The sequence below is a fragment of the Vipera berus genome (genome assembly GCF_964194415.1).
Source record: "Vipera berus genome assembly, chromosome: 3".
NCBI classification, from domain to species: Eukaryota; Metazoa; Chordata; class Lepidosauria; order Squamata; family Viperidae; genus Vipera; species Vipera berus.
In genome coordinates, this window is record NC_138204.1 from 109,847,705 (window position 1) to 109,991,883 (window position 144,179).

Here is a 144,179-nt window from a genome sequence, read left to right on the forward strand (position 1 = left end):
TGTGACAAACAAGAAATCTAAAACTGATGAGGTGTTTTACTCTGCCCCTCAGCTCTGTCTGCTCTTCTCAGATGCCTCTGCTGCTGCCAGAAGTGAGTTACTTGAAGTACCGTATGTGAGAGAGAGCATTTTCCGGGGGAGTTCCCAAGCAGTGGAAGATGGATCCTGCCCTCCTAATATTTTTTTTAAAAAAACAGCAACCCATCTCTTTTGTTAGGCTTTTACCTATGAATCGATTTAATGCTGATTTTAATTGCATTGGTTTTGCTGATATGATTTTTTAAAAGCATTCTTAGAAGCCACTTTGCTTGTACAAAAAAAGTTGGGCTATAAATCAATCACTTAATGTACAGTAGTATTTAAAATGTCTAAATGCGCTTCCTCCCAATGTAGCCCTAATAAGAGATTTTAGTGCTGTTCAAATGACTCTGATGAGGACCTTTCCTATGACAGCCTTTAAAGACAGCAGTTCAATAGAGACAGTAGTCATATTCACACTAGGCAAAAGGGTACAAACAGTGCTCAGATTTATTTATTTATTTTGGCAGTTAAAGTGTTAATGACCAGATGAGGTTACTTTGCATGCTTCCTCTCATTTACTCTTAATTCAATTTGGCATTTTCATCTCCTTACTGTACAGTGTTTGTCTCCCATAGGAAAGTACACTACCAGAAAGAGTGAGGTTGTTTTTTTTTAAAAAAAATAGGACAGTAAGGCATTTATGTAAGGCAATATTTGATAGAGCTATAAAAATATGTGTATGGTTTGTCAGTGATCAATTAACACGGTGTAACGGAACGATATTTTAAGTTATAATGTCTAGATTATTTCTAACAAGTATATTTACATAACCCCAATATTTAGATACATTACTTATTCTTTAGACTCGGTATAGAAATATTTTGCTTATATCAGTAGCTTTGCCACAATGGATAAGCTGATATCAAAAAATCACTCTTTGTGGAATGGTTTAGATTTCCTAAATCCTAAATGCAAAACAATTCAGCAAGCAATATTCATTTCTGTCCTTGGCTTTGTTGCAAGAGCAATGTAATAATTTCAAGTGTCTTACCTGGATATCATCAGCTACCTCAGTTAAATCAGCAACCCTCAAACTGTTTTGAATTCAAAAGAAGAATCTCACTAAATAAAATGAAGAATAGATTTTCATTCTTGCCCTATTGGTTGCTTTGTCTCCTGTACCCATCACTACAAGGCATACTGTATGTCCCAAGGGGCTGGTTTAAGTTGTGGTTTTGATATTCATGATTGGTTTCATAATCCTGATAAAAAAGAAAATCACTAGGATTATGAAATTGTTTTAATCCACTCCTGACCCTTCCATGACTGTTGACTTCAGTGTGTACGGAATGCTACAATAAAAGCTGCCAATCAGCTTTGCTTTCTAAAAACATGCCTGCCTGATATCAAACCAGTTAAATTCTGCTAAATGTGAGGTCTTTTCCTCCATTCATTAATTCTAAAAAAATGCTTCGATTTTCAGCATTATCCCCACTTCCAAATGTCATCAAATCAAAGTGAGGATGGAATAGCACCAATTGCAGAATTTTGTCAGCATGCTTATAATGTTGGAGGACATGTGTGACAGAATAGTAAGGGAAATTACAATATTGTTTTGGGTTTTTAAAATATCAAGGATGCAGAAGAAATGCATACTTTGTCATCTAGGTATGTGCCTGTTTGTAAGATAAAATATTCATTTTTGACTACAAAGTTTTTAATAGGAATTTTTGCAGCCTTCAGGCTTACTGAAGGAAAAAAAGTTTTATCAAAGCCCTTTCAAGTCCTTGAAACTTCTGTCTTTAGAAACAAACCCCAACAGAAGTAGTCTTCGACTTAAACAATCAGCACTTGAACCAGAATTTCCATTGCTAAGTAAGGCAGTTGTTAAGTGAGTCAAATGTACAGCTCATGCCATGGTAGTTAAGCAAACCACTGCATGTTAACTGAATCATACAGTTGTTAGACAAATCTGGCTTCCCCCTTTGACTCTGTTGTTGGAAGCTGGCTTAAAAGGTTGCAAATGGTGATGACATGACCCCGGGGCATTACAACTGTAGTAAATATGTGCTGGTTGCCATGGGCCCAAATGTTGATCATGTGACACTATGGAGTTGCTGTAATGCTCATAAGTGTGAAAACCAGTTGTAAGTTATTTTTTTAGTGCCATTATATCTTCAAATGGTCACTGAATGAATGGTTGTAAATCGAGGACTATCTGTGCAAATAATCAGTTTAAATAATTTAGATTCTGGCCAATGAGATTGATTAACAGACTGAAGGTATGTTTTAAACAGGGAGATGCAAAGATAATGGTTAAAATGATGAAGTCGATGCACCCATGCCAATTTAGTCTCTGGACCCTTTTTATAATTGGCATGAACGCTGTCCAGCCTTACATGTACAGCTACATATGTATTTCATTGTGTACAGTGTCCAAGTGCTAAATGATTGTTATAGTATTTTTACACCTTAAAAACAAACGAGTGACTACAATTCTCTATGTATTAAGTTGATCAGAACATGTTTTAGTCTGCTGCTCCTATCCCAATTGATGGTGCCAGAAACAGTATTACAATGAGGTAACAAAAAGGAGATTCAATATTAACAGGGCAATCAATATTAACAGGGCTTGTTGACCTGAAGATTGGTAGTTTGAGACTCAAGTACTGCATGATGAGATGAGCTCCTGTTCTTGCACCGCCCACTAAAATCAGACACAGCTGAATAGGGGAAATCCTTACCTTTTTATAGGAGACAAACCTGAGCCATCGGACCTTGATTACTGTTATTGATATTTTGAAACAAAACAGCCAAATTTTTCTTTTTCGTGATGAACCATGCTCACTGCCCACTCTATCCAACAGATAGATTAAAAATATAATTAACTCCATTTTAAGACTATATTGATGCATGTGTTTGTTCTTAGTGTTGATACTATTTACTCCAGGTCTATGCACCAGCATATTAGCAATCAAAAAGCGAGGAAGCCCAATTCCCTTAATTTGGAAAATAAGCATTATATACTAGATAGAAGACCATTGGATTTAACTATTCCACTTCCTGACTGGCCTTCATTGTCCAAACAATGTTAAATCCTTTTCATAAATAAAAGCTGTTGTATCTGAAAATAACATTTGTTCCCTAGTTTTTGGAAGGGCTGTTTTAGCACCATGTTACACATTAGGTCTGTAGAGCACTTTCGAATTGCCTCAAAAAAGGTACTTTGTTTGGAGTGTGTGAGAATACAAACCTGGCAACATATATCTTTAAGTAACCCAGGATTTCTTTCTTGTTTTTGCTGCAAAAGAATAACATGGCTGCTATCCTTTGGGAAAGTTGAATTTAATGGATGATATACTTGGACAACACTAATATGGGATTTCTTTGTGCAATAGCTCAGGTTCAAATGATATGAGAATTACATAGATGACCTACTGGGGAGCATAATTATGTCGCTCAGATAGTGAAAAAATAGTATTCACTGTTTAAAGTTCAACCTCACCAGCATTTTTTGTTTAAAAAGAAAACAAACATGGTCAGCATTGATAGAAATGTATCCTAATTACAATTATTTACAATATGCCCTAAAGGCAGAATAGAAATCTAATCTGTAAGTAATAAATGTGTAAAAATAGTTCTGTGAATGCCCTACCCAGTTACATAAGGCTTGCACAGGTGTGATCTGTGTGCTTGATGTGATCAGCATCAAATGTGTAAGAAAAAAATCAACTATTAAAGACACATATAACATACAAAACAGGCAAGTAGTCATTGGAAAACAAAGCTTGTAATTATGAAAAAGACAGATTAATAAATCAATCACTTATTCCTTTTAAAGCACAAACCACATTAACTCTTTTTATACAACCATCTAAGAACTATGAAACAGTACCACATTGTGCATTTTTTAAACCTACTTATCAAGAAAGTTAATTCCACACTTCAGGAAAGTCTTATATCCATGGGGGGAGAATAGGGGAGGGAGAAGGAGACAGCTAAAAGCGCAATCACAGAAAACATCATTATGAGTCCAAGCAAGCGGCAAGTCTTTTCTTCACCTTTTCCACTGAACCAGAAGAGGAGTGGAGAAGGGGATAGAGAAAGGGAGAAAGTAAAGAGAAAAGCACCCACAAGAGGACTATATCACATTCCATAGTTACTTTTGACACCTACAGCTCAGGGTTTTGTAATATACAATTATTTAGACCAACACACCAATAAGGTGAAAAATGGGAATGAGATATATCTCAATATAGCAGCAGGGCAAAGTTGGATCTCAAAAGGCAAGTCTGTTGCCATCTCCAATCGCTTTTTGAAGAATTCTTACAGTATAAGGGTGAAGCTTAAACATGGTGGAGACAATTTAGAGTTTAGCATGGTAAATGGACTCATCTATTCGCATATACAGATACGAAGATTGCAGTTCATAGCCTAATTATCAACCTCTACCTACTCCAGCAGCATAAAGAAAGTAAAAATGTGATTTTTCAACATTGAGTTAATAAAGATTTGGAGACAGGATATATCTAAATGCATACCTTCCAATCAGAACAGAAGTATTTAGGCAACATTGTTGCTGTCTCATGTTAAATTACTCATATTGATATAAGGAGCAAAAAAGTAATATATAGGGGAAGGTATTAAAAGCATAAAAATGGTTCCCCTCTCAAAGAAATCTTTCTTCCTTTTTAAAAACCAGTTTCCAAAAAACAAAACAAAACCCCAACCCACTAAGCCAGAACAATTTCTTCTAACACAACTGATTTGCAGAAAGATTTAACAAAACTGATATAAGGGACTAATGCAATTGCCTAATTCAGCATGGTGCTAAGGAAAGGAAATAGTTTTGTCTTACCTGGCAACTGTACCTGACCAATTGAATGACTGTAGATCTAACTATAATAGTAAGTTCTAAAATCTAGAATTTCAATTTATGCCTTCTGGCTTTTTTATGACGCTTAGAGAAAAATGGGATAGACAAGAGATCAAACTTGTTATACATTAACAGGAAATCTTCCTAACCAAGTTACATTTTTCTTCCCTGTTCTTTGCAAATTTATGACACTACAGGATTAGAGGCTTTATCAATAATGCTTCCTTGAAAATAAAAATGTGTGAACACAATCGTGGATTAAAAATGTTCATCTCTTGAAGCTTAGATATATCTAGATGCTGAAAAGATTACTTAATTTATATACAGCATTTCTCCACAGAAAATAAATACACTGGATACACTTTTGTCCAATTAAGCGTTTTTTTTGGGAGGAGGGGGAAAGACTGACTTCCTTAATGATTAAATTGTCTGTTTTTAAAATATTTTAAAAGTAAACGATCTATACAAAGCTGCTTCTACTACTTCTATATAGGCTTGTGATCAATTTCAAGCCAAAGTCTAGAATAACACAATGTAATTTACTACAGGAATGATTCCCTCCTTAGACACCAGAATTATATACTTTTTCCTGAACACATGCTTCAACTTCCAGTATGCGAGCTTTTGTTTATTTTTCTACAAAGCACAATTGCTTGTGTCAATCAAAAATATAAAGAAATCAGGTAATAAAAAGCAAAGCATGAAAATAAAGGTGGGTTTTTTTAAAATGCTTTCAGAATAAAGCCTGAATCCATTGCAAGATTCCTACTACTCTACACAAGTCAGCAACCTTTATAGAGATTGAACAAGGGAATTATTTTAATTCAAATATAACAAATTGTTCTCCTCTGACAAAACAAGGAAAGGCAAAACTCCTTTGAAAGAGGAAACGCAAAAGGAGCAAAGAGCTTCCGCATCTCCTCACAAAGATGTTTCTAAAGTCTTCTCGGCAGAGTTCCATTCCATTTCCAAAACAGGTAATAACCGCTTAAGAAAGCCATTAATTCCCATGAGATTCATAGAGCTTTCTCTTATCCCTCTGTCACTTAGGTCAAAGAAAATCTAACCATTATGTAACGCTACATTAAATCTATTTGCCAGACATGGAAAAGGCCAAGTGTAAAGGCTAAAAGCATCAACCCTTCTTTCAAGTCTTTAATTCTGTGAGGGGGGGGGGAAATCTTCTGAAAATTTTTTTGCCAGTTATATGGCATTTCTTTACATTTAAGGAAAATGGAAAAAGTATCCTAGCTATCCCAATATTCCATTTTACTGATTCTAAAAGCTTCCTGCATAAGAAATTTATATAGACTGGTTTTAATGAACAAAAGTTCTGCACTAACCACCCAGAGGAAAATATGGTGAACAAGATGAACCTCTCCATTAGGAAGAGAGGAAGGTCTCAACTTAAGTTAGGTTACCAGACACAAATTCTTTAGGACACACATTTCTTCAAAATACACAATTCAATTCAAAGATTGTATGGCTTTTTGATGACAGCAGCTGGGGCGGGGGGGGGGGGCTTAGTTAATGAACTTGGCTAATCATTACATAGATTAAAAAAACAAAAAAACCCAACATAAAATGTGTGAAAGTTAGTCAAGTTCTCTAAATATAAATTTAAATCTGGAACTTCACTTAATACTTCCATGTAAAATGTTGTTATGCACAAGGCAGTGACTTTTTTCAGTCAGATGGTGGTATGAAAAAAAAAATTGTTGATTGTGGCATATACAAACTTCCTAATGTGATAGGCAAATTATTCCAGATTGCTGGTACTTCTAAATTTCTACCATCAGACTACTCCTTCTGCTTAATCCTTAAATGTCAGAATCCTTCTGTATATCCTGAATAAATCTTTCCCTGTTATGTCTTTGGCAGGAAGAATTTAGGGGATGCATAATTTATTCAGATTAAAATTCCTTAGGTAGATTGACCGCTCATATTTGTTTAATTGAATGTGTAAGTAGTTGCCCTTATTCACATAAAGTTTGGTAGTACTCTATTATTATAACATGGGGAAAAAAACACTCCTCATTGAATTGCAGACTCATCTTGTTACAAAACAGCCTAGTGGGAGAATCCAGGATTCCAAAATACAACTTTTCTACTAGAAGAGCCTGGTACTAGAATACCAAGCGATAACTGCTACACTGCAGAAGCACAAATAATGTACAACTCCAAGATCTACTTGCATTACGATCACAATGTTCTAAATCTTCTAAGTTAAAGCACATTAAAAAATAACTGTGATTTAAAGTCTCATTCTACAGTTCTCTTGCCTGTCAAGGAGTCCTAATTTGTAGTTAATTTGTTTTGCCAGAAATTTTTTTTCTAGTTCCTTATGGCTACAGGCACATTATGCATACTATTTTAAAGTCACAGTTGCTTTACAAAGTAAGTCTTGTGAATGGCTTGAAAGATAAAATAAGGAAATAAATTATTATAGATACAATTATTAATTAAAGAAAAAAGGATAAAAGAGGAATCTCTTTCCTTAAAAGTATGCTTCTGATTTGCAAACCAAAGGAGATTGTACAGAGGAAAAGAACTAACACCATCTAAGAATCTAAACAAGTACAACACAGTCCTTGCTGTGAAGTCCTGTATCAGAACCACACTTAAGAAAATCTGAAATAGCTTCTCCATCATTGGGTGGTGATCTCACAAATGCACACATTGTGTAACAGAGCACAATAAGCTTTCATTTGCTAATATGAAGTACGAACGCTTGGCATAGACAACACAGGCTTTCTACTACAAGGAGAGGGAGTGGTCATCTTAAGCATTCATGCTGCTCTATCCTATGGATGCTGGAGGCCAATATGGAATTAAAAAAACATAATCAACTGGTAACTTTTTTTTAACAAATTTACTAAAGTGTATGACCATCTACCGTAAGTCCAATTAACAGTGCCACTCATAATGCTTGTAAAAGTCAGGCCTAGCACCACACTGGAAATCTAGGACTTGGGGCAGGTAGGTTTAAAAAATGAAACAAAAGTTAACCTGAGGATGTTCTTGGACAGTGATTGTCAGACAAGTTTTTGCTAAAGTATGGCAAAATATTTTTTTATTTATTGAAAAAAATTAAAGAGCCCTTTCTATAAGCAATACCAACTTTCTCAATATTCCAAGATAAGCAGCCTCTGGATGACATAATTGACAAGCTGTTGAGTGTCTGCCTGAACCCAGTATATACTGCTGAATGAGTAATCCTATATCTGCTACAAGACAAACCTTTGTCTCAATCAGTTTTATTTTTCTCTATTTTTTAGCTGAGTGAATGAACCATACATACAGGAACTCCCTACTTAAAAATGAGATGGTGTCCTGGAGACTCAACTCACTAAAATGAAAACCATTTTTAAATGTACAAACTAAGGCTTTCTTGCATGGATATCTGACAAACTATATAGGATTAGCTCTAGATATTTTTTTTCCAACAGAAATCTGGAGATCATGTTACTATTTCTGTGGAGGCACAGATAGAAAGATGATCCAGCTAAGTAAGGTGATAAGATTTCTGCAGGACCAGCAGCAGCAAATAAAACTCAACAGAGCGACTTTGGCTTAAAATCAATCAATCAATAATAAGAAAAACAATAAAAAAATCAGGTTAAGCTGGTGCAAGTTCTCTCAAAGAGGTATTTTAAAGGGCTTAACCTTGCAGCAAGAGAGATCCAGGATCTACATCCCCTTCTCCCCAACCACTTGCCTTTTTTTCCTTTTTAAAGAGTTACCACCTTCATTGCACAGGACTCAAAAACCATTCTCATAAGGTTAACTATCATAAATAATATGAAAACTATGTGCAACAAATACATCATATTTCAAAAAAAAAATATATACGAAAGTTACACCAAATTAAAAAGTAGCTTCGTGAATGAAGGTACTGCTCTAAGTGCACTTTCCCGGCAAGTGCAGCTAGTGCCTTGGTGCTGGATATGAAAGAAAACACCAAAAACCAGAGCGCGAGCCAGAGTTAAAAACGCCGGTCCAGTTTTAACCAGTCAAAACTGGACTGAGCAGAGACCGAATGATTTCTCTGTAAAGTCCCCTTAGGGAGTCCAAATGATGCTTCTTTATCCAGATTGTATGTCCTTGAAGAGATTGTAAACAATCTTTAAGACAGCTCCTTCCTTAAATGTCCCTCTGATTGGCAAAACAAAGTTAGATTTATATTTTAAAAATAAGAAATCAAATTAAAACCAGAAGAAAAGAAAATAAAACACAGTGAGCTTATTGGAGTCCATAGGAACCGGTCCGGAAGAGCTCAGAAAATGTGTTCAGATTTTTCTCCTGTTTTTAGTTGAAACTATACCAGAGGATGGACTGGGTGGCAGTTAGGGTTGGGAAGGTAATAAAGCAAGAGAACATGAGGGATGTGGAACTTGGCTCTGTGGGCATTTCATGTGTTTGCTTCGTCGTCTGTGTCTTCTATTAACACGTTGGTGTCATGAATCTTTGACCTGAGAAAACAGGAAATTAAACTTTGATTAACACTTTATCAATTAAATCAATCTTTATTTGGTCATAGATCAGCAATTAAAACACAAGTCACAATTAAAAGAGGAAAAATATAAATGTTCTAAAATATCTTAAAAGGTTTAATCCGTTTTTATTTCCCTGACCACAGCTAAGTACTGTTGTGTAATTTATACAGTATGCAATAAACCATTAAACCTTTTTAGACATTTTAGAACAATTAAATTTTAATTATTTATTTATCCTAGCACCATAAATTGTTAACCCCACTGACTATTATTACTTGCATCATCTACCCCCTGACCCAAACATTTGGGGAAAACACAATCTAAGCTAAAGAATTTTGGCTAGGAATATTAATGTTTATTGAACTGAATAAATATTATATATCAACAGCTCCCTCTGCTGAATATTGCTAGTATGAAAGGAACCCAGAAGACAAAGCATTTCCACTGAAATGGGCATTCATTGTAAAATCATTATTGAGACAGAATAAGCAAAATTATTAATTAGACTCTATGTTAAACAGTGATGCTCTATGATCAGAACATATTTTGCCCCTGTTAAAAGCTTCCTGCCATGAATAGCTTTATTTTCTAAACAATTTCAAATAAAAAAAATCAAATAAAACCCAATACGGAGTCTGTTGTGATAGTGCAGTGACCTCTTTGTTTCCAATAATTATTCCAGTAGAAAACAAAGCAGAGAAAGCATGGAGAGCATGGCTTCTGGAATTCTTTCCAATCCCATCATAGCTGTAGCTGTATTTATTTATTTCTATGTAGCAAGGCAATATACTGAGTTGTTCATGTGTGCATTTCTGTCTTTATGCTATGTTTGCATTTCTATATGTGCACTGGGAAGCACAGGGCAGGTTGCATATGTTCTAATCGGGGTCATGTGATCCAAAAGGAAGGGAGCTTAGACTGGAGGAACTAGCTTCTAAATTGTTGTTGGCAACCTGCCCTCCTGTAGGGATATATTCAAGAAGTTTTTTTATGAAATGTTTTACTTTGTAGCCTCAGGTCAAATGTCAGTACGGTAAGCTTTGTTACATCCTTTATTATAAATAAAAATCATATTTTTGAGAACGTTGTTTTTTAGATTTATTTTTAGATTATTTTTCAAAACTCCCCTTTCTCCTTTATTTTGATCATTTAATTTTCACCATACAAATGGTACCACTTAATGCACTGTCTTTCATGTTGTTGTGAAAAATATGGAAATTGAATTGTCTTTTTAAAATACCTTTACATATATTGTTGGATTTTAGCTATCTTTATTAGAATATGCATTTTTATCAAGTTTCTCTTGGTTTTCCTCTTGAATTTTTATTCAGCAATTATAAAAAAGTTATACAAATAAACTTTTCTTTATTCTTGCGAACCTCTTTCAAATTTGCCCCCCTTTTTTGATTGTCCTTTTTTTTTTTGAAAAAAATATGGTCAACATAAATATCAGCCACTTTTGGACTTGACCTTTAATTTTTCCAGTCCTATTTATTTCCATTTTCAGAGAGTTAGTCTGCTATTATACAGAGTTGTGAGCTTAATTTCTTTCCAACATTCTGTTAGAAAGAATAAAAATGGCAGGCTTGTAAAGTTCATCTTTCCCTGTCACTATGAAGAAAAGAAAAAAAATGTATAAGCAAATTTGAGAAAATTAAATAAAATGACATTTTGCTTTTGTTGTGTATAAGTTTATGTGAGAACATTTAAATCTATATATTAATTAGGATCCAAAATCAGGAGATGAATAGGTATTTTAAATGTAACTTCCAAGCATTTCCCCCCCAAAATCAGCATCCTGAATGTTCAAACTCATATGAGCATTTGCTAGCACACTGAGCATTCTTCTAGTGGTGACATGCATTAAATAGAATGTTGGCTTGCAAAGTAATCTTTAGATTCTAGAATCTGATTAGATTCTAGTTTGCATACAAAAGCTGCTGGGTTCAGCATCATTCTAATCTGGAAGAGAAAAAAATTCTGCTAGAACAAGAAAAAAAATCTGCTAGATGCTATGAACATATGAGCTTGAGCAAGGTGCAACTGAACTGAAAAAAGTAATGAGCTTTTAGAGACTCAAGAAGGAATGAGAATAGTGACTTGAGAATGGATTGGGGGAAATGGACAAGGAAGGAAAGAGAAAAATTGAAATGAGTGAAACTAGAATGACTTCAGGAAGATACAAGTTCTATATGAAAAAATAATATAAAATGTATTAATAGAAGGAATTAGAAGATTTGGAAGCTTCCTGGAGGAGAATAAAAACTATTTTGTTATAAACTGCTATATAAATATGAAGGCAAATAGGGAGTACACAAAAGCATGCTTCATGAAATAATAAAGTGAAAGAGGATGAGAAAATGTATAAAAAAATGACTGCTGTGAAAAATGAGAATACGCCAACCCTGAGACACACATATATAAAATCAGCAAATAAAAAGAATTTCAAACAATAAAAATCAAAAGTGACAGAGAAAATGAGCAATGTTTTGATGGAAATAAAAAAGTTCTAAAGCAGGAGAGCTAGTCAAGTAACAGGGTTCTTAAATGTCCCAAGCTCAGGCCCAGATACATAGCCAGGTTTTGTGGGGCATTCCAATTTCTGAGGGGAGAATATTTCATAAGATAGGGGCTACAGAAGAAAAAGCTTGTCTTCTAATTCCCGCCAGTCGACCCTCTTTGGCTGATGGGATCTGCAGCATGCCCAATCTGTTGGATTAATTTGGACAGACAGAAACTTTTTGGACAAGGCAAACCCTCAGGTAACCTGGTCCCAAGCCATGTAGGCTTTAAAGGTGACAACCAGCATCTTGAACTGCACCCAGAAACATTCTGGCAGCCAGTGCAGCTCACTGAGTAGTGATGTTACATGTGTAGTGTAGCCAGCACCATTTATTAACTGTGCAGCTGAATTTTGCACCAACTGAAGTTTCAGAATGCTCAATTGCAGCCCAATGTGGGGTATGTTGCAATAATCTATGAGAGGTCACAAGGGCATGGGTGTAGATAGGGTAAAAATAATCAAACAATACAAGTGGTCCTTGATTTATGACAATTCAGACCAGAACCATCACTGCACTGCTTAATATGAACTTGTTAAGTGAGTTATCACATAATCACACCTGAACTTATGACTTTTTCTGCCACAGTCATTAAGCAAATCATAGAGTGGTTAAGTTAATTGTTTATTGACTTTGCTTGATGGAAACTGAGTGGGAAGATCACAAATTGCAATCATGGGACCTGGGAGGCTGCTACTGTTATAAATGTATGCCAGTTGCCAAGCATCAGAATTGCAATCACATGATCGTGGAGCTACTGTGATAGTCATAAATTACTTTTTTCAGTTTTGTCATAATTTTGAATGGTTGCTAAATGAATGGTCATAAATCAAGAATTACCTGTACCACTTCAAAAAAAACACAAACCCATAGCCAAGCACTGGAACTAAAACCATCATTAAAAGTAATAAAACATGCAGAATTCACACCCATGCTAACCCAGGCTTGGGGAAAAAGCCAGAATTTTAGAACCCTCTGAACATGGTCAGGGTGAGGGCAAGATCTGTCTTGTTAGGGGGAACAGTGTTGCATAGGACAGGAACTGTCCTGCTTCCTAGGTCACATCAGATGACACTGAAAGAGCTGTGATTCCAAAACAGTCTTAAAGAGCAATTCATACAGGACTAAAAAAGAAATATTCCCGGAGGAGACTTCTGGTCCTGCGCAGTAGCGACTGGTCGTGGGCTTGTAGACCGCCGCACCCCCGCGGCCAACTTTTGCCCTGCCTGGAGACCCTAATGGGTCCAAGCTGCCCCAGAGAGGCGGTGAAGAAAGAAGGGTGCCCCGGCGACTCTGGAATGATGAGGGTCATTCCGTTTGTCTTGGGAAAACCTTCTAACCTGACAGGAGAAAGGCTGTATTTCACCGATCAGCACAAGCTACTTGCAACCGGAGTCTAAAAGAACTAATCAGCACTACAGTAAACAGCCTTCTTGAAACTGGGTGAGGAATCTGATGTTCCCTTTTCTATTCTACACTTAATTTCCTGGAAAAGATCCCCAAGAAGCAAAATACCTCAGAAAGTGAAGGAGGAGTACTTCTGCCCCATTCTTATACTAATGGAAGCAGCGAATTAAAATTTCTATGGAGGATCAAAATATATGGTAGTGAAATAAATTTATAAACCTGAAAACTAAAATTTAACTTTGGACAAGTTTAAGATTGTTGAATGGTTAAGATTCTCATTTTAAAGACTATTGTTCATATTGAAAACTAAACAGATACTGACACCTAGTGGTGGATGAAGATTATGACAACTATGATTTCCATAGAGAACTTGCCAAAACCTGGGAAATGCTAATCTGTGTTTGTGACCTTCAAAGCTTTAATAATAAAGAACAGCTGTGACAAAAAAAAAGACAGCAATCTGGACTGCAGACAAAGAGACAACTATAAACTTTAGGAAAAAAAAGTCTTTTTTGAACTCTTTGGATTACAAATATCTATTTAACTGGGACTCTAAAGCTATTTGCAGATAAGAAGGAAATCTCCAAATTTGGCTATCATGGATCAGACATGTAGACAGAACACACCAAGAAAACATAAATACCTCTCAGGAGGAGATATATAGTATACTGCAATTAATTCAAATAACACCGTGTTCAAATCACAAAGAAATCCAAAATAACTTTGAAAATACAAATCAATCTATCTCTAAGTTAACTTTACAACAAAAATCTTCCAGGAAACAACAACAGAGGAGGAGCAGACAAAACAAATAAGTGGACATAAAATTGAAAATAGAGACTCAAAGATGGAACTTAACAAAGCAAGAAAACATGATTTAATCCTAGTGGGGAAAAATTTACAAGAAATGGGAAAAACAACTCATCCCTTAAGACTACAAAATAAATCTGAGGACAAAAAAACAAATTGGATAAAATGGAATATAGAGATGTTGAAAACATCAGAGAGAAAGGAAGTGATAAGAGAAGCAAAGAAGGAGAAAGAGAAAAAGATTTTCACGAAACATGGAAAGGCAAAAGCCTCACATAGACACTTTATTTGATTTACTTCTTATACCTACAGCAACAGTCATGAATATATGGAAAAACTTTTTGATTCAGCAAAACATATTGATCAAGAAAGATACCGGTCAAAGGCAAAAGATCAAAGTGAAAATTAAGAAAATAGATGATGGGATCTACCAGAGAGAATATTTAAAAAAGAAACATTTGTTTGAATTAAAGAAATGGAAAAGACTCTGAATACATATTTCATTCTAAGAGAGGTGAATTCCTTAAATAATATTGTATGCTTTCCCCCCTCTTTTTATTTTATTTCTTGATATAAGTAATATAATGCTGCTGAAATGGCCGAGATGAAGGAAATGTTTTAGATACATACGGTAATTAAATGTGTCTGAATTTAGGGAAATTGTAATGTATAAAAAAGAAAAAATGTTTTGAATAAGAGTTAAAGGATTAGATGACTAGGCACATTAAATGGAATATTTAAAGATTAAATATATTTTTACTCATGGTTAAAAAGAATAAGAAATTTTGGGAATGAATATATATTAGCTTAGGAGGAATATATATTTTAAGTAGTATTTTACTTTTTATGTTTCTTTACTCTTGCTCTGTTTTCCTTTTCTTTACTGTTTTTACCTATTCTTTAAGAAATGTAAAAGTGTTGAGATGATTTATATGGGAAAAATGGATTTAAAACTTTAAATGTAATTAACTGTTGAGAAAATCTTAACCAGCAAGAATACTTTGAACTTTATGGGAGAAACAAATCTAAATAAGGACTGTAACAGAATGTAAGATGAGGCAACCAGAATGATTAGATAGAACAGAAATATTATATTGATGTGATCATTATTTCTAGGAATATTGGAAAAAAATCATATATGTAACTGTTATTTATCAAAATAATAAGAACTGTATTATTTCAAGGCTTGCAAAGATGACATTTTGGGGAATAGGGGAAATCAACTAAATGTACTATGTGGATTATGGATTATAGAAACCAATTGTTAATGATTTTTCTTTACAAATGTAAACCCAGCAAACACACAGTTTCGACCCCAAACCACCCCAGTGATGCCCTCGACGTGATGTCCCGGTGCCTGGAGGCGGTCCGGGTCTGGATGGGGAGGAACAGGCTTCGTCTCAACCCTGACAAGACGGAGTGGCTGTGCGTACCGGCATCTCGGGATATTCAGGATATCCCACCCCTCATTATGGGGGGTGAGTCTTTATCTCCTGTAGATAGGGCTCGCAACTTGGGAGTCCTCCTAGACTCACAACTCTCCTTAGAAGATCATATTATAGCTGTGACTAGGGGGGCGTTCGCCCAGGTTCGCCTGGTGCGCCAGTTGCGGCCCTATCTAGACCGGGATGCCTTGCGCACGGTCACTCATGCGCTCGTGACCTCTCGTCTTGATTACTGCAACGCTCTCTACATGGGGCTACCCTTGAAGACCACTCGGAGGCTCCAACTGGTACAGAATGCAGCCGCGAGAGTTGTATTGGGAGTCTCCCGATACTCCCGTGTTACACCTCTGCTCCGCGAGCTGCATTGGTTACCAGTTGTCTTCCGGGTGAGGTTCAAGGTGTTGGTAATGACCTACAAAGCCCTCCATGGCATGGGTCCAGAATACCTTGGGGAGCACCTGCAGCCGGTGTCAACTTCCCTCCGCCCAGTATGCTCCCACAGAGAGGGCCTCCTCAGGGTGCCGCCGGTCAAAGAATGCCGACTGGTGGCCCCCAGGGGGAGAGCGTTCTCTGTGGGTGCACCGGATTTATGGAACCATCTTCCGGTTGAGCTCCGGATGGCGCCCGATCTCCGCTCCTTCCGGCGCGACCTTAAAACCTATCTCTTTAAACAAGCTGGCCTGGCCTGATGGGATGGGGTGGGATTTTTTATTAACGACTTCAATTTTAAATTTGTATTATCTCTGGGCATTGTTTAATTATGTTTCAATAATCTAATTTTAACTTTTGTATCTAATTTTTATGTATTGCCCTGTTCACCACCCTGAGTCTCTTGAGAGAAGGGCGGTATATAAATTAAATTAATAAATAAATAAATAAATAAGTGATTTATATTTAAAAAATTCAATAAAATATATGGGGGGGGGGGAAGAAATATTCCCAGTCTCAAGAGATTCAAAAAATCCACAGCCCAAGTTGAAGCCTGTTCCTTCTCAGTGTTGTCTGGAAAGTCTGATATATAATTTTGTATCATCTGGATACTTGATGATGCTTGAATCCAAATTTATTCAGCAAGCTCATGAAGATGTTAAAGAGAAGAGGTGGTAGCCCAGATTCCAACAAGTTCAGGTCTGATTGCTCCCCTGCTGAATCCAACCACAGAGAAAGGAGGAAAAGCATTACAACATTATACCCTCCACTTCAAATTCCCACAAACAGGCTAGAAGGATACTCAGGTTGATGGGATTGAAAGCTATTGAAAGATCAAGAAACCCAGGACAGTTGCTCTACCACCATCCCAAATTCACAACAAGTCAACCATCAATGATATCAATGCTGTCTCCATACTATGTGTTGTCCTGAAATCTGACTGAAAGGAGTCCAGATAATCAGTTTCTTCCCTTTTCATCTTCCATGAAAAGAAAAGATTGGAAACATGATTAAAATCGTCCCAGTATACCTGGTCCAATGAATGCTTTCTGAAGAATGGGTGCACCACTGCCTCCTTCGATTATAGCATGGATCCAGCTACCTGTCACCTCCCAAGAAGCCTTCAACAACTGGAAGTGATCTTGCATAGTAGCATGAAGATGAAAAAATTGAGTAATAAATGATAACAAGACTAAGGTAAAAAGCAAGAAAAAAAATCAAAGAAGTAACGAGGTACTTTGAATTTCAGATGAGCTTTAAACAACTTAAACAAGAGGATTTGCTGCAGCATAATTATATGGCATGTGCACTGTACTCCTTTACATTTCATAAATTATGCTGTGCTGAATTGGGAGGTTAAGAAATCTTACAATTTGAGGACAGAGGAAAGTTGGATATTGGCTAGAATTTAAAGCCAAAGGTTGTTTATTACTTTCTCAAATAATTATTTCAATCAAGAACCAATTAAAAGTTTCTAATAACAAAACAAATGAATTCAAAATTCTCCTTGAGAAATATGTGATAAAACTACAAGAAGGGGCATCAAAAACTAAATCTCCAGAGGATGGAGGATAGAATAACAAGCATTATACTAAAATGATTTGGATAGGACTGCAGCAAATGTAGCATTAATGGAGGCTGAGATGGGAAAACTCACAATAAGAAAGGATGGCAAAATTCTTCATCCCTGTATGTCACAGCTTCACAGAGATAGTATGTAATAATACCATATTATCTTTCCTACCTAAGCACATACGATTAAAAACAGTGGCAACTTCCATATTTTGTAACAGGAGGATGTTGTTGTGAATGAAATGCATAACAGGAAAGCAATTATGTATTCTCTTACCCAGCTGCTGTAATTCAAGTAATCTGAGAGATATTATGTGGCTCCCAAGTTACCATGGCTATAGAAAATATGTATTAAAATTAATGCTGTAAATTGCCTTTGATGTATTAGAATAAAAAGGTTTTTTATTGAAGTGATTTCAAAGTATTCCTAGTTGGGTTTTTAAAGATGGCTGTATTTGATCTTTATTGAAATGCAGAAAGCAATTTATGGCTGTAGGAAAGGACTGCGGTCAGAAATGAATACAAGGTCACAACACAGATAATTATCTGGACATAAAACATGGCTGTTCAATTAATCTCTAGGTGAAAGTATGTTATATACAACTTCTCTGAAGAGAGAACAGGGAGACAGAAGTTGTTCAGGTAAGAATTGCAACTTAATGCAACAAAAAGTATGATGTACTTTAAAATTTCCCCCCAAGCAGAACAAAAGCATATCGTGCTGACACTGATGCTATTGTAGAATATATCTGTAAGAAGAGCTGTTTCTCTGATGATGATGATCATTTAAAATTTTTAGCATCGCCATCTTTTCTTTCTATTCACTGTTTTTATTCTTCTATTTCTGTTTCTGTTTCTATATGTATGTATGTATGTATGTATGTATGTATGTATGTATGTATGTATGTATGATAATCCAGCACAAAATGGTGGAAGAAGGGAAAACACAACAATGAACATGAACTGAGTACAGCTTGCCTAGAATTAAACACGCATTTACTTAGAGAAGGAACTGTCTCTAGCTTTTATAAATCTGATAGCATATCCAATTGATATTTGAATATATATAATAGCAATCCTATAACTAAAACCAAGGAATATCTTTCATCCACAAGACAGCAAGCTATTGGAGGACATGATCGAAGATCAATTGGGGAATATCTTTTAGTTAGCTTGGCATCTAGTTAGGATGTCCAGGCTACCAGTTATGGCAGTAGGAACAATGGAAGATGGTAGCTTCAACAGATTGTCAGAAGACTGAGTTACACTTTGAATCTATGCAAAAGGTTATGACCTCAACCAAAAGATTTATGCAAGGTGCTTTATTATAAGAGTTATAGCCCTGAGGGAGTTGGAATCACAGCAACTGCTTAATACTTCCCCTGGGTGTCATGCAGCTAGATTCATCACTCCTTAGTAGTGATTCACACCAACTGTTATGCATGTAAAATTATGCAGATTAGGTGTACAGGTTTCAGCTCAGTATACTTGGAAATATTAAAACAATTTTAATTCCATGCTACGTAGACATGCTTTATTTATATGTATAAAATCTGTATGCAACAGATTTTACGATACACAGAGCAGGGCAATAGATTTATACTAGAATTGGGTTTGGACAAAATATGGATAAATACTGCATATAACTTGGTAAATTATATTATCCTCTTTGTACTAGGCATCTTAATAATTGAATCTAGTTAGATACTGAATGATCATAAGAATATAAGAGGGCAAGAAATATGTCATATCCTTATCACAAATTCTAGCCTTCTTGAAGTTAAGAAAGTTTGGTATATTTTGCTCTTGTCAATAGGCACTGAATTAATATCTAAAATAATGTCAACTTCACTTAGTAACTTAATGCAACTCTAAGTATCTTTATATCAACCACAGATTTCTTCTCCTTAACAGAATGCCTTCAGCCCTGAATGAAAAAACAACTGCCTATGAATAAAGTTCAATCTACCAAAAACATTCCATTTCTTGGAACCTGTAGGGCTCCAAGAAAAATGTGGCCTTCCTATGTCTGTAATCGAGGACACAATTACTTCAAAGAATAGATAGCACCTTGACATAATAAATTTTCAAGGTTGATGTTCCCCATCTTCCAAAATGGTGACTTTCTCCTGGCAAATACTGCACACAGGGTGAGAATGAACCACCCCAACAAAAGAATAGCATCTTTTGAGGAAAGATTGATAAAAGGCAGCACAATACAAGATTTAGAGAAAAAGATTTAAGACTCTCTGAAACACCAATATCTAATGCCAACAATCCTGTGGGTAAGGGGTATGCCTACATGACAGAAAATCCAGTTTATCAGATTTATCTCCGGTGATATTTTAACTTATGGCTACGTGAATTAATTAAATTATTACATATTGTATATTAATTAAAATGCATTAAGAAAATGCATCTATACACGTTGTATATAGTTTGTTTAAATGTGTTATGTATGTGTACACTTTGAAGCAAGCAACTAAATTTCATTTTTGATGTGTGCCATTGTGCCCCCAGTAAAAATGACAATAAAGTTTATCTGTCTGTCTGTCTATCATCTATCTATCTATCTATCTATCTATCTATCTATCTATCTATCTATCTATCTATCTATCTATCTATCTATCTACCTACCTACCTACCTACCATCTCATGCATGAATTTATCTAAATCATAACTCCTAAATTAACAGCAAAACTCTACTTGTCTCCATATTTCTTTCTGTTTTTTGTACTTTTCCTCTCATCCACCACTGTTCTGTCCTCCCTGTTGTTCCTTGCCTCTTTAGAGATGTCACTTCTTCCTTACCTTTTATAGGAGCACCTGAACCTTTCTGAAGAGAATTTCAGGGGTTTAGCTTATCAGGCTGAAGGAAGAAAAGATCTATCTATCTATCATCTATCTATCTATCTATCTATCTATCTATCTATCTATCTATCTATCTATCTATCTATCTATCTATCTATCTATCTATCTATCATCTATACCGGTTGTGCTCCGGATGGCTCCCGACCTTCGCTCCTTCCGACGTGACCTAAAAACATACTTATTTGAACAAGCCGGCCTGGTCTGATGGGTTTGGGGTATTTTAATATTAACTGTATTAATTTTTTATTGGAATTGGGCTGTATTATTTAATTCTTTTTTAACTTTTGTACATTGTATTTTTATTGTATTTGCCCTGTACACCGCCCTGAGTCCTTCGGGAGAAAGGCGGTATAGAAATTAAATAATAATAATAATAATAATAATAATAATAATAATAATAATAATAATAATAATAATTATTATTATTATTATTATTATTATTATTATTATTATTATTATTATTATCTAATTCTTAACCTTAGGAAAGTTGGGTATCAGAAAGCAATGTAAACTAGCTTCATGTGTAATAAAATATATTAGAAAAAAAATGGCCAGCTTTCTTTTACTTCTCCCATATTAGATTTATTTATTAAGTCTAATTTAGCCTCTCCCAATTTATGCCCTTCAGAAAATTCAGCACTCTCTTTGGTCATTCCAGGTAGGAATTCTGGAAATTGCAGTCCCACGAATATCAGAATGGTCACACATGGAGAACAGCTCTTCTAATCAAATAAGAAATTCATTGAACTATTGTATGACACATACTGTGAAGCAAGACCTGGTCTGTGCAAGGACACACTGTGGCTACGCTTCCAAACTCTGTTTTTCTGGCGGTTTCGGACACCATCTTCCTGGTCCATCATCTGTTCAAGCAGGGTCTGATCATCTGCATTCAGCGGTGCCACTGAAATGTCCCGGACAGCTCGGAATTCACCACAGTTATTCAGATGCTCATTCTCTAATCGGAAGAAATTCCACACAAACCGCCTGCAAAGTGGAGGATAATAAGCAAATAAACCAAAGATCTGAAGCTATTAATGTAGACTAAGACTAATGCATAAATGTATTTTACAAGGAAAATCAATTTTCTCCTTCTCCCCAAAGGAATGACAAAGAAGAAAACTAAGGCCAGAGAACATTTGCAATAATTTTCCAACTGACTAATCAATAGTATATGTAAATTGCTTGACAGCCTTTTTAAAATAATAATAATAATAATAATAATAATAATAATAATAATAATAATAATAATAATAATAATAATAATAATAATTAATAATAAATGTATTTGCCACCTAGCTCACCATGGGGCTACTCTAGGCAGCTCAAAATCATAAAAAACAAAGAAATAAAAAGGAAGTGTAAACAAAGTGAAAGCGAAATAATAGAATAAAATAAACAAAAAACCCCAAGAAAATACATTAATATGACTAGCAAAAAATGTAACAGGTCAAATACGAGAGGAAAAAAGATCTAAATTTCAGTATAATGAATAGATGTGAGTATTCATTGGATACTGAAGCCCAGTCCCTTTACTCAAACTATGTATGATCCCCAACAGATAAACCCAAATTCTCAAACTGTGGAAAAATGAAAATTACATTTTCATAGATATTTTATAACCCGTGCTAAAAATAACATGGAATTGTATTAATTAGCTTCTGGAATATTTCTAATACCGTATTTTCCGGCGTATAAGACGACTGGGCGTATAAGACGACCCCCGACTTTTGAGAAGATTTTCATGGGTTAAAAAGTCGTCTTATATGCCGGAAACCCTATACCATTTCACACAAATGACTGTCCAGTCTCTTCTTAAAAACTTCCAGTGCTGGAGCATTCACCACTTCTGAAGGCAGGTTGTTCCACTGGTTAATTGTTCTGACTGTCAGGAAGTTTCTCCTTAGTTCCAGGTTGCTTCTCTCTTTGGTTAGTTTCCATCCGTTGCTTCTTGTCCAGCCTTGTGGTGCTTTGGAGAATAGCTTGACTCCCTCTTCTTTGGGGCAGCCCCTGAGATATTGGAACACGGCTATGTGGACTTCAACTCCCACAATTCCTGGCTGGCTCAGGAATTCTGGGAGTTGAAGTCCACGATCCATAAAAGAACCAAGGTTGCCTACCTCTTGACTAGACTTTGCAGATTGAGAGATATGGCTTTGCAGATTGAGAGATATGCCCACTGGACCTGTTCTTTTTCCATCTTCGTACCATCAATGAACAATCCTTTGGCCATATTTTCAACATCGGCCCCAAGAGACTAATTGAGTGCTATATGATCCATCGTTATTCCGAAGCGGACTTGTATGCCCTTAGGGCGGTTCCTGCCTCATGGGCGCGACCTGTCGCCTGTTTTCATACTCCCCTTAATGACGGGCCCAAGCTCTGGGACTCCGAGAGGTGGTTGGGCTTGGATAGGGGCCTCGAGTTAAGACGCGCTAAGAGGCCCCTGATCAGATTTTTAGCCGGTTATTTTAGGAGGTTAGGGAGGGGGAGGGAGGGGGGGATGGGGAGGGAACTTGTAACCGGCACTCAGTCTGGTCCTGTTAGAGGTCCTGGTGGGACGGGGTTGGGGGAGGTGGCTGCTGGCGCTGGGAATGTGGGGGTGGGGTATCGAATCCCCACGGCGATAGGGTATGGCAGCAGGTGTTTGCGAGGAGGGTCATATCAACATCTGGGATCGCGCCCCCGCTATCTTCGAGCGGTGGCGCGCTCCGACCCTCCGGTTAGCACCCTCTTACCCGGGGATGAGGGTGATCAGGCCCCTGAGCTCAGGCTGGTCTATTTTAACGCTAGATCCGTAGTTAATAAAGCTCCCCTCATCCGTGATCGGATTGAGGAGGAATGTGCGGATCTAGCGTGCATCACGGAAACCTGGCTGGGCTCGGAGGGAGGGGTGCCTCTCACCGAGTTATGCCCGCCGGGTTTCCGGGTGCTGCACCAGCCACGGGCTCAGGGCAGGGGTGGTGGGGTGGCAGTGGTTATTCGGGAGACATTGTGTCCCCGGGAGGCCACCATTGTCCAGATGGCCGGGAGTGAGACCCTCCTCTTGAGGTGTGGTCCTCGGGTTCAGTTGGGCTTGTTGCTTACATACCTGGCGCCCAGCTGTGTGGCAACAGCCCTGCCCGAGCTGCTCGACACCCTCTCAGGGTTGGCGGTGGAGTTCCCCAGGCTCGTAGTCCTGGGTGACTTCAACCTGCCATCACTGGGAGGGTCGTCGGAGTTAGCTCGGGAGTTCATGGCTTCCATGACAGCCATGGGCCTGACCCAGGTTATTGAGGGCCCGACTCATGAGGGGGGTCACACTCTTGACCTGGTGTTTCTGTCTGGACAGTGGTTGGATGATCTGGGAGGGGGTTCTCCGTCCATCACCCCTCTGTCATGGTCAGACCATTACCTCCTGAGGCTAGTTTTCCGTCATGCCATCCCCCGCCGCTGGGCGGCGGAGCCGACCAGGTGGTTCCGCCCCAGGCGCCTAATGGACCCAGATCGGTTCCAAAGGGCGCTTGGGCCTATACCTATCACCCTTACCCACAGCCCAGTCGATGCCCTGGTGGAGGCCTGGGAAACGGCAGCCACCAGGGCACTCGACTGCGTTGTACCCATGCGACCTCTGACCCGACGCAGATCCCGTTGGGCCCCATGGTTCTCTGTGGAGCTCCGGGAGATGAAGCGGCGGAGACGAGGTCTAGAGAGCGGTTGGAGATCCAGCCGGTCCGAATCCGACCGATTGCAGTTAAGAACCTTTATAAGGTCTTATCTTGCGGCGATAAGGACGGCGAAGTCTAACTACTTTGCCGCCCTTGTCGCGTCCGCAGATAATCGCCCGGCCGCCCTGTTTAGGGTGACTCGCTCCCTCCTTAATCAGGAGGTGAGAGAGGATCCCTTGCAGGGACGAGCCGAGGAGTTTAGTCATCATCTGGCGGACAAAATCGCTCGGATCCGGACCGGCTTGGACTCTGACTGGGCAGAGTCTAATGTGGAGGAATCAGGCGGTCTTGAGCACGTTATCTGGAATGAGTTCGACCCTGTTTCCCCTGATGATGTGGACAGGATCATGGGGAGACTGAACACCACCACCTGTTTGTTGGATCCGTGCCCCTCCTGGCTAGCTTATGCGGCTCGGGAAGGAACACGAGGCTGGTTCCATGCAGTAATAACTGCTTCCTTGAAGGAGGGTGTCTTTCCTGCCGCCTTGAAGGAGGCGGTGGTGAGACCCCTTCTCAAGAAGCCTGCTTTGGACCCGGCTGTTTTAAACAACTACCGTCCAGTCTCCAACCTTCGCTTTCTGGCGAAGGTTGTTGAGAGTGTGGTGGCGCATCAGCTCCCTCTGTTCCTGGAGGAAACTGATTATCTGGACCCGTACCAATCGGGCTTCAGGCCTGGACACAGCACGGAGACTGCATTGGTCGCGCTGGTGAATGATCTCTGGAGGGCTAGGGACAGGGGTTGCTCCTCTGTCCTGGTCCTATTAGATCTCTCAGCGGCGTTCGATACCATCGACCATGGTATCTTACTGCGGCGTCTCAGGGGGCTGGGAGTGGGAGGCACCGTTTTACGGTGGTTCTCCTCCTACCTCCAGGGCCGCTCGCAGTCGGTGTTGACAGGAGGGCAGAGATCCGCCCCGAGGTCTCTCATTTGTGGAGTCCCTCAGGGGTCGGTTCTCTCGCCTCTCCTGTTCAACATCTATATGAAGCCGCTGGGCGAGATCATTCGTGGTTTTGGGGTGGGGTATCATCAGTACGCTGATGATACCCAACTTTTTCTTTCCACCCCGAACCAACCCAGTGATGCCCTCTCCGTGATGTCCCGGTGCCTGGAGGCGGTTCAGGTCTGGATGGGGAGAAACAGGCTTCGTCTCAATCCCGCCAAGACTGAGTGGCTGTGCATATCGGCATCTCGGGTTAACCAAGTTATTCCATCCTTAATGATGGGGGGTGAGGTGTTACCCCCCGTCGATAGGGCTCGCAACTTGGGCGTCCTCCTGGATTCACGGCTCAATTTCGAAGACCATATAGGAGCCGTGACCAGGGGGGCTTTTGCCCAGGTTCGCCTGGTGCGCCAGTTGCGTCCCTATCTGGACCGAGACGCCCTACGCACAGTTACTCATGCGCTTGTGACCTCCCGTTTGGACTACTGTAACGCTCTCTACATGGGGCTGCCCTTGAAGACCACTCGGAGGCTTCAACTGGTGCAGAATGCGGCCGCGCGAGTTGTAATGGGGGTTTCCCGATACTCCCATGTAACACCTCTACTCCGTGAGCTGCATTGGCTTCCGGTTGCCCTCCGGGTGAAATTCAAGGTGCTGGTTATCACCTATAAAGCCCTACATGGCCTGGGTCCGGGATATCTGAGGGAACACCTGCTGCCGGCATCAAATGCCCTTCGCCCAGTGCGTTCCCACAGGGAGGGTCTGCTCAGGGTCCCGCCGGTAAGAGACTGCCGGCGGGTGACACCCAGGGATAGGGCCTTCTCGGTGGGAGCGCCTGCCCTCTGGAACCAGCTGCCGGTGGAGCTGAGAACTGCCCCCGACCTTCGATCATTCCGCCGGGGCCTGAAGACCTGGCTCTTTGAGCTCTCGGGCCCAGACTGAGGAGGAATTTTTAATTTGGGGTTCTTTTTAACTGACTACAGGGTTAATTTAATATTTTTTAATTTGGTTCTTAATTTTTGTATTTTGGATTTTTAATTCCCTGTAAACCGCCCTGAGTCCTCAGGGAATAGGGCGGTATATAAATATAACTAAATAAATAAATAAATAAATAGACATACCCAATTCCAGCAACTGTTCTTTGTATGTTATATCCTCCGGCTAAATCCGGCTGCAACACAAGCCCGATTCAGCCCCGTCTGATGCAGATGGTGCAAAGCCGCCCTTTTGAAGCCCAAAGGGGCTTTTCCTTCCACCCACCCTTTGGAATACACGCAAGAGCTGCGTTCACATGACGCACTCTTCCAGGCCAGACTCTGCAAACGGCATGCCAGAAGCCGCAACCACTGCGGGAACTCCGAGTCCCTGCCTTTCGGCAGCCTGCACAGCCGAGCGCAAACCGGCTTTGAGAGCGCATTTGCAAACGGAGCAGCCGCTGCGTCTGGAGCCAAGCCCCGCCCGGGAGGTGGTTGGCCAGGTGGGCCCGGAAGATGTGCTGGAGAGCCGGGCTTGGGGCGGCCATGCCGAGGCCGGCTGGCGAGGGCCGCTGCGTGGTCTGCGGGCGAGAGGGGCGCCAGGCCGCCAAGTACCGCTGTCCGGGCTGCCGGGAGAGATAGTGGGTAGCAGGGCACGCTCTGCTTATGCTCAGATGCTGCTTGGGCAAGGGGGAGGGGCTTCCTGCCGCTCCTGGGGTCTGGCGTTTGAAAGGGGGAGGGGAAGGGGCTTAGAGACTCTTGGGGGTGGGAAGGGAGGGTCACGTTGGAGGGGGGACTGGACTAAGGAGGCTTGAAGTTGCTTTGCAAGAACGGGGGCGCTCAATTGATTTATGTACCCATATTTTCCGGCATATAAGACAACTGGGCGTATAAGACGACCCCCAACTTTTGAGAAGATTTTCATGGGTTAAAAAGTCATCTTATATGCCAGAAAATACGGTAGTTATAAATGTGGAAGTTTCAAATCCTGATTGCTCAAGACCATATCCAGTTTTTGGGTATGCATTTTCTGTTTACATTTTTAAATGCTGCATAAATACTTTTTTTTGAATTCTGCAAGTATTGTTCATCTGAGTGTGCTGATTTACAGATGCAGAGAGAGAATAAAACATTTATTATAGGAGATAAATGCAGTCATAATTATTTGAAAATAGGCCTTCCAAAGCTCAGTAACTATGCTGTTTGTGCAATGAATCTTACCGGAAAACCTCTAGTGGTGCAAATACAGTAGCAATGATGTCACCAGCAAAAGGGTGAATTTCCATGGTAGTCAGAGAAATCTGGATAGTCCACGCAAAACGCAGAATCACATCCTCTACAATGGCACAGTAGTAATAGGCCTGTTAAACAGACAAAACATCCAGCTGTAACATCAAAGAATAATATCCACTAAATCAACCTCCAAATAAATATCTACAAATAGAGATATCCAGTTCTTCATTTGCAAATTCTACCTTTGCAGTCAATCGGTCATTATCTTTTATATGGATATAAATACAGTATCACAGGAGGTGAGGTAAATTTCTATCTGTTGACTGGTTGAAGGATAAACATTACACTATCTAAAAGGGCAGCAACAATGACATTTCTGATAGTTTGCCAGTAAATGAATTTGATAATATTTTCTTAATACAGGTAGTCTTTGACTTACAACCACAACTACGCCCAAAATTTCCATTGCTAAGCAAGACAGTGGCTAAGTGAGTTGCCCCATTTTATGATCTTTCTTGCTACAGTTGTTGTCTCTGCAGTTGTTAAGCTAGTAACATGTTTGTTAAGTGAATCTGGCTTCCCCATTGACTTTGCTGGTCAAAAGATCACAAAAGGTAATCACATGATTCCGGGTCACTGCAACCATCAGAAATTTGAGTCAGTTGCCAAGCGTCTGAATTTTGATCACATGACTGCAGAGATGCTGCAATAGTCATAAGTGTGAAAATGGTTATAAGTCATTTTTAAAGTATTGTTGTAATTTCAAATGGTCCCTAAATGAATGGTTGTAAGTCAAGGACTATCCATATCCTGTTGTCAAGGAACTGTAGACCTTTCGAGCCATAACATATCATAACTTACTTGTACTTTACAATCTACTACAGTACTTGCAATAAAAATCTATTAACCAAAGACAACAATCATTTTAATTTTTTGGTTCTATTGTGCGTTTTTCTGCTGGACAGTAATATAACTGTAAGAAATACAGTGTACTTTCATTTTATGTTGGTACCTAACATAAACATCTTGATGCCTTGAAAGTCTTGCTGTCTCTTGCTCATAAAGGTTTCTGCATATTATACATCCTTTTTTTTGCCAAACTACAACTTAACCAATTATTAGATTCCAGACATGCTCCCATCAGTTCAAACAAACCTAGGATCATCTCCAGAGCACCAGGTTACTGCTTTATACCACTAAGAAGTGGGGATGGGAGATGACGAGGGAAAATGTCTGCATGTTTGAGAGACAGAAACAGAGAAAATGAAAGAGGAAATAAATAGCTGCTAAGTTGATGGAAGAAAAATTAAAACAAATCTCTTTCTGAACTAATTCTTACTTATTTTTGATCCTCCAACGATAATTCAGTTTAATTAGTTCTCTTTCAAAACACATTTTAAAACAGAAATTAATAGCAGAAGCCTTCTTCAGCATGCACACTTAACAGTTGCAGTCACCCATAAGTATTTCCAAATAAACACTGTCCATATACACACTTTTTGTGGGTATACAATCTCTTCCCGGAGGAAAGTATTTTCACCAGCGTTCTTGTCAAAAAGACCCCAGTCCATCTTCAAGTCCCAGATAAGAGTATAGCAGGAACTAATGAAGTAGAAGACAATCCACAAATAGAAGAATACTTGGTAGTCACTGTGTTTTTGAACTACAAGAAAGAAAAACAGCAATGTTAAATAAGGCAGTACAGACTTCACTTCATGAAATGGAATTCAGTTAATCATGTCTCAAATTCGTTTTGGCAGCATATGGTATTTTATATAAGTAGCACCACCTATAACAATGCATTTAAAGAAATACTAGTATCTGCTTTCCACATCTATAAAAAGCCTTGGTTATTCACATCTGAATAACCACTTAGAATCTTATGAAAGTATAGTTGGTTAAAAGGAACTTATCTTTACATGCAACAGGGAAAGATTACCAATGGCATTCTGCACCCCACTCCACAAAGGTCATAAACACTCATCTTTGTACGGAGTGAAGATGTATGATTATTTTTCTTTGAAGTATTGAGGTTACTAAGAGTTTGAGTATAGCTCTGCAATTCAGTGTTGTGTTCAAATATTTTAAATAGCTACTCCTCCTAAGTATGCATATTATTTGACTGTCTCAATTTTGTGCTCAACAGGTTGCTCTGTGTGTATATGTGTGTGTTTATTAATAACAAGATGGTGGGGCTATATATGTGAGTACCCGGTGACAAGTATAAGCACAAGCTTGTATAGAATAAATAAATATAGTATAGCAATGAGTACATAATGACCAATTAAAGAGTTTTAAATTACATGCAGATCATATTTTTAAGGTGGCAAGAAGAAAGCCACTACTCTCCAAAAAAAGAACTTTATTGCTTATCAACACTTTGAGAAAGATCATGGGAATAAGCCAGAAGGTTATTGGAAGAGTGTTCTGTGGGTGGCTGAGACTAAAATAGCACTTTTGAGCTTGAATAAACAAAAAAATGTTATGTTTGGGAAAAGGCATTCCAGCAAAAGAATCTTATTCCATCTGTGAAATGTTATGATGGCAGAATTATGGTTTGGGCTTGCTTTACTATCTCTGGACTAGGACAGCTTGCCATCATTAATGGAACTATGTATTCTGAACCTTGCTAGCAAATTCTACAGGAAAATTTTAGGGTATCTGTTTGTAAACTGAAGCTAAAGAGAAAGTAGATCACAACTCAAAACACACGTCCTGTGATCAAAGTACAGTTAAAACAGAAGAAAATTAATGTTTTAGAATAGCCAAGTCAAAGTCCTGATATAAATCTTAAGAAATGTTGTGAAATGACAAAGTGGGTAATCTTTAAGGAGGAATGGGCTACAATTCCTCCAAGCTGATGTGTAGAAGTGATCAATAGGTACCAGAAACATAGAAGAATTCTTTATTGGTCAAATAATAATAATAATAATAATAATAATAATAATAATAATAGCAATAATAATAATAATTTATTTCTTATTTTTTATTACATTTATATTTATATTAATAATAATAATAATAATAATAATAATAATAATAATAATAATAATAATAAGAATAAGAATAAGAAGAAGAAGAAGAAGAAGAAGTTGGAAGGGACCTTGGAGGTCATCTAGTCCAACCCCCTGCTCAGGCAGGAAACCTTATACCATTTCAGGCAAATGGCTGTCCAGTCTCTTCTTAAAAACCTCCAGTGTTGGAGCATTCACCACCTCTGGAGGCAGGTTGTTCCACTGGTTAATTGTTCTAACTGTCAGGAAGTTTCTCCTTAGTTCTAGGTTGCTTCTCTCCTTGACTAGTTTCCATCCGTTGCTTCTTGTTCTGCTTTCAGGTGCTTTGGAGAATAGCTTGACTCCCTCTTCTTTGTGGTAGCCCCTGAGATATTGGAACACTGCTATCATGTCACCCCTCACTCTTCTCTTCGTTAAACTACACATACCCAATTCCAGCAACCGTTCCCTATATGTTTTGGCCTCCAGCCCCCTAATCATCTTTGTTGCTCTTCTCTGTACCCTTTCTAGAGTCTTGACATATTTTTACATCGTGGTGACCAAAACTGGATGCAGTATTCCAGGTGTGGCCTTACCAAAGCATTGTAAAGTGGTATTAGTACTTCACTTGATCTTGATTCTATCCCTCTGTTAATGCAGCCTAGCACTCTGTTGGCTTTTCTGGCAGCTGCAGCACACTGCTGGCTCATATTGAAGTGATTGTCTACTAGGACACCGAGATCCCTCTCACAGTTACTACTATTGAGCAAGGTACCACCTATACTATACCTGTGCATTTGATTTTTCCTGCCTAAATGTAGAACCTTACTTTTTTCACCATTGAATTTCATTTTGTTAGGTAGTGCCCAGTGTTCGAGTCTGTCCAGATCCTTCTGTATCTTAAGCCTATCTTCTGGAGTATTGGCTATTCCTGCCAGCTTGGTGTCATCTGCAAATTTGATGAGTTCCCCATCTATCCCCTCATCCAAGTTGTTAATGAAAATATTGAAGAGCACTGGGCCCAGAACAGAGCCCTGGGGCACCCCACTACACACTTCTTTCCATGTAGATGCAGTTCCATTGAGGACCACACGCTGAGTACGGCCTGTCAGCCAGCTACGAATCCATCTGGTGGTGATGCTGTCTAACCCACATTTTTCTATCTTATCAAGTAGTAGGTTGTGATCTACTTTATCAAATGCCTTACTGAAGTCCAAGTAAATTATATCTACAGCATTCCTCTGGTCCACTAATTTTGTCACTTGGTCAAAGAATGTAATAAGATTTGTCTGGCATGATCTGTTTTTGACAAACCCATGTTGACTTTTAGTGATGACTTTGTTTGCATCAAGGTGTTTGCTGATTTGTTGTTTGATTATCTTTTCCAGAATCTTCCCAGGTATTGAGGTCAGGCTGATAGGTCTGTAGTTTCCTGGATCTATTTTTTCCCTTTTTTGAATATGGGAACTACATCAGCCCTCTTCCAGTCCTCTGGTAGTTCCCCAGTGCTCCAGGATCTATGAAAAATATAGTTCAGTGGTTCTGAGATCACGTCTGCCAGTTCCTTGAGAACTTTGGGATGTAATCCATCTGGTCCTGGTGATTGGACACACAAGGAATTTGTCTCTGGTGCGTAAGATCTCAGTGTACACACAAGCAACAGGTGATAAATCATGATCATAATCAGCATAAAAATACATTCATCATAAATCATAAGATACAACACTTAGTCATAGCATCCTGATAGTTATAGGATGCTAAAGAAGCAAACAACATAAATCATACTAGTATACTAAATAAAACTATTAATATAAATCATAAGATACAAGAAACAAAGTTAGAGTCATAAGAAGATAAGGAGATAGGTAATAGAAAAGATGAGAATAGTAGTAATACAGCCTTACTAGGTAGTTTGACAGCGTTGTAGGAATTAGTTGTTTGGCAGAGTGATGGCATGGGGGGGGAACTGTCCTTGTGTCTAGTTATTCTGGCGAGCAATGCTCTACAGCGTCATCTCGAGGGAAGCAGTTTAAACAGTTTATGTCCAGGATGTGAGGGGTCTGTAGATATTTCCACAGCCCTCTTTCTTACTCGTGCAGTATACAGGTCCTCAATGGAAGGCAATTTTTTTTTCTGCAGTTCAACTATCTGTTGAAGTCTGTGTCTGTCTTGTTTGGTTGCAGTGTCAAACCAGACAGTTCAATTGCAGTCATTATATTGCTCAAAGGGGAACACCAGTTAATGAAAGCAAAGGTTCACATACTTTTGCCATATGCAAATATTTAGTTTTGGATTATTTTCCTCAATAAATAAAGGAATAATGTTTTTGACTCATTAATTTAATTGGGTTCTCTTTAACTACTTTAGAACTTGTGTGGAGAACAGACCACATTTTAGGTCATTATTTTGCAGAAATATTAAAAAAGGATCCAAAAACATTTAAGTAACTAAACATGAATTCTGGTTTGCTTTTTTCCTGTACTCTAAGAAAAATCACTGAGTGCCAGTATAGTGAAAGAGCTGGGATTAGGATCAGAAAGCTCCAGGTTCCAGTCTAGCTTCAGTACTCTAAATTACTTTGTACCTGATATTATCCCTTTTAGGGAATCCACCTCAGAGTTGTTGCTATACAGAAAAAAATGAAGGAGTTCTTTGTGTGCTGCTTTAAACTCTAGTGAAAAGATGAGTAATCTAATAAAATATTCAGATAAATAGCCATGACTCACAGTTCTAGTTGGCTAGGAATGAAACAAAGCTCCTTATTTGTGCATAATACTAAGCAAGTGACAAGAACCATCTGGGTTTGTTCAGCAATTCCTACTGATAGGAAATGCTAACTGGAATAGTTCAGCAGTACACGACACACAAGCCATCCACACATAAGCCAGAATTCCAGAAAATTATTATAATGTGTTCTTATTATAATGTGCTTTTACCTTTAATGTTTAAGGAAGCTTTTTCTGCCTAAATTAAGAACATTTTTCAACTAAGTATATTTGATTTATTTATTTATTTATTTTATTAAATTTATATACCGCCCTTCTCCCGAAGGACTCAGGGCGGTGATATCAAACTGCCCCATTCTGTGAAAAAATGATCACATTTTCTTTAAGATTTCACTTATAGTTATTAAATAATAATATAATAATAATTAAACAGACTTTAAGGTGGTTGTATTGCTGATTGAATCTGTGTGCTTTTTACAAACACTTTTTGATATGAATGTGTTTGATTTTTTATAATTTTTTTGCTGCATGCTGCCCAGATTCACTTCTTGTGAGATGGGCAGCCATATCAATTTGATAAGTTAAATAAATAAATAAACTTTCTTTTGTTCTTCCGTTTTATGGAGTAGGGTTGGGCTAAGGAAGAAATAATCCCAAAACAGCAACATTGGAAACAACAAAAGGAAAACAAAACATAGATAATCTCAAAATTATTTTGTAAAAATATTCCGTAACAATATTTTAAAAAGGAAAGTATGTAAGATTTCACAAGCAACAGAGAGATGCAAGCTCTGATTTTTAGAATGAAGCATTTAGGTAAACTCTATTTAACATGGCTTTTGATTGTTTGGTAAATCTATGAAACAATATTGGTTTGTTTGTTTCATTTATTTGCCAGCTATCTTGCCAGGGGTCTACTCTAGGTGGCTTACAATAATAAAAAGGAAGAAAATGAAAGGCATGTAAACAAAAGTAAAATAGTAGAACAATAAAATAAATATAATATATACATAAATAAAATAACATAAACAGTGAAAGGTACAAAATAAGTCAATACGATATCCAAAAAGACGGGAGGTAGATAGCAGAGCAAGGGTGGGGGGAGGTGGAATCTGCCATCAATCCAATAGCCACCTGCAGCATGGACCTCTCCTATTTGGTCCCTAGGCCAACCAGAAGAGCCAAATCTTTAGGCTCTTGCAGAAAGATAGGAGGACTGGGGCAGACCTTATCATAGAGGGTAAAATATATGGGAAAGCTGATTTAAATAATCATACCCTTAGAATGAAATACTTTACCTGACAACAAAGTATTTATCTGAGACAGCCAGATACTTTCCAAGAATAGCTTGATAGTAAGAAATTGTGTATGTGAAATACGTTAAGCTCTTAGAAAAATTATTGCATAAATGCAGATCACTTTTGTTCTCTAACCAATAAGGATGTCATTCAATTTTTCTCCAGTAGATGGAAATGGATGCTTTTACATACAAAACACGGAATTCAATGTTGCATGCAAAAAATTCAACTAAATAATAAGAATGTCATCATTCCACTTAGCAGCTACCTACCAGGGTATTTTACAACCAACAGTGAATACGGATGCTATCCCTAGGGGAAAAAGGGAGCTTGATCTTTTTTTTAAAAAAAAAAAAAGAATTCATGAAAATCATTCACTTAGTCAGGCTTACCTTATATTCTACATATAATGTACTAAATTAATGCAGTATACTTTTTATGCTAATATATATATTAAATCTGGATATGTATTTAGATTTTATACAGTAAATTATGGATTTGGGGTGCATGTTTTCCTATAATCAGATAAAATTGAATAGAGTCGCTTGACCATGAGATAGGTGTCATATAAATTTAAATCTTTTTTAATAAAAAAGTAAATAACCTCAAAATATAGGTACTAATTAACTACGTTTGTAAACTCAGGACCAAGCCAAGGGTGGTTAAAAGGTTCTTTGCAATAGCCAAAGGGGAAAAAAGCAGTCACTTTTTTAAAAATAGTGATAGTTAAGTTGATAAAGACGCAGAATATGTCAACAAAGGCAGTCAAATACTGCTGAAATAAGGAAGTCCAATAAAAAAATTATATATAGATTTATATAGATTTTTCTCTCAGAGCTTTAATTGCTAGGCTCTTCACAAAACTTCTGCCACACAAATACCAGTCTTTAAACATATTGCTCCCTCTAAGTGAACATGTAAACACTGAATAAATGAGTATTCAAGTCCATTTTGTAGAATTAAATCATTATTTTGCATCAATGTTTTTTGATTACAATAAAGTCCAGTTTAAAAAAGGGTCTGCAATTTTATACAATCTAAATCACATTTAGTTTGAGTGGAGTGCACAGGATTATACATAAAAATGGATGGGAAAGGATAAAGAAATGTGTCAGGACAAAAAACTAAATGTATTTAATCATCCCCACATATTGAAAAAATATCCTTCTAATTCATTCAGAATAATTTTTCAGTATCAGCTTTTGAAAGTGTTCTGAGGACCAAAGGTTGCCTAATCCTAAAACAAACTATCCCTAATAATAATTGCGGAGTTATAGTAGAATTTAATGTGCAAGAATATATTTGGTGTTGATTTTGTAATCATAAATCTCAAGTAACAAAAGTGCCAGTTCCACTGCAACATACCAAGACACTGTATTAGACCTTGCAGCATTTTTCATAAATTGATATATTTACTGTCTTGGTAATTTTGATACAAATAAAACAAACATCATATAATCTGCTCAACATGTAAGTTTTACTACCAGAATATTTCTAGCCATAATGTTACAACCTCAAACTTTAAAGTTGAATGCTAATAGTTGCATTCACACTTAATGATCAACTATAATATATGGTTACCGGTATGTACATATATTATATATAACCTATAATATATGGTTGTGGAGTGATCCAATGCAGGGTGCCAGGATTTCAAAATAGCTTTGGGGAACAATAAAAACTTCAGTTTCACTGAAATAGCAATCAGAATCTGATTTAAAATAAACCTAGTTTTGTTAAACAAACCACAAAAACAATGCTAGCATGAAGTAGGCTTATTTAGAAACTACCTACAATTAATTTTAAGCCACAATACATTATGCTACGTTCATACATTATGCTAAGCCATAATACAGTGTCTATTCTGAAAGGGAGGGAGCTTGGTTAATATGGAAGACTCAGTATTAACTTACCACTATTATGAACATAACCATAATAGCGGCTAAAATTATACTTATTCCTGCTTTATTGCTATTATTGGCTGCATTTTTCTTTCAGAAAGAAGAACATTGAAGGGTGGACGCTTGCACTGCACAAATTCTTGGTCATGAGGACCCAGATTGTTGGGGGCAATTAAGCTGACTTTGTAATAATGCCGCTTGGGGGTGTATGAAAGCCCTAATAAGCAGGCATATACATAGAATGAAGGCTACTGCTAAGCTTGTAAGCCGCCCTGAGTCTTCGGAGAAGGGCGGGATATAAATGGAATTAAAATAAAAATAAATAAATAAAAAATACAATTAAATTATAATTATGGCTTACTATTATATGCAACCCCTGTGCACATCTCTTCATTTTCTTCCTTTGAAGGTGACAAAATTAATATAAATCAATTATAAATCATGTAGAATAGTTTAACAGTAATGAGATTTAATTAGTTGCAACTAGAAACTAAAACAAATCAAACTAAATTGTTCTATATGGTTCTCAGACCCTGTATTTTTGGGAAATGTCAAAAATGAAAGCTGAAAAATAAGGTGAGCTTCGCTTGGCCATTGTATTATGCATTTAATACTGGGTTTCCATTCTAGAACTCTTGTAAAAGTAAATAATTCTGTAACCATGTGCTGTAAGAGAGAATCTATCTCTATCACTGATGATACTCTAGCCCTCATGGGATGCAAACTATTTGCCTTGCAATCAAATGTGTCTGAAGTGCCCACAGAAAAGCTAGTCAAATATCAAAGGAAGCATTTAAAAAGGGACTTAATATGAACAGCTAGATAAATATGAGCAAAATCACTGAAGTTTAAGACAAGATCATAGGATCACTCCTTATAATTTTTACAAAATATTGTTATAAATATTATCAGAAATTTTGTCAATTTCCCAAAGAGCCAACATTTTTTCTGTCTGTTTCAAAACTTTTGAATATGTAAAGGATTTAGAATTCAAATGAACCATTCTCCACACATTATTAAATTATTTTCAAAAATGAGTTAGTTACATCAAGAAAGAAGAAAAATAAGGAGATGCTACTATTTAATTATTCTGGCAGAACCAACATTTTCTTGTATTGGATCCTTGGGCCATAAATGTCTTCAGTAGCAATTGGGAAACTATGTTTTCTGTAGAATTTCTACAGTGCAATTATTGAAAAAAATATATAAATCAGAAAGATTCCCAAGAAAATTTTTATAAAAAGGTATCAATTCCTGAACCATTTGGTCTCATCTTCTGAATGTTTGCCTACAATATCTTAACCTCTCCCCTCAATATTCATGTTTCTAGGATTCAGTTGTCACCTTTATTCCCTATTGTTTTTCCTCATTGGTATTCGGGTGATGTATCAAAATGATGTTGCTTTAGGCAAGCAATTATATCTCAATCTCTACTAGCGAATCCTAACAATTCTCTTCAATGCTCTTCAGAAAATCAGAACATTGGTATTCCAAGTAGAACCCTCAAGCATTACAATTCTCTTTTATTGGTTGAAATAAGCCATGGTACATGCACATATCTGTATTTTTTAAAAAAACAGAATTTTTACTTGAGGACTTTCATATACAAAGGCATTTGAAACTAAATCAACATGCTAAATAAAATAGATGTATTTTATGTTTAATTCCTCTCAACAGTTTAAAATGCAGCAAAGATTGTTTTCTTATCTCTTTCAAAATAGTATTTATTTCTGAGTTTTTTGTATGAAGTTTGGGAAATTTCATTCTACTCCTCTGGTATAATAATTTTTACTGTAACATTTCTAGCTATGATTTGCATATTTAGTTCATTTTATATGGATATTATTCATGTTTCACAAAACATTTTAACTATAATAACAAAAAAGTTGACATTTTAAAAATGTGTATCTTAACACCTATGTCTGATGAAATGGACTAGTTTGATAGCAATATTAACAATATATTTGCTAATTCTAAATTGCTTGAAAACTACGTAATGTAATATTTAGTAATTAAATAAGTAACAGATATAATAGGAATTCCCTGCGATTAGAATTCTGGAAACTAAAGGTAGTCCTTGAGTTATGACTGTAATGGAGCCTGCTCATTATGGTTGTAAGTCATAATGGTTATCATTTTTAATGTTTTTCGTGATGGTTGTTTAACAACCATGGCAGTTTTTAGACAAATGCTGCAGTTGTTAAGCAAACCAATGGTCGCTATGTGTGTGATTTTGCACAAAAATGCAAGTAACTACTGGTTTTTAGAAACTGTCGTAAAATGTAGTCACACATTAGGACACAGCAAATGGCCATAAATGCAACTGTGTTGTTTAGCTATTTTCTTCTTATAACTTATTTGCCAATGGTTCTAATAGTTGTAGAAATAAGGAAAGATTTCTTTATTGAACACAGGATTTAGCAGCCATATCAGACAGTTGACAATCTCTGAGTAGGCAAGGGAGATGTTTGCATCCATTTATGCTTCCTTTAATTCCTTAATTCATAATTCTTTCATCTCTTTTTTATGGTAGGAATGGAATCTTTTTCACAAAGAATAGTCTTTTCTCATTCTTCCCTTCCCTTCAATTGGTACTTGTTTTTATTTTCTTAGCATTTTTGCCTTGCTGCCTAGGTAATTCTCCCAAATTACGCAAAAATCTTTGTACCATTAACAAGATGGTTAACTAATATTAACCTAATCATAATGAGAAATAGTTTTATACTATAATTTTGAAAGGAAATTGCACCTGAGTATACTTTTTTGCTCATGTTTATATGCTGCCATTGCTCAGCAATTATTTTGGAGGACTGGATTTGACAGAAGATTGTTGCAATGAAAGGTTTATTCTTCTATATTGAACAATTACACAAAATATGTTAATTGATTTCTGAAACATATAAAAAATCCCTCTAAGTATAAAAGTCAGAAAAGGTGCAAAAATGGAGGTATTCCTCAAACTAACAATTATCTTTCAAGTCTAATAGAATACTGTAAATATAGTTTACAGTGGATATTTTAACAAGACAAAAAAGTAGCACAAGTGAGCATCACAAATTCTAATGTTCCCTCTACAATAAAGGTTTATTATTATTACAAGTGTAACTTTTTATGTGATTTCTTCCTTCTAATTCTTGTCGCAGGTAGACCTCGCTTGTCGACTGCCTTGTTTAGTGGCCCTTTGAAGTTATGATCTCACATTTATAATGATGCAGCATCCACACCATCATGTGATTGCCATTTGGGCACTTCATAACCAGTAGATGTTTACAGTCATTGCAACATTCCATAGTCATGAGATTGCCATTTGGGTGCTACACAATGGGATTGCAACAAACAGAATTAACTGGAGAACGCAGCAGTGAAATCAGAAGTTACGGTCATGTGATATCTTGCTTTGCAGTCATGGATGATTTGTTTAATGATCATGGCTGAAGGGCTAAACCTACTGCGGTCATGTGATGTTTCACTTAGTGACTATGGGGTTTAGTGATAGATCTGCCAGTCCCAACTGTGGTCAGTAAGCAAGGACTACCTTTATATACATTATGTAAATAGCCTCTATGCATAAGAATCATTCCTATACTACAAACTGTTAAGATTGGATTTACGCCAATGTTTACTGTTAAATTATCTAGGAAGGGCAAACAATATATTCTGCTTAGTGTTACTGAGAGGAAAATAATCAATGCCGTGTGCTATCAAAAACTGGCACAGAATACAATAGCTACGATAAGCTTTCTGGGAGGGTCAGCCACTGTGGTTTCTGTTAAATGTTGAACCATGATAGTGGGACCAAAAACTGAGAGGTTATCAAAACCTGCCTTAAAATTGCTACCGACTGTCTGAAATCAACAATCATCTTGTAGAAACTGTCACCTACAAGCCAGACACTTTATATATACAAGCTATATCCAATTTAATTTCAAATTAGGCTATCACATTCTCAGAGCTAAACTGGGAAGCAAAGCATACACAAAAGACCTAAGAACAGGAATGGTAGAGAAGTCAATTTTAACTTGACTCAATCATAAAGAAATATGCAAAATTTGGTAAATTCTTATTAAAAAATGAAAGGAAAGCCATTGTCATCTATTTCTATTTTGGGAACCTTGGACTATATGCTGCGGTGTAATCTCAGGTGCTGTATTGATTATTGCTTTATTTCATCCCACAAACTTCCACACCTACTTAATCTCTCTCTTGCTTGTTGGCTCTCTTCCTCCTCCAAGGATTCTGTCTTTGGAATACACCCAGAAATTTCAACAGCAAAAAATCAATGAAGGAAAACAAGCCCCTCAAAAAAGCTGTAGTATGTTGAAGCACCATCCACACAAAGTAGTAGAAGCTTAGCACCCTCACTTCTTCCTGAAGTCAGCAACTGGGACATAAGAACATAGGAGGGGCAAGGCCAGTAATGGGGTGCAACGGTTTTTAAAAAATAATGAATACTTTGGTTACCATGACAGCTCTCTTCTTTGGCAGAATTCCGACAGTAAGTGAACTGCTTCCTCCCCCATCCCCACCCATCTTTTCCTTCAAGTGAATATCCTTCAGAAACACATCAGTTCTAAATTTCAAAGATGTAGCTTCCTGTCATTTTATGCTTTTTTTCTGGTCATTTATATATCAATGCCTTGGTATATTTGTTTAATCGGGCATGTTACAATTGTCTCTAGACTAGTTTTAACATTACGTTTTGCTTAAACAAAAAACGAAGAAAAAGAAAATTCAAACACATTTTTTGAAAGATGCATTCTAAGAAAGAGAATTTCAGTTATAACAAAATCAAACTGCTACTTAACAGATAGCAATAGTCATTCCTAAAGAAGAAAGATTTAATAGTATCTGACAGGGATTTGGTCTTTGAATGCTTATACTTTTTAACTGAATCCAAATCTAGTTAAATTGTAAGTTAAACTTCACAATGAATAGAAAGAAAGATGATATCATCTCCTGACTAGCATAAAATTAGTCACATATAGCTATATGCTTAACCAATTCTCATAACATCTTTGGGTATGCTAATTTTATACCAAACTTTTTATGCAAGCTTTTTGAAAGTCTGTTGAAAATTATAGAATGGAAGCAACTTAAAATTTACAAAAGACTTTATCAACCTTACTATGTTAGTTTTAGTCATGAATTCAAATATTTTTGAATAAAAAGGAGCCTTCAGTGATACTGCAACGATGAGGAAATGGCAATGTAAAGATCCAAAATGACAGCCAAACTCACCACACTTCAGTAATAAGAGAAATGCACAAGCATAATTTTTTTAGCCAGAATAATAAAAAGTAAAGAAAATTACCAGGTCACATAAAATGGGAATGTATCATGTCCTTCTTTGAGGCTGTATGTCATCTAATGAGACCTAAGACATATGCCCCCTTTGCTGCTGCCACTGCCCTTTGAAATGAGTCCCCCACACATTTCTATTCAGATGGCCCGACCCTGTTAGTCTTTCACAGAGCCATGAAGACTTGACTTTCCTTCTGAACATTGAGATAATTGAGAATTCCACTGAGAAAAGGTCTGTCATGCTTAGGCGCAACTAAGTGGATCTGTATAATCATGGTTCACTATTTTGATTTCTATTATATTTGACTTTACTTATATATACAACCTAGAGTCATCTGATCAGTTGGGTGGTCTTCAAAATTCTTTAAATAAATGAATTCTGATACAATAATTATTTACTACTTATATTTGTTTTATATTGGAATATAAAATATTTGTTTTGAAGATGTAGACTATAATAAAGAAATGTGGCCTTTTAGAGAAATCAGACTACCTATTTTCTTGAGGTCAGATAAAATCTAAGCACATGAATAGTAAATACTGGGCATATGCATATACAAAGAGACAAGTGAAAATTCTATTTCACAGAGAAAAATATTTCACATGCTGTATCTTTGCCATTTATTATCTTATGCTAAACAATTTCTAATTCATGTTCATATTTGCTGACTATAATTTTATCAGGTCTTGAAAACATTTCTTCTATTTTCTTTTTATTAGAATGTTCACATATAATAATAATAATAATAATAATAATAATAATAATAATAATAATAATAATAATAATAATAATAATAATAATAATAATAATAATAAGAAGAAGAAGAAGAAGAAGAAGAAGAAGAAGAAGAAGCTGGAAGGGACCTTGGAGGTCATCTAGTCCAACACCCTGCTAAGGCAGGAAACCCTATACCATTTCAGACAAATGGCTGGCCAGTCTCTTCTTAAAAACTTCCAGGGTTGGAGCATTCACCACTTCTGGAGGCAGGTTGTTCCACTGATTGTTCTAACTGTCAGGAAATTTCTCCTTAGTTCTAGGTTGCTTCTCTCCTTGACTAGTTTCCATCCATTGCTTCTTGTCCTGCTCTCAGGTGCTCTGGAGAACAGCCTGGCTCCCTCTTCTTTGTGGCAGCCCCTGAGATATTGTAACACTGCTATCATGTCACCCCTCACCCTTCTCTTCATTAAACCACACATACCCAATTCCAGCAACCGTTCCCTATATGTTTTAGCCTCCAGTCACCATTTATACAACTCTGGAATTGGATTTCTTTGCTCTGGATTGTTTCCAGAATTCCAAATAACTCTAACTATATAAACTATATAAAATCTTCTCTGTACCCCATAAATAGACCAGGCAAAAGAAAGAAAAAAGCAAAGGAGGAGAGGCAGATATTTGAAAGTGTCTTCTTTATCTAATCATGGAATTTTTAAAAATCATTTTTCATGCTTTACTTTGGCTTATAATAATTCTGGAAAGGATTTTGCTTGCATTTCAGATTCTAGTTAATCCAAAAGTAAAGTTTAACTAAAATGAATGAAACTTACTTCTGGGTAGACCTGTATAAAAATGCATTGCCTATGAATTTGGTACAGATGGCTGAAAAGTTTTTTTAAGCCTCAAATACTATTCAGTAATAATCTGTCATATAAGGAATCACTCCTCTCTCTTGAGATACTGTACATACAGTATTATTCTTATTGAATAAACAAGTCTTACAAACCCTTTCCCTACATTTTTCCATAATCCTTCTGAAGACAAGGGTTCTTTAGGGTGTTCTGCATTAGGCACCAATATTTTATGTTTCTGGAAGTAAGGATAAAGTAGGATATTTCCTCTTAAAACTCCACATATGCCTCCAAGCAGCAGCATCCACCATTCCCTCCCATCTTGGCTTTTCCTCAAAGAAAACTTCTTTTCAATATTGTTAATTTTGATGCAAGTGTATAATACCCTCAAATTTGCATATAAACATTTGGATTTTACTACGATTTTTCAAGTGTTGATTCCTCTTCTTCACCATCAAATTGGGAGGAAGATCTAGGGTTCCATATGAAGCCTGATGTTTCTCTTAGAATTATAAAAATATATAAATCAACTGAAGAGAATTAGAAGTTTATGGGGGGAGGGAAATAGTAGAACAAAGTTGGCAGTTTTTCTATTCTTACATATAAGTGAAATATGTGCAAAAGTGAATAAATCAGTATATATTTTAGAACAGATTTAAACCTTTTGACAGGCATAACAGTTGAAAGAGGTGGGGTGGGGGAAAGATAAAGATGCTGTAAGTCCCTAAAAAGTACTAAGTGCTTTATTCTTCTGTAAAAATAGCAAAAGAAAATCACTGTGGTTTCCACAGAGATATGGGAACATGATGGTTCAGAGTTCTCAGTCTGTACATTAATTATTTAAAAGCAATTTCCTATCATTTTGCATATATTTCTGTTTCAGGCTGTGTGTTTTTGTGTGCCTGTGTATGTGTGCGTGTGATCAATAGGTACTTTTCTAGAACTGAGTATTTTTCTTCACATTCATCAGGCAATGGTATATTTCACCTTCATGCAGCAGGATAGTATAACTGGTATCAGAAGGGTAGTAATTATTGCATACTTCTTGAAATACTATAGATTCTATGAGATAAACCATCTTTGTTTATAACAAACTTACATTTGCATAAATCTTAAGAGACATTTAAAAATGGCACTGATTGTATAAACAGAGTGATTGGTTTAATTGGAAACAATTAGAATAAATTTACAGGCCTAACAGATTTAAAACTAAGTTTATAACTCCTATTGAAAGTATGTTTATGGTACTTGTATTCTTATTTCATATTATGGGACCAAGGAAGCATGTCTTCTCTGTCACAGCTCCTGCCTTCTGGAATAGCATCCACTCTATGATAGGTATTGCACCCACTCTCTTAGGATGCTGGAAGGCTCTTTAAGATCTGGCTCTGCTCCTAAGACTAGGATCAGATTGTTTGTGAAGCTCCTATTGTGTTCTTCTACAGGGAGTGCAGAATTATTAGGCAAGTTGTATTTTTGAGGATTAATTTTATTATTGAACAACAACCATGTTCTCAATGAACCCAAAAAACTCATTAATATCAAAGCTGAATATTTTTGGAAGTAGTTTTTAGTTTGTTTTTAGTTATAGCTATTTTAGGGGGATATCTGTGTGTGCAGGTGACTATTACTGTGCATAATTATTAGGCAACTTAACAAAAAACAAATATATACCCATTTCAATTATTTATTTTTACCAGTGAAACCAATATAACATCTCAACATTCACAAATATACATTTCTGACATTCAAAAACATAACAAAAACAAATCAGTGACCAATATAGCCACCTTTCTTTGCAAGGACACTCAAAAGCCTGCCATCCATGGATTCTGTCAGTGTTTTGATCTGTTCACCATCAACATTGCGTGCAGCAGCAACCACAGCCTCCCAGACACTGTTCAGAGAGGTGTACTGTTTTCCCTCCTTGTAAATCTCACATTTGATGATGGACCACAGGTTCTCAATGGGGTTCAGATCAGGTGAACAAGGAGGCCATGTCATTAGATTTCCTTCTTTTATACCCTTTCTTGCCAGCCACGCTGTGGAGTACTTGGACGCGTGTGATGGAGCATTGTCCTGCATGAAAATCATGTTTTTCTTGAAGGATGCAGACTTCTTCCTGTACCACTGCTTGAAGAAGGTGTCTTCCAGAAACTGGCAGTAGGACTGGGAGTTGAGCTTGACTCCATCCTCAACCCGAAAAGGCCCCACAAGCTCATCTTTGATGATACCAGCCCAAACCAGTACTCCACCTCCACCTTGCTGGCGTCTGAGTCGGACTGGAGCTCTCTGCCCTTTACCAATCCAGCCACGGGCCCATCCATCTGGCCCATCAAGACTCACTCTCATTTCATCAGTCCATAAAACCTTAGAAAAATCAGTCTTGAGATATTTCTTGGCCCAGTCTTGACGTTTCAGCTTGTGTGTCTTGTTCAGTGGTGGTCGTCTTTCAGCCTTTCTTACCTTGGCCATGTCTCCGAGTATTGCACACCTTGTGCTTTTGGGCACTCCAGTGATGTTGCAGCTCTGAAATATGGCCAAACTGGTGGCAAGTGGCATCTTGGCAGCTGCACGCTTGACTTTTCTCAGTTCATGGGCAGTTATTTTGCGCCTTGGTTTCTCCACACGCTTCTTGCGACCCTGTTGACTATTTTGAATGAAACGCTTGATTGTTCGATGATCACGCTTCAGAAGCTTTGCAATTTTAAGAGTGCTGCATCCCTCTGCAAGATATCTCACTATTTTTGACTTTTCTGAGCCTGTCAAGTCCTTCTTTTGACCCATTTTGCCAAAGGAAAGGAAGTTGCCTAATAATTATGCACACCTGATACAGGGTGTTGATGTCATTAGACCACACCCCTTCTCATTACAGAGATGCACATCACCTAATATGCTTAATTGGTAGTAGGCTTTCGAGCCTATACAGCTTGGAGTAAGACAACATGCATAAAGAGGATGATGTGGTCAAAATACTCATTTGCCTAATAATTCTGCACTCCCTGTATTGTAGTAGCTGGGGTTTTTTTTGGTCCAAGCTCTTATGTTTGAAGTTCTGTTTTTAACTATTTTAATTTTGATGTGTTGTAAGCCACCCAGAATCATTTGGACTAGGCAAACAGTAATAAATGAAGAAGATGATAATAATGATGTCTTTTCTATAATTAAAATTTTGGCAAATTCCTTTGGGAATAGAAAATTGTCTTTTTATATAAATTGTGGGTGTGTGAGTGTATTAGTGCATGTGTGCATTTATGCATGATGCACCTAATAGTACTATAGAAAAACTATGCACTAATTTGGAAGATAGGAACTGAAATAGTACAATTGCCTAGAATTACAAAAAAATACTATTGTTTTAATAAGTGAATACACAGGACTTACTTATTTCTGCTGCTTAGTTCATTAAAAACCATAGCAGAATGGAAAAAGATTAACTAAATTTCTTTTACCTAATTTATTCAATAGAAATTCTTGAAATTTACCATAAATGTCTTAAATAGTTCTCAGCCAATGATTATGAGTATTCAGCAACACTCTGAAGATACAATACAGTTGAACAAGTAGACTTACTACCAGTCTTAGAAGCTGCAATCATTGCAGTATTCCTGTAGTCACATGATAATAATTTGGGTGCTTGGCAACCAGCTCACAATTATGATGGTCGCAGCATTTCATAGTTACTGAATCATCATTTGTGACCTTCACTGTCAGCTTCAGACAAGCAGTCATTGGGAAAGCCAGGAGGAGATCACAAATGGAAATCACAAGATGTTTTGCCTAACAACCATAACTGGAAGTGTCAGAACTGCTGTCATAATTTGGTGTGATCTTTTAGCCTTGCTTAGCAATTGAGTTCCCAGTCCCAACTGCCGTCATTAACCAAGGACTACCTGTGCCTCATAAATACATACTGTCAACAATTCTATGAAATCTTATGCTGGATAATGACCCCAGTAAAGTTATGTAAGTAATTCCAAGAAATTGCAAATAAGCTGGGACTTAAACACAGAGACACTGAGCTCATCAGCAAAGACTCCAAAATAATACCTTTGTGGGTGCTGTAAAGGGCTGCAAATGTCACCATAAAAAATGTGGTGGAGTATTTCCCAGCATTAACCAGATGGGGAAAGGCCCGTTTAGTATCCCGGTATCGGCGCAGGCACTGGACAAATCTCAGCCAAGCAGGAATGCACTGAACAACTGCACGCACACCATAAGCATAGGTGTTGCAAATATGAACGCCTATAAAAAAAAACACTCAAAAGGTAAGACATCTCTAGGGAAATGATATTGTGAGTTACAGATGAACAATTCCAGTTAATATTCAACAATATAAATCAAATATTTTAAAGTACCCAGGCACGCATAACATGTGTGTGTGTTCAGAGATAAGGGAGTATTGGAAAATGTAAACTTAGCAAATAAATACAAATCTTTATTTCCATCTCACCCCATCCCCAGTTAAGATCGTCACCCAGATGGACACATTTAGTACCGCATTTCCCTGAAAATAAGACCTAACTGGAAAATAAGCCCCAATGTGTCCTTTGGAGCAGAAATTAATATAAGACCCGGTCTTATTTTTGGGGAAACACGGTATATATTGCTAAAATTCTCTTTGTCATGCACTTTAATTAAGTGAAATAGTGCATAATAAAGTAACAATTTTTGAACCAAGATACCTCAAATGGGCTAATTTATAGAATGTGTTCATTACTCCGAAGGGAATGAAATATGGGAAACTTAGGCTGCTGAAGGCTGCTTCAGTGGTATTGGCCATTGTTGCACTGCTGGGCTGCCACTGAGGTCACATTTCCAATGTGTTTTGACAATTTTCTAGCTAATCTCGAAATCCCCCATTCCCTCCCTCATATCTGATGCTCCGTGCCTGATTCCCATAAGGAAACTCCTTGGGGAAACTGGCAGGAACTCAGAAGTCACTCCTGCTGCTCCCACTATTTTTTTGCCAGTCCTGGGTCATTTTGTTTCTCCATTTAGGCAAAGAAATGTTTTTGAAACAATGACCTGGCAGGGCAGGGCAGGGCAGGGGTTGCCTAGTGTATAATGACTGTGTTCTGTACCAGCCTGCTACCGGCCCTGCACAAAAGGCAGGGACAACCCCTTTTACAAGAAGGCAAGAGACTGGAACTAAGCCTGCCAAATTTATGGACACAAAAGCAAACAGAACAAGACACGAACCATGAAACAGGAGCTATTCAAGCGGTTGCCTTCAGCAAACCAGCCCTCCCACACATTCCCCTTTTATACAGTTCACGGCGTGGCTTCTCTCTGCCTCCTTCCGAGGTGCCCCATTGCCTTCCTCTGTTTACTCCTGATTGACTGCCTCCTGCGTCGGGTGTCCTTGAACAGGGCCAGCTGTGGGTCATCTTCATCCACGCTGTCAGGCTCACACAGCTGCGTCTGCGTCGTGACCAGGTGGGAGGGGCCTGGCTGAGGGCTCTCATCAGCAAGCTCTCCAACCCCCTCAGCATCCTCTCCAACACCCCCCTCCTCCTCCTCCTCTGAATCATCCGACCCAACTGCCGAACCCACAGGCTGACCCTGAATCACAACAGACTGCAACCGTACGGTTGCATTGAATAAATAAAGCTCAAGCTGTCTTAGACACGCAGTGCGCACCAATTTATATGGCAGTTACAAAATCTCTTCTCAATGACATACCTGGATCTTCCAGCAATGCATCTTTAGCTTTCCACTGGAGCTCAAAGCTATAGAAACAGATCATGTATTCAAGGTCCATAAGTATTACAGCCAGACTATTAAGCTGGTCAGCGAGCCAAAAATCTGCGAAGCCCACCTTATGGAATGGGGCAGTGAATACCCGGAACTACACACAAACAAAAGATTCAAATGGTAAAACTGCATTACAGAAATTATTCTATCATTTAATTTTACAAGGCAGATGTAGAAACTAAAGGAATTCCCAGTGCAATTTTATGTAAATAGCATGTTTAATTATTATGAGCTTTTTTGTCCTAATGCACAGTATGCAACAATCAAATGTCCTAGTTGTTTTGAACTTAAAACTCCCAGTAGTTTTAGTATGTATGACCAAAGATAGTGGACTGAGGGAGGTGATGCATCTAACTTTTAAAGTGCTTTGCTTACCTTCACTATTTACTAAATTTTTAAAAAAGCATAATAAGTTTGCAGATAATATTGAACTGGGAATTTGTATTCAAATTTTGTTTTACATTTATTATTTATTTATTTATTTATTTATTTATTTATTTATTTATTTATTTATTTATTTATTTTATTAAATTTGTATACCGCCCTTCTCCCGAGGGACTCAGGGCGGTGAACAGGGCACATATAAATAGAGAATACAAAAATTAAAAAAAAAGAATTAAATAATCGCCCAGATAAAACAATAACAATATAAAAACCCATTAAAAACCCTAACATCCCCCATCAGGCCAGGCCAGCTTGTTCAAATAAATGGGTCTTCAGACCGCGTCGGAAGGAGCGAAGGTCCGGTGCCGTCCGGAGCTCGACCGGCAGCTGGTTCCATAAAGCCGGAGCGCCCACAGAGAAGGCCCTCCCCCTGGGGGCCACCATTATAATAGGCATTCAAATTAAAACTGTGTTATTATTGAGAGTTTTGTGATTAATTTCAATGGGAAAATGGTTCAGTAATACTACAGTATTAGTTGACATTAACAATTTGATAGAATTCTTTAATGGATTATAAAATACTTTTAAGTTGTCTATCTCCAAGCATCAAGTTTAGGAAAACTGTTTAGTGCTAAAGATGACAGCGGTGGAAATGTTTGCTCTTGTACACTATTGCAACCATAGTGGAAGAAATAGTAAAAACAGATGCTTTTGCCTCCCAGTCCATTCCGCCTTCAGCTATATGTTTCTCAAACTAGGCCATTTCATGTTCCATTTATTTTGGATTATAGTTCTTCTTGCATGGTTATTTACAATATCAACATTCAAATGCTAAAATGGCAACACCAAGATCTATACAATACAAACAAGCAAAGGACAGAGGATTATTTATTGGATTTTTATCCCACCTCTTTACTTTATAAGCAACTCAAGGTAGCAAAAATGCATTATTCCTTCCTCCTCTATTTTCTCCACAACAACAATCTTGTGAGATGAGTTGGGCGGACAGAGAATGACTGACCCAAAGTCACCCAGCCAGATTTCATGCCTAAAGTGGGACTAGAATTCACAGTCTCAGGGTTTCTAGGCCAGTATTTTAATCACTAGGACAAACTGGAGTTTTTGCTGGTGATATTTTAGATACCACACATCTCTTTTAAATTCCTCCAGTCATAAACTAGACATACTTTGCCAAAATATAATTACAAAGAATTTTATTCAGAAACTCTGGCTTTTGTGCTATTTGGTAGTAATCATTCTTTTCAAAGTATATACAGGTTTAACCTATAGAAATCTTATAGAAATAACCGTGATTTGATTTACATATAAACCACATAAAATGAGGCAATAACAGTATATAATAGCCTAATGCTTGGAAAAATATACATTTCTCTATGAATCCAGAAGTTTAGCTAGTTGGATCAAGTTCAAAATGAAAAGGAGCAGAGTATTCATGATGAATGATGAAGCATTGTAGTCATTCAGATTGTACACATTTATACAGATTAAGCTACATTTTACATCATTTTGAATTTTGTAATGGTAAAGAACAACTGATGATTTCATAATTCTCCTTATTCACCTCGTTTCTCCTTCTGGCTATTTTGCTGAAATAACAGTTGCATCAAATTTCAGTTCCCCGCTGATTTCAAATCAGCTAATTTCAGCATGAATGTTACTTAACAATGTTATGAATATTAAGCTAGAATTCATTGATTCATTCATTCTGCTCTTTAAAGAGCGGAGTCAAATGCTACAAGAGAATGAGTGAGCAAAGCAGCACTCTCAGTGTTGGAAATATAGGATACAGTAGAATGGTATGATACTTAAAGCAGTAATGAGAAGTCATATCTATTACTGATGTTTATATTTTGGATATAAAAACAAAATGGTTACATTTTTATGATCAAGACACAATTATTCAAAGAGTAACACTGACAATAGGATGGTTATGAAATGCCAGTGTACATTGCAATCACTTATATTAAAAAAACATAATACCGTATATACTTGAGTATAAGCCGAATTTTTCAGCCCACTTTTTGGGCTGAAAAATTCCACTTCGGCTTATACTCCAGTCAACAAAAAAACTTACTGAGGACTTGTGCGCGGCCGAGGCTTTGGAGCTTCCGGGATCGCGCTCACCTCTCCCAAGCCACCGCCGTCCGGAGACCTGCCGAAGTTTGGGGAGGTTTGGGGAGGTGCGCGCGCACCTCCCCAAAAGTCCCCAAACGAAGCCGGGTCTCCGTTCCTCTGCGCCCTGCCTGCCTGCTTCTTTCCACAGCGGAAAGAAGCAGGCAGGCAGGGGGCGGAGGAACGGAGACCCGGCGACGTTTGGGGAGGTTTGGGCGCCTCTCCAAATATCCCCAAACGTCGCCGGGTCTCCGTTCCTCTGTGCCCTGCCTGCCTGCTTCTTTCCACAGCAGAAAGAAGCAGGGAGGCAGGGGGCGGAGGAACGGAGACCCGGCGACGTTTGGGGAGGTTTGGGCGCCTCTCCAAATATCCCCAAACGTCGCCGGGTCTCCGTTCCTCTGTGCCCTGCCTGCCTGCTTCTTTCCACAGCAGAAAGAAGCAGGGAGGCAGGGGGCGGAGGAACGGAGACCCGGCGACGTTTGGGGAGGTTTGGGCGCCTCTCCAAATATCCCCAAACGTCGCCGGGTCTCCGTTCCTCTGTGCCCTGCCTGCCTGCTTCTTTCCACAGCAGAAAGAAGCAGGGAGGCAGGGGGCGGAGGAACGGAGACCCGGCGACGTTTGGGGAGGTTTGGGCGCCTCTCCAAATATCCCCAAACGTCGCCGGGTCTCCGTTCCTCTGTGCCCTGCCTGCCTGCTTCTTTCCACAGCAGAAAGAAGCAGGGAGGCAGGGGGCGGAGGAACGGAGACCCGGCGACGTTTGGGGAGGTTTGGGCGCCTCTCCAAATATCCCCAAACGTCGCCGGGTCTCCGTTCCTCTGTGCCCTGCCTGCCTGCTTCTTTCCACAGCAGAAAGAAGCAGGGAGGCAGGGGGCGGAGGAACGGAGACCCGGCGACGTTTGGGGAGGTTTGGGCGCCTCTCCAAATATCCCCAAACGTCGCCGGGTCTCCGTTCCTCTGTGCCCTGCCTGCCTGCTTCTTTCTGCTGTGGAAAGAAGCAGGCAGGCAGGGCACAGAGGAACGGAGACCCGGCGACGTTTGGGGAGGTTTGGGCGCCTCTCCAAATATCCCCAAACGTCGCCGGGTCTCCGTTCCTCCGCCCCCTGCCTCCCTGCTTCTTTCTGCTGTGGAAAGAAGCAGGCAGGCAGGGCACAGAGGAACGGAGACCCGGCGACGTTTGGGGATATTTGGAGAGGCGCCCAAACCTCCCCAAACGTCGCCGGGTCTCCGTTCCTCCGCCCCCTGCCTCCCTGCTTCTTTCTGCTGTGGAAAGAAGCAGGCAGGCAGGGCACAGAGGAACGGAGACCCGGCGACGTTTGGGGAGGTTTGGGCGCCTCTCCAAATATCCCCAAACGTCGCCGGGTCTCCGTTCCTCCGCCCCCTGCCTCCCTGCTTCTTTCTGCTGTGGAAAGAAGCAGGCAGGCAGGGCACAGAGGAATGGAGACCCGGCGACGTTTGGGGAGGTTTGGGCGCCTCTCCAAATATCCCCAAACGTCGCCGGGTCTCCGTTCCTCCGCCCCCTGCCTCCCTGCTTCTTTCTGCTGTGGAAAGAAGCAGGCAGGCAGGGCACAGAGGAACGGAGACCCGGCGACGTTTGGGGATATTTGGAGAGGCGCCCAAACCTCCCCAAACGTCGCCGGGTCTCCGTTCCTCCGCCCCCTGCCTCCCTGCTTCTTTCTGCTGTGGAAAGAAGCAGGCAGGCAGGGCACAGAGGAACGGAGACCCGGCGACGTTTGGGGATATTTGGAGAGGCGCCCAAACCTCCCCAAACGTCGCCGGGTCTCCGTTCCTCCGCCCCCTGCCTCCCTGCTTCTTTCTGCTGTGGAAAGAAGCAGGCAGGCAGGGCACAGAGGAACGGAGACCCGGCGACGTTTGGGGATATTTGGAGAGGCGCCCAAACCTCCCCAAACGTCGCCGGGTCTCCGTTCCTCCGCCCCCTGCCTCCCTGCTTCTTTCTGCTGTGGAAAGAAGCAGGCAGGCAGGGCACAGAGGAACGGAGACCCGGCGACGTTTGGGGATATTTGGAGAGGCGCCCAAACCTCCCCAAACGTCGCCGGGTCTCCGTTCCTCCGCCCCCTGCCTCCCTGCTTCTTTCTGCTGTGGAAAGAAGCAGGCAGGCAGGGCACAGAGGAACGGAGACCCGGCGACGTTTGGGGATATTTGGAGAGGCGCCCAAACCTCCCCAAACGTCGCCGGGTCTCCGTTCCTCCGTTCCTCCGCCCCCTGCCTCCCTGCTTCTTTCTGCTGTGGAAAGAAGCAGGCAGGCAGGGCACAGAGGAACGGAGACCCGGCGACGTTTGGGGATATTTGGAGAGGCGCCCAAACCTCCCCAAACGTCGCCGGGTCTCCGTTCCTCCGCCCCCTGCCTCCCTGCTTCTTTCTGCTGTGGAAAGAAGCAGGCAGGCAGGGCACAGAGGAACGGAGACCCGGCGACGTTTGGGGATATTTGGAGAGGCGCCCAAACCTCCCCAAACGTCGCCGGGTCTCCGTTCCTCCGTTCCTCCGCCCCCTGCCTCCCTGCTTCTTTCTGCTGTGGAAAGAAGCAGGCAGGCAGGGCACAGAGGAACGGAGACCCGGCGACGTTTGGGGATATTTGGAGAGGCGCCCAAACCTCCCCAAACGTCGCCGGGTCTCCGTTCCTCCGCCCCCTGCCTGCCTGCTTCTTTCCGCTGTGGAAAGAAGCAGGCAGGCAGGGCACAGAGGAACGGAGACCCGGCGACGTTTGGGGATATTTGGAGAGGCGCCCAAACCTCCCCAAACGTCGCCGGGTCTCCGTTCCTCCGCCCCCTGCCTCCCTGCTTCTTTCCGCTGTGGAAAGAAGCAGGCAGGCAGGGCACAGAGGAACGGAGACCCGGCGACGTTTGGGGATATTTGGAGAGGCGCCCAAACCTCCCCAAACGTCGCCGGGTCTCCGTTCCTCCGCCCCCTGCCTCCCTGCTTCTTTCTGCTGTGGAAAGAAGCAGGCAGGCAGGGCACAGAGGAACGGAGACCCGGCGACGTTTGGGGATATTTGGAGAGGCGCCCAAACGTCGCCGGGTCTCCGTTCCTCCGCCCCCTGCCTGCCTGCTTCTTTCCGCTGTGGAACGAAGCAGCCTGAACGAAGCAGGCTGCTTCTTTCCACTGCGGAACGAAGCAGCCTGCCTGCTTCTTTCCGCTGCGGAACGAAGCAGCCGGCGGCGGAGGCTTGCAGAACGGCGGATCGGCTTATACTCAAGTCACCAACTTTTTCCAGTTTTTGGGGGTGAAATTGGGGGTCTCGGCTTATACTCGAGTCGGCTTATACTCAAGTATATACGGTACGTAAAATAGAAGAATTCACAGTACATCTGATCAGTTATTATCTAAAATGAAACTTATTTCAGAAATGGAGATAGAACTATTATATCCCAAAAATAATGTAATGATTTTACTATCAAACACATAGTTATGGGACTTCTGTCAACTTTTGCTGCGCATCATATGGATAACACTGACTAAATTTACTGTACAAATTACCTATGGATAAGCAATGTAGCCAGTCCATTTAACTAAATCTGAGAATATTTAATTATAATATTTTTGATAGGAAGAGTGGTGAGACTGTCAGTTGCTGATGGATTTTAACTAGATTTTGACTTACCAAGAGTTTAAGCAGCCAAAATCGAGACTTGTAGTAAAAAGTTTTTGTAGGATTGATAAGGAACAGCAGCATAAATCCATACAAGATAAGTGGGTTTGCCTGCATAGGAAATCCAGTGCTATCTCCATATATACATGCCAGTAGACTCAGACACCATAGCATTCCAAGGAATCCAGCAATCTAGAAAGATTACATTTTTAAATGCAAATTTAGCAGTTATACGCAGATAAAGCAGGACACAAAATATATTAGGAATATAATACTTCAGTATTATTAAATTAAATTATTTCCAGCTTCAACTCAAATTCTAAGTTAAAAGTTTTAAACTCTTATATCACTTAGGACCAGACTATATTGATCAATTTATTTTATTAAATGTATATGTTACCCATCTCACTGTTGCTATCTATCTCACTCATGAGGCGACTCTACAGGTAGTTTCAACTTACAACTGATCATTTAGTGACTGTTCAAAGTTACAGCAGAAGTCCCTAGAACTACATTTTAGGCACTTGGCAACTGGTCCACATTTATGAACCTTTGCAGTATACCACATTTTTCAGCATTTTTGCCAGAAACTGGTGTTTACTTCTGGTTTCTAGCAAAAAAAAAATGCCCACAGGATAAAATGGACTCATTTAACAACCACACTATTCGCTTAACGGCCACTACAAAGAGTGCAAAATTGGCAGTCACTTGGTGATTTAATGACTGACATGATTTACTGCCATAATTTCAGGCTCTATTATAGTCGTAAATTGAGGATTACTTGTGTATGGAAGATGTCTTCATTCAACGATACTAACACAACACTCTGAATAACAATTCTCACTCTTCCCCTTAAATTTCAGTAGATAAGTGCAAGATATTTTACATTATAGTAGATGTGTAACTATAGAATGCCCTTTCAAGAAAGTATTAGCTCACTTCTGCTGATACAAAGGCCTTTTTAAAAAAGAATTTTGATAAGAAGCCATTACATATTTAATACTTACAAAACAGAAAGGGAAGATACTAATAATATTTCTATTATCATACTAAGCCACCCAAAGTCATTGGATACTATATGGGCAGCAAATAAATTTTACATATAAGCAAGCAAACAATTTTCAGTCATATTTAAATCACAACACAAAAAAACTAGGTGCGTAGAATTCTGTGGCCAGATGCTGAACTACCTAGTTAGTATGGCCAGTGTGAGATGCTTCCATTTTAAAGAAAAATCTTAGAAAAATACTTCACAATAATTCAAACAAACAAACAAACAATACCCTTAGCTAGAATCTGTGCAACTGAATTTAAGAGGTCCTGCTTTTCAAAATAGGTACTGGGGCATATAAATCTGCTTGAATTATAGAACTTACCTCAAAAAGATGCTGATGGGACAAATTACTGCGGGGATTGAGCTCAAAGATGAGAACATGATTCACTCCAGCTTGCCTCCAGCCGTACGTGTTAATGCCAAGGAGAAACAGGAATTCTATCAGAAGAAATCCCCCTCGATAGATTCTTATGAGTGGCCACACATTTGATCCTTCCATTTTAAACACACCTATTAAGGAATAGATGCAAATCCAACTTATACAAAATGAACAACCTACTAGAGATAACTAAGGTAAATTTTCTTTATAATAAAGGACATATTCTTTTCTCTGTACTTAAAATTCTGCAATAAATGTATTTAAAAGTCATACCTACTTAATTTCAGCAATTATGTTCCCTTTCTGATCAGAACAGAGTCAGCTGACCCTCCATATTTGCTGATCTACACTTTCCAGCAGGCTGGCCCAAATTGTGAAACTGTGATGAATGCTGGGAATTATATTTCAGCAATATATGAAAAATTTCAGCAGATAGTAATACCTGTCTGATCTTGTCTGAATTTAGAAGGTAAATAGGAGCAGCCCTTGGTGCTAGGGTGGGAAACCACCAAGGAACACCAGGGTAACAGTAACGGCAAACCATTTCCATACTGTTGAAAAAATTAACATATTTGTGTCTGTGAAATCCCCAGGAGTGTGCTTGAAGTTCTCTTTATCTTTTGATATAAAAAATACAGCTTCTTTATCTAGGTGTACATAGAGCAAGTTTCATTATCCTGATAGAAACTTGCAGGCAACTCAGACATGATTCTTTCTTTTCCATTTTACTACAATATATGCACTAGTCCTGGCTGCTATGCATAAACAAAATGCTTTATATGGCCATTTCAATGGAAGTGACAGCACCAGCACAAGGGTATAAAAATTCTTTCCCTTCGATGTTCCCTAGCAGTTGATACTAAGAAGCATGTAACCATTGAAGACAGACATTCCATACAATCCACATCATTAGCTGTTACTCGTGTAGTCTCTTCGTTTTTATAGCCAACCAAGATAATTCCAATTATTATCATATGGCTGTAAACCAAAGCTTGTTGATATTCCACATTTATTATTTTTATAAATAACTCAAGACAGCAAACACACCTAATATTCCTCCCTCCTCCTATTTTCCCCACAGCAAACCTGTGAGGCTGATTAGGCTGAGAGTGAGTGACTGGCCCAAAGTCACCCAGCTGACTTTCATGCCTAAGGCGGGACCAGAATTCAAGTCTCTCAGTTTCTAACCTGATGCCTTAACCAGTAGACCAAATTGGCTCTCATTATGCATTTCTACCTAATAATCTGTTTTCTCTGATATCCTCAAGTTGTAGCATTAGGAGAGAGAAAACTGTTTGCTCCCCTTCTTCATATCATTTATATATTTACTTATATATTTATCACCACAATCTATATGGACTCATTGCAATGAATAACAACAGCAACCACATTATTTAAAAATAATAGGAATGCTGATGATAGATCATAACTAAATGCCCCTTATTTATTTAACATATCAATAATTTAATTACAAAATATATGCCATACAAAGTGATTTAGTGATTGATTGCAGTTTTTTAGGTGAAGGGGGATAGTACTAAGTAAAGCAAGTACTAAAGTACTAAAGCAGTGGTGGCGAACCTTTTTGAGACCAAGTGCCCAAACTGCAACCCAAATCCCACTTATCGTCGGGCGTGGCCCACTGGGTGGGCGTGGCCGGCATGGGCATGGCCTACTGGAGGGCATGGCCAGCTCAACATAATTTGCATCAGAGGCACTTGTTCGGAGCTGGGCAGGACTGGGGCGAATCTGAGGGTATCCGGCGGAGGGGGGATGGGACCGGGGTGAGCACCGGGTCATGGTCCACTGGAGGAGCCTCACTGATATTAAAGGGGGTGGGGATAGACATGATATTAAGGGGGTGGAGAAGAGATATTAAAGGGGGTGGGGGAAGACATATTAAAGGGGGTGGAGGAAGACATGATATTAAGGGGTGGGGAAGACATATTAAAGGGGTGGAGGAAGACATGATATTAAAGGGGGTGGGGAAGTGTGTGTGTGAGAGAGACAGAGAGAGATTCCCCTTTTTGTAAGTTTGCTTACTTTGCAATGCTTTCCTTTCCCCACACTTTTGCTTCCCTGCTGGCTCAATCTCTTTCTCTCTGCCGCTTCTGCTGCCCAGATCTACAGATGCAGAGCAATTTCTCCTACCCCTCATGGCCAATCTCGGCAGAAGAGTTTTTGAGGCCTCTGGAACTCGCATCCATGGCCGTGGGGAGATTTTACGATGCTCCAGTGGCCCGATCCGGGCGTTGGAGGCTTGCAAAATGCTTCTGCTGCCCAAATGGGCTGGGGAGGGGGAGCGAAATTGCTCTGCAGCCCTAGATCTGGGAAGCAGAAGCATTTTGCAGGCCTCCAACGCCCGGATTGGGCCACTGGAGCATCATAAAAACTCCCCATGGCTATGGGTGTGAGCTCCAGAGGCTTCAAAAATGCTTCTGCTACCCACATCTAGGGCTGCAGAGCAATTTCATCCCTCCCCCAGCCGATTTGGAGGGAGGTAAGCGGCCGCTATGCACCAGAAATCGGCCTTCTGCCACGATGTGCCAGGTAGCCGTTCTCCTCTGGAGGGAGGCGAGCATCCTCTGTGCGTCTGAAACTGGCCCTCTTCAAAGAGGGCCTGTTTTGGGCGCACAGCGGCTGCGCACATCCCTCCGGAGACCGACTGCCAGGCCACCATTCCCCCCCGTATGGATTGTCCTGTCGCTTCCACCATTTCCACCCCCCACATGGATCACCCTGCCACTGCTTGGAAAAGGCCTCTGTCCCATGGATCTCGGGCTGCACAGCGATTTTGTCCCCCCCCCCCGGCCGATCCAGGTGGCAGAGGCCTTTTTGAAGCCTCAATGGCTGTGGGGCCAATTTGTGGTGCTTCAGTCGCCTAGATCGGCAGTGGGGAGGGTGCAAAATCATTGTGAAGAGTTCTTTTGCAGGTCTCTGGAGCCTGGATCGGGTCGCTGGCACACCGCACAATTGCTCCGCGGCCATGGATGCGAGCTCAAGAGGCTTTGAAAAGGCCTCTGCCACACTGATCAGCCATCAGGGGGGTGCAAAATCGCTCTGGAGGCTTACCTGGACTCATGCTGCAGCTGCCTCCACCATCCAGTCCGGATCCACCCAGCTCTTGCAGCTGCTCCCTGACTCTCAGTGCAGAGAGAAAGAGAGAAAGAGCACAGGAGCACGTGGAGAGGGGTGGTGGTGGGGCAGACTGGCCTTGCCTCCCTCTTGGGTGATGGCGCACGTGCCCACAGGGATGTCTCTGCATGCTGCCTGTGGCACGCGTGCCATAGGTTTGCCATCCCTGTACTAAAGTAAAGCAAATGCAACAATACAGGAGGGACAATTGACAATAAAGGTTCATTCATTCAATAAAAAGGATTAAAGAGGGGATGATCTCAGAAAAATCGATTTTAATTTTTTTTCAAAGAACAAGCACATGGCTTAGCAAGTAATATAAGGCAAAATGTTTGGGATAATAGTTAAAAATGCTATTCTGGAAAGAGAATGTACTGCTTTTGTCAGCCGGCAATGACTATGTATCTTACAGTTCCTGGAAATATCTGAAATAAAGATATAATAAATAACTTGATTAATTGCCCTAAAACTACTCTGGCAATTTTGGGCAATTTCCAGGAAATCATGTGGCAACGTGGAGCATGTTATGTTTGGTCTAATTCCTATCACTGCAACCATCATGGCCCATAGCAAGGGGTTGTGTTAGAGTAGGGGGCCTCAACTTCCAGTCAGTGGGGATCAACTGTGCTGTGCAAACAAGCGAAGCCCCCATCCATGGAATGCAGGCAGCACATGAAACCATATCCCTTTGGGTCCATGGAAAAACCTCTCTCTCCATGGATCCCTGGTGTACAAAAGGTTGGGGGCCGCTGATCTAGAGGATACCAGGAGTTAAGTTCTTAAAACTTTGCTTATAATTACAACACACATCTTGCCAGAAATAGCATCCTATATCTTAGGTATGATACCATAAGCATAGGAGAGTATGCCTAATAAAGCTACTCTTGAAACTTTGTTTTTAATTTATGCAAACTCTAATTATTTTAGATTCATTTAAGCTATTTTCTTTTCTTTTCTATCTTATCTATTCTTACTTTGTAATAGAGCCTATCTAAAATCTACTTCTGAACAAGCACTCATAGGATTGCTATCTAAATGGTAAGAGCCACAAAGATTTTGTTCAAAAATCATGCAAGACAACTTCCCCTATTTCCTTATTTGGTTTCCAAAACGAAATAGAAGAAATTCTCTATTTCTCTTTATAAGCTTTTATTTCTCTATGAGCTCATGAAAAACAGCCAGATTTTTAAAAAGCAGCTATAAGTGAGAAGATTGCTATATAGTTGAATTAATTAGTGCCATTGTAGATTTCTCATGACTGGCATAAGCTGTCCCTTGAACCTTTTAATACTACTTCAGTCAGAACATTTTAAACAGTAGTAAAAAATAATTGATCTTCTGTATATTTTTAGACTCATATTGTCAAGTAGATTATATTAAGTCTCCATAAAAAACAAATGAACATAATTTCAGCCTTGGAAAGATAAGGAATATTCACAATATTCAGCATGGGTATTGTACCTATGGTGATGATTAATCATAAACAGCAGTGGTACATCCTTGTATCTAAGAATGTCTGGCTTAGTTCAGTGCAACACTTGTAAAGAACTCTCTGATAAATTGAAAGATAAAAAGGACAAGTATAGAAAGTGGAAAGAGGGGCACATAACTAAGGCAGAATATCAGCAAACAGCCCGTGCCTACAAAGATGAAGTGAGGGAAGCTAAGGCTCAAAATGAACTAAGGCTTGCGACCAAAGTCAAAAATAACAAAAAAAGCTTCTTTCAACATATAATAAACAAGAAAAAAGTTAAGGAAATGATTGGACCATTAGTGGGGGAAAGTGGCAAGAAGGTGACAAGCAACAGGGAGAAAGCAAAACTATTTAACTCATTTTTTGCATCTGTCTTTACACAAAGGGAAAAAAACAGTCCAACCTACCAAAACCAGTGCCATAAAAAACAGAATAGAAACGCAAGTTAAGATAGGCAAGATAACGGTTAATTATCATAAACAATATGTTAATTAATTGCTCAATAGCCTTCTTCTTGCTTATATTCAAAATTGCTGGCTGGCGACCCCCAGGGGAGAGCCTTTTCTGTGGGCAGGCCGACCCTCTGGAATGAATTACCCCCGGAGCTGCGGATGACCCCTGACCTTCGGTCCTTCCGCCGTGACCTGAAGACTTGGTTGTTCCAACAAGCGGGTCTGGACTGACTATGGTTTTTAATAAGGCTTTTATCGGTTTTTTAAAATTGTCACGTAATTATTGTATTTATTGTTTAATTCTTTTTTAAAACTTTTCATCCTGTTTTTTAATTTTTATTGTTGTGAGCCGCCCTGAGTCCTCAGGGAGAAGGGCGGCATATAAATTTAAATAAATAAATAAATAAATATTACATGCATTTTATTTATGGGCAAAATATCCATCATATTTTAATACCATCTGATTCTAATCAGTATCGGTCTCCAGCATTACTTGGTTGAATTGAGGGCTTTATTGTACTATTACACTGGATTGATCCAAAGGCCACTCCCAATCCACTATTTACAACCAAATTTTACAAGCTGTTTAGGAATGAGATTATGATACAACACCGCAACCCTCATTTATACTACAATATACTCTCAGCCATCAAAAGACTTGTGTTTTTTTACTTTCAAATTAGCAATTGAATACAAACACACAGATTGTTCTAAGGACATCCAGAATTGAAATAAGCAAACTATAATAGTTTGAAAAGTTAAATTAAAAAAACATTTTAAAAGCCCATTCGCAGAGAGGAAATTAAAGATGCGGTATTTGAAAAATGGAATTACTACTTTAGGAAAACTATACTGAACATCCAATTCCTTTACTTTTTTGAATATTGTTTTTTAATTATTCTAGAATACTAACATTTTTATATACTGCATTAAAAATTCTTCATTGGCAGGTTTTGGAAATTTTATTTTCCCAATACAGTGGCAAATATATGGAGCAACACTCTCATACTGAAATCTAGGAGCAAGCCCACTCTGTTAGTCCACAATTCAATGGCATAAGAAAGCTTTGCCCCTCACATTTTTGAGAGAAGGGTTTTTTTTAAAATACAATTCAGCTTAATGATTTGCATAAGTGATTGATGGGGGACAGGAATTTCTTACCCTTTGGAAAAAAATTCTGATATCCTCTTTCCTTTTTTTTTGCCTGTTCCTCCTCCTCTCCTTATGGCAGAGATACACATAATTTCTGTATTGATCTGTTTATCTGCATCTTTTACCCAGGACTGCTACTAATTTGTAAGGTACCTTTGTGCAAAAACTGTTTTGCCACACCTCAGCAGCCCTGTCTCTTCCATTGCCTGGGCTATATAGCCTGTGCAGGAGGCCCTATCCACCACTCCACCTTTTTTTGCTGATGCCAGACAAGGTATTACAAAGGATGTGGAAAAACCAGGAAGAGACAGAAGGCTTACCCTTTTGTTCCCCCTCCCCCTGCAACATTTCCAGCCTATTTCTACTCAGGGACTACAAGCTGAATTAATCTGCTCCCCCTCTTTTCATTGATGTTGCGTGTACAACCATCTGGAGCCCACTTGTCATGCTTTTGCAATGCACAACTTGCACCCATTTGGAACAGTCGTACCTATACCCTATCTCTTCCTCTGTTTGTGTCTGCCTTCTCTACCTCTGTGCCTGCTAACTTTCTTAGGCGGCTTGATCAAAGGAGAAGTAATCATGTCTGGAGGGCACTAGACTTCTAAGCAAAGCTCTAATCATCGGACCTGATGGAGAGAGGCGATGGGAAGGGAGAATGAGTGCTGACTTATTGTATTGTGGCTGCTATAGGAGAAAGAGCACAAAAAGCAACTTTCAGCTCGCCAGTGTTTTGCATGCTGTAGCATCTAAGAACAGTTTAAGAAAAACTGATTTAAGGCAAGGATAACTTTTTATTTTTTCCTCCTAACTCTAGTGAATAAGAATATCTTCAAAATAAAATAAATAAAGGAGAGATTTTAGGAATTATGTGAAAATAAATTCATATGAAAAATTATGATTATAAATTGTTATACATTTATAAAATTGTAAGGCTCTGTGAAGGTGTAAACTGGTATATTATTTAATTATTAATTATTAAAACTATATGGTATAGTTATTTTTTGTGCAAGCCTAATCCCAACAACAGCATTCACTTTACTCATGGAGGGTTGTGACATTCATTTTAAAAGGTTACAGTATTGCAAGTTTTGAGATTCCCTGGCTTAAGGCTAGTTTACATTTGAGGTATGAAAGCAGCTGAATGTTATGACAGAACTCAGTTTCATTGTTTGTACAGGGTCAGTCATTCTGTCTGGAAAAAAAAGGTTATTCAAAATATCATTGTGAGTTTAATACCTTTATTTAGCTTTTGAAGAGACTTGATTTAAAACTCATCCTACGGTAACATTAAAATTACACACACACACACACACAATCCTGAATCCAATTAAAGTTTACTTATTGAAAACTAACCTGAAAGTATGAGGGTGATATTGAGCACAATGAATATTCCACAGAACAACCCGACTCTGAACGTAGTCCATGCTGGTGCAGGCTGCAGAGGGAACAGAGCAGTTTTTATATAAAATCTCTGTCTACGTTTTTAAAAGATTGTGCTGATATTATCAAGCTTATTGATATATCAGTTTGCAAGCAAACCAGTTATGGAATCCCTTTCTGCCAACTGAATTCATTTATATACCTGCCGTGCTTATTAATGAAAGTTAATCTTAGACCTAAACTGTGTATGGTGAGGATATGAGACTAAATCTCCTGAACTTTTACTCTTACTCAGAAGGAACTATCCTGCTGGCAAAGCAATACTGAGGAAGGGGATGTAGGAGATTAAGGCTTTCCTTCCGCTGTAATTTTTTCTTAAGGTTTGTGTCTGAGCTGCTGCTTCTTCCAGTGAGAAAAAAAATGCTATTATTGGAGCAAATGGCAACACTTTTGGCGTTTTTATGGATGTAAATAAGTCCAATTTAAGGAGACATACTGAAGCCTTACAAATGCTATAGCCATTTATTTATTCTAAAGTACAAATAAATATTGAGAAGATTGTATTATAATGCTGCTTTGTAAAATACTGCAAAGCTATTATATGTGGATGTAAGCAATAATACATAAATAAGTGGCCAAAAAGGGGTTTTCATAACACCAGGGAGGGAATTAAATAGTTCAAGACATTACCAGGTTGTGTGGGCCTTAGCACAGTACTAGTTATATCCCATTATTACTAATAATAACAATATAATTACTGCTCATTGCTATTTATTTATATCCTGCTTTTACTATTTTTATAAATAACTTGCGGTGGCAAGCATACCTAATATTCCTTCCCCCTCCTACTTTCACCACAACAACCACCCTAGGAGGTGAGTTGGGCCGAGAAAGAGTGACTGGCCCAAAGCCACCCAGTCGAGTTTCATGTCTAAAATGGGATTAGAACTCAAAGTCTCCCGGTTTTTAGCCTGGTCCCTTAATCAGTAGAACAAGTGGGGTAACTGCAATCAATAGTCATTTCTTCTGTGGCAGGCTTATCCACATAATCATTGTTGAATGGAATAAGGATTAGGTAATTGCTCAGTTGTGATTGGCCTGAGGCAGGTATCATTTTTTTTAGTGCTGACACTGCTATGCAGAGCATTTGATGCCAAGTACTGGTGATGATAAAGCATGATAACGATTTAATGTCAAGAAACTATTCGGCTCTCATGACATGGTTGTGTCAATGCTACTACTGAAAAGGCTTTCTTGAATGGAGAAGCTGACCTGCAGCTGTAAAGGTGCTAGGGCCAGAGTCTAATCAAAATCAAAGCAGCAGTTAGGCAATTAAGACAATGCTGACTGGAAAAAGGAACCAGTGTTGGAAAAGGAAGGTGGCTCAATTGGCCTCAGCAGACATAAACAAAAGCCATGGACTAAAAGAATATTTTGCTTAAAATGAATGACTAAAATCTCTAAGAATGACTTAGCTATATAAAATCTTCTGTTTTTCTCTTACTGTTGCTGTCTTACAGAGGTATTTGCCCAAGACTTTTCACAGGAATAAACAGTAGAGGAAAATAACAAAATAATTAACTGGAACTGGGCTGAGCTGAGTACACATGAACTTTTTTATTCTAGCATCCTTTCTATTCTGCCATTACGTATTAATGCACTGTCTACTTCCAAGATTTCTGAAGTGGATGTTACAAAGTAAAAGATAATTCAAGATATGAATTTGATGCCAACTCTTAAATGATGTCCATTTATCCAAGGAAATACAGTGAAGGACTTCTTATATTTCCATCACCTGTGCTGCGCCTAGTGGTGGGACACGCAATCGTTTCATGGCTTTCTGTCGGTCTCCATCTTCCAGTTCATTGGTTACCACTGCCTAAAAGCATGGATAAAAAGTTATAACTAAAAGTTTTTATATACACAGATACACAGGGGAGGTAAAGGGTAGGGGAGGCACTGAAAGGTCTGGCACAGGCCATGCACAAGTTGAAGAGTGGTTTCTGCATTGCGGTGCAAGCTCAGGGAGGCCAGGGATAGAGGGTAGAGGCTACATGCATGCATATATCTAACCATAGGAATGCTGGGAAAAGAATATACTGGAGCTCAGGTGCTTTTTGGCATGCACCACAGCGCTGGGGTTGCAAGAAGCCCCTGAGCTGCAGCACAAAGCCCAACTCCAGCCCAGTCCAACAGTGTGATTCAAAGGGGTTTCTTGGTGTTCTGCAGCTCTGGGGCTGCAAGAAGCCCAAGCCACAGTGCAGCATGAAACCCAGCTTCAGCACAGCCATGAAAAAGGGCTTTGTGGGGTCCTCAGACTCTAGGGCTGCATTAGAAGCCCATGAGCTGCTGCAGAGCACAAAGCCTAGTTCCACCAGCACAAGAGTCTCTCGTCCCAGGGAAGCTGCAGCCACCCTAGCCTGGTCTCAGTCATTGACACCCTCACCTTATCACCCTGCACTCCAGCTTAGCTTTGCTGTCTCCCTCCTCCTGCTGCCGATGAAGCATGCTTGGTCTATCCCTTTGTGAGGAGCTGCTGGCCACATCCTTCTCCAGGTATCACTAGGAAAAGGCTGTGCACGACCTAGGGAAGAAACCCTTATGCAGCTAGCAGCTGCCTTCCAAGGGCCAGACCTGGTGTGCTTGGTCAGCAGCAGGAGGAAGAAGGTGGCAAAGCTTCGTTAGGGCATCAAGGGCTGCAGACTGCAGGGGAAGGCAAAAATGTATCGATGGGGGAGACAGGCGGTCAGAGAAAGCCCTGTGGTTGTAAACGTGGACAGGCTGCCAAGTCTCCAAAGTTCGATCAATTGACCATGGGGGCAAAGCAACAGCTGTAACGTTGGAAATAGTGACTAGTCCCTTCGTTTAGCAGTGCTAAAATTTTGAACGCTCACAGAACAAATGGTTGTAAGTCAAATACAACTTGTACTAAAATGACTTTATTTAGTAGGATTTTAATTTCTACACAATTATAAATAAACATCAAAAGTAGTCAGTAGTGTATTAGGCAATTCATTTCTACAAATAATGTAACATGAACCAATACTGGCCCATTTTGGAAGAGTAAATTCTAGAACCATCCCTTAAGTAGTATACTATACTTCTGTTTCAGAGATGAGCTGGTTGATTTTCTTGCAAGTATAGAAAGGAGCCACTTCAACATGAGCCACTCTCCAATCAGCACCTCGTGGTGTCTCCAGGATCTTATCATGTTTCTTCAAAATCTTACGAAACCCTGTGAAATTTAGATTCTAAAGATAAAGATAAAACACAACCATGTTATTTGCTTGGTTTTTGCACATATTATCCTTTTGTTTGATATCAGGGAATTGGGAAGGGAAATAAATCACCTGGAGGAAGAAACTATAAAATCTTTTCCTTTTTTTAAAAGAAACATATGTTACATTTTTCTATCCATGATGATATAGCCAGTGTTGTTTCTTTAAAATTAACAAAAAAATAACAAAGCTAGCTTTGAAAAATCATATATTTCCTCATACTATACTGCTGCTAAAGAAGTAACCTCATCTTGTCAATTGCATGTTTACATTAAAATGCCAGAGCTGAAGTCTGCTTGTAATCCACATTTGGTTGACTTTCAGTTTTATACATAGTGATGCATAAAATTGATTGTCACTAACAGTAACTCCATACTTCATACAGACTTCATACAGACAAAAACAGTGGATTTGAAACAAGCTGACATTCCCAATTCACTGACCGCTGAACACATTTTAGAACACCTGGCAAATAAAGTGCTATTTACTGGGAATAATTATCGGAGAAATTGAATATTCAAAGAAGAAAGTTGTGGGATTCTCAGAAAAAAACAAAGAATTAAAAATGAAGTATATGGAAATCTTCGTTTGTTTTTAACTCATTGTAATACATGGGAATTAATTAAAACGCTAATAGAAAAAGCTATTGTTATTTTAAGCCTATGGCACATTATATTACATTTAATCACCAGGTACATGGAAAAGTGTGACTTATTTTAAGGTGTAATTTATTTTAAAGATAACACCGAGTATATGTGTGTATATTTGTATTTATTTAATTTTTAAAAACAGTGCAATTAAATTTAAGAAAAACTCAATAGTTTGTGCCATTATATATAAAACAGTAAACTATATCACTGTATAATTATTATATACTAATATATAATTTAAAAAAGAAACCTAACCTGTTGTAGAAACAAAACTATATGGTAAAGTAAAATATTTACAAAAAATCAAGCTAAATTTAAAAAAAGAAAAAGGGGGAAATCATGTAAGATAGGAGGGAAAAGCTCCCTTATAAACTGAACATCCAAAAGATAATATTATTTGGAAAATGATCTCATTTAGGCTAGGCTGGTAATTTCATTTCCAAATCTAAAACGAAACAAAGAACAGAATCAAAATATGGTGCTTACAGGAAAAGTTACAAAAGCTCTACTGAAATTAATTTCAATTAAATCATGCCTGGAGTGATTTCGTAATGGAGCTCAGTAGGACAGAAAGGCACGGAAACAATTTGGAGATGGGAAGAAGAAGCTAATATATTAATGATATATATTATCTTTAATAAGAAATTCTAATTATTCTCTCCTGAAGAAACCCAGCAATCTGCCTCCCTGCTCCCACGAGAGCTATACCTTGTTAACAAGCCTAAATGGGAAAAAAAATTAAGTCACAATTTCAGGCATAGGTTTTTAACTCTGGGTTGAATAACTTTGATTGCTCTGGGAATAATTACAATTTCTGACAAACCTCAGCAACATTAAGTGTTTGACAAGTTTAGTACTACATCACGCTGTTGCATTCTTGCCAGAATCTTTCTATTCCAATTATATATTTTGAGCAATAAAGAGTTAATCATGAAGAACATTAAACTGTAGGAATTCTGTGAGAAGAGAAAATAAAAAGGTAACTGCTTCCCAAACAATCCATATGGTATGGAATATTACCAGACATAAAAGATCACATAGAGCTTTTCCTCAACCTCTCTCTCCCCAGAATATTTATTTGGACACTGATGATTTTTTTCCCTTTTTGTCAAATAAAGATGTGGTAACTAACTAGTGCTAGAGGGTAAAGGACAAATTAACTAGTTATGTAAATGATGGTCTCTTGATAGAAAGCCAATCTCTTTAATTCAAAGAAATTTTTAGCATGCACTAGAGACTTTGTATGTACCATTGCTAGGAAGAGATATTCCATTATCTGCAACCACAAGATTTTTTCACACCCGTTATAAGCCAGCTCAATGTTTTTGTGCCAATGCAGATGTTTCTGTGTCTACACCAGAACAAGGCAACCTGTGGCCAAGAAGATGCATGTCCCCATAACATGTTTCGTATTATTCCAGATAGCAACTGCAAAATTAGCCTAATACCTAGTTTTTCCAAATCTTGGTTGGAAGCAAAAGAATATTTTGCTAGTCATCAGGTAAATTTAAAGCAGAAAAAAGAAAATGTTTCAGAACTGATCTAATGAGTGAAATGGCACATTGGAAATTACTTGTGGGCTCAAAACACTTCATATAACCAATAGCTATATATGCTGAACCAGATAAAAAGTAGTGGTTGCAAAAATTCCAGCAAATCTCACTCTAATCACGATTAATCCTACCTTAATCACTAGAAACATCCTTTAATGATATGATCAATACCTGATAATTCTGCAGTAAGATGAGGCTGAGGTAGAACTCACTGAAGGCCAGTTTCAGATCTTTGATGTTCCTATGCTGAACTCGTTCCTCATGAGACAGATGGAAGACAGGCATTTTTCGTTGCCGCACAGTAGTAAGACCAATGGTTTCCTTTTGTGCGTCCAAAGTTGACTGCAATTCATTCTGTAGCGTAGCAAATCTGCGCTGAGCTTCTGCCAGTTTTTCTATGGAGTGAAAATACAGAATATATTCACGTGTTATATTAAGTAAGCTCAACACAAGTAAAATGGATCATGTTGCTGTTCCCCAAAAGGAGCAGGTCAACAGCCAATATATTATAGCACAGAAGGATGCTGAACTAAAGAAAATCCAGTTGTCATTTGATTTCCCCCCCCCCTATAAGATGATGTTGGTGAGGTTCATCTAGCTACACTGGGGATGGGATAACTAATTCATAATGAATAATGCAAGTATATCTAGTAAAGAATCTTGTAAACATACAACTTTAAGTGATGATATAAATAAAATGGATCTGTCTGATACTTCAATAACTTGGTTGCTGTTTTCTGCAATCTCAGGAATGCATACACTTTTCAAGCTGTCATTGTTTATTCGCATACCAACAATGGTCTACTGTACTTCTTCATAGACAAACAGATCATACAAAACATGAGAAAAAGCACTGCTGAAAAATTATTTCCCCACTTTGAGTCAAAAGTGCTAATATCTGAGGCATCAGAGCTATAGTTTAATGAGAGTTTCAATGCTATCTTTTGACCATTACCGGTAGGTTAAACAAAGTTTATTATATGTAAGAATATATTATTTATTATATGTAAAAATAATATCTCTACATTTTTCAATTTCCTTTAATTTCATTGTTTACATTTACGTCATCTCCTCATCATCCCTGAATAAATACATGATTGCAACTTAAGGGAAACTTTATGACTTTGGGTCAGTTGCTGACTCTCAGCCCACTCACAGGATTGTTGCTGTGAGGAAAATAGGAGGAGGAAGTAGTATTAGATGTGATCGCCATCTTGAGTAATTTATAAAAATAATAAAAGCAGGATAGAGATAGACAGACAGACAGACAGACAGACAGACATGCAAAGAGACAGACAGATTAAAAAGGACTACAAAAGGATTTCAATCCAAGACTGTATGCCATAAAAAATTTTTAAAACATATTATAACTATTATTTCACATAATGGGCATCCATAAAAAAAATCTAGCATTTTCAGTGCAACGCAATATAACAAGGGTGTCAAACTCGATTTCATTGGCTGCATCAACACTGTGGTTGCCCTCGGGGGCCAGGTAGGTATGGCTGGCTCAACATCGCTTGCATTGGGGGGGGCTATGTGGGGGGGATTCATGGGTCTCCGGTCTAGGGGGCGGGCGCTGGGGCCTGGTCCACCAGAGGAGCCTTGCTGTCCCTCTTTGGCCAGGTGGGGGCCCCCCCGACAGCAGTGTGGGCTATGTGGGGCCTGGGTGGCGGGGCATGGGTGCCAGGCCTGGTCCTCAAGCTCCTGGTGTGCTGGGACCCCATGACCTGGTCTGGCACCACTTCCTGGGGGGCACTCAACTGCATGTGGGGCAGCTCTGGGGCTAAGCTCAGGCAGAGCAGAAGAGCTTCCCACCCCTCCTATTTACCAGAGTTGTCAGGGGTGTGGTGATGGGTGGGAGGCTCGTCCTGTGTGTGTGGCAGAGGTGGAGGATGAAGTTGGACGGTGGGGGATGAGCGCACAGGAGCCACAGCATGGCAGTGATGGTGACCAGCTGAGCGGCCCATCGTCCATCTTTGCATCCTGTACTTGGCACAGCACTTGACCCACCTGCACTGTGCGGGCTATATGGGATCCCAGGGTGTGCCGGCCTATGGGCCTCTGAGGGGTGGTAGGCTGCAGCTGCTGTCAGGCACTGCCAGCCCTCTTGCGCTTGCCACCTGTGTGCATGCCTGGGGCCGCTGGGCTGAGCCAGGGCCTGGGCGATGAGGCTGGTCCCTTGCTGTCGATGGGGCAGCCCGCAGGCTGGATCTGGGCCTGTCACAGGCCCGGATCTGGCCTGTGGGCCTTGAGTTTGACATTGCTGCAATATAGCATCTTTTTAAAGATATAACAAAAATAATTATTTAGGATAAGAAACATACTCCTTGAGGTTCAGCCATTCCTTATTCTCGTATTAGGATGGCTGAAAGCTAATCAGAAATTTAGTTTTATGCTAAATACATCATAATATTCCACTTTAGGAAAATTCTAGCTAACTTAAAACATGCTTTGGTTAAAGACTGTGAGCTTAGTTTATTCTACTGACCAAAGCTGTATATTCTTGCCTTGTTCCTGGCAGAGTAAAAGGAGCTTCTTAAATAGGGTAAGATAAGACAAACTCCTGCAGAACATGGTACATAGCCTTGATAGGAATCTGATAGACCAATATATGTCTTACCTGAATAAAAAGTGTTGATTTTGGCAAGCTCCTTCTCACAAGTTTGGAAAAACTTTTCTTCAAACTTGGCAAAATATCTCTTTACAGTATCTTCATCTGTGACTGGGGAGATAGAAAAAAAAAGTTTATAAAAAGTTTCTTAAAATCCATTCTGATATTAATCTTAGTTTTCTCAATTAATATCTATGTAATCTTTTTTCTAGAGGCAAGTCATTTCTTGGAATCAACAACACTGACAAAAATTAAATCATTAGATTCCTTGAAGAAGAAAAAAATCCCTTGAAATGTTAATGGGTATTTCTTTTAGTTTTTTTATTACAATTATTTAACAGTGCCCATTAAAAATCAAGGAGTTGGCAATACAATAATTGTTGTGGAAAAATTTTCTCCTTTATTTGTTTTAATAATAGAGACCAGAATATTTGTCAATAGAGGAACAAATTGCAATTTGTAACTGAGATAACCACTCTAGTAGGTGAGCATTGTATTTCTTTTCTTTTTATTCTGCAAATTATTCAAGGGTTTTTCTATTGTCACAATTATACAATCATAAATTATAGCATCTCAATAAGCAATTAGAACAGTACCATATCTTGTTACTTAAATTTACAAAGCCGTTATCATTTAAGCATTAATTAAACCGGGTTATTTTCATTTCTATTACTGTATCAATGCATAATACAACACAGAGATATTTTATATATATCTCCATTTCAAAGCTATGGTTAAGCTATTTAGGATGTGTTTTACAATTTATTTCCAGGGGGAAATTTAAAAATTATACAAATCTGATCAAGTTACTATTGCAAACATCTCATACAGCAGGAAACAAGATGTTGTCAAGCTAAGTTTATATAATTTTTGCAATAAGGGTGTAAAACGTGTTCACAGAGGAAAAACAAATTTGATATACCGGTATATTGAAATGGCTTAAACATTTTGATAAAATGAATACTATACTATTTAATATTTAACTAGGACACCTTAACTAGCACAATACAAATTTTCCTCTCTTGTAATTGAAAACAAACCTCTAAACCATGACCTCTGATTTATTGCTACTGTATCTGCCACTGGTGGAATTTAGAATCTATGCAATATGATTGATGTCTACTCAGGAATACATTCTACTGAATTTAAAGGAACCTATTCCCAGGCAAATAGTTTATAAGGCTGCTGCCTAACAAATGAATAAACACTATTTCAAGGAACGATTATGCTTCCCTCTCAAGAAAATGCACAGTATTTCAATTAATCATAAAACATAATAGATACCATCAATTTAATGTCATATTATACACACCTTAAAAGATTATAATAAAAATTTATCAGAGCAATTAGTAAGAAGTACTGTGAAATAGGGACGTGGTGGCTCAGTGGGTTAGGATGCTGAGCTTGTCGATCTGAAGATCGGCAGTTTGGTGGGTCGAATCCCGAGTACCGCGTAGCAGAGTGAGCACCTGTTACTCGTCCCAGCTTCTGCCAACCTAGCAGTTTGAAAGCACGTAAAAATGCAAGTAGAAAAATAGGGACCACTACGGTGGGAAGGTAACAGCGTTCCGTGCGCCTTTGGCATCTAGTCATGCTGGCTACATGACCACGGAGACGTCCTCGGACAAGCGCTGGCTCTTCAGCTTTGAAACGGAGATGAGCACCGGCCCCTAGAGTCGGAAACGACTAGCACGCATGTGCGGGGGAACCTTTACCTTTACCTTTACTGTGAAATAAATAGCTAAATGTGTATCTGAAATTTTCAAAGTAACAGCTCTTTAATTTTGAGTGGAGAAGGCAGTCTATGACTACAAAAAAGCCTTGCAAATCTCCCGTTATCAATGGGTCAAAGGGCAGGCCCTCAAGTATTAATTATAAAGCCAAGGCTGACTCTAATGGATGCAGGCAATCCTTCTGATAAGCTAGTCTCAAAACATTCAGGGTCTAAAGGTCAGTACCCACATCAGCTTTCCCCACAGAGAAAGAGTGGACTTCAAACGTCAAAACTGCTAGCCACTGTACTTATTGCTGAGAAGAATAGGAGGGCTTCAATCCAACTAATATGATGGCTTCAGGATGGTTTTGAAGAGGTGGTAAAGGATTTGAAACTGACAAGGAAACACCATGAGGAATTGTAGTAGTAGAAACACCAGAGGAATTAACTGTTCCCTAATCTTATTGAGCACAACAAGATAGTGGCAGTTCAATCAAGCTTCCCTAAACGTTTCCCATTTGTCAAATTTGTTCTGATAGCAATCCAATCCAACCCAACCCCCTTGATGGGCTGAAAGTTGACACAGAATAAGCATAAAATGTATGCTGTCACTAAGGGGAAAGAAAGCAGAGCACTGAGTGGTGGCAAGAATGTAATAGATGTAAAATCATTTATGCTGTATCTGGAAATAGTCTTATCATTTGTTGCTTTCAAGCTCTGGAAGCACTTCTTGTCAAGAGAAGCTAAACTAGCTTCATTTTACATCGTTTTGTAAAGGCAGCCTCCTAAGTTCATATTAAGATGAACTTTTGATCTTTAGACTGATATTAGTATGCTGAAATGCATTTTAATCATCAACAACAATAACAACAATAATAATAGTTAGAAGGGACCTTGGAGCTCAAGCAAGAAACCCCATACCATTTGACAAATGTTTGTCCAGTCTCTTCTGTAGCTGCTGTTGATTTCTTAATTTTATCAGTATCTTTTTAATTGATTTGTGTTTATAGTATGCTAACATATTTTGCCTTGCATTTTATGGCTAAAGTATGTAAAGGATATCATTAAAATATAATTTTGAGAACATCCCTCTGGCATCGGAGTCCACCTAGTAAGCACACACTTGCAACTAATAATTTATCAGCTATACTCCTCTATGTTCCCCTTCTCTTACCTTCTATCAATTATATTATATCAAGTTGGTATTAAGTCTTAGCAATATTTTTCCCCAGAACCTGGTGCTTCAGATCTTACAAAGTTGCACCCAGAGCTGCTGCAATTGAGCCCATCCACCTTACTGATGGTCATCCTCTTTTTCTCTTTGCATCCATCTGTCCCAACATTAGAGACTGCTCAAGAAAACCTAATATTTGCATGATGTGTCCAAAATGTAGCAAACTGAGCCAGATACTTTATACCCTGAGTGAGAACTTTGGATTGATATGGTCTATGATATATTTGTTTCTTGGCTATCTATGGTATGTATCCTCAGGAGAATTCTGTAACATCCAGGTTCAAAAGCTTTAATACTCTATCTTGCTTCTTCAAAGTCCAACTTTTGCTTACATACAGTATCACAAGGAAACTAGTGCCTGTGCTATTCTGATCTTTACAATTATGGACATACACAATCTGAACACCGTTTCCAAGCTCTTCATTGCTATGCTACCATGTGCTAGTCTGTGGGATAAAGATATAGCCAAAAGGGTTGATACTCCTTCACTTTCTCATTTGGAAATTATTAAACTAATTAATTTGTTAAAGATGGGAAAGCTCCAAGCAGCGACTTGATACTTACCAAATTATTAAAAAGCAACTCTGCATACTAACTCAAATGAATTAGAAGAAGCTCTGAAGCAAACATTCAACTGGATTATAACACAGGAGTTTGATTACTTATCTCATTTTGGAAAACATGTTCAAACTGTAATATTAGAAAAATAACTGAAGAAAATAACATTTCCTTAAAAAGGAAAATTATATTACACTAGTTCTAAAGATTCACAATTCTACAATAAAACTACATCCTTATCTGAATGAAAAAAAGGTTTTGGAAAAACAAAGCGCAAAGGAGAAACATTTCTCAGAAATGCAGCATTAATTTGAAAAGTTCATTTCACAACTGGGAGGGAAAAAATGTTTTGAAGAGACACTCTGTCCAGTCCTATTGTTACAAATACAAAAGTAGGCTGTAAACGGCAACTAACCTCAGCATATTTGCAAAGATATTAGTTTAGCCAGGCTGGAACCTTTCACGAAAAACAAAATCTTGAACTTCTGCCAAATTCCTCCCCCTTCTTAATTTGATTAAGACTTTTATTTCTCTATTCATATTTTCATGAATAATCAAATGGATATATTTAACATATGCAGAATATTGTTACTCAAATATTACTATGCTTGTTCAATTTTCAGTATAATTACTCGCAACCAAAGCAAGAGCTATTTTATCCCAAATCTCTAATAGTTATAACTTATAAGCGTACAAAACTGTCTTCAAACTACAGAAAAGCTAACACACATCAAATCTGAGCAAACCATGTCACCTAATATCAATATCTTGTTAAAAGAGAATAGAAGTCAATACTTTCAGATATTTTGAAAACACATTGGAATAATTGACTCCTGACTGCTATTGTTTCAGCTAGTAATTCAACTTTCGCCAAGGATTTTTTCTATTTTGGTTCAGGACTAAACTGCAAGACCTATACTACAGGTATAGTATAGGGGGTACCTTGTTCAATAGTAGTAACTGTGAGAGGGATCTCGGAGTCCTAGTGGAAAATCACTTAAATATGAGCCAGCAGTGTGGTGCAGCTGCAAAAAAAACCACCACAGTGCTAGGCTGCATTAACAGAGGAATAGAATCAAGATCACGTGAAGTATTAATACCACTTTACAATGCCTTGGTAAGGCCACACTTGGAATACTGCATCCATTTTTGGTCACCATGATGTAAAAAAGATGTTGAGACTCTAGAAAGTGTACAGAGAAGAGCAATAAAGATGATTAGGGGACTGGAGACTAAAACATATAAGGAACGGCTGCTGGAATTGGGTATGTCTAGTTAAATGAAGAGAAGGAAGAGGGGGGACATGATAGCAGTGTTCCAATATCTCAGGGGCTGCCACAGAGGAGGGACTCAAGCTATTCTCCAAAGTGCCCAAAGGCAGGACAAGAAGCAGTGCATGGAACCTAATCAAGGAGAGAAGCAACCTAGAACTAAAGAGAAACTTCCTGACAGTTAGAACAATTAATCAGTGGAACAACCTGCCTCCAGTAGCTGTGAATGCTCTAACACTGGAAGTTTTTAAGAAGAGATTAGACAGCCATTTGTCCGAAATGGTATAGGGTTTCCTGCCTGAGCAGGGGGTTGGACTAGATTACCTCCAAGGTCCCTTCCAACATCATCATCATCATCATCATCATTATTATTATAATTATATTATTATTATTATTATTACTACTACTACTACTACCTTCTTCTGAAGTGAGAAGGGAAATGAAGGTATTACATGTATGCCCTAAATTTTTGACCATCATAGATACTCTGCTACCTCTGAAGACATGGAAGCTAATATTTGACTCAGTTTAACATCTTTAGCTTTTCGTTTAGCATTGATCTTAAAGGACATCTTGTCTCCCACAGAGTCTATGGACTCTGTTAAGCAACCCAGGAGGAAAATGATCACTTTTAAGATCACAATTCATGGTGCAAACAAATTCCTTCACAGGAATGCACTGACAACATAATATTTTTACTTTTTCTCCAGTGTCACCCTTCCAAATAACAAAGTCTAGGGAAAACTATGAGAAAATGAATTAGCTCAGTCATAAAACATTTTTTATTTCACATTATATTTGATTTGGGCATAACCACACTATAGATAGGAAGTTTAGGAAGTTTTATAGGAAGCCTACTATACTTAACTGTTTAATTTATACTTTTCTGTTGAATATATATTACATCTATTTTGTTGCTATCAAAATTATCTTATTCATTAAAAAAAGTAATAATATATCAAGAGAAATAAAGAAGGCATGTCACAGCACAGTCACATATAGATCAATTTCTCAATATCCCCTAGTATGCTGTTACTTTCTACCATTGACTCTAATTTGTCTGCTAAACTGACTCATTCAAACTTGCATAGTAAGGTGATATTCTACCACATCAAGCCTTTTAATGGCTCATTATGCATGTTGAATAAATTCTAATAGCTAGGCAAGAAAAAAGGTAACAAAGCCATCTTAGTGATACTTTAATAGAGATTTTAGTTCCATATTCCTGTTCACAAGTATTTTTTACTATGCAAATCAATTATTTAATGACATCCTATAAAGGCATGCAAAAAAAATAAACAGCAAGCATGAAGATACAGTAATGTCTTATGTCAATTCTTGAAATTTCATATGAGTCAAGAATATAACAGAAGAATTTGAAACTCTTTTGTTAGTCAACAATGCTAAGCACCTCAGCTGGAATTTGATGTAGCCCGTTTGCATTTAACCCAATTGCTATTAAGAAAACCGTATGACAGAGTTTCGGTAAATTCTGTTTTCTTCAATATTTATCAATCTTTTCCAGGGAGACTTCATGTCTTTTATACAAAGTTGAATAAAAATCTCACAACCTCAGAACCAAATAATAAATAGCCCCATAATAACTTTTGAATATCAGAAGGTATAAAAAGATTAAATTAGGACATGCACCATGTCCTGATGGGCTACCAAGGTGTTCACATGACACTGGAACACTAAAACAGTCATAATTATGAACCAATTGCCAAGCATCTGAATTTTGATCACTAATAATGGAAATGCTGCAAAGGTTGTAACTATGAAAAACCATCATAAGTCACTTTTTCCAGTGCCCTTGTACCTTTGAATGGTCACTAAATGAATTGCTGTAAGTCAAGGACTACCTATATTGGCTGACAGACTAAAGAAGATTGTGGGCTTTTACATAAAAGACGACTAAGATACAACATGAGAATTGTATTGGATTCTTACAACAACAGAATGAAAAGCAAGCTGTATTGATTTTGCTGGATGCAGAGAAAGCTTTGGACAATTTGAATTGGTCATGTTTAAAGTTTTAGAATATTAAGTCAATATATACAATTCATAAAGGCACATATTATTGTTAATGGTGCGATAAAAAAGGGAAAGGAGAAGGATGTCCTTTGTCCCCATTGCTTTTTATCCTGGTTTTGGTGTTGCTGAACAAAGATATTAGGGTGAGAAAATAAAGGGATTGGAAATTAAAAACAAAGGCTTATAAATTGAGGGCTTTTGTTGATTATTTATTTTTGATTTTACAAGATTTATCAGAAGGGGATTGAACACTTAATGAAGAAATTGAAGGACTTTGGAACACTAGCTGGTTTTAAAGTAACAAAAAACAAAGATGTTGGTTAAAAATGTAAGTATATAAGATCAAGAGACTTTGATAAAAAAGACTGTTTTTAAAACTGAACAGAAAGTTAAATATTTAGGGATTGTAGTGACTAATATGAACTACATGCTGTTTCAGAATAAGTACAGTAAATTATGCAATGACATCAAAAAAGATTTATTGAGCTGGGACAAATTACAACTGTTGTCTTTGTGTAAAAAACCTCCATAATTAAGATGAATGTTTTTATCCAGGATGTTATTTCAGAGAACTAATGTACCATTTAAACAATGACAAAAAGATATTTCCAAGTTTGTATGGCAAGGTTAAAAAGCCAAGAATTAAATAGAATTAAAAATAAGAATTAAATATAATTTAATTTTCACAATGTTAAATAACAGAATAAATAAAGAAACCAAACTCACAACACCACCCCATATCTGAAGTACAGTTCCACAACATCACATAACTCCCCTACTCTCACATTTGCTGCATTCACATCTATCCTATCTCAAAGCCTGGATAAAGAGCCCGATTTTCACAGCTCTGAAAGATTTAACAGGGTGAGTGCCCTCTTGAGAAGGCCGTCCCACATTTTACAGTATACATAGTAAGATTTGATTGCTTCACTTGTGTTAAAAAGCATATCAAGTCCTGGTCCCAAGAAACTAACTCTATCAAAGCAGATGGGATTTCCACTTCATTATCTGGATAGCATTTCTTCTTGTGACCAGTTGCTATTGTTTATATTATTCAAATGGTAACATAAATTTTAAAAAAATCAAATACTGTTTTGGAACTCTTAAGAGGAAAAAATTCAAGTATTTCATTTGTGTTTTAGACAAAAAAAATCTTTAGTATTTCTTCCCTTTTCCATAACATAGCAAAAAATATCTTTTCCAAGTCAAGTAGAAGCCTTCACATCATTCAGAAATAAGGAATGCTGAACTTAGCGCTCTCTCTCTCCTTCTCTGAGTGTGTGTATGTGTGCGCGCAGCACATGGGCATGAGAAAGAGATAATACTATAGATGTACAGCATTGTATATTTATAGCTCCAAAATCACACCTTTCCTATTTTTATCTTACCTTGGTATTAGGTTCATACTACTCAGCATGCAAAATATGTACTATGCAATAAGTACATCTGTAAATAGCACTGTCAGATGTAATATTGTGAACCCTTTTCATATCCTTTTAAACAATTCAAATGCTATTTCATATTTTTTTAAAAATTAACTTAAAGTCAGAGTTTTGAGATTTTGTTTTAGGAGGCTGCTGAACATATTTGTACAACTTCTTCACCTAGTAGAACTCTTATATTATTTTATTCAATGCAAGTTGTGTGACAATTAAATAATCTATGATGTTAAGTATTAAGATACAGGCTAAGCAGACAGTGAAAATCTGTTAAAATATAGTTAAGAGGTGAATGCTAAAACTTAAATTAGTTAATTGTTAAGATGACATATTTTTGTAACCAGTGATATTTACTCTCACAATAAAGTTAAACCTACTTAGCCACAAAATTATTATAGCATGTAACTGACTTTTTCAAATCGTAATTGTGGTAAAACAGGGCATGGTACAAATTATTTGCTTAAGTTCTTGTCCATCAGTGTATCACATAAGACATGTCAAAATAGATACAACAGTGTGCAACCTGTTCCAATAAATCTTCAGACTTGTGCAATGTTCCACAGCATACTTAGAATCCAAGGGATTTTCTTTCTTTTATTTATTTTTTTGCCACTGAATCCCAGCCAGAGGCACTATTTTGGGCAACAGTTAAAAGTGAGATCAGAAAGGCATGACTCAACAGTGACTTGTTGATCTTAACCTGAAACTTTTAGATTAAAACTTGTTTAGACACTTGATAAATTATTAAAGACTTCTGCATTTGGCCTTATTCTACAGCATTTTTCAGGAACAACTCAATTTACAGTATAGAAACCTAATAAGTTATGAAAATATTTTGTATCTTGATATGGTCACATTAACAGCATAAGCTTAGGTAAACCAATACTGAGTAATCAGTGGACTATTTAATACATCAGCATGTTCACAAATCATAACCTAATGGGAACTCAGACTGCTGTACGTTCTTGTACTCTTCTCTAGAACTTCCAGGGCAAATTGGAACCTTTGCACATAATATTTAAGGTCCAGTTTATACAAAAAGAGTGCATGTGTAGAAACACAAAGCACACAAACAGATTAGATAAAAGCATTTTATTCCAATATCTTGAAGTTTAAAATTCTCATATCCTCAGTCAATATGACTATAGTTAGGGTTTACAGAAGCAGAAATTCTAAACACCTAAAGAACAGCAGTTTGACAAATACCCTGAAAAGATTATTGCCCAGTGAGGGAAAACTTGAAGTATTACAAAAAATAAGGTCAACTGGACCGACCACAAAAGAGTTGCTAGACAAGCTGCTTTAAGATGTGAACTTAAAAAATCAATTGATTGTGATCCTTTGCATAACAAAAAGAAAACCATTGCTTTGTTGAATCAGCATTTATATTTATGTACACTCTGACAGCTCCTGTTACAAGTCAGTATTCGCTTGTCTCACAATGTTAAATATGTATTAATGACATTTTTAACTAGAAATCCTTAATAAATCTTATGTTCAAAAAACAAAATCAAAACCAGACACTAATTAATGTTTATGATTCTGTTTAAAATACATCTATAACTTAAATAGTGAAAACAATTTTACTTACTGAATATATAAGTCCAAAATGAGTTTTTGTACCACTTTTTAAAATTATAAACCCAAAATATAAAAGCTAAGGTTTTATTCTGAAAATGTGTATTTGTTAACAGTCTAGCAGTGATATGAATACATTGGACTTACTTAAATTAAATTGGCAATACGGGCAGCATAGTTCTTTATTTTATCCCTGAAACAATTTACTATAATTAACATGAATAAGGAACAGTCAAATATAGAGAGGCTTCACTACACTCTATCAATTAAGGTACTTAAATTACTAGTTAGAAAAATTTTATATAGACAAACTGGGCAGCTAAGTTTTGAAGTTGGCGCCAGAAATCATAACACTCCAAGCCAAAAAAGCCAACACTATGGTAAACATGTCAGGTATGATCTATGTCAGGCACTTACTCACCTGATTTGGAATTTCAGCAACAACGATGCAAACTAAATGAAGGGGTTTTCTGGAGTAGTTTATACTGAGCAGGTGAGTTATAATTAACTATGCTGCTTTTTTTAGTCCAGAATCTTAGGAAAAACAGTACAAATGCATTCTCTAAACAATACAGAAAAAAAAAAGAAGAAAGGCAATTATCAAGATGCCAAGTAACGATTGAGATTTGCAAATGTTTTCCAAAGGAATGTTCATTTATCTGTTTTTTAAAATAATCATAATTCTTTTCATTTACATCATATTCAGCAGTTATTTCTTAACATCTGGATTAAAATAGTATTAAGAAACATAAACATTTAAATTTGCAGAAGTAACCCTTATTTGATAGCTACACATTCTCATACCTTCAATATGATAGCTCTCAAATGTAAAACAGAAAAGATAAAAGAGACAGCTAACAGCAAATCTTGCACAATGCATAAAGGGTTATTATAGATGAGAATATGTAGAAAATATGTAGAAAATATTCTGTTCTAACCTTACAACTGCAGCAGTGAATACATGTTTTCCAATAATGAGAAGTCACATGAATAGACATGAACACAAATGAATAAGCCCTTCAGCATCACCTGAAATACTATTTTTTCTCTTAATAAATGAGCATGAATTTAAGAAAAAACCTCAAATAGGATTGACAAGCAGTATGACTTTCTCCATTATGTTATGACAGTTGTACATTTTTGTTTGATGAGCAAGCTTAAAGTAATGCCAACTGTAACAAAAGATTTGTGTTATGACACCAAAGAGATTTATCTTCGGTGAGTGCATATATAATTAATGTATGTATGTATGTACAGTTGCAAGAAAAAGTATGTGAACCCTTTGGGATTACGTGGAGTTTTGCATGAATTGGCCATAAAATGCGCTCTAAACGTCATGTAAGTCACAACAATAGAAAAACACAGTCTGCTTAAAATAATACTACACAAACATTAGCTGTTGTCATGTTTTAATTGAACATAAGATGGAAACATTCACAGTGCAGGGTGGAAAAAGTATGTGAACCCCTAGCCTAATGACTTCTCCAAGAGCTAATTGGAGCCAGGAGTGAGCCAACCTTGACTCCAACCAGTGTGATGATATTGGATGTGTTGCTGACAGCTGTCCTGCCCTTTAAAAACACACACCTGTTTTAGGTTTACTGGTCTCAAAAAGCACTGTCTGATGTGAACCATGCCTTGCAGAAAAGAGCTCTCAGAAGACCTACGATCAAGAATTGTTGACTTGCATGAAGCTGGAAAGGGTTACAAAAGTATCTCCAAAAGCCTTGATGTTCATGTGTCCACGGTAAGACAGATTGTCTACAAATGGAGAAAGTTTAGCACTGTTGCTACTCTCCCTAGGCGTGGTTGTCCTGTAAAAATGACTGCAAGAGCACAGCGCATAATGCTTAATGAGGTCAAGAAGAATCCTAGAGTGTCAGCTAAAGACCTACAGAAATCTCTGGCACATGCTAACATTTTTGTTGACACATCTACAATAAGGAAAACATTAAACAAGAATGGAGTACATGGGAGGACACCACGGAGGAAGCCATTGCTGTCCCAAAAAAATATTGCAGCACGTTTGAAGTTTGCAAAAGGGCATCTGGATGTTCCACAGCACTACTGGCAAAATATACTGTGGACAGATGAAACCAAAATTGAGTTGTTTGGGAAAAACACACAACACTATGTGTGGAGAAAAAAAGGCACAGCACACCAACATCAAAACCTCATCCCCAATGTAAAACATTGTGGAGGGAGCATCATGGTTTGGGGCTGCTTTGCTGCCTCAGGGCCTGGACGGATTGTTGTCATTGATGGGAAAATGAATTCCAGAGTTTATCAGGACATTTTGCAGGAAAACGTACGACCATCTGTCTGCCAACTGAAACTCTGCAGAGGATGGGTGATGCAACAGGACAATGACACAAAGCATACAAGTAATTCAACAAAACAATGGCTTCAACAGAACAGAATACGCCTTCTGGAGTGGCCCAGTCAAGAGTCCTGACTTCAACCCGATTGAAATGCTGTGGCATGACCTTAAGAGAGTGATTCACACCAGACATCCCAAGAATATTGCTACACTGAAACAGTTTTGTGAAGAGGAGTGGTCCAAAATTACTCCAGATCGTTGTGCAGGTCTGATCTGCAACTACAGGAAATGTTTGGTTGAGGTTATTGCTGCCAAAGGAGGGTCAACCAGTTATTAAGTCCAAAGGTTCACATACTTTTTCCACCCTGCACTGTGAATGTTTCCATCTTATGTTCAATTAAAACATGACAACAGCTAATGTTTGTGTAGTATTATTTTAAGCAGACTGTGTTTTTCTATTGTTGTGACTTACATGACGTTTAGAGCGCATTTTATGGCCAATTCATGCAAAACTCCACGTAATCCCAAAGGGTTCACATACTTTTTCTTGCAACTGTATGTATGTATAACACTTTTTTAATTGGCCTCATAGTTCTGGCATTTCTCTGAGTGGGACTATGACAGCATTTAAATAATGCCAGCCAACAAGTAATATACTGGAGTAATATACTGGAACAGGATGTTCTGATTGCTTCCTTCGGGTCTTTTTATAGATAGGCACAGCTAACAAACTGGGAATCCTCTCTTGTTCTGAAGAAATTATGGATTGTCCTCAGGCTGTTTTTTTTTGGGGGGGGGGGTGAGTGTTAAAATAAATCCACACTTCTGTTTCCAGAAGGAGTGTTATAGAAGTACATAAGAGGAGCATATTACACCACATCACTGATCCAGAGCATCACATACCATCATGTTGTCATCACATTTATAAGGCTAAGATAGAGCAGCCTAATCAGTGCTTAACACCTTCTTTTCAAAAAATACTGATATCTGCTCAATGCCAACATTTATTTTACCTGCAAAAGGAATTCCGATCCAGTATAAGCTTCAACTGGAGAAGCTTAGGTATCTTATTTTTAATAATCTAATCCATCAATAAAAAAGATTTCAATTAATTCAATGTCATATTAGCAGTTCAAATATTTTATGAATAAATCAAAACACAAATATTTAGAATAGCTAGGATTCTGAATCTTTTTGCCTCAGATTGGAAGGAGATCATCCTACAGTGCAGAAATCAATAAAAATCTAGTGATTTTGCCTTTGTGAGTGTGTGTCTGGCTGGCCGATGAACATTTGATAATAGCTGCTGGGGCTACCATTGCCACAGTGATTATGGGAAAAACTGTGTTTACTTCCATGGATGGAATCTGAATGATTTTCAGTATGAATCCATATCCCTGTAATAAATTGTCAAATGAAAACAGGAAGCATTGGAAACTTATATTAACACAATTTTTCTATGTGGGCAAAATGTTGTGAGCACTCATAGATAAAACTAGTTTTTCTATATGTTTCAATTTGCTTTCTGATCCCGAGATGAAAATTAATAAACTGCAACATGTTTGGGGCATATAATACTACAGTATCTGTTATAACTGCTAGGCCTTGGATATTTTTCAAAAGTATTCAGGAGAAGAATGCTCAGTTCTGCATTCTGGATAAGCTCCTGCAGAGAGGTTAGTCTCTACATGTTTACACAGCTACCTATGTAAAGTTCCAGTTGGTTGCACAGATAACTGTACTGTCTACAGTACTGTTGGGGAGGGACTCATTCAGGAGGAGCTATCCAAGGTCCTGTTTCATGCTGTCGTTTTCACGAGGTCTTTGTGCAGATTTTTGTTTACTGCTCTTTCCTTCTGATGTAACCTACAAGTACCTTAACTGCTATAATATATATGGGCTACTGTTTGTTGGACAGTGTAGGCAGTGCAATTGTTGCACTAGTGACTTTTTCTTATACAGCTCATGCTTATGTATCTCTCTATCCAGCAGAGAGCTGGGTATGTGCTTATCTGGCATATGAGTAATGACCTGTTCACCAGGTCTGTGCTTTCATCAGTAGGATGTGAAGTGATGGTAGGCATGCTCTAAATAAAACTTCAGCATCTGGTACTTTGTCTTCCCCTCTGATGCCTAATATCCAGCAAAGACAAGTCAACTGTAAATGGTTGAATGTCTTGCAGAAGGACATACTATGGCTTTGAAAACCTTCAATTTCATTATTGACCTATTCTTTGATGTCCCTATCCAGTGGAGCACAATCTATCAAAAGCAGAACTTGTCTTTGCTATTTTGCAGTTAATTTCTGCATCAATAATACCTTGGAAGAGAACATCATCAAGGTTTAAACTAGTCCACTGTCTAGTTTCTGCCCTTTGATTGTAATTTGGGGTTCTGTGTACAATGCATGGGGAGTATGCTGGTGCATAACTTTGGTCTTTTGGATGTCGATAGTAACTTTAAAGTTATCACAAGCCATAAAGTTTTTCATAACTTCCTCTAAGCCAGCATTCAAAACACAGTCATCAGCCAAGAGGAAGTCTCTCAGAAGTCTCTCTTCATTCTGATGATAGTTTTAAGCCTCCTCACACTGAAGAGCTTCCAATATCCTTCATACTTGAGTCTGATTCCAGCATTGCCATCCTGGATTGCATCATTCAACAATGTCAGGAAACATCATGCTGAACAGTATAGAAATAAGCACACAGTCGTGTTTGACATCATTGGTGACTGGAAAAGCCTTAGAGGATTCTCAGCTGTCCAGCACACAGGCCATCATGGAATTGGCATACCATCTGAATAAATTTTGGAGGGGCAGCCAAACTTCAACATGATCCTCCACAGGACTCATTGGCTAATAGTACTGAAGACTTTTGTGAAATCAACAAAGATTGTGCAAAGTTCACAATTCCTCTCCTGACACTTTTCCTAAAGCTGACACACAGCAAAAATCATGTCAAGAGTCCCACAACCTTTGCAGAAAGTGTATTGTGACTCTGGCACCGGGCCCAGCTCCAAATCTAATACCACACAATCTAGTAGGATTTTTGCAAGGGTTTTTCCTGCAATGGAGAGTAGCAAGATTCCAGTGTCACATACTTGTCAAATGCCCTTCCTCATGTAGAGATAAAAGACACATGCATTTTTAAGTTCTTAATTTAAAGATGTAACTTTAAGTTACAGACTATATAAGTATAAAGTAGTAGCAACGGAGCATTAGAATCCCAAATATGGTGGATCCTGTGCATGCTGGGAGGAATATTTTGAAGAGTATAGTTATAACCTCTTTCCATTTATGGGAAAAGGAGGGGAGGTACCTTTTTAGAATGCAACCAGTCCTTAAATATAATATTCAGAAAGTTGGGAAAATCCAAGAAAAAGAAGTTTAAGTAATTTGCATGAGGAATATGAATTGTTAAGCTGAAAGTACAGCAATTTAGTACATAAGCCAAATAATAAATATTTTGTATTTTATAAATACCAACTCTGTCCAAATAAATATAGTTGAGTAAAATGTCATAAAAATATTAGCTTTCCTTGTTAGTGAATAGGAAAATTATTTTTGGACAAATGTGGCCATATCATAAGCCACAAGCTGCCCCACAGTCGAGGATACTTCACCAAGTGATATGCGACCACTTAATGGATGGGATAGTTTCTCCTTTCAACTTTTTCAGTATAACTGGCAAATTCAAAACTAGTAATTTATTCTAAAAATGTTAAGAGTTGGTAACTTTCTCTTTCCCAAGGTCTTCCTCACTATTGCATCAAGATTATCATCTCATCCTCTGGCTGGCATTCCAGGGTTGCAGACAGTGACCAGCTGGTACACCTTGTGTACACCTATATAACAACTCAAATTAGTCCATTATGCTTTCATCATTCATTGACCCATTTCTGGTATGAAGTGGAGAGCTCCCACAGAAATCACAACTTTTATATGTCTTATTTACCCTTCTAATTCAGGCCAATTTCAATTATTTTGCTCTGCCAGAAACCCTAAACAGCAAGATCAATTGTCAATTATTATGGGGAATTCAATCCCAAACATTTTAAAGTCAACTTGTTTACTCATACATAATAATGAAAATCACCTAAAGAAGGAAATAGTGCTAGTGTAAAGATTTTGATGGTTTTCAAGTTGAGCTTCACAACCACTACCTGCTTCAATATAGCATCCTGCTGATCCTGAACAATTTAGGCATTACATATCAAAATTCTAGCTTATGCACAAGTCTTTTGTTCTGCTATCAGGAATTCAGACCTCCTTATCTGAACCTAGGAGTTGTAGAATGCTACTCTGCTTCTTACACAGAAAGTGATGCTATGATTGTAATAGTCTGCAATATTAAATTTTGTGGAAAAAATGTTCAGCTGTTGCACTGTATTAAAACTCAACATTTTTCATAGTAAGATGAAAATTTTGGACCTTGCAGTTAATATTCATAATTCCATCTCTTTGTACTACCTTGAACGTGAACTCTCATTGTTAAGTATCCAACCATGAGTAAAATGATGACTGGCCACCCATCCCCTTTTATTTCTAACGCTAGCCAATGATTGTCATATAAAGGACACCCCATCCGTCTCTTGGCTTCAAGCCCAAGTCTGCTAACTCCACTGCTGCAAAGGTTTTGTATGGAACAAACCCTATTAAACTAGGATTTAGATTACTGATGATGTTGACTGCTCTAGAAAAATGGAGGAATACTCCTGTCTGAAGCATCCTCAAATTAAATTCACTGATTATTAGGCTTATGTTGCTCCCTTTATTCCCTAGATAACCAGTATATATTCCGCTGTAGAAGTCATTAGTGTAGCTTTATTACTTGCTAAAAAATAAGATTCTTTTGTTGAAACACATGGCTTTTATTGATTTGTGCCAAAGGATATGGCTTCAAACAGGGAAGGGGGATAAGCTTCCTATCAAACAAGCTTAAGAAGTTTGACTTTTAAAATGCAGTATTAATATTTCAAGATTGTTTTCTAGCCCATTCAAGTATATTTCTTTAGTCATATGCACTTGGAGACCAGATGAGTAGTTGATGGGAAATGATTACACTACATGAGATGCAATTATCATGTTTTCAGTTAGATGCTTTATTGACTTGATACAGGACATGAATGTGAACTGCTTTTAACTCACTGCTAATGCTCATAAATATCTTATCCTTCCTTTAATTTATCAAATTGAAGAAGATTCTGGAAAGATGTCAGTGCTGGGGAACAAAGATATATTTAATGCACTTAATTCTTCCAGTTTTAACTACATTTTAAATAACAATCAAATAAAACAACTAGTGATCAAATAGTTAATATGATTTCATGAAATCCATTCAATAAATGTCATGAACTAAGGTTCGTAAACTATTATTTAAAGTGCATTTGAAAATATCTATGTTAAGAGTAAGTTAAAGAAAAAGATGTATTAGCTTAAAGGAAAATTTAAAGTTTTAAAAGGATATATATAAGAAGAATATTCTGTAAGGGTAACTTGGAGAAAGTGATCTAAATTTAATGAATTAATTGGAGCTAGTTGGAATTCTATTGGTCTGAAAGTGAACTTTAAAGTATGTATGTTAAGAGGAAATTTAAAAAGATATATTAGAATGTTTTGATTTTAGAAATATTTTTAAAGAAAAGTTCAGTGTTTTAAAGTGGATGAAACAAAAGTATTTTTCCCTTTAACGTTAAAGAATCTGAAAGAATACAGTGAATTTTGTTAATGGTGATAGTTTATAAAGATTAAGTGCAAATAGAAACACATATTATTTCAACAGCAAGGAAGATGAAGCAGAATGGCTAAACTGATTGTTCTATTCTAAGAGGAGAATATGTTTATGATTTTTATTTAGATCTCACTTCTGGATTTTGTGCTTGTGATGAAAAAAACTTTGGTTATGCTGATTAGATAGATTTGTTGCTATAGAAATGGGTAGTTATATACTGATGTGTAAAAGTAAAACGTTACTGTGCTAAAAAGAGTCTGAAGTCAATGCCTTTTTCCTTCTTCCCTTATACCTCATATTTTCTTTCCCCCTTCCTTTTTTCTTTTCTTAATTTCCTGTTTTTATTTTTCTTAGTATTTTATAAATTGATAAAACAATAAAAGTGAATGGACTATAAAACAAATGTCATGGACTTGTAGGTTTGAAAATTAGAGAGTATTTTAATGTGGAAATTTCTTTCAAAGCTTGTTTACTGATACATGTATATTGAGAGCTGTAGTCTGTTTCCTCTTAATAAGCAAAAATTGAGAACGGCTTGTCAGGAAGTGAACACATGTGAGTTCCCATTTTGTATATCATTTTACAAAACAAACCACAGCATCTCAGTAGTTGGTGTAGCTCTCCAACCAAGCCAAGAAGATTCTAGCCAGAATTATTCAACAGTTTCAACAATGAACGTTTTGAATTGTCAAACAGCATGATAAGCAAGTGAAGTTACTATAAAGGGCAAAAGTGTATTTGAAATAGCCAATAAACTGATCCCATTTCATACACCCTTATTGAAATATTGTGATTTTTGATCCTCAGTCAGTAGTTTGGATTGGTTGAGAGCTACTTTAATCCTCAGCTAAACATGATTAACAAACTGAAAAATATTTTTAGAATTATGCATTTGTTTCACTCCTGGAGCAAATTCCTTTCTTAACTATGACTAATTAATTTACTAGCACTACTTTAACATAAACTATTTTATATAATGCAGCATCTTAAACTTTAATAATTTGTTTAGTTATAAAATATATTTGAATACTGTTTTAGTGACAATTTTGTGTTGGAACTATTATAAGCAGAGAGATATTATATTTAAACTTGTCTTACTTATGTTTTCTGAATTTAGACTGTTAAATAAACTATTGAGATCGGGATTTTTTTTTACATTTGTTCTTTACATTGTGTTCTGTCAAGAAACTGCAAACCTTTAGACTGTGCCAGTTCCCATGAAAGTTAAACAACTTGCTTCCTCTGTTGCAAGTCAGCTGTTATCTTTCTTGTCATGTTCCTGTCAGAATAATTCAAGGAGAATGCCTGTTCAATATTGCTTTTGTTTCAAAAGAATTCCAGATATTAGCAAGTGATGAGTATATTTTCTTGCAACTCATTGCTTACCTTGATTTTTCAGACTTTTGTAGTTTACACATTGATATGGAATTATGGCCTAGTGCTTATGTCACACTGCCTTCCCCCTGGTCACATGAACGGATAATGAATACTTGACAACCAGTATGCACTCACAAACTGTTGCCCAGAGGGCTCCACAATCATGTGATCACCATTTGCAATTTTTTCTGCTGGCTTCCCCAGCCGAGTTGTCTGCTAAGGGCAGCTGAACTCCTCCAGCAGGATGGAGAAATGGAACTCAGATCCTGATGACCTGAGCTCTATTTCTTCCTACAGTTCGTTTTTTCTGTGGAGGAAAGCTGATTTCCTTCAAACAGCATGTAGAGATGGACCTCTGCTTCTGCCCCAAAGGCATTCTCTTCTGCACCCAGAGAGGAACTGACATCCTTCAGCCAGCCCCTAAAGACCAGAGGGAGCAAAAACCCAAACAGAAAATGGAGAGATAGCATACTTCAGGAGGGTGAGGGAAGCCCTGGGAGGCCTGGCCCAGGTTATGCGTGGGTGCATCTCTCTCAGAGTCTGAAAATCCTGCTTGGGTTTTGGCAGGAAGGATTTTTCCACTCCTAAGAGGAGCCTCCCAGGGACCTCTCCCCCTGAGGAAACTCTGTTTAACAGCCGGCACAATTGCTTAATGACCAAAACCAGGATTGCCGGGATTGTAGCTGTTGAGCAAAGCTTAATGACTGCTTCACTCAACGACCAAGATTCCAGGGTCAATTGTAGTCATAAGTCATGGACTACCTGTAGGTGTACACTTTTCCTATTTTTCCCCACAAATGCCAGCTACGTCTTCAACTACAGATGTAAAGGAAGGACCACAATATTGCATTGTTATGACCTGCCTAAATACTGTTAATAGAGTAAGCTGCATCATGCAGGCTTCATATAGTAAGCTAAGTCATAAATTAGGAATGAATAACCTTTTTTTCTGTCATCTTAAAGGCTGAAAAAAACAGTGAGCAGTCCAAAGACCAAACTGGACAGAAACACCATTTTCTCTCCAATGTCACATTCTTTTCTCACTCTTCCAAGTTTCAAGGATATGATAATTAACTTTTACTAGGGAACTCATCCCTTTCCAAAGTGATGTTTTGCACACCACAATAACTATCGTCATACCACAGTTAACCAAAACAAGCCATATTTGTTGTTAGCTGCAAAGTCGTGTCCGACCCATCACGACCCCATGGACAATGTCCCTCCAGGCCTTCCTGTCCTCTACCATCTTCTGGAGTCCATCTAGGCTCATGCCTACTGCTTCAGTGACTCCATCCAGCCACCTCATTCTCTGTCGTCCCCTTCTTCTATTGCCCTCAACCTTTCCCAGCATTAGGCTCTTCTCCAATGAGTCCTTCCTTCTCATTAGGTGGCCAAAGTATTTGAGTTTCAACTTCAGGATCTGGCCTTCTAAAGAGCAGTCAGTGTTGATCTCCTCTAGGACTGACCGGTTTGATTGCCTTGCAGTCCAAGGGACTCGCAGGAGTCTTCTCCAGCACCATAGCTCAAAGGCCTCAATTCTTTGGCGCTCAGCCTTTCTTATGGTCCAACTTTCACAGCCATACATTGCAACTGGGAAGACCATAGCCTTGACTATATGCACTTTTGTTGACAGGGTGATGTCAAGCCATATTATCATCCAGTAATGATGTCTGAGAGAATCAGTTTCTTATAATGGGTAAGGCATCAGGGTAGAAGTCAACTGGGTGACTTTGGGCTAGTCGCTCTTTCTCAACCCTAGAAAGGCCAGTCATTCCTGAAAAACTTACCAAGAAAGCTTCTGGCATTTGTTAGGAGTCAAAACTCACTCAAAGGCATCCCCCTCCCAAAATTTCAGAACCTGGTTAGTATGCAAGTTTATTTTTGTTTTTGTCAAATATAATTTAACAAATTGAGGTTATATCCAAACTGACACATTGTGCTTCATATAAACAGAGATTATTAAGGAGTTATAACCCAGAAACAACAGCTGCAGCTGGACAAGCCTGGGCAAAGGTTTAACACATCTACATGTCAACACACAGATCTTCACAGTCTTCCCTTCAAACTAAAATGTGAACCAAGAGCTATAAGCAAGGACACATTTAATGTTTTTGAGTTGTTTTGCATTCAAAGGCAAACAAAAAGGAACATTCTGACCACCAGAGACACCTATTGAAAAACACAACCAAGAGACTAAATTTCACTGTGAAGTAGATAGTATGGGAAGTCAGCCCCCCCCCCCAGAGAAGGAAATATTAAAAGGGCAGAAAAATATATTTCCTCAAAGGACCTTAAAGAGGAAGAAAAATATGCCCAGTTTTTCTTAATAGCCCCAAGTCTCCCTCCCCCAAGCAGAAACCAGGTCTATATAAATGCAGATGTAAATACAATCCATTCAGGAAGGTTGGAGGCCCCCAGCTAGAACCTTAGGAAGACAAAGACACCTGAAATCTACATACCCCACCCAAACTCTAAGACAGGACATAATCGGATTAACCCACAGATGCCAAAGGGCACACCCAGACTCAGGTCAGAATACATGACACAGGAAATACAAAGCCTCAGACAGGAACAGGAAACAACCTCAAGAGCCCCAGAGGGTATAAAAACCCACTCCCTACATGTGCTCTCTCTCTTTTCTTCCAGAGCCAACTTTCTGTCTGGCTCTCCTCTTCAATAAACTGCAAGCTTCTTTCTAAAGCAGTCACCGTGTTGTTTATTCCTAGCTTGGACTGAACCACGATGAAGACTCTTCCTTCAACAGTTGTAAAATAAAAATGAAACTATATGTGCAGCACTGAGATTTTGTTACTACTAGATTTCAGACATAATCAAGATCTTTGTAAAATCAAAGTATATATATGAAACTATAACCTTGTTTTACCAGTTATTTATCCTTCACATTGTTGGAAGATTAAGGGCAGGTGGCCTTAAATCCAAATTCATGCTTGATTATTCACATACTGGTAAGATTAGCAGAATTCTAATATGTATGCCATGTAGTACATAACTTCAATCTCCCTTCCCAATCCATGTCACATACTTTAAAAAACTTGATTTATACCAAGGGAAAAAATCTTTTTTTGTCCAGAGCATATGTTACTGAAATATAAATCAAACTACTGTTATCTCGGTGCAGTTAATTGCACAATAGAGAAATAAAGTCACATATACTAAAAATTAAAATTCAGACAACTTTATTGTGGTCATTTAACATACATACACTCACATACTAAAAAACCTCATTCTTATTAGTTAAAAGTAATCTAAAATGTAGAATAATAGAATCCCTGACAAATCTGAAGAAGGTACAATACAGTAGCTGACATAAGAAAAATGGCCAGTAGATAATGCTGAGGCAGAACCACTCTCTGCTCAAACAAGTTCAATTACTCTTAATTATTCTTAATCTAATTTTGTCTGCCACTGCACAGAACCTGGCAATCTTATATGTTATTTCAGGATTAATATAAAATAAGAATTACTTCTATTGCTGGTCATTATACCCTGTTTTACTAGCCAGGAGTGGGGCAATTAGAGCATTTGGGGATGCTGTGTAAAACTGGCAGTAGAAAAGAACATGTTCAGTTGTTTCTACATGTCCTGAATCACAAGAATATACTTGTAAAGGGTATGATATCCTTTTGTATCTTCCAGCTAGGAGTGCTAAAGGTAGTGCATTACATCGGGCTAAGGAAAAGGCCCTTCTCTGGTTGGAAGTATTAAGATATGTGAGATACATAGTTGGTGCCAAGATATATTTCTGACTGTCCATCATGGGAAGCAAAGTAGTATTTTCTGCATCGAGTTTGTTGGTCGAGTTTCTTGAGCATGGCTGGCTCAAGAATTCTGGGAGTTGAAGTCCGCGAGTCATAACAGAGCCAAGGTTGCCTACCCCTGGTCTATAATATTATGTAGACATTGTCGGAGTGTGTTTCTTGCCTGCACATAGCTCAGAGATAATAAATAAATGGGGGAGAGTCCTAGGAGAGGAAGCTTGTTGTATATATGCTAAAAATATACTGTGAATATACCATCTTTCTTATGTACAAACTGCTGGCATTAATGTGTTATTTCTAATTTACAAATCAAACTGCACCTATTGTTCTACACTGCAGCATTAAAAACCCCTAGCATTCCTAATAACCCAATGACATGTTTAGTGTACAGTTTCATAAAATACAATGTCTGAAATCCTAATATCCCAATTTTGGCTACAAAAAATGTTAATATTCCTCGTTCACGTACATGTCATTATATACTCTTGCAGATCCTGAACATAGGTTTGCAAATTAATCAAATATAGTCACAATTTAGTACTGAGCATGTTCTCCTGGGGAACAAAGATTAATTTGAGGTTAATTTGAAAATGTTCAAGCCTGATAAATATGGAGAGAAGGAAGTAGTTGAGTTATTCTGTAGGTTTTACTTTATTTATTGACTTTAAAATCAATGAATCATAAAAAGAGTTACCTAAATGCTCTCCTTGGCATTCTTCCTACAATAACCACTATGCTGCAACATCAAAGCAAATCAATAAAATTAAACTGTCATTTCTGTCATGAATAACATCATAGGACAGTAAAGTTCCTTTGGAAGGTTTTCATACTGTTATAAGAATTCTAATTTTTTAAATTTACATTCTAAATTTTCTTGATTTTTATTATGAGGGCTCCTTATTTCACAGGATGCTGGTAAACTATAGTTTGATTATTTAAAAAACTATTAAAATATATCCACCCTCCTTCAAAGAGTAGAAAGTAGTGGCTCTTTAAATCTTAGAAATGAATGAAATGTGAATTGATTAAACAATGTGACAAAATGTATTTTTACAGCCAAGGACTAACAACTCATTAACAAATATTATTTGCAAAAGTGCCCATAGCAACTGCACGTGCTAAAATCAGAAGTGATAATATAAATGTTTATTGACAAACTGCATCCTCATGATGCAGAGTTATAACATCCACCAAATAATGTAATGGAAAGTGTGAACAGTTATTTCAAGTTGTAACAAGCATAGGCAGTTAAGTATAAGCACAGGATTAACATAAAAAAATGTTAATTCTAAAGTGGCAAATTACTGAAATAACAGCAGTTTCAAGATGCCTTATCAGTAAATTCTAATTCTTATATATGAGCATTTGGTGTATGGATTTTTTTATGGATCTTACTAACATATATAGGGACAATACTCCTATCTGAGCATTAAGCCTTCCACAAACTCCCTATTCTTACATCTCTGAGCTACAGATTTATAAACTCCTTGTTTTATATTACTTTCATTTCATTTCCAAGAAGCAGACATGTCAAACACAAGGCCCGGGGGCCAGATCCGGCCCGTGAAGTGGTTTCATGTGGCCCCTGAAGCCATCCTGGAAACAGTGAGGGAACGGCCCCCACTGCCTTGACCCTGGCCCAGAGACCCTCCTTCTGCCAGAGACCCTCAGATCTGTCCCACTCCTGCCCAGGCCCCCATAGGCACCCTTGATGCCAGTGATGTAGAGCTGGCCACGCCCACCCATTAGGCCATGCCCACCCGGCCCCCTGAGGGCAACCGCAATGCTGATGCGGCCCTCAATGAAATTGAGTTTGACACCCCTGCCAAGAAGCATCCTTCTTTAGCATCAGCTTGTCAGCAAGCTACCTTTTCAATCCCACTGGAATTGAAGGCATTCTGGTTTTCTTCCACATTAGTGTTGTTTGAAATGTGCTCTTTAATTTCTTTTTCAAGATATCCCAGCTGGCTACAACACTTTTGCCTTAAAACATTTTTCCCATTACATCTTCATTATTTCTTTTAGTGTACTAACACCAGCCTTTTAAAAATGTGATTTATGCTTTGTTATTTTTTAATCAAGCTTTTTTTGTTAAAATCAAAAATTCTAACAAAGCATGGCCACTTGTAATAAAAATTCCCATCACTTTAATATTGTCAATCAACCTCCATCTGTTATTTAGGCCCATATCCAAGGAAGCACATCCTTTACTGCCCATCTCTAATCTTTTACATTCATTTTAACCTATCCGACTGTCCCCTTAAAACAACAAAAATTCTAAGAAATTTCTTAAATATAAAGAATTAGAATGAACACACACAGGTGTGCTGAAAACTGCACTGATACTGAGAAGAGCTGTATTCTATTAATCAAATAAAGATAATTGGGACCCAGAAGCCATTTAACATAAAAGCATTTGGAAGGATAAAATTCGATTCCCATGCTCTACCACTTTATTCTCGATGAGAACATATTCTCATCGAAGTCAAATGAGAGCTGCTATAAGCATTCTAATAACTTTCTCAAAGCAAGATGAAATCATTCAATTTAGAAAAAAATACTATATTAGTCAAATCTACAAGCTTCCAAAATCCAGTTCATACTGAATTATATTTATTGAATCTGCTGGCAAATATTTCTGAATTTATGTTAATATACTAGAGTCAGGGGCGGTGTGGTGGCTCAGCAGTTAAAATGCTGGGTTTGTCACCTGGAAAGCCAGCAGCCCAGACTTGGGACCTGAGATTCACGTAACGGGATGAGCTCCCATCCTTGCCCCAGCTCCTGCCAACCTAGCAGTTCAAAAGTTTAACGCAAGCAGATAAATAGCTACCACTTCAGTGGGAAAGTAACCAGCAATTTCCTTATTTTTGTTCATCAATTTTACCAGTTACTTTATTCTTTTTTCTACTTCCCATAAACTTGCCAAACAGAATCCTGTTAAAACCCATCTTCTGCTTGTATCACCTGTTCAACATGTATGAATTAGGGTTTCACTGTTTTGACCCTTAATTTTGATTCTAGCTATCATTGCCATTCTTATTATTATAATGTATTTATTGTGCAGGCTAAACAGATATGAGGACAATAATCATCCCCTTCCTTATACAGACCTACACAGTTTTCCAAATTCAGTTGGTTCTAATTCTAGTTCTATATACAGATGTCTCAGATTGTAATGCCATCTAGGTTAAATACATAGGGCAAATTATTCCCATTACAGCCATTAGTTCGATCAGTTTTTCACAAAGCAACAATAATATATATCTAAAGTTATATGAAGTAAATTGAAATACTTTGTGTAACTCACTAGTTTATGACCATTTTTACTATATTGAAGCAAATTCCAGTATCTGACCTAAGCAACCCAATAATTTATGTCATCTACAGAAATTAGATTGCTAATAAAGCAACATGCCAGAAAATCCAAGTTGAGAGCCAGTTTGATCTTAGGCACTGGCTTAGAAAGCAGGAGACCATGAATTCAAGTTCTGTCGTAGCCGTGAAAGCCAGCTGGGTGACCTTGGATGAAACACTCTTTCCCAATCCAATTCACTTCACAAGCTTGTTGTGGGGAAAATAGGCGAAGGAAGGAATGTTGGATATACGTTCATTGCCTTGGGTTATTGGTAAAAAGAATAAAGGTGGGATATAAAATAAATATAATAAATAAAAAATGTAAAACATAGAAAACCTAGAATTTAGCCAAACATTTTGTATTTATACAAGCATTTAACCAATTCCTCTGTACATTGATTTTAAAAAGAAATTGAAAGAACACAGCAACATGTTCAGTATTAATTTAATCTAGTATAATGCAACATCACCATCTGACCAAAAGAGCCTTGGTGGAGCAGTGGGCTAATGCCTCCTTAAGTAACACCAGCTGCCTACAATTAGTGCAGGTTCGCGTCCCACCAGGCTCAAGGTTGACTCAGCCTTCCATCCTTCCGAGGTAGGTAAAATGAGGACCCAGATTGTTGGGGGCAATAAGCTGACTTTGTAATAATGCCACCTGGGGGGGGGGCGAAAGCCCTAATAAGCAGGCATATACATAGAATGAAGGCTATTGCTAAGCACATTGATTTGTGCTTTAGATTGTAAGCCGCCCTGAGTCTTCGGAGAAGGGCGGGATATAAATGGGATTTTAAAAAAAAGATATCCTTGTGCAGTTTGGAAACAACATTTTGAGAGCAAGGCAAGGAGATATAAAAGCCTATTTCCCAGTTACCCACAACAGTATGTAAATTAAATAATCTTGGCTAGTTGAGGGGATGTTTATTAATGTTATATTTTATGTAAGCTGCTGGGACTCTTGATTCTAGTTAGAAATGTGAAAAATAGAGAGGCCACAAGATTTAAAGAGAAGTGTAATTTCAGTGAATAATTCTAATTGCCACATGAAATTCTTGAGGTCTTATTTTTAAAAACAAAGATCATTAGTCTATGTCTCTGATACCCTTTATTTTCTTCTCTTCCTCCTGTGCAACAAGAAAATAGTTATACCCAGTGGTTTTTTTCTAAAAAAAAAAGGTGCCGGAATTCTCATCTTGGCGGGCGCAGGAGGCGGGGGGGCGGCGCTGCTGCAGTCATGGGTGCGAGGGGTGTTGGTGGTGGGCTACCCCCTGGGGCCGGAGCCCGCACAGCTGTTGCTATGGGAGCAGCGGGGCTGCGCGGTACAGGCGGCAGAGGCGGTGCAGGCCAGGCGATGCAGAAAAAAGCCCTGCTTTTATGTTTTAATCTTATGATTTTAAAAATATTGTAAGTTGCTCCAAACCTCGCCATGTGGATTTGCTACAAATATTATATAATCGGTAAATAAGGACCCAGGCCTTATTTACCGATTATATAATATTTGGCCACAAGATTTAAAGAGAAGTGTAATTTCAGTGAATAATTCTAATTGCCACATGAAATTCTTGAGGTCTTATTTTTAAAAACAAAGATCATTAGTCTATGTCTCTGATACCCTTTATTTTCTTCTCTTCCTCCTGTGCAACAAGAAAATAGTTATACCCAGTGGTTTTTTTCTAAAAAAAAAAGGTGCCGGAATTCTCATCTTGGCGGGCGCAGGAGGCGGGGGGGCGGCGCTGCTGCAGTCATGGGTGCGAGGGGTGTTGGTGGTGGGCTACCCCCTGGGGCCGGAGCCCGCACAGCTGTTGCTATGGGAGCAGCGGGGCTGCGCGGTACAGGCGGCAGAGGCGGTGCAGGCCAGGCGATGCAGAAAAAAGCCCTGCTTTTATGTTTTAATCTTATGATTTTAAAAATATTGTAAGTTGCTCCAAACCTCGCCATGTGGATTTGCTACAAATATTATATAATTGGTAAATAAAGGTAGAACATATGTTAAATATACATCAAATGATAATATGCTTCCCTACAAAGCCAATTCTTGCTCAATGACAAACAAAGGAGTTAACTCGGAAAGGCAAGAGGAAAATCTAGAAGAGGTCTGTGCAACTTGTAGAAGGGAAAGGCCCACACTGATAAATTAAAAATCTTTGTGGTCTGCAAAGGAATGCTGGTGGGCTAATCAATGATTTGGTGACTAGAGGAGCATCTACAGTGTTGGAGTTCGTGGTCATGGTAAGCCATGGAGGCACTAGGCAACATGACTTTCAGGGCAGTGGTGGTGATTTTATTACTTTTTTTTTAAAGTCTGTGCTCTGTCCAAGGGTGCTTGGTAGGCTGCATGTACAGGCCTGGTCTAGAATTTATTTTGGAGCATTCAACTATCTAGAGCAGGCATGTCAAACTCATTTTGTTTGAGGCAACTTCTTATAAAAGAATTGCCATTAATTTGTTTTAATAAAATAATTTAAATCAATTTTTCACTTGATTTCAAATTAAATGAATTATATTGGTTGACAATGAGATTTTTTTAGTACAATTGCCAAATGCAATAAACTGGTTTTAGGTATATGTGTGCACTAATTATTTCAACACCAATACATTTTAACAACATATTCTATTTGTAAATGAATGCAAATGCAAATTATACAATTTTTTGTGCAAAAATAAAACAAAATAACAGATTTAAGAGCTGTTATCATTAGTTATCCTTAGATAAAAAATAATTTCATCATCCAAAACTTTGTTATACTGTTGCAGAGATGTTAACATAGGAAATAGATTATTTTGTTATCTAATTTTACCTTCCGAAAGACAGAAGCAGATGAAAAATGTGAGGTTCTTTCCTGTTGGCTTTTTTGAATTAGCTGTTTTACATTCTAAAAGTTTAGTTCTTAAAGAAGTAATCCTGTAAATAATTTTAATGTCCTCTTCTAGTGCAGGCTCTTTTATGACTCAAGGACTTCAACTCCCAGAATTCCTGGGCCAGCATGGCTCAGCATGGCAACCTCTCCCTTTCCCCTCAGCATGGCTGGCTCAGGATTTCTGGGAGTTGAAGTCCATGAGTCATAAAAAAGGGCCAAGAGAGGGTTGGGTTTTTTTGCAAAAAAAAAAAAAGTGCCGGAACGCTGTTCTGAGCGTTCTATGAGAAAAAAAAGCCCTGGTTATACCTGAACAGATTGCTCCATTTTGTTCTGTGAACTACAAACCATGAATTGAAATAAATTATATTTAATTTCTACAAACATATTTTAAATGTCGTGCTGTTTTATGTCTATAACCCAAGAAGCAAAATGAAACCTATAGCACCTACTTTTGGAAAGACCTAGAAAACAGTACAAACAAGAAGTTTTAAATTGACTTCTGAGAATACTGTAATATAAATTGAAAGTTAAGAAAGAACATGATACAATACAGATTCTGGCTTGTAACATTATTAATCATGTACAAAACATTTCTAATTCAAAGCACTGGAAGTTTAAAACATCCCACTTAACATAGAAACAGTTGTTTTGTGTTTCACATGGATTGTTTTGATCATTTTGAAGTGTTTTCAGCTCAAAAACAAATTGGTCAAAGGACTTCTTTTTAAGCCCCTTTTTTGTCTATACAGAAAGTGGTATCTGGATATTCACAAGGAACTAAAATTAATATAAATAATCAATATAATTAAAATATAGCTTGCATTTACCTTCTATAGAAGGGGCCTGGTCCTGAGCAGCATACAGCATCTCTTTGAAAGCCTATCAAGAAAGAAGGAAAATTAAATCTGACAGCACTTGCACATTAAGTCACTTGATCTACCTACTTTAAATCAATTGGCAATTAAATCCCCTCACCCCTTAAGGCTAAAAAAACCAAGGAATGTAAATTTAATGTTATTTCACTTATTTCCAATGTCAAATGAGATGAATTCTATACACAGACCACAAACATTCAGCACAAGGAACATACTGACTAGCAAAGCAAAGCTCTGCTATGTTTTTAAGGTTCTCCATTTTCTATTATCATTCACATTAAGTCTTGTAAGATTAGTTGGGAATTGGAGAAGAGGAAAAAGCATCTCAGATTATATTAGCAGCATTAATGACCACAACAGTAGTCAATGGTATGCATTATTCAGGAAGTTCTTTTCTTACAACAGTTCATTTAAAAGTGGCTTATGACCATTTTTCACACGTACGATTGCTACAACATCCCCACGGTCATATGGTCAAAATTCAGAAGCTTGGCAACTAAGTCATATTTATGACAGTTGCAGTGTCCCAGGGTCATGTATCACCTTTTGCAACCTTCTGACAAGCAAGGTCAATGGGGAAATCAGATTCATTTAACAACCTTGTTACCAATTTAACAATTGTAATGATTCACTTAACAACTGTGGCAAAAAAGGTAATAAAATGGGGCAAAATTTACATAATAATTGTCTCACTTAGCAATATAAATTTTGGGCTCAGTTGTGTTGTATGTTGAGGACCACCTATAATAATTATACTGTTTTTATAATTAGTAACAGAAAGTCTTGTTTCTTTTACTGAATTTCAATAGGATACCTTTAAAGTTGTAAGACATTCAATTAAGCTGACATCATTAGATGAAAATATGGAAAACTCAGAGAAACTGATTATGGGGTGGGCTAATGTTAAATATTAAGACCCAAATATTTAGTAATGTCAATCAGCAGAAGTTGAGTTCAACTCATGTGGCATCTAACTGTTGAACTATGGATATTAACTTAACAAATCAAACCTTAAGGCTTTAGACTTTCACCTAAAAGTAAGCAATGAGTGTTCAGCAGTCACAGTTTAGAGGAAAGCAAACAGAAATATCAAAATACCTCTGAAGAATTATTAGCTGAAATTTATGACTTTGCAAAACAGATGCAAAGTCTAAAAGGACAACCTGGAAATGAAGATGGAAAAATGGAAAAACAAATTGTTTTCAAAACTTCATCAACTGACCTCCATGTTGCAAAGAATTAACTGCATGCTGTTCTACATTGCAACAGTTTTATATAAATTTATTTATTGAATACAAACTTCATACTATTACAAGAGCCAAAGCCAATCTGCCCATCAGCTGGAACATTTCTGACATTTCAAGTTACTGTTATTATTTGGTTAAATAAGTTACATCAAGATAAGAGAGCAGAATAAAATTGGTATCATTTTTTTACCATTATTAACTCTATGCCCTTGAAATATTAATTTACACTATGTTTCAACAAGCAGTATATTTGCACCAGAGGTGTCATACAGTTTTACTAAAGGCTCAAAACATATTTTTTTATTCGTTTTAAAGACATAGAAATTACTAAGCAAGGACAGATTGGGACTCAACCTTAAATCTATTTCCAGGACTTGAAACTTCTTTTTATGCCAATGGAAGTATTTTTCACTTAAGTTAATTGCTATAGGCAGGGCAGAGCTGCTTTTATTAAGGGTGGGAAGGATTTTGTTTCCATACTTTAGTTTGCATAGCTCTTGTCAATTCTGTGTGCCTTAGAAAAGGACATTGCCAATGTAGCCAACATTTCAAATAATCTATGTTTCTGTACAAATTGTACATGTAAGCTTAACATCAAGACTAGACATAATGCTAGATTGAACTTGTAGATATTGGATTACATGATATCATCATCTTCTTCTTCTTCTCCCTTGCCATCTTCCCTGTTCCTTCAAAATCTTCTTTAAAGGACTACAGATCCTCCGAGGCAGATTGAAGATGAAAGAGAAAAGGAATGATCTACCACCACCACCACCACCACCACCACTAGTAACGCTGATGAAAGCATTCACCATTACAGGTAGTTAACAATGGCAACTGGGACTGAAATTGCCATGGCTAAGTAACAGTCCCGCAGCATGTCATGTGACCATGTCATTTAGTGATGGCAATTGATACTCCTAGGACCTAGGTGCTGTTATTAAGCAAATCATTGCAGGTTGATAAGCGGGAACGTTACATGGTCACCATTTGCAACTTCTTATAGATTCTCCATTGATTTTGCCTATTGGAAGCTGGCAAAGAACGTTGCAAATGGCAATTGTATGACTATGGGATGTTGCCACCATCATAATCACAAGTTAACCACCAAGAACCCAGATTTTAATCATGTAATCACAGGGACATTGCAACAGCTGGATCTCTGAGGACCACTCATTCAGCACCACTGCAAGTTTGAACAGTACCTGAATGAGTGGTCTTTAAACAAGGACCACCTGTATATTTTACCCCAATTTTTAAATATTAATGAGCTAAAATTAAGTCTTACAAATGAAACCTTCTCAATTTGCATTAAACTTAAAATAAAACAACTGAATTCATGAAAACATCTGTCTCTTGTCTCACAGCCTGCTTTCACAATATGAACTAAGTCAAGATTATGTCTTTAGACATGTTTTTGTCTAATCAGATTCAAGAAAGAATAAATAAAATGTATAGAATCCAAACTATGCAATAATTTTAACTAGGCCACTTTCAGCCATGATTGTTAAATAAATAACTAGGCAATAGTACATTTCTGCCATATTTAGTAATAAACTGTAGTGTTTTACAATAATTAATCACAATTAAGCCACAATGCAGTAAGACCTAAATAGTCTCTCTTCAGAGTATCAGATTAAAATGTTCCATAATTTTCAAATCTAGGCCCAAATCTTCATGCTTCAATATGAGTGACGTATGTTTTTTATTTGCCATTGTTTGAAATTATACTTCAAGATGCAGTTTATCACCTTTAAAGCCTTTAAGCAATAAACCTGGATTATTTGAAAGACCACTGTCTTTGATCAGTTCTGCCCATCCAGTACGATTCAATAGGAATCAGCATGGTCTGAGTTTCACCTCTTAAACAATACCATAGGACTGTGGTGGCAAACCTATGGCACATGTGCCACAGGTGGCTCACAGAGCACTCTCTGTGGGCACGCACACCATCACCCCAGTCCCAGGCCTTCAGTCCCGTCTGTGAGCAACCTGCATCAATACCAGCGCAGGGTAAGGTTGCCGCGCCCGCCCCACCGCCCCAAGCGTTTTTTTACTAACCTGCCTTTCAGCTGCATTCTGTTTCTCCGTTCGCTTCTTGCCACGTGTTTGTGGGACCATCGGTTAAAAAAAAAGTTCCATTAGACTTTCTAACTTCTTGTGAGATCTCAAGAAGTTAGAAAGTCTGATGGAACTTTTTTTTTTACCCATAGTCCCACAAACATGCAGCGAAGGCTGAGAAGCAAACAGAGAAACGGAATGCAGCTGAAAGGCAGGTTAGTAAAAAAAAACGCTTGGGGGAGGCGAGGGCATCTGGGCGGGGGCGGCAACCTTACCCTGCATGGTGGCGGGAGGGTGGGACGCACGCCCTCCCCATGCCAGGCCAGCCCCTGCAGCCCTGGGGCGGCAACGCTGGGCAGCGGGGGGCAGGGTGTTGAGGTGGGGGCCGGCAGGCCGACCAAAGCAGCAGGTGGAGCACCAGAGGTCGGGGAGGGAGGGTGCTGAAGTGGGCAGTCGGGTCATTGGCAAAAGAGCAAGACGTCTGAGCGGAAAGCGGCCTCGGAACAAGTGGGGCAGGTAAGGAAAGAAATCCTCGCTTCCCCCAGAAATTGCCTTTCTCTCCTTACCTGACTTCCAGCCCTGTGCCGTTTGTCCTTCAAAATCTGCCACCACCGCCATGTGCAAGGACACAAAGGAAGGTTTTTTTTTGGGGGGGGGAAGGTCAATCAATCAATTCCAACTTCTCGTGAAAGATCGCGAAGTTGGAAATGATTGACCTTTTTTTCCCCAAAAAAACTTTTGTTTCCTTGCACGTGGTGGCGGATTGTGAAGGAGATATAGCATGGCATGGGGCTGGAAATCAAGTAAGGAAAGAAAGGCAATTTCTGGGGGGAGCGAGGATTTCTTTCCTTATCTGCCCCGCTTGTCCTAAGGCTGCTTTTCCCCTCAACTGCGTTGCTCCTGCCAATGGCCTGACCGCCCACTTCAGTGCCCTCCCTCCCCAAGCCTCTGGCACTCCACCTGCTGCTTTGGTGGCTCTGTAGGCAGAGTTGTGAAGTTCTCTTCTCTACTTTCAGCCAAGCCGCATTGCAGCAGCATTGGGCGCAATACGCAAGGCGGCAAACAGTTGCGTCACCCCGAAGCTGGCTGTTTGCCGCCTCCTGCCCAGTGCCACCGCCATGAGGCCGCAGAACGAGCCGGGTGGTGGTAAGAAACCGGTAAACCAATTCCTTACCTCCACCTGGCTTGTTCCATGGCCTGGCAGCGGCATTGGGTGTGACACGGAAGACGGCAAATGGCCGCAGCCACCGGCAAATAGCCACGTCGCACTGAAACCGGCCATTTGCCGCCTCCTGCCCAGTGCCACTGCCATGAGGCGCCCCTCTAGCTCTTGGGAGTTGTGCTGGTGTCCTTCGTGCCAGGCATCCTTTGCGGTGAGTTTCTGGAAAAATTTGCAATGTGGGTGGGTGCAATGCACAAGGCGGTAAATGGTCATGGCTGGCGTCAAACAGCCACATCGCACCAACATCGGACATTTGCCACCTCTTGCCTAGTGCCGCTGCCGTGAGGCCATGGAACACACCAGGCGGCGATAAGAAACCAGTATACCAGTTCCTTACCAGTTCCACCCGGCTTGTTCTGTGGCCTTATGGCAGCCACCTTGGGTGTGACATGCGAGGCAGCAAATGGCCGCGGCCAGAAGCAAACAGCCACATCACACCAAAACCGAGGAGCCGGCAGGCTGTGGCTGCTGATGGACACAGTTGGCCCCCATGCACTGTGTGCGGGGGCTGATGGTGTCAGGCAGCAGCCGCCCCTGCCTCGCCTCACCCTGCGGCAATGGCACCCTTGCACTGCCCCCTGCCTCACCTCGCCCCATAGGACAAGCCTCCTGCCCCCCATCCCTCCCACCAGAGATGCCCTGGATCTCCCCCAAGCCTGCCTGGCCCCCACAGGCGTCCATTCCCACGAGCAACATCAAGGTGGCCACACCCACCCCAGCAAAGCCCACCCCATCTGCCATGACCACCACAGCCACACCCATCCAATGGGCCACACCCACACCTACCCAGCACTGGACGATACATAAGTGGGTTTTGGGTTGCAGTTTGGGCACTCGATCTCTAAAAGGTTTGCCATCACTGCTATAAGAGATCCACTTCATTCCTTAACCCTCCAACAAATCTAGAACCAATTTCTCCCCATTAGTTAAGGTTAACTAAAAGGTGCAATTAAAAAACACTAACCAGAGGATTCCACACACACATCCCAGCAAAAGACCCTAAACAGATTATTTTTGTAAGAAAAAGCATTGCAGAAAAAAAATAAATTGAAATGTTTAATTAGTGAAAGCTTCAAAAGTTTAAAATATAATGAACAAAAATGCAATAAAACTGGGCTAAAGCAACAGATGCAAGCCTTGAACCTGATGCACAGTTCATCACACACATCCCAAAATATGGCAAAGTTGAAACTAATGAGCTATGCAAGCCTGCTTCTAGAAGCATTTCTAGGAATCACCACACTCAGAAAGGACGCCACTGACACCACTCAAGAGACTATAACTTCAAGTCCCCAAAAATGCAAAGCTTTGACTTTCAGAATTGTATCAACATCTACCAATTCACTAATTAAGGATAATTGTTAGTAGTTAGTAGAGAAAAACCCAAGTGTCAAAAGTGGAGATTGAATAACCCTGGGATACAGTGCCACCTAGTTTCCTTCAAAAGCAGTTCACAGATAGCCTTCTCAGGTGCCTTCCCCTCCCACCCTGCCTTCTTTGGGAATACCAATATCCCCAACAGAAGATCCAGCACAACAACCTTCTTTCTGTCAGAAGTCTTCTGACCTTCAACAGCAGAAATACCGCTTAGCAAAAGCTCCCGCACTTCCTTAACCTTCTTTTCCATCTTGATTCATTCATATCCCCGTGCGGAACATCAAAGCACAAGGAAATCTGTGGCAAAAGGAAGCTGAAATGGGAGACAAGTTAAAGAAAGCCAGGCTTTTCCCTGCGGGCTCGGGGAAAAGGCCTGTGAATTGAATGAAAGAGAAGGAACGAGCCCAGACAGAATAGCAGAATGCAGCTCGAGGGGGGGGGGGGGGGAAGAGTGGAATTCTACTAGGGAAGGCAGGCTGAGCTGGAAGATGAGCCTTGGTGGAGCAGTGGGCTAATGCCTCCTTAAGTAACACCAGCCGCCTGCAATTAGTGCAGGTTCGAGTCCCACCAGGCTCAAGGTTTGACTCAGCCTTCCATCCTTCCCAGGTAGGTAAAATGAGGACCTAGATTGTTGGGGGCAATTAAGCTGACTTTGTAATAATGCCGCTTGGGGGTGTGTGTGAAAGCCCTAATAAGCAGGCATAGACATAGCTTGTAAGCCGCCCTGAGTCTTCGGAGAAGGGCGGGATATAAATGGGATTAAAATAAAAATAAAAATAAAAAGATCACTGAAGCATCTGCGATCCCGCTACGCCCAACCGCGGGTGGGGGCGGGGGCTCCAACGACTACATCAAACGGAGACTACCGAAAGCCTCTGCATCAGACCCATCGCCCACCAAAATCGCCATACGGCGATTTTGGTGGGCGATGGGTCTGATGCAGAGGCTTTCGGTAGTCTTCCATGCAACCCATGTCAGCCTTTTTCTTTGCACCCCCCCACCCCCACCCCCCCCCCTACTGAGTCTCAAGCGCGCATCTTATGCCCGTTTTCTTCCATGGCCCCAAACGCAACCCCAAAGGGCTCGCCTCTCCGATGCTACCCGCTCCTCTTCCCTCCAAGGCTGCTCCCGTTTTTGTTTCCCCACCACCACCACCACCACCACCTCCTTTTCCAAAAAGCAAGGTACCTCATACTGGATGTATTGCTTCCGCCACTCCGGAGTGATGTGTGCGGAAAGGTGCTCGGCGAACTTCATGCTGCTGCTGCCGCTGCCGCCGCCTCCCCCTTAGGCTTCTTTGCCTTGCCTGCTGGAGGCACCGCTTTTACTTTTCAGCTTCGCTCGAGCGCCCCAGAGCCTGCTCAAAAGAAGCCGGAGCCGGCTGGGATGGCTCTTGTCGGCGCTTGAACTGCGGGCGACGGACGCGGGCGCCTGCGACCTCCGCCGCACATGAAGCCCAGTCCTTGACTCCCTCTTTCGCACAAAGCGCGCTTTCCCACTTTCCCCTCAGGAATGCCCTGGCGCGGCTGCCACCGCCGTTGCCTCCTGCGGCCCCGCAGCCTCCTCTGGCGCTCCTGAAGCAGCGGCAACCTCCGCCGCCATCTTTCCTCTCCTCCGTTGGCCTAGGCCCGCCTTTCCACACTGAGAGACCTGACGTCATCACCACAAGGAACCGCCTTCCTCCCGAAGAGCAGACGTAAGGCGAAAACAAAGGGGGGGGAAACGAACGCTGCTATCGGCCACGCCCACTTCCCCTCCTCACCCGCCTTTCTTCCCATCTTACACCGACGGAGCAAGAGGTGTGAGGAGCTCGAAAGGGGCGGAGCTATCATTCAGAACCGCCCAGGGCACGCCCTGAGGGGTAGCGGATTTTCAAACAAAACGGGATCTCGGGGTCGGAACGCCCCCTTTTTTTGTCGTGCAGCAGCGACTTGGGGGCGCCCGGAAATGTTCCCCGCGGTCCCCTAGCTTTTGAGAGTAGGCAACAGAATTTCGTTTTTAATTTGTGCCAGTGTGCCCACAGTAAAAAAAATATGACAATAAAGGTTATCTCAATCCTAGGGTTACTTTGCCCGAAAACCTCGCTTGAAGCGACGTACTGCATTTTTTAAAAAATAATACTATTTTACTTGTATGCTATCAAGTTGTTTTGATCGCATGGATTAGAGAACATAAAAGATTAATTAATTCATGACATTCTATCCCTAACATGTTCCTTTATGTCTTCCTGCTGTTAGTGGTCCATTTATCTTTCCTTCCACCTTTCCCAAAATTAGAGGGGTTTTTTTTTTCCAGAGAGGGGTTTTCACATAATGTGTCTGAAATAGTATAATTTCAGCCTTTTCCATTGTGCCTCAAGTGACAACTCTGGGTTGAGAAAACATAAAGAACAAATTTATATTTCCATTTGGATGCTCACAACATGTCAAGCCACTGTACTTGGCATAAATAACCTATTTGAAAGTTCCTAGACAATAGGAATTCAAGAGATTTAGTCCCAGGATCAAACATCTTAAAATATTCCATACACCTACAGAACCTGATCCTTCAGGACAAATAATGTGTAAGTATTTAATTATTAGGAAATAAAAATGGTTAGTGAATCAACATTCTATATAGCAAATGTATAAATCATAAAGCACATATATAGAGATTCCACAGGTCAACTGTATATTTTCTACAAAGTGTTAGCTGCAAATAATCAGATCTACATGTGAAGAGTTTGATTAGCTATTTTATTATTCAAGACAATATATAGGAATCTTCTTAAACTAATAGTTTACACCTGGGTCAGATTAGATAAGTTTCAAAGGCATTCAAAGGGGGGGGAGGTCCAGACTTTGCCCTCTTATGCCCACATAGGGATTCCAGACTAATTCCCTGTTTGACGCCTCCCGCTGGATCAATGTCTCTCTAGTATGGAAGAATATATGGATGGATGGTTTCATGTATGCTGTGCCCATTTTTCACTCACAAAAGAATATTCTTATGTAGAAATCTATGGCAAAAAATAGCTCTTAAACTCCACTTATTAGGACAAATAGTATAAGCATGAAAAGGAAGATCCAGTATAAACTGCAACTAATAGTGCAGAAAATTCTGAATTTTGTCCCAGTTTTCTTAAGTTAACTTAAATACTGCCCAAGAACTGAAGAGAAAGGGATGTGCCCACAGCAGCTTAAAGTGGGCAAAATAGTTGGGCAAATCAACCACTGATGTATCATCAAGGAAGCATTTCAGGTCATGTTCACAACAATAACTGTTTCAGAAGAGGGAAAACTTCACTTTAAAGGTGAAACGGCTAAAGATGATTTAAAGCTGCTTTAGCTGTGGGTTGGTGATGAGACCAAATGAAAGCAATGTCTTATAAAAACAATTAGTAGGGCATGTTTAAGCTGTGATTAGAAGGGTATGAAGATGAGCCCCAGAAGAAAAACTTTGCTCATCCCTACTCAAATAACCAGAGCTTCCTGGATCAGATCAAGCAGTGTATTGTACCAATCCTGAGTCCCCAATAACCTCTCAACTGCTAATATAAGTACCACATAAGGACAACATAACTTTCTTGCTAATTTCTCTTAACTACTGTCACTGAGAGGCAAAGTTGTTCTTGTAAAGGGGGTAATAACTATCATGACTAATAGTCACAGACAGTAAGGTTGTCCATGATTTAACCATTTAACCAGGTTAATGGCCTGCTTTAAATACTATAGAGTTATGGTTTTATAGTTAGCTCTTATACGATTGAGAAGGAAAAACAATCTTTAGGTCAAGCTGATCAATGACTACTCAGTGCAGTTTTCTTGCCAACAGTATGAAGAAGTTTGATGTTAACTTCTGAGAAAAAAAATTCTGGCTTCTGGGTCAAGCATACAAGTCTGGGGCTTTCGTGGTGGTCTCCTGTCCAAAGAGTAGTACCTGATCCTGCTAACTTTTTTCATGACTAGCTAGTGCTTATGTCTAGGTAATCTGAAGATTATAGTCAGTTAGTGTTGTCCTAATTTGTGCAAAGAAACCTAAATAATTCATGTTTATGTGAAACACAGAGAAAGATGGTTACACTATAGCCTTTCTCATTTCTTTCCTCTTGATGGACTGGACTTCACCTCATAGAATTTCCAACCAATATAGCTGTTGACATACATGGGGTGGTAGTGATAGAAACAAAGCTAAGGAAGGGGATTTACTGGTTACATAGAGCACAATATATGTTAAAGACCTTACAGCTCTCATAGCACAAGAGATGTTCTCAGCGCATTAACCTTTTTTTATAATCCTTCTGAAATGGCCTGAATGTAAAAGAACTCTAAAGTAGAATAAAAAGATCAATTAAGCAATCTAAATCTTTTCTTATTTTTTTCTTTATTAAAGCCATTCATTTATCTAAAAGAGCAGATTTTTTTTTCATTTGCAAAGCGATCAAAATCTTCCCTAGCAGCAAAAGAAGAACATGAAGGTAATTTAGGTCACAAGCTTATATTCTAAGGTACTCTAGTTAGATTATGTGGATGAACATGTATTACCCCATTTATCTTGGAATATTCCTCCGACAGTGGAGTTATGTTGATAGACCTCTGTGGGTATGTTAGTATAATTCTGTATGATTTATTTGCATGACTGCAAAAAATTCATTGGTTGAGCACTAAAAGCAGGGCAGGAATAGGAGAGGAATAGTCATACAGTGAACCCTATCATATTTGATGATGATGATGATGATGATGATGATGATGGAAGGGACCTGAGGTCATCTAGTCCAACCCCAAGCTCAGGCAGGAAACCCTATACCATTTCAGACAAATGGTACTACTACCCCCTTGTCATACTTTACACCAGGAATCAACAGTAAATCAACTTCCCAGGAATTAACCACTTGTTCAATGCTAAACTTGATTTGGCAAAAGACTAATTAGAATTGGTTAGATTAGATTTTATATCACACATAGCATACTTTAGACAAAATTATTGCCATTGCAGAGCAAAAATTTAATTTTTATCTTGCCTTGCTGTGTTAACCTATACTTGGTGAGTCACCTAGTGGTCATGAGCAATTGTGATATGTTTACATAACAGTTCTTTCTAGCCTGGGAACCAATGGTTTCCATTTCACCAGCTTCAACCTTTATATCAATGTTGGTGCACTGCTGCACCAACTTCAGAAGTGAATATTAGAAATATATATATTTCGTCCTTCTGTGCTAAATTACATTGACAGTATTTGCACAACACTCTAATTCATGCCTATCTGAACTATGAAGTATTAAGTTCACTTAATTGTATGACTCCACCCAATGAATTGAAACAATAAGTATATTGGCCAAGTTCCCATAAGACATTGAACCGCAAACTAGTCAGGCATATTTTACCTTAGCATGTGCTAATCCAGCTATTAACGGAATGAAATATAAGATTCAGACTAATTCAGACAAACTGCATCAATCCAAGCATGCCATCAGCAACAGATAAATGGGAAATATGGGAAATTAATCCACTGCAAAAAATCGCAAAGAGATAAGGAAATGTCCTGTATCAAATCTTCAAGCTCTTTGACATCTAAGTCAAAACAGTTGCAAATGATGTTATCTTTGCAAATAAGACACTGCCACCAAAGTTTCTACTAGCTGCCTTGGGGGCAAAGATTAATAAGAGCTCTAAGTGCTCAGGACAGGGTTGCTACATGGTATTATGTAAATGATTGGCAGTACTGAACTTCTTTGTTTTCCAGTTTTACTAAGCTATAATGTGGTTTGTTTGGCTTAGTGTATGAATGCCATTACCATGTTTGAACAGACTATGGTTTAACATGATGGATAAACTATATCAAAATTTCTCAAAACTACTGCCATGACCACCACAGAAAAAGATCTATGATTAAATTTTGGTGCAGAAGCTGAAGTTAAAATCAGACAGAATGAAGTGTTGTCAATCAATAGGAAATAGTTCTGGGACTGATGTTCAGATTATGGGGAATGTTGTTACAGTTCCTGTCAAAGGAGGGGGCAGCAGTCTGGGAGTGCTGACACTAAATTCACAGATGATGGCAATGGTAAATAGCGCATAGAATGTTAGATGTTTTGTGCCAGCCATGGCAGTTCCCCAAAAAGGTCATCAGATGGGAGCAAAGAGGCTTCTTTGCTTCCACTGATGAGCCAAGGGTCTCAGACCCGACAGCCCCATTGGTGAGAGAGTTTTATGGTCAGGGAGGGACCAAGACCCCCCCCCATAAATACCTCTGCACGAGGGGCTGCTCTTTGTTCTAACTCTGCTTCTATTTCTACTCCTAGCTCCTAGTCCTTCTTCTGTTTTAGTTATGTAATGCTAGCTTGCTTTTATTTTGTTTCTCTCTCACATGCAGGCATGAATGCTTTCATGCCAAGTATTTCTTTCTCTTTGATCTATCATTGAATAAAGCTAATATGATTGCATCTCTGCGTGATGCTTTTACTTGGAAGCACCTTTAACGATCCATCGTGAGATCACCTCACATAGAATTTATTATTTCAGATTTAATATCAACTTGTTTCATATTTGCATCTGTCTCAGAACTTCTTAAAATGTACTTTTAAAAACATTTCTCCTAAAAGCCAGCATGGCACAGTCACCTTGAAGTTGGCTTAAGGCTAAGGAAACAGAGGTTCAAGCCCACACTCAGTAATACGCTCTTGTTATGTGACTTTGGGCCAGTTATTCACCGTGTTACCTCGGGAAATCCCCATCTAAGCTGGTCTGAACTTTATAATTTTACAAATATGCAAATATATTAGCCTGGCATTTTAAAAGTACATTATTTTTTAATAACTATTGCATGCATAGTATCTGCTTGGCTAGTCTGATCTAGCACGAGTTGGTGTGCTCCCAATTCATTGAATTAAGCACCATTTATTGGGGCTCTGGAAGCACATTTTCTCTGTAATAGTGCCTGCATTCTGGAACAAGATTCCTCCTGAGATTCAAATATAGTAATCTCCATCCTAGTGTTGTTTTGAAGGTCTCTAAAGACCTTCTGCAGAAAAGGTAGAATAGATAATTTTGTTTTGGTTGGTTGGTTTTATTTTTTATCCCATCTTATTAGTTTTGTAAATAATTCAAGGCAGAAAGCATACCTAGTACTATTCCATCCCCCTAAAAAACTGAAATCAGGTGAGGCTTGGCATTGGGACTTTGTAACACCTCATGCTTCCTCTGTTGAAGGTATAATATTACAGACCTTCTAGGAGCTGGATCACCTTGTATGAGTAACATTTTCCGCTGATTTCAGTTTCTCTTTCTACCCAGTAGAGTCCTCTCATGTACTGGAATATATGTTTGGGGACAGTGTCACTTTGTATTCAGTCAAATAACTTAATAACAATTCTTTTCTAGGATAAATCAAGGACAGGCCACTCAGCTGGTCAGGCTTTCAGCTCTGAGTCAAAATGTAGGCATATACTAGGGATTTTTCCTTTTAAGCTTCTCTTCTGGGTATTGTTGATTCACTATGGAAAATACTGTGGAATTATGTGCCCTGGGAAATTGTAAGCAACCCCTTTGCACTTCCTTAAATTTATAAGGCAGAATAATCATTCAAATGATTAGTCAGACAATCTGGGGTCTGCAGGGACACTTGACTGCCCTTGCCATATCTCCAACAAACCTGATTGATAGTGGCTCTGGTAGGAGCCTTAAGCTTGATTTAGACATGTCTGGAACTGCTTGTAGGTGTTGACTCATGCCTATACTGCAAAGGGGTTGATGGGTAAGAATAGGTTGCAGATGGTTGCAGATAGGCTGACACACACACCTCCCAAATCTAAACCACATGTGTGGAGATGTGTGTTCTGCATGCTAATTGGTTGATCTGTGCTTTCTTGTTTGAGCACCCCCTAGGGAGAATGTGAATATTCATAGAAATATAAATGTGAAAACTATGTAACCATCTCCAAATGACAGACCTATATATTTCCTGACTTGCAGTGACACAGAAGTCTGACTTAGGCTTCAGGGAAAGCAATGCAGAAGAAAGAGAGAAATGGAGTTATAGTGGTTACTACAGCCATTAACTATCCTCTCCTGCGGTACTGCTGATTCCGTTGCTTCCTCAACAGCACCATGCCCCATCTCCTCTTCCTCCTCTCATCATTTGGATCATGTAGGAGTCAGGAAAGGCTGTACTATCTAGTGAATTGGCACACTTAGAGGTGCTGGCAGCTTCCCCTGTGCTTGCTGATTACTACTTCCTTCTCCTTCCTGCTTGTAATGGTATGTGAGAATGATCTTGAGAGACAGGAGGAAGAGTAGCAGACTAGATAACAGTCAAGTAAATGGCAACTGAATCTGCAAAAAGAATGGGGATGTGGCAAACACCTCAGAAGGGACCCTCCCTGGTTTCGTAGACTGTAAAGGCAAGGGGGCAAAGATGCACTTTCAGATTTGTGAGTTAATGTTACTTTACAATAAAGTTAGGGCTAGTACTTCTGGGTATGCTTCTCATCTGAAGTACTTTGCAAAGCTGACACTGCTTGAGAAGAGAAAGAATTTCAAGTGAGTGGACAGAGGGGTGCAGGTGTGAACAAGCACATGCATGGCTGTATCCTGCATAAGAGGAGTGACACTTGAATTCTCTCCTCATGGGAAGTGAGGCTCAGAGAAATGTTCTTTCTTCAAGCTCCTCAAGGAGGAAAATAGGGCCACTCAATTCACAGTATCTGAGCTGCTCCCTGTTTTTTATTCCCACTTGTCACAAGGGCTTTAAAGGATAAATGAAATAAAAAAACCTGTGGGATATTCTGCATTCCTCCACACCATCCACACTGATCCAAACCCTAATGGAACCGGCAGTTTTTATATCTTCTATTACAACACTTTTAAATATTCGGGAAATGTCAGCTGGTTAGCCATCTCAAAAGTGACTGGATTAATGGCTATTTCATTCTGTCCTAGAATACAATGTTGGAAGCCTTTTGTCAGGACCCACCTCAATCCACATCTTAGGAAATAAGAACTCTTGGATGCAAGTTTAGTCCAAAAGGAAAATGTTTACTAGGATGGAATCGATTGTGGGAATACAAGACGGAATCTGACAAAAGTTACATTTCAATCCTATATAAAGCATTCCCATTTCAGCCCCTCCCCTCATCCATTTGGTCAGGCTGTCATCAGTTGCTAGGTGTCAGGTCCTTCCATGGGAAAGGGAACTCTCCTTGGTTTTATGGTTATTGCTTTCCTTTTCAGTTGTAAATGAAGATACAATCCAGACCTGTCTGTCCCCCTCCTTCCCCCAGTTAAAACATCCCCTGTTGTTTGAAAATCGCTTTAGTAACCATCCTCTCCCCCCCCTCGGAGAGATGGCAGAATCCCCAGAAATAGCACGTTGTTCTACCTATACAATTATGAAATGTGATATAAATGGATTCTGACATTCGGCTCTCCTTTCAGAAAAAAGATGAGTCCATCTGTGGGGAAAGAAAACATATAAATGTTAGCCTGGGTTGTTTGGATATTCTGTATGAAACCTCTTAAGCAACTTAGGTGCTTTAACATGGAGTTTGTTAACCCACTCATTTTCTGAGGAGGGGAGGTGTTTCCATGCCACTAAATATTGTATCGTTCCATGGTGTTTTCTGGAATCTAAGATTTCTTTCACTTCAAAATGTTGTTCTCCTTCCACCATGATGGGGGGTGGTGGTGGTGGGATTTTTTCTCGTAGTGGTGATTGTTGTTCTCTCTTTAATAGACTGCAGTGGAAGGTTGGGTGTATTCGTCTAAGATTTTTGGGTAGTTCTAATTCAACTGTTACTGGGTTTATGATTCTTTTAATTGGAAAGGGTCCAATATATTTTGGTCCTAGTTTTTTACAGGGTTGGAGTGATTTCAGGTATTTTGTGGATAAATATGCCATCTCTCCTACCCTAAATGGTGTGGGATCGGTTCTTTTTTTGTCTGCCTGTGTCTTGTATGCTTTTCTGGCATCTTCCAACGCTTTCCTAACGATTGGCCATGTATTTTGTAATTGAGCAATCCATTCCTTCAGATCAGGGATAACCGGTTCTTTTGGGGTTAGTTCTGGTATTGGGTTGAAACTCTGGCCTGTAGCTACTTGAAAAGGAGTGTAACCTGTGCTTGAGTGGACTGCATTATTATATGCTACTTCTGCAAAAGGCAGTAGGTCCGTCCAGTCGGACTGCTGAAAATTAATATAGCATCTCAGATATTGTTCAAGTATATTATTAAGTCTTTCAGAAGCTCCGTCTGTCTGAGGATGGTGACTAGATGACAGTCCTTGGGTGGTTCCTAAGAGGGATAAAAATTCTTTCCAAAATGCCGACGTAAATTGCACCCCTCTGTCAGATATGATGTGTTGTGGTACCCCGTGCAATCTGTAAATATGCTGTACAAAAAGTTTTGCTAATGCTTTTGCAGTCGGGATTTTTTGGCAAGGTATGAAATGTACTTGCTTAGAGAACAGATCTGTGACAGTCCAGACTACGGTGTTTCCATTACTTTCTGGCAGTTCTACGATAAAATCCATGGCTATTTCTTTCCATGGGGCTGAGGGGTTTGCCACCGGTTGTAACAGACCTGGCGGTTTCCCTTGCAGTCTTTTGGCCATCGCGCAAATTTGACAGCTACCCACATAGCTTTCTATGTCCTTTTTCATAGATGGCCACCAAAATTGCCTTTTAGTTAAGTGTAAGGTTTTTACAAAGCCAAAGTGTCCTGCTGATTTTGTATCATGGCACAGTTGCATGAAATTGATTCTCTGTGTGGCAGGTATATATAGCTTCTCCCCCACCCACGGCAGTCCATCTTTAATTGTGCACACATGTTTATTTTTCTGGAACCATTCATCACTTTCCAAAGATTTCCTGAATTTTATTCCAGTTTGGCTATCTACCTTCGGCTTCATTTTTTCTTGTGCCCTGGTGGTGACTGGTGCTGCCAGTTGTTGTTCCGGTACAAGTGGTTTAAAGTCAGTAACTCTTGTGCTGTTATATTGGGGCATGCGGGATAATGCATCTGCCAGGAAGTTCTTTCCCCCCGGTAAGTGTTTGAGAGTGAAATTGAATCGGTGAAAATGTTGGGACCAGCGGGCTTGCTTAGGAGTGAGCTTCCTGGGCGTTTTTAGTGCTTCCAAATTTTTGTGGTCTGTCCAGACCTGGAAAGGTATTTTATTTCCTTCTAAAAATTGGCGCCATGTTAGTAATGCCCACCTCAACGAGAATGCCTCTTTTTCCCATATTGGCCAGCGTTGTTCTGTTTCTGTGAGTTTTCTGGATGTGTATGCGCATGGTTGCAATGTCCCCCCATCATTTTCTTGTAATAGTACGGCTCCTACTGCTACATCACTCGCATCTGCCTGTATTACAAAAGGTTTGTCGGGATCTGGGTGTTTTAGGACAGGTTCAGCAGAAAAAAGTCTCTTTAGCCTCTCAAATGCTGCTTGACATTCCATTGACCATTTCAGAGGCTGGCTGGGTTTCACGGGTGACCCCCCCTTCGTTTTCAACAAATTTGTGAGGGGCATGGCTATTTGGCCAAATGCGGGGATGAATTGGCGGTAGAAGTTTGCAAACCCCAGGAAACTTTGCAATTGCTTTCGTGTGCGGGGGGGGTGCCCACTCTAGTACTGCCCTGACCTTCTCAGGGTCCATTTCGATGCCCTCTGGAGATATGCGATATCCCAGGTAGTCGATTTTTTCCTGATGGAATTCACACTTCGATAATTTAGCATATAAGTGGGCAGCTCGCAACTTCTTCAGGACTGCTCTGACTAGTTTGATATGTTCCTCTTTGGTTTCTGTGAAGATAAGGATGTCATCGAGGTAAACCAGGACCCCCTTATATAGGTGCTCTCTCAGCACGTCATTAATTAATTGCATAAAGACTGCGGGGGCCCCTTGCAGTCCGAATGGCAATACTTTGAATTGATAGCACCCCATTGGGCAGTTGAATGCAGTCTTCCATTCGTCTCCTTCCTTAATCCTAATACGGTAGTATGCTTCCCTCAGGTCTAGTTTGGTAAAAATCTTTCCTTTCGATAGGTGGGATAACATATCCTTCATTAGGGGAAGGGGGTACAGATTACATTCACTAATTGTGGTCAAATTTCTATAGTCCACAACCAAACGAAAAGACCCATCCTTCTTCTCCCTGAACAGAACCGGGGCGGCCACTTTGGGTTTGGCAGGCTCAATAAATCCTCTTTCTAAGTTTTTCTTTATGAATCTCTCCATTTCTGCCATTTCCCTTGGGCTCATGGCATACATCCTGGGTTTTGGGAGTTTTGCCCCAGGTTTGAATTCTATGGTGCAGTCTGTGGGGCGGTGGGGGGGAAGCTCATCTGCTCTTTCCTCACTGAAAACCTCAGCCAGGTCCCTGTATTCCTCCGGTATCTCTGGTAATCCCTTCTCTTTCCCCACTGCTGCTGTCTCCTCCCTCTGGGTTGGGGGGGTGCTTTTGGAGTCTAAGTTCTTCTGCCCCCCCTTTGGGAAATTGAGTTCTGCTGTCCTCCAGTTTATCCCGGGGTTCCATTTCTTCAGCCATTCCAGTCCTAGGATCATTGGGCATTCCATGCCTGGGGCCACTATAAACGTTATGTCCTCCTCATGGGGCCCCAGTGATAGGTGGATTGGTAAAGTGGCTAGGGTGGCTGGTCCTCCCCCTGCTATTGTCCCATCTAATTGACTAAAAGAGATTGGTTGTTTTAGCCTCCTCACTGGGATGCTGGGAACTCTCCATCTCTTGCCTCCATTCCGGTTGGTGGTTACTACGCCTCAGGGTCGTTTCTCCCGAAGCCTTTTCCCACTCACTTTTCCTTCCAACGCCCATCGACCACCGGGGTTTTCGGTCGTACTGCTCCACCGCTTCTTCCCCGGGGGAATATGCTGCTTCAGCTTCCCATTGTCTCTGGGATTCCATTTGGGGGGAAGACTCCCCCTCCATGGGGCTTCCCTCCTCTCTTGCTTCGTCGCCAGACATTGTATTTGTTGCAAAGTCCCCCGGTAAGGTTTTCCCTTCCAGGTTGACTCTTAAAGCAGATTCCGTCTACTGTCAGGACCCACCTCAATCCACATCTTAGGAAATAAGAACTCTTGGATGCAAGTTTAGTCCAAAAGGAAAATGTTTACTAGGATGGAATCGATTGTGGGAATACAAGACGGAATCTGACAAAAGTTACATTTCAATCCTATATAAAGCATTCCCATTTCAGCCCCTCCCCTCATCCATTTGGTCAGGCTGTCATCAGTTGCTAGGTGTCAGGTCCTTCCATGGGAAAGGGAACTCTCCTTGGTTTTATGGTTATTGCTTTCCTTTTCAGTTGTAAATGAAGATACAATCCAGACCTGTCTGTCCCCCTCCTTCCCCCAGTTAAAACATCCCCTGTTGTTTGAAAATCGCTTTAGTAACCATCCTCTCCCCCCCCCTCGGAGAGATGGCAGAATCCCCAGAAATAGCACGTTGTTCTACCTATACAATTATGAAATGTGATATAAATGGATTCTGACATTTTTACTGTTTCACTGTTTAGGAGAAGGGGGTTGTTATGCTGGAGGACAGTGGATCTCAACCTTTTCTTCACCACAAACCCCCTTTAAATACCTTTTGTGGCCACAGACCATGGCCAGGGACCCCCCAGGACGTAACTCAAGATTTAAATAATAACTTTTCTTTAAGCCTTCACAGATCCCATGTGATGACATCATGCCCCCCCTCCAGGTTGAGAACCATTGTTGTAGAATATTTGCTTCCTTGGTATTAATCAAAGTTCACATGCCAAAAAGAAAGAGGCCTAGAAAGTTGATTGTCATTTCCTTCCTACCACCACCCTTCCATCTCAAGTAGAACAGCTCGGAATTCTACCATGTTTTGCATCATATGTACATCAGTTTATCTGCAAACATATAAGCTTGCCTATAGAGAAATAGGATGGACAAGAAGAAATATAAGGGGGAAAAATTGGGGAAGGTAAGAGACAAGTGAGTGAAGTCTAGTGTGAAATGATGCACCATTTGTAGTGGATCTAATGAAGAGAAAGAGACTATTCATATTCTCTCTTAAAAGTACTTGAAACTGCTGGTTGATAACCTTGAGATGGAAAACTGCAATGCAGACTTCAAAAATTGGTTAGCTGGTTTGTGAGTCATGTGAACACAACTGCCATTTCTGTTCCCACTGATTCCAAGGACAAAAGTATTGGCCAGAGGCAGAGAAACAAAATTTACACGTGCAAAACGGTCTTCATAAGTATTCCAAAAAAATGCTTCTTTTACTTTTCCTTATAATCTGTGAGCAAACAAACCTCCTTTTTCTGAAGCTGATCCAACTGCAACAGCAGATTATCTTCTGCTAAATTAGAGCACATTATCTTTATCTTAGATTTGTAGAAGTATTTTAATGAGTGATGTTTAGTGATGTTTATTGTCCACAGTTGAAAACATACTGACCTTAGACAAAGCTAAAATCTTATCACTACTTGATACTCATTTCCTGAACAAGTTGTACTTTAATATGGTTTTTTTTTGTGGGTTAGGAAAATCAACAGCATCTTCTCACTGAAGTTTTATGGGTCAAACCGGCTTGTTTGAAAGTAAAATTATGCTGAGACTGCAACAATGTATCGGGTTTTTCCTAAAGAAGGACATAGAAATTAAGGGCATAGAAATAATTAACTAAAATTTTAGCCTGTACTACATCCCCTGTTCTTAGTACAGGTAGTCCTTGAGTTACGACCACAACTGAGCCCAAAATTTATGTTGCTATGTGAAACATTTGTTAAGTGGGTTTTGCTCCTTTTTATGACTTTTCTTGTCACAGTTGTTAAGTGAATCATTTCATTTGTTAAATTAGTAACATGGTAGTTAAGTGAATCTGGCTTCCCCATCGATGTTCCTTGTCAGAAGATCGCCATGTGACTCCGGGACCCTGCAACCATCATAAATATGAAGCAGTTGCCAAGCATCTGAATTTTGATCACATGACCATGGGGATGCTGCAATGGTCGTAAGTGTGAAAAATGGACATGTCACTTTTTTCAGTGCCGTTGTAACTTTGAACACTCACTAAATGAACTGTTGTAAGTCGAGGACTACCTGTATTCAATTATCTATATTTGATGCACACTGATATACGTAGACACTATGGAACCTGGCAAAGTTAGGGCATTTTTAAAAGCTATGTTCACGCGATACTTTGTGTGAAAAAGAGATCCACTTATCATTTGTAATAATAACCAAAGCAAAAGGAACTAATATAAGAAATAATCCAGGAAACAAAAGAACTCCACATTTTTCCTGACACGTTCTATAAATCTAACTTTTACCATTTTTTCCAAATTTAATGGTAAACTGCCAATATAGCAGTTTCAGGATTCTCAGACTGAAATGTTTAAAAGTCAGCAAATAATCTAATATTATTATGGTAGGGACTTTGTGTCCTTTTATGGAACTAGATTGAACTGGATGGATGGTCATCATAATCTGCAACCTCTGAGCTAAATCAACATTTTGCCCCACAATAGTAGATTGGCTGCTGAAGTGCAAAGTCAAGGACTTTATGTTTATCTCATGGGTTTAAATTCCAGATCTTTTCCTCCCATCCTGTTGAATTAACAAATAAATGGCTTAGTGTTTGATAGCCTTAAAGTTGGTATGTTTCTGAAACTGTTAGCATTAGCTTGCCAAGCTCAATGCTTATGTGAGTTCTGACTTTTCCTCTGATGGAGGAAAACAGGAGCACATCCCCGTGCAGGCCTTTATTTCTAAATGTGAAAAATAGAATAAATTTGAAAGTTATTTTTTTATTGAAAAGTTTTACAATACATTTTTGAATACAAAAAACCCCCTCCTCCCCCTCCCCTCTCCCCAACCCCCCAACCCTCCCCTCCCCTCCCCCCTCCCCGACTTCCCAGAGCTGAATACAGGGTATAATAATACAAACAAGCATAATCTAAAATAAGCTAACAACAATAATAAAACATTAAATTCTCTCACACTTTAACTCTCCATAGTCAAAATATTAATAAAATAACTACTAACTAATTATACGTCATAAAAATCCGCTACTTATTCAAATGCTAAATGATACTTTTTAGTCCCATATTTATTCTGAATATATTCAATCCATCTTCTCCATTCCACAATGTATCTCTGTTGCGATTGATCTTTCAAATATGCTGAAATCTTTGCCATTTCTGCCAAGTTAGAAACTTTCAAAGTCCACTCTTCTATAGTCGGCAGTTCTTCCTTCTTCCAATATTGTGCTACTAAAAGTCTCGCTGCCGTAATTAAATTCAACATCAACTTTATATCTATAACAGTAGTATCTGTAATAATACCCAATAAAAACAATTGCGGAGAAAACTTTATCCTTTTCTTAAATATCTTTTGCATATTCCACCAAATTTTAATCCAAAAATCTTTAACCTTTTTACAAGTCCACCATATATGAAAATACGTTGCATCCTCACAACCACACCTCCAACATTTGGGCTGACAGTTCGGATACATACTTGCTAATTTTTTAGGGTCTAAGTGCCACCTATAAAACATTTTGTAAAAATTCTCTCTTAAATTTTGGGCCTGTGTAAATTTTACATTTCTAACCCAAATCTTTTCCCAAGTGTCCATTGTTATAACTTCTTGAAAATTCTGGGCCCACTTTATCATACAATCTTTAACAAGTTCCATTTCTGAATCAATTTCTATCAATGCATTATATATCCTTTTTATATGTGCTTGATCTTGATCTCTAATTTGTTTTACCAAATTTTCATCAATCATCGAGAAACCAACTTTCTGGTCCTCTTTCCATCTTGCCTGCAATTGCCCATACTGGAACCAAGTTTGTACAATCTTTCCTTCTTTTAAAATATTATATGGCTTTAATTGCCATACATTCCTTTCTAAACTTAAGATTTCCTTATATGTAGTCTCATCATGTTTAAATCCCACATTTATATTTTCTATTGCATGTTTAGGTATTGCCCAAATTGGTATCTTATAATTTAACTTATGTCTATACTTTTTCCAAACTCGCAACAGAGCATACCTTAAAATATGTATCTTAAACACATTATCCACCTTCTTATCATACAATAAATATGCATGCCAACCAAATAACAAATCATGACCCTCAAGATTTAATAATCTCCCTTGTGTTAAATTAAACCAGTCACTTATCGATGACAAAGTAGCAGCCTCATAATATAATTTAAAATTAGGCATTTTAAGACTGCCTCTTTCACGCGTATCTTGCATTATCTTAAATTTAACTCGTGGCTTTTTCCCTGCCCAAACAAATTTATTAATTCCTTTTTGCCATTCCTCCAAATTTGAATCCTTTTTAAGTATAGGTATCATTTGAAACAAAAATAAAAATTTTGGCAAAACATTCATTTTTACTGCTGCAATTCTTCCCAATAAAGATAATTGTAATTTTTTCCAACTATCTAATTCTTTTTGTATTTTTCCCCATAACATTTCATAATTATTTTTATATAACTTCACATTTGAAGCTGACAGATATATCCCCAAATATTTGATCTTTTTAACTATTTCAAATCCCGTTAGCTCTTCTATAACAGCCTTTTGTGATACAGTCATATTCTTAGACAATATTTTGTTTTTTTATGTTTATCTTAAATCCAGAAACTTTCCCATATAACATTATTATCTCCATCAATTCTACAACTGAATAATCCGGCTGAGTTACTGTAATAACCAGGTCATCCGCAAACGCCCTCAGTCTATAATCCTGATCTCTTATTTGGATTCCCCTGATTTTATTCGAATCTCGTATTTTAATCAGTAATATTTCCAATGTTAAAACAAATAATAAAGGTGACAGAGGACACCCCTGCCTTGTACCCTTTTCAATATTACATGGTTCTGTCAAACTGTTATTTACTATAATACGGGCTGTTTGCTTTTGATATATTGCCCTAATAGGTTGTAAAATTTTTTCCCCAAGTTCGATTTTCTCTAATACTTTCATCAAAAATTGCCAATCCAATTGATCAAAGGCTTTTTCAGCATCCAAAAAGATCAGCGCTGCGGGGATCTGATTATTTCTTTCCAAAAATTCCAATAGATCTACAATGTGTCTCACATTATTCTTCATTTGTCTACCACTTATAAATCCAGTTTGATCACTATGAATCACTTGTTGCATTACCTTCATTAATCTGTTAGCTAAGATTTTTGCAAATATCTTATAATCAGTATTTAAAAGCGATATTGGTCTGTAGTTGTTGGCTTGGGTGGCATCCTGATCTTCCTTCGGGATCAACGAAATAAAAGCAGTTTTCCACGATGGAGGAACCCCTCCTCCCAATTGAATTGTCTTAAACAGTTCCCTTAAAGGTTCCACCATTTCTAACTGTAAATTTTTATAGTAAACGGCAGTCAAACCGTCAGTTCCCGGCGCTTTACCCACTTTTAATTGTTTAATTGCTAAAAAAAATTCTTCATCAGTTATCAATTGGTTCATCCCTTCCTTTTGTTCTTGCGTAAGAACAGGAATATTGGCTTTTATCAAATATTCATCTATATCTACATCTCTAATCTTATCTCTAGCATACAACTTAAAATAAAAATCAACAAAAGTCTTTTTAATAAGATTCTGCTGATACACTACTTTACCCTTATGTTCTATTCTATCTATATTACGAGCTCTTTGCTTCTTCCTTAACAAATAAGCTAACCATCTACCCTGTTTATTAGCATTGCAAAAAGTGTTATGTTTAGCATACCGTAAGTTAGTTGCCACTTGATCTGCCATTAACATATCAAACTGACCCCTTAATAAAGTAATTACCTCTTTGATCTTCCCATCAGATGGATTCAGAATTAAAGCCTTTTCTTTTTCCTTAATTTCATCCTCTAATTCTTTCCTCTTAAATTCCAGTTTACGTCTATGTTTATTATTCAAATATATTAATACACCTCTCATATAAGCTTTACTTGCATCCCAAACCATCTCAATAGAAGTACCTTTATACATGTTAATTTTAAAAAATTCTTTCATCTGTTTTTTACACTCTTCCACATTTTCCTGGTATCTAAACAAATTTTCATTTAAACACCAAGACCGTCTATCTCCATTATCTTTTTCTATCTCCAACCATATTGGACTATGATCAGATATAGTTCTTGGACAAATCTTGATCTTCTTAATCCTAGGAAAAAAATCATTAGTAATTAATACAAAATCGATCCTGGAAAAAGATTGATGTCTGTCGGAGAAAAAAGTAAAGTCTTTTTCTTGCAAGTACCTTTCTCTCCAAACATCTCTGAATTCCAAGTCATCCTTCATCTCAAAAAAAGATTTAGGCAGTTTAGCATGACTTGGCATGCTTTTAAAAAGACCTCCCTTGTCCATTTGTACATCCAAGACGCCATTCCAATCTCCCATAAAAATACAAGATTTATAATCCCACTGAATAATCTTGCTGTGTAGTAAATTGTAAAAATCTCCTTGCTGTTGATTAGGAGCGTATAGTCCAACCAAAAGTGTTTTCTTGCCTTCCATTAATAATTCAATTATAACATATCTTCCTTGTTTATCTGCTTCAATTAAACTCGCTGTTAAGGTATTCTTAACATAAATAACAACTCCATTTTTCTTATCAGTCGCAGAGGCAATAAACTGTGTGCCCAACCTAAAGTTTACCAAGTACTTTTGATCAGCCACTCGAATATGTGTTTCCTGTAAGCAAATAATATCGTTTTTAAATTGCTTTAAGTATTGAAATACTTTCTTTCTCTTATGTGGTGAATTTAGACCATTAACATTCCAGGTTAGAAGCTTTGTCGCCATCTTTTGTGACCTGAAGCTTTTGGAGCGCCTCTTCCAAAATCACCTGCACTCTCTTTGGCCGCGCTCCTCCCACTGCTTCACTGTAAGTAAGTTTTTGAGGTGCCGTCATAACTCTCTGCTGTTCTTGCTCTTGTCTCATTCATCTAACTGCAGCACGTGTCATTCTTTGGTCTCTGACCTCCTCCGTTGATACTGAAATCTGATCCACTCCTGTAACTTTCTGGAATTCTCCATCTTTCAGCTGCGTGACTCCTTCAGCACCTTGTGTACTCTCACTTTGTGGTTGACGCTCTCCTTCACCATTCTTCCTTTTGGATTCCAGAAGTGGTATGGGGACTGCCTTCAAAATGTTAGCATAAAAATCGCGTGCCTGTAACACTGTAAGAAGATGATATCTCGTGCCTGCATACATCACCACCATACCTACTGGGATCTCCCATCTGAACTGGATATCCCACCTTCTTAATTCTTCTGCCAAAAAAGCAAACTCTTTCCTTCTTAAAATTCTTGGAGGGATCTCTTTTAAAATTAAAACTTCTTGCTCTGCAACTGCAAATTTGCTATTATAAAAGGCTTGAATAACCTCATTTCTAATTGCTATCTTTGTAAAATAAACCACCACATCTCTAGGTAGTTTCCTTTGTCTTGCAATCCAAGAATTGACACGAAATATTTTATCGATATCCACCATAATATCTTCTGCTGAGCACCCCAAAACCTCTTCAAGGGCTTCTGAAACTACTTTTTTCTAATTTTCCTTAGGGTCTTCCTTCATCCCTCTAATTCTCACAGCAAATTCCATCTCTCTATGCTGAACCAATAATAAATCGTCATCAATCTTTTCCATCACCATTTCAGCATCCGTCATTTTAGTATCTAATCTCACACTATTTTGACTAAGTTCTTCCACTCTCTCATCCAAACGTTCAATACAAACAGCCATGCCTTGAAATGCAAGTAAGATGTCTGCCCTTAATTCTGTGTTCTTCTCCTCCATAAGTTCAGCTAATTGTTGGGATTGCTTTTTCAAAGCCTCTTGCAAAACATCCTGCAGATCTTTTATTGTCAAAGCTGGTGCGGGTGCAGGTGCCGGGGGGGCATTAAAGCCTGTAATGAAGATTGCTGAACTGGCGAAGCCCCCGCGCTTCTAGGAACTTTAGATGATTTGGCAGCCATTTTCACCCACTCAATTCTGTTGCGCACTTTCACTTTTAAAAGTCTCCACTAAATCTACTGAGTTAAAGTTCATATACTTGCTCTGACAACATTCTCCTGTAGAGCTCTGCCTGCATCCAAGTAATCAAAAGTTCACTCTCGCTGGCAGGGATGGTTGCTGCATCCTGCTCTGCTCCAAAGCCCTGGAGCAGAGGCGTCCCGAAGTCCGGAGCGAACTCAGGCTTCGGGGGGGCTCAATCCTTCAACCACCAGAGTTTCAACTCTGGCGGTCCGGGAGAGCTCTACCCCTGCCTGGGCGCTCACCCCCTCCTCTTCTCCCGAGGAGCGGGCTTCTGAGCCACCAAAACAGCTGATCATCGCTGTTTTTGGCGGTTCTACGAAAACAACGGGGCTGACAGCCGAAATGGCTGCCGGCAACAGAGCCTTGCCACCCGGAAGTCCCTAAATTTGAAAGTTATTGTATGCAAAAAGTTAGAAAGGCAATGAAATGCCTATATTGGATTATAAAATTGGATTATAAAGTTGCAGAAATGGTGAAGCTGATCAATTTGATCGGAGAAAAAAACCCAGCAGACTGGAACCCTTATGTGGACTGAAAAAAATGAATTGATGATTTTTGGGATTAAAAATGGGACAAAGAGGTATAATTACTTGATAGAAGGGTTGAAGGCACTTATATATATATATATATATTCCCTTTAATTTATTTCTTGTTTCTCTTTTTCTTATTTTCTCTTTTTGTTCTTTGTTTTGTATATTTTACTACACTTAAACATTTCTATTAAAAATAAAAAATAGTATAAATTATACCTCAAAATTGCACTTTATATCCAGCATATGGATCTTCAGTATCTCCTAATATAACTTTTTAAAGAGTCGGATTTACATCACTGCCACAGGCTTGGCATGGAGTCACTTATGATTATGGCAGAACACAAGTACAATAAATGAATCAGTTAAGGGATGGATTTATCCCCTGAGAAGGGGGATGGATGGCACTATCCTTTCAAACATTACATTCTAGGATTTTCTGAAATGAGGGAATGCTGGTTATTAAAGTTCTGTCATACACCTTTTCATTCTAACATTGGTGGAAAAAAAAGGCTCTCTGCTATATCACGGAGAGAAATCCTTATTATGCCCTTCCCATCCTTCATAATGCTCATTTTTTATGGCTTTCTTCCCTACAAATATATTCTTTGTGGTTTTTTCAGATGTAAATAAAGAATTGTGAGAAATCTGTTTCCCGCTCCTGTCTTGCACCTGCTTTGTCTAACTAACATAGAATCCTTTATAAATAGAACAAGTCTTTTGAGTAATTACACTTTTAGAGTCCTCACGTAGTTTAGAGAAGAAAAGGGAGAAAACACATTTTTTTCCAAAGAAGGTTAGATTCATATATGGATTATAAAGATAGGTGTGTACATGTAATAAAATTTATAAAATTAAATTATTACTCTTCAGCTTGTAGGATATGACCAATGCAAATTCAGTTCTGGCCTAATAATAATCATCATCATCATCATCATCATCATCATCATCATCATCATCATCATCATCATCATCATCGGATCAGAAAAATAAATCCTGAAGTCACTTTGAAGGTCAGAAGAGGACACAGCTTATGCCCTCCAGAAATGTTTGCCTGTATATTCTGGTGATTGGGCAATTGGTCTTCTTATGTATTACAACAGGGCTTTTCAACCAGTGGTATGTGTACCACCTGTAGTACATTGGCACCTGGCAGGTGGTACATGATCATCCTAGAAAAGTGGTAGCGTGGGAGGGAAATGAGCTGAACCGGTGGCAGCACCGCAGAAGCCTGAGCGAGAGATGGCTGGAGTTGCAGGGCTGTCAGGGCTCAGAGGAAGCGCCAGGATCAGCGCTTCTTTGGAGCTATCAGGGTTCACCTGAAGCACCAGGATCAGCGCCAGGTTCCAGCCACAGCTCGGCGCTGATCCTGGTGCTTCTGAGCCAAGAAGCGCCAATCAACTGGAATGTTGCAGCATCTCCAGGGTGTTGAGATTTACATTCAGATGCTTGGCAAATGATTCGTATTTATGACCGTCACAGTGTCATAGGGTCATGTGAAGTGACCAAAACCAGCTGCAACCACCCAGCAGATGGGGGGGGGAAATAAAAACCAGACACCCCTCGCCCCACCCCCGCTGCCAATCTTCAACAGAAATGCTCACAACAATGAAAACCTTGGACAGGAGGAAGAGCGCCACCAGGCAGGCAGGTGTCTTGCTCAGCTGTGGCTTGGGGGGTACTTTTTTCAGTGCCATTGTAACTTCGAACAGTCACTAAGCGAACTGTTGTAAGTCGAGGACTACCTGTACTTCATCACTTTTTTCCTTTTTTTTTTGGTCATCAGGTTTTTGTCACCTTGCTAGGTGACTGGTGGCACTCAGATGTTGTCATATCCTAAAAGTGGTACAGTGGGTGAAAAGGTTGAAAAGCCCTGTATTAGAAGACACATTATCACCACTCCTTAGTATACCAAATGATTTGCACCAGAGGCAGCTAGCATCAGAAGTAACAACAACAACAATAAAGTTGGAAGAGGCCTTGGAGGTCATCTAGTCCAACCCCGTGCTTAGGCAGGAAACCCTATACCATTTCAGACAAGTGGCTGTCCAGTCTCTTCTTAAAAACTTCCAGTGTTGGAGCATTCACCACTTCTGGAAGCAGGTTGTTCCACTGGTTAATTGTTCTAACTGTCAGGAAGTTTCTCCTTAGTTCTAGGTTGCTTCTCTCCTTGACTAGTTTCCATCTATTGCTTCTTGTCCTGCTTTCAGGTGCTTTGGAGAATAGCTTGACTCCCTCTTCTTTGTGGCAGCCCCTGAGATATTGGAACATTGCTATCATGTCCCCCCTCATCCTTCTCTTCATTAAACTAGACATACCCAATTCCAGCAACCGTTCCTCATATGTTTTAGCCTCCAGTCCCCTAATCATCTTTGTTGCTCTTCTCTGTACTCTTTCTAGAGTCTCGACATCTTTTTTACATCGTGGTGACCAAAACTGGATGCAGTATTCTAAGTGTGGCCTTACCAAGGCATTGTAAAATGGTATTAATACTTCACGTGATCTTGATTCTATCCCTCTGTTAATGTAGCCTAAGACTGTGTTGGCTTTTTTAGCAGCTGCAGCACACTGCTGGCTCATATTTCAGTGATTGTCCACTAGGACTCCAAGATCCCTCTCACAGTCACTACTATTGAGCAAGGTACCACCTATACTATAGCTGTGCATTTGTTTTTTCCTGCCTAAATGTAGAACCTTACTTTTTTCACCATTGAATTTCATTTTGTTAGATAGTGCCCAGTGTTCAAGTCTGTCCAGATCTTCCTGTATCTTAAGCCTATCTTCTAGAGTATTGGCTATTCCTGCCAGCTTGCTGTTGTCTGCAAATTTGATGAGTTCCCCATCTATCCCCTCATCCAAATCATTGATGAAGATGTTGAAGAGCACTGGGCCCAGAACAGAGCCCTGGGGCACCCCACTACACACTTCCTTCCATGTAGATGTAGTTCCATTGAGGTCCACATGCTGAGTATGACCAGTCATACGAATCCATCTGTTGGTGATGCTGTCTAACCCACATTTTTCTATCTTATCAAGTAGTAGGTTGTGATCTACTTTATCAAATGCCTTACTGAAGTCCAAGTAAATTATATCCACAGCATTCCTCTGGTCCACTAATTTTGTCACTTGGTCAAAGAATGCAATAAGATTTGTCTGGCATGATCTGTTTTTGACAAACACATGTTGGCTTTTAGTAATGACTTTGTTTGCCTCTAGGTGTTCACTGATTCATTGTTTGATTATCTTTTCAAGAATCTTCCCAGATGTTGAGGTCAAGCTGATAGGTCTGTAGTTTTCTGGATCTATTTTCTTCCCTTTTTTGAAGATGGGAACTACATCGGCTCTTTTCCAGTCCTCTGGTAGTTCCCCGGTGCTCCAGGATCTTTGAAAAATATAGTCCAGTGGTTCTGAGATCACATCTGCCAGTTCCTTGAGAACCTTGGGGTGTAATCCATCTGGTCCTGGTGATTTGAACTTGTCTTAACCTGTGTTTCTATTCTGTTTTTTATGGCACTGTTTTTGATATATTCCAGTTAAAACAATTTTAATGACAATTTTCATAGAGGAGACAGAGAAGAAAGCTGTGTTCTCCCAATGCCTGTTAGCTTATTTAATCAATGTAATTTTACGGCTTTTTACATGAACCTTAAATATTGTGGTCTGGGTTCACATAACATATCAGGCTAAAATGTGGTTGGTTAATCAGTGATCCAATAATATGGAAGCCCAACAAAAGAGGTGAGCTGTATTCACCAAGACCATTTCCACCTCCCACTCTTATACAACTCATGCCTTTATCACTCCTCAGCTGAACTATTGCAATGCACTCAGTATGGAAGCTCCCTTCATAGGCCACTCAGAAGTTACCACTGATCTAGAATATACCAGCTCATGTGCTAACTGGCCTATATTAACAGACCCATCCTAGACTTGTTTACACCCACTGCGCTGGCTTCCAGGTGGAATGTAAAGTGCTGCTTTTGGCCTATATAGTCTGATGTGACGGCACATCTTCAACACCACCATATACTCCAAGTAAAAGTGTTTTTGGCAATGGAGTCATCTCAGTAAAAGCAAATTGAAATGCTCCACTTCTAAGAAGTGAAAAGGCTGCATCTGGGAGGCGCTTCTTGTCTGTGGCAGTATCTGATTTTTGGAACAGTGCCCAGATCACATTCTAGTTGCTCTCTCTTTGATAACCTTCATAAAATTACTCATAAAAAGTGTTTAATGGAGTAAAAACACTACACAAAAAGAAAATATATTATTATAGCAATTAATAGTTATAATTTTCTATATACTTAGCTAATGTAAATGTTATTCAAATGCATATATATATATATATATATATATATATATATATATAATATTATGTATATTATATATATTATCAGAAAACAAATATATATATATATATATATATATATATATATATATATATATATATATATATATATATATATATATATATATATATATATATATATATATATATATATATATATAACTATTACTTTTTAACTCATTATATTTTGTTTAATTGAGTTCCATATTTCATTATATTTGTACATACAAAATCTGCGTTTATAGGTAATCTGCTTATAGGTGGCAAAAGTAATCAGGTCTTCAATTCATTGAGGGAAAGGGGCCATACATTTATATTTCTATGTCCCAAAGATGCTTTTTCCTACATTTAAATTTTTATTTATTTTATTATATAAAATATAAAGAACAGAAAATAAAATAGGAAATTAAGGGAAGAAAAAGGAGCAGGGAAAAGAGGGTGTGAAATATGGGGGGAGAGGGGAAAAAAGGCATTGACTTCCAACTCTTCTTAGCACAGTACAAGATAAAACACTCCATCCATTGCTTTTACATAGTAATATATAACTAGCCATTTCTATAGCAACAAATCTTTCTGATCAAAAAAACCAAAGTCGTTTCATTTTTTTTATCACAAGCACAAAATCCAGAAGTGATATCCAAATGAAAATATATTTTTCTCTTTAAATAAAATAATCAATTTAACCATTCTGCTTTATCTTCCTTGCTATGGAAATAATATGTATATATGTATATATGTATATATATGTATATATCTATTTGCACCTAATATTCTTTGTGAACTATCACCATTTTTATTAATAAGTTTCATTGTATTCTTTCAAATTCTTTGACCTTACTGAAAGAAAAAAACCCTGTTTTCTATTTCACCCTTTTCCCCTTTTTTTAAAGTCAAAACTTTCTAGTACATCTTTTTCTTTGACTTCTTAACATACAGTACAAGCTTTGAGCTTCAGTATTACATTTAGATGCCTCCCTTCATAAAATTACTCAAGACCAGGGCTTTTTTTCTCATAGAACGCTCAGAACGGAGTTCTGGCACCTTTTTTGGATGGAACCTTGTAGGGTAGGCAAGGCGGGTTGTATGACATGTGTGAGTTCCGGCACCTTTTTCTTTTACAAAAAAAGCACTGCTCAAGACCATTTGCAAAGTGTTTATAAATGGAGATGATGCTTTCTGGTTTTATTGTGTTGTTGACAAAATGAAAGTGCTGATTCAGTAGGGTTGTGTATTTGTTTTATTTTTATTTCAATTATTAGTCTTAATTTGGCATGGATGTTTTAAATGTTTGAAAAATACCGGTATACGAATGAATGAATGAATGAATGAATGAATGAATGAATGAATGAACGAACAAACAAAACATTTTAAAAGGAAACACATGATTAGCTTCACATTAACCAAACTTGATATACAGAGAGAAAGCAAAGAATATCATGAGCCAATTAGTACTTATCCAGGTTCCTTCCAGTGAAGCAGAAAATGTATTATTCAACAATTTTCTGGCCATCAAGTTATTACCAATCATACAGTCACATTAATCCTATTACCCCTCCCTCCCCACACACAGAGCACTAAATAATAATAATAATAAATCACCAGGTATTTCTTCTTTCTACATTTTTCCTATATGCATTTGTGTTCATTCATCTGGCATTTTAAAAGGAAGTCTGAGTTCTGATGGAATTCGGTATATGAGTAGGTAAGTAAAAGTAGGTAATAGTAAAAATGTAAGTAAAAATATTAAATTCAATACAGGTTTCCCAGTAGGATTTTTGTCATTCTTTTTTTGCTTTTATAAACTTTCTGAATTACAGTATGAAAGTGAAATAATGCAATTGTACAATCAATTTCCCAGTTTTCAGTTTTCCCATTAGCCTTGAGCATGGCTGCATGTAGCTGCTGGAATTAGATTGGAAGAAGGAGAAAAGTAAGTTGTTCATAATGTCTGCATGTATGTAAGCATGTATGCATGTATGTGTACATATATACACACGCACACACATAATCTTTCATATACTAACCTTTATGTTCCCCTACATTCATCTGATGTTCTTATCCTTTCTTTTAGATTCTTGTAAACCACTGGTTTTTATATATAGGTTCTGTTTTAATACAGTACATATATTTGTTTATATTTTCTAGCTAGTCATGATACTCTGATGTATCTTCTATGATTTTTAATTAATGACACTCCACCCTCTCATGCTGGTCCATGATCATAATAAAAATCCGATTTGATTTGAAGGCTGGGATTAAGGCAATATTGCAACAAGCTGAGTTTCTACTGTCCGTGGCAAATGGCCTATATTTTGGCTGCCTGATTTTAGTCAACTTGACAGGTTTGAGAGTAATGTTAACATTGGGAATGAGTAACCCATTGGAGGTTGTCGCCTCCAGTCTATCAAATGCTGCCAACCCCTAGCTTAGCATCATGTCTAAACCTAACGGGTTTCATGGATTTGGTTTGAGATTGTAGGGACTGGTTAAAGAGTTTCCAAACAAGTATGCATGGCTTCCACTGGTATCTGAGCCCTTAATTGCAATATTGTGATGCTGAACATCTAATCCCCATGACTGCTGGATTGAAAGCAAGCAGGAATATCCAGATCTATCTCCATGCAAATGGAGCCTTGCACTCTGACACTGCTAGAAAACTTTTGTTTTCATTTTGGAAGACAACCTGGGCAACCGGTAAAGTGGAAAATTAGAGATTCCAGTTCTCTGTTGGAGGAATTTGAGCTCCTTAGTTCATGAAAAAAGGCAAGTATCAAGTTGTTCTTCTCTAGCTTCAGAATGCTTTAATTGAGGTTTAACTGTAGGTCAGCTTGAGGTTTACACAATCCCCAACACAGACTATTGCCAAGGTAACTGGGAATTGGGGCATCCTCAATAGCAGTCTTAGGGCTAGCACAAGGCCAAAAGAGAGCCAAGTCCTTGCTCCATAGGAATAATAAACTATCTCTGATATCCCATGTTATTTTCTCTGCAGTAAGCACTTAAGTTATTTCTGAAAAAGAAATTGTTTCAAAAGTCCAGATCCAGATTTTTGCTATTACTATACAGTTAGAAGATTACAAAAGGGAACAAAAGCAAAGTTTAAGCTCAAATTAAAAAGAAATATTTCTAAACAATTGTATCCCTTCATACCAACCTAGGATCATAGACTATGCCACCCATGTAGCTCCTGATCTTGCTCAGAGAAAGTGTATTTTTCCAAAGTAACACAAAGATCCAAAAGAAAATAGACCTGCAGTACTTTCCCATGTGCCTGCCTACAGAGATGTTTCAACCTGTCGAGACAAAAATTGTTTGGCTTAAAAACAGTAATGTGGGTTCAAGAAACAAGGGGTTTTTGAAGGCAACACAGTGTAATAATAATGGTGATAATGGTTTTTAAAAGCTAGTGATTTGAGCCAAGATTTACTATAGGAATTAGTGAGATACATCACCAAGGAACTACCTGAACTAGACAGAAAGGATGAAAAGGATATTTTTTATTAATTCTACCCTTCTACTTCTGTATTGCCTCCAGGAGATAAGTGACTAAGTGGCTGGGTTGTTGTGACTCACTCAACTGTGTTAACCAAGATTTAGTCAATTTATTTGGTTTTGTAATTTTGTATGCTATTCCCATCATAAACTGATCACAGTGGGCTGAATTTGCATAATATCATAGGCTAAAATATGGTTGGCTAGACTGTGATTCAACAGCTTCTGCAAATGGGGCAATTGTGAAGAGAGACATGTCTACATAAAGCTCTGATAGAGTATTGAAACCACTGAGTCTCTTCATCTGTGTTTCACTGCCCATCACACTTATTTTCAAGTTTACTTCCCCCCCCTTCCTGAAAACTGTTCTCTCAGTCTGCCTTTTCAAATTTCCTATATTCTTAGCTCCTTACAAATGCCTCCCTGCTTTTCCTGCTCCCCTTTTTTTTCTAGACCTTCCTACCTGACCTGCCTGAATCTGGATTCAAATCAGTTGAGCCAAAAATTAACCAGCCCCTTCTATCCTTGGACAATTCCACAGTCAGCTTTGGGGCCACATCTAAATTGGTGCGGCTCTCCTATAACTGGACAACATTGTGAGCATTCTGGCTTAGCCAAAATGAGACCAGCTCAACAATTTATGATGTATGATTTATTTATTTAAATATGTTGTAGCTGCCCCCTGATTGATTTAGGGCAACTTCCAGAGCCCAAAACAAATAAGTTCATAAAAAAACAACAACATGCAACAGAGGCAGCCTGTACTAAAACAACCATCATAATAATGAAGAATCACAATAGGGATCCCACAACACATTAGCCCCAGACCCAAGATCAAAGTCAGGTCTTGAGTGCTTTCAAAAGCCAAGGAGGAAGGGTGTCATCCATATCTCTGGGGAGATACTGTTCCAGAGGGTGGAGGCAATAACAGAGAAGGCATGGTTTCTTCAGTGTTGTAAGATGACCACATTTAATAGAGGGGACCTGGAGTGCCCCCACTCTGCCAGAAGATACTGGGCAGGCAGAAATGATTGGAGACAGGTGATTCCCCCCCACATCCTGGTATTATGCCATGTTTGTAGCACTGGATCTCAGCAGAACATGAGCAAGGGTGTTACATTGTTGTTATGATTGCCTATTGCCAGTCTTCAGTCCCCAGCTCTTCCCCCTTCGCCTAGTTTGTAGCATGCGATGTCCTTGCACCAGGCTATGTTGGGTCTTGATGCATTTTTAAAATATATTTTGATTGCCACTTATCTCTTCCCACCCCGACCTCCGCCCAGTGCATGCTCCCTGAAGTTTACCAAGGCTCATCAGAATGACTGATTGACATCCAGTCCTGCTAATCTATTTGCAGAAAATGACATCTCTAGAAACAGGATTAATATTTCAGAGGGTTACAACCACTCATAAAGCCTTGGGTAAGATGTTGAAGGAACTGGAGGCACAACTATCTCTTTTTAAGGGATAAGGCAAAGCAGCATGAAATCTGGCTACCAGGTCAAGAACGATTTGGATTTGTTGACTGCAACCTCTGTTACCAGTGTAAGAAGCTCACAAGTAGCGGTGAACTGTTTCTGAAAAGGGGAAGGAAAAACATGTTTAGCAATGTCACCATGAAGGCTTTAAACTTTAGCAGGGAGACAGAGGGCATAGATTCACAGAATCACTGGCATTAGACCTACTGTATATCTGTAAATGATAATGGAGACGGTACAAGGCTGGAGAGGGTTCTCAGAAAATAAATACAGTTAAGTAGTAAACAAGAGTTTACAAATATATGCAAGAACGGGTAGACTAATTCTACTGAAGCTGAAAACAGGACAAGGAATAAAATGAAAAGAAAAGAAGATAGAACACACTGTTCTAATGACAGTTGAAGCAACTGTTTTCCTTTACCTCACTTTGACCCCACGGATATCATTTCAGTGGGTTGTTTATGCCTGTTCTCTGAAGTTTACTTTGTTAGAATAAGGTCATATTTTAATGACTAAAAGTCAGGAAACGTGTAGTGAAGAAAAGAAATCTGCCTTCTCTCCACTCCAGACAGAGAGCTCTTCTCTAATAGAAAGAGATAGACAAGGCTGGGGATGATGGACAAATAGTAACTGGATTTGGCTGAGTCTTCAGTAAATGACAGTTGCTGCCATCTCTGCTCAATCTCCTGAAATACAGCAACCTTAAGTCCTGATTTATCTGTTTGTTTATCTGGGGAGGAAGAAATAACAGGCTTTAAGATTAGGGTTAAACTGTAATCAATATGAAGACTCTGAGAACAGATTTATGGGTTTCGAAATTGCCATGAAAGGTTTTCATGAAGATCTGTTTTATTTATCAATTGCTATATGGTACAATTTTCCTGCCACAAGACTGGACAAAATTTTCAGGAAAAGGGTTCAGAGACGGCTGTTTAAAAATACAGTAGTTCTATAAAAATTGCTCCGGTCCTGGCATAGCTTATTATTTATAAATACCTAAGTGAATAGGCATATAATTGTTTTCTGAAATAAGTCAGGAATTGAGCTATCCAAACACATAACTGGAGCATTGTCTTTGAGAAAGCCATACTCCTAGTCCTTTCACTGTGTGCCAAATCCATGGATAAGACCACTAACAGGGTCTCTCCACTCCTAGATTGTGTATACATAACCACTATGGTTCTTAAGTTGTGGTTTCTGGCTCAGCATAATGTGTGAGCCAGCAATTTATACTACATCCAATCAAATATGGTTAAAAATAATGGTTGAGTGAAGGGATAGCAACTTCTTGGTTGCTAGAACTGCAGTTAATATTTGAGAGGAACCAAAGACTTCATTTCTTTTGCTTCAAGACATTGCCACTACAAATAAATCCATTAAATTGTGGAAAACTGGTAGTTTTCCAGATGATTAGTATTAAAAGTATATTGAGTTTTTTGTCTTCTACTTGAGTGCGAATTTACAGTGACACCTTTGCAAACAAATTTCTGCCTTTTAATTTTAACGAGGCAAATATTGCATTTATTTCTCAAACTGCCAGGGATGTTACTCACTATGCTAACTATAGATATCTTCGCTTGATGTGGATGCTAAGATTTTAACAGCTACTTTGGTTTGTAGATTACAGGGTATTTTTCCAACTCTAGTGTATCACTACAGGCTAGACTTATACAGAGCAGTCAAGATTCTGACAATATCAAAATTTTAATTGTTGTTCTTGGTTTAACCGAAAATAGAGAAGGCCCAACAGCTATAATTTCTTTGGATGATGAGAAAGTCTTTGATATAGTTCCTTGGCATTTTTGAAGTAAGTTTTAATTTCTTTAGAATTTTCCCAAACGTTTATATTTTGAATTGATACGATCTATTCAATCCCCAAATGATAATAGATTGTTAATAGCATGCCTTCTCCTTAGTTAGGGTTATGTCAGGGTACATAACAAAGATGCCATCTTTCTCTTTTTCTTTTTAATTTGGCTTTAGAACCTTTTGCCTGCATAATTAGAAATTCAAAGAACAAACAAGGGGGGGTGTTGCGTAGTGGGTTCTGGAGCGCAGGAAGGACGCCAGGCAGATGAGTTCAGCATAACAGCTCTTTATTGGTAGAAGTGACTGTACTGGGGAATAGGGGTTACCTGCGCCCTTTATATACCTGGCTAGGTACACATCCAACCAATCAGGGTGAAGCTCTGTTTCCCGCCAAAAACTGATCCCAGCCACAACAGTTTCGGTTCAGCACCACCTGGTGGTATCTGTTATGCCAGCGCTCACGATGTTCCCTTAAGCCAATACATAACACCCCTTCCCCCTTTAAGATCAAACAATCGTCTCTATATACATGTGTATACATACATAATTTGACAATAATAACAACACGTCCCAGAATACAATGACCCTCAGCCTCCCCTCATTTACGGACATAGTCAGCGAGGTAGGCGGGTAGCCTGTGAGTCTGGGATGAACGTCTTAGGGGTTCCCCCATATCCTGGAAGGTAGGGTCAGTAGTTAAGTCCTGGCTGACCGTTTCCGGTTGACCCACCCCAGAGTCTGACCCTGTGGCAGGGTTGTTGCGGCAGTCCTGGGCCTGTTGTTGTCCCAGCCGGACAGGGCTCTCTGGAAACAGTTCTGGGTCAGTGCGGTCCTCCTCGGGCTCAGGTTCTGTTGTTTGTTGGTAGGGGGGATTTGATGTCGATGATGGGTGGTCTTCCGGGTGGTTGCTCTGTGACTGTTCAGGAACCCATTTCCTGACCTGGTCTATGTGCCGTCTGATCTGACGACCCCCCTCCACCCCTACTACATAGGATAGAGCCCCGGTTTTGTCAACCACCACCCCTGGAATCCACAAATGTCCCGGACCATAGTTCCTGGCCCAAACCAAGTCACCAGAGTGTAATTCCCTAGGAGTTTTGGGTTGCTCCATCCCGGAAGCCACTCTGTCGGGGTGAAGTCTGTCCAATTTGGTGATGAGGCGTCTGCCTCAACGAAGTTCCGCCGGACTCTTCCCCGTGGCTGTGCATGGTGTGGTGTGTTGGGATAATAGGAATTCTGCCAACCTGTGACGCCAGTCACCGACGATGATGTGCCTGAGTGCGTCCTTGGTCATTCTCACCATGCGTTCAGCTTGTCCATTAGTCGACAGGTGGAAGGGCGCGGATGTGACGTGTCTAATCAAATTCGCTGTCATGAAGGCCTGAAATTCAGCAGCGGTAAATTGAGCCCCATTATCCGATACCAAAATGTCAGGCAGACCATGTGTGGCAAAAAGTCCCCTGAGCACTTGGATTGTTCTGGCCGTGGTCATATTGGGGACTGGCACTACCTCCAACCATTTGGAGTGGCTATCTACCACTATTAGGAAGAGCTGTCCCTGGAATGGGCCAGCGTAGTCTATGTGGACCCTGGACCAGGGTGTATGTGTTGCCTCCCATTTGTGGACAGGCGCTTGGGGCATCTCGGGTCTGGACCTTTGACAAGTGTAGCACCCATGTACCTGCACTTCTATTGCCTTGTCTAACCCTGGCCACCAAAGATAACTCTAGCTAAGGCCTTCATTCAAACTATGCCAGGGTGCCCCTCATGTAAAGATTGTAGGACTCTATCCCTCAGTGTGTCTGGTATGATGACCCTACTACCCCACAACAGGCATCCTTTATGGGCAGACAATTCATGTCTCCTTACGAAGTACGCCTGGAACTCCGGGCCTGGACTCCTATCTTGCCACCCTGTGAATACCCAAGACTGGACCGTGCTCAGGATTTTATCTGATGCTGTCTCAGTCGCTATGTCCCTTGCATGGAGAGGGCATTCCGATAGCTCTTGGATTGCTAGTGTCTGTGCAGCAGGTGCCGGATCTGGTTCTGTGGTTGCTAGGGGTAGTCTACTTAACCCATCCGCATGGCCCATTTCTTTCCCTGGTTTGTGAACCAGCTTAAAGTTGTATGCTGATAAGAATATGGACCACCTAAGCATCCTAGAATTTGGGGGGTTTGTTTGTCCATGGTGAATAACCCTAATAGTGGCTTATGGTCTGTGAATATTGTGAATTCCCTACCATACAGGTAGTCGTGGAATTTTTTGACCCCAGCCACTATTGCCAGGGCTTCCTTGTCTATCTGGGCATAGTTCCTCTCTGCCCCTGACAAGGTTCTGGAGTAGTATGTGATGGGCACCTGTTCCCCGTTCCCCTCTAGATGGCTTAGTACTGCGCCCACTCCATAGGATGAAGCATCGCAAGCAATGCAGATGGGCTTTGTTTCGATGAAGTGGGTGACTGTAGACTTTTTTGAAAGTAGGGCCTTTAAGGATTGGAAACTTTTTTCATGGACATTGGTCCAGCTCCATACAGCTTTCTCATCTAGGAGCCTGTGCAAGGGCTCAGCTATTGCTGCTTTGTGGGGTAGTAATGAATGGTAAAAAATTAGCAGCCCAAGTAAGGCTTACAGTTCAGCCTTGTTCTTGGGAGTGGGGGCCATCTTAATTGCCCTCACTTTGGATTCTGCAGGGTGGATCCCACTGGCATCTATTTTAAACCCCAAAAATTCTGTGGCTGCAACCCCAATGCTGCATTTGTCCCTTTTTAATTTGAGGCCTGCAGAATGAAACCTACTTAAAACTGCCCTCAGTCTGTCTGCCAGCACTTCTTCTGTGTCCCCTGCAATGAGGACATCATCAAAATAAGGGCATACACCTTGGATACCCTTGAGGGTCCGCTCCATTACCTCCTGGAAGATTCCTGGTGCTACACTGACACCAAATTGCAGGCGGTTGACCCTGAAGGCTCCCTTGTGCGTTACTATTGTTTGTTCTTCTGCCGTCTCCCTGGTAACTGGCAGCTGCTGGTATGCCTGTGCGAGATCTAGATTAACAAAGATGGCGCCGCCTTGGAGGCAAGCGAGAACGTGGCTGACCATTGGGACCGGGTAAGCGTGCTGGTTAAGGGCCTGATTTAATGTACACTTATAGTTGGTGTAGATCCTGACCTCCCCATTAGTTTTGAGGGGGGTGACTATAGGGGTCTCCCACTCTCCCCCTTCTGCAAGACCCCCTGTTCGACTAGTTTGTCTAGCTCTCTCTCTATCTTGTGTTTGAGAGCAAAGGGAACTCCCCAGGGTTTAATCCTAATGGGCAGGATGCTGGGATTTAA

At 39.0% G+C, this 144,179-nt stretch overlaps 1 protein-coding gene across 1 annotated transcript; it reads right to left on the minus strand.

Annotated features, from left to right (window-relative positions):
* Nucleotides 1–3,792: 3,792 nt before the first annotated feature.
* Nucleotides 3,793–109,926, minus strand: XPR1 (xenotropic and polytropic retrovirus receptor 1). Its single transcript, XM_081325779.1, has 15 exons — nt 109,352–109,926; nt 102,209–102,260; nt 72,143–72,244; nt 69,691–69,914; nt 67,140–67,289; nt 65,834–65,917; nt 64,012–64,093; nt 56,386–56,573; nt 55,022–55,201; nt 48,817–48,982; nt 47,182–47,376; nt 28,840–29,006; nt 27,332–27,471; nt 21,254–21,475; nt 3,793–9,369 (listed from the first exon to the last, which is right to left on the minus strand). Exons 1-15 carry the CDS (start codon nt 109,418–109,420, stop codon nt 9,309–9,311), a joined length of 2,082 nt encoding a protein of 693 aa, XP_081181905.1. The 5' UTR covers nt 109,421–109,926; the 3' UTR covers nt 3,793–9,308.
* Between the last annotated feature and the right edge of the window lie 34,253 nt (nt 109,927–144,179).

Excerpts from the sequence above, each read along its gene's own strand:
- XPR1 (XM_081325779.1), bottom strand. The coding sequence starts at position 109,420 with ATGAAGTTCGCCGAGCACCTTTCCGCACACATCACTCCGGAGTGGCGG. Across the intron at positions 102,261-109,351 it reads AGCAATACATCCAGTATGAG|GCTTTCAAAGAGATGCTGTA; the intron begins GTACCTTGCTTT and ends CTTTCTTGATAG. Across the intron at positions 47,377-48,816 it reads TGCATTGCTGGAAGATCCAG|GCGTTCATATTTGCAACACC; the intron begins GTATGTCATTGA and ends TTTTTTTTATAG.